General features: G+C 42.2%; 3 protein-coding genes and 17 non-coding genes across 20 annotated transcripts; 17 read left to right on the top strand and 3 right to left on the bottom strand.

The window, feature by feature from the left end:
• Positions 1-27,715: 27,715 nt before the first annotated feature.
• On the bottom strand, positions 27,716-30,138 carry LOC146634422 (protein NLRC3-like). The gene is made up of 2 exons (XM_085377602.1): positions 28,478-30,138; positions 27,716-27,779 (listed from the first exon to the last, which is right to left on the bottom strand). Exons 1-2 carry the CDS (start codon positions 30,067-30,069, stop codon positions 27,716-27,718), a joined length of 1,656 nt encoding a protein of 551 aa, XP_085233728.1. The 5' UTR covers positions 30,070-30,138.
• Positions 30,139-36,592: 6,454 nt separating this feature from the next.
• Positions 36,593-38,085, bottom strand: LOC146634421 (uncharacterized). Its single transcript, XM_085377791.1, has 4 exons — positions 37,918-38,085; positions 37,735-37,833; positions 37,482-37,580; positions 36,593-36,743 (listed from the first exon to the last, which is right to left on the bottom strand). The coding sequence occupies exons 1-4, from the start codon at positions 38,004-38,006 to the stop codon at positions 36,593-36,595; spliced, it is 438 nt and encodes a 145-aa protein (XP_085233917.1). The 5' UTR covers positions 38,007-38,085.
• Positions 38,086-60,103: 22,018 nt separating this feature from the next.
• trnai-aau (transfer RNA isoleucine (anticodon AAU)) lies at positions 60,104-60,177 on the top strand. Its single transcript has one exon. It is a non-coding gene; the product is annotated as a tRNA-Ile (tRNA).
• Positions 60,178-60,669: 492 nt separating this feature from the next.
• On the top strand, positions 60,670-60,743 carry trnai-aau (transfer RNA isoleucine (anticodon AAU)). Its single transcript has one exon. It is a non-coding gene; the product is annotated as a tRNA-Ile (tRNA).
• An 884-nt stretch (positions 60,744-61,627) lies between these two features.
• Positions 61,628-61,701, top strand: trnai-aau (transfer RNA isoleucine (anticodon AAU)). Its single transcript has one exon. It is a non-coding gene; the product is annotated as a tRNA-Ile (tRNA).
• A 922-nt stretch (positions 61,702-62,623) lies between these two features.
• trnar-ucg (transfer RNA arginine (anticodon UCG)) lies at positions 62,624-62,696 on the top strand. The gene has a single exon. It is a non-coding gene; the product is annotated as a tRNA-Arg (tRNA).
• Positions 62,697-63,151: 455 nt separating this feature from the next.
• trnai-aau (transfer RNA isoleucine (anticodon AAU)) lies at positions 63,152-63,225 on the top strand. Its single transcript has one exon. It is a non-coding gene; the product is annotated as a tRNA-Ile (tRNA).
• Positions 63,226-63,717: 492 nt separating this feature from the next.
• Positions 63,718-63,791, top strand: trnai-aau (transfer RNA isoleucine (anticodon AAU)). Its single transcript has one exon. It is a non-coding gene; the product is annotated as a tRNA-Ile (tRNA).
• A 356-nt stretch (positions 63,792-64,147) lies between these two features.
• trnar-ucg (transfer RNA arginine (anticodon UCG)) lies at positions 64,148-64,220 on the top strand. The gene has a single exon. It is a non-coding gene; the product is annotated as a tRNA-Arg (tRNA).
• Positions 64,221-64,675: 455 nt separating this feature from the next.
• trnai-aau (transfer RNA isoleucine (anticodon AAU)) lies at positions 64,676-64,749 on the top strand. The gene has a single exon. It is a non-coding gene; the product is annotated as a tRNA-Ile (tRNA).
• A 491-nt stretch (positions 64,750-65,240) lies between these two features.
• On the top strand, positions 65,241-65,314 carry trnai-aau (transfer RNA isoleucine (anticodon AAU)). The gene has a single exon. It is a non-coding gene; the product is annotated as a tRNA-Ile (tRNA).
• A 356-nt stretch (positions 65,315-65,670) lies between these two features.
• On the top strand, positions 65,671-65,743 carry trnar-ucg (transfer RNA arginine (anticodon UCG)). The gene has a single exon. It is a non-coding gene; the product is annotated as a tRNA-Arg (tRNA).
• Positions 65,744-66,198: 455 nt separating this feature from the next.
• On the top strand, positions 66,199-66,272 carry trnai-aau (transfer RNA isoleucine (anticodon AAU)). The gene has a single exon. It is a non-coding gene; the product is annotated as a tRNA-Ile (tRNA).
• Positions 66,273-66,764: 492 nt separating this feature from the next.
• On the top strand, positions 66,765-66,838 carry trnai-aau (transfer RNA isoleucine (anticodon AAU)). The gene has a single exon. It is a non-coding gene; the product is annotated as a tRNA-Ile (tRNA).
• Positions 66,839-67,722: 884 nt separating this feature from the next.
• Positions 67,723-67,796, top strand: trnai-aau (transfer RNA isoleucine (anticodon AAU)). The gene has a single exon. It is a non-coding gene; the product is annotated as a tRNA-Ile (tRNA).
• Positions 67,797-68,717: 921 nt separating this feature from the next.
• trnar-ucg (transfer RNA arginine (anticodon UCG)) lies at positions 68,718-68,790 on the top strand. The gene has a single exon. It is a non-coding gene; the product is annotated as a tRNA-Arg (tRNA).
• A 455-nt stretch (positions 68,791-69,245) lies between these two features.
• trnai-aau (transfer RNA isoleucine (anticodon AAU)) lies at positions 69,246-69,319 on the top strand. The gene has a single exon. It is a non-coding gene; the product is annotated as a tRNA-Ile (tRNA).
• A 921-nt stretch (positions 69,320-70,240) lies between these two features.
• trnar-ucg (transfer RNA arginine (anticodon UCG)) lies at positions 70,241-70,313 on the top strand. Its single transcript has one exon. It is a non-coding gene; the product is annotated as a tRNA-Arg (tRNA).
• A 455-nt stretch (positions 70,314-70,768) lies between these two features.
• On the top strand, positions 70,769-70,842 carry trnai-aau (transfer RNA isoleucine (anticodon AAU)). Its single transcript has one exon. It is a non-coding gene; the product is annotated as a tRNA-Ile (tRNA).
• Positions 70,843-90,580: 19,738 nt separating this feature from the next.
• On the bottom strand, positions 90,581-116,104 carry LOC146634403 (protein AF-9-like). The gene is made up of 13 exons (XM_085377610.1): positions 116,093-116,104; positions 115,352-115,532; positions 106,759-106,841; positions 105,090-105,233; positions 104,706-104,744; positions 103,091-103,201; positions 99,420-99,992; positions 96,549-96,618; positions 92,359-92,485; positions 91,466-91,562; positions 91,299-91,361; positions 91,071-91,142; positions 90,581-90,703 (listed from the first exon to the last, which is right to left on the bottom strand). Exons 1-13 carry the CDS (start codon positions 116,102-116,104, stop codon positions 90,581-90,583), a joined length of 1,695 nt encoding a protein of 564 aa, XP_085233736.1.
• Between the last annotated feature and the right edge of the window lie 4,967 nt (positions 116,105-121,071).

Here is a 121,071-nt window from a genome sequence, read left to right as displayed (position 1 = left end):
TAAGAGGGTACTGCAGCCGTGGCAGGTTATCATCTTAATGTGGCCCTGACACTCCATCGTACGCCACAAAGCTGTGAATAAATGAAAAGCAAAGAGGCATCATCACTAACATAATAACTGTAGAAGTTATCCCGCTACATTACATTTATCAGGATATCGTAATAAATGCTCATCATATGTTGCTTTGACCCATCATTGTTGTCATTAATATCGCTACGTGACACTGGACACTTCCTGTCATTCATATGTCATGACTTTGTGATCAGTGTAGCAGCTTGAAAATAACTGCTTGGTTAACAGCAGGTGTACAGGCAGGTGCTCTGATCAAATAACATGTTTGGCTAAAGAAACAGAAAATAAAAATATGTAAATAGGAACACCCACATCTCTACTTCTTCTTCTATTTTCCATTTCACACTTACAAAAAAGTTCTCCTGCGTAGGTGTTGAGACAAATATATGTCAATTTAATACTTCAGACAGGCCCCAGAGCAGGTCTGAACAATTAGTCGACTTAGAATCAAAACTGCAATTTGAAACCATGCAATTAGCAATTTTGCAAAGAAAACTTGGCTAGGCTAAGCTAAGCTAACTGTTAGACAAAGTAGAGGAGTTGGAAGAGTAAAGGATTCTGGTTAACTCCAGTTCAACTTAACATTAAATTAAACTGACAAATATCATGTTTATATTCATATCTTAGTCTTTTGATGAGCTCTATCTTATAAATCTATTAGACTCAGACGAGGTCGGCACAGGGACAGGCCTCGGGGGTCCAGGCCCACCTGGTGAAGTGCTTCTTCCCCAACATCTTCTGATGTACTTCATTTATACATTTTGGTAATGAAGTACTTAAACTACCACCTCACTGATTAGTTATTGCAGTGTGAGCTCAGTTCAATTAATCAGGTCACAGTAGTTTAGCACTTCTACAGCAATCATGCAACCAGCATGACTGAGGAGGACACTGGGTGGACGGGCTTTGCAGGTCAGACTTTGAAACTATCTTTTATTGTCATTACGCCAAAAGCAGTGAAATTATATGCTGTCCCATTCAGTGCAAATAAAGAATCTGTGTTTACTGACAGGACAAAGCACTGAACATGATTTCATCTGTTAACCTGGACAAATTCCAAAACAATTCCTTATTATTTCTTTTTCTTAAGTAAAACCAGTAAAAGCTTCTACTTCAAAAATATGGACTTAACACTGAGATCCTGATATTTTAGACCAGTTGAATTTAGATGATCTTTTTTAGTTCGTTCAGTTTGCTGGTTCTAACGACGACGGTCTTCATCAGTTTTAATGTCACTGTGACTCATATCTCTGCATGGCTGTTTTGTTCTGAGTGCACTGTGACAATGAAGTTAAGATCCGGTGATCAGCACAGCAGCCTGGGAGTGACTGCTTGGTTAACGACAAGGTTTACAAGACCTGATCAAATGTCACACTGGAAATATTTTGCAAGTGAAACAGCAAATGAAAAAATGTAAATATGTTAACTGGACCACCTACATTGTTTCGAGAGCAGGGGTGAACTAAAGAGTGCGACCCATCACTTCAGTTTCAGCATATAATTTCTATTTAACACTCAAAAAAATCTGTTGTACAAGTATTAAAAATATATTCACAAATGAAATTGACATGCCTGAGATGAAAACATTACTCATACAAGTTGTCAGGTAAAGTCTATAGCACTGTTACATCTAAATATGGACACTGAGCTGGGACGATGTCACAGATCTGAGCCTCTGCACCTTCACTATACGTTTGTGTATGTCAGGCCTGTCCTGTATCTCTCCACCACCTGATCCAACACACCACCAAATCCTGATCAGCTGATCATCTCTGCTCCTCTAATCACCTGAATATCCAAGTATCCGAAAGTGTCCATCGATCTGACAATACAATCGATCATTGACCTGTGCCCTAATGTGTTCTGTGCACTTGTGAACACACTTCCTTATGGAGTACGTTTATTAAGGACACTCTTTCATTAGCACACAGGTTCAATAACACAACAAATAACCTCCAATAAACCTTTTAATAAACTGTCATTGGAGGCTGATGTGTTCTCTCTTGGCTTGTTTTCTTGTTGTGTGCCACACAGAAAATAAATGCATGGTGTCTTAACTCACTGATACGGGGATATCAATGAGCCCAGAGTCCAGCCAACGATGGCACAAAGTCAAACCTCCTTCAAGGAAACTGGAGAGTCCAACACTGGCATTGAGGCTACCCCAACAATATCAATATGGTGTAACTTCCTGCTCTAACTCAGGCTCCTTCCCCACAAGAAAGATGATATTTTATGTACTCGAAGTCAGACCTGGAATCTGCGGGTCAGACTTCCTGGGCCCCCGACCCCCGACCTCTGAGATTTTCACGTCTTGTATTTTATAATATTTATCTTTTGTTCTCCTGCCAAAATTGTAAACACTGTCATCATGCCATATTGCACTGTTGTTCGATCAGCTTCATTAAATATACTTTTATATATACTTTTATCCTTTGTTTTGTTATACATCCATTTAAATCCTCATATGAAATTATTACAACCAACTGGTAGTAAAACAAAAATAAAAAGATTGTTCAACATTTTAACTGCAAATGGTCAAAACATTCACTTTATTTGCCAAAAATTATACTTAAAAAGGGGAAAAAAGAAGAGTTAATAGTTTATTTGAAAGGTCAAAATATACCAACACATCTTTTTATTTTAAATCTATTTGTTTGTGCATTAATTTTTTTTCTAAAGCCAGATGTGGAAAAACAGGCTGCATCTACATGCAGGTTCTTGTGGTCAGTGGTCATCATATTTGCATTATCTTTCTGAGTCACAAGCAGGGAAGTGTTAAAGTTTCCTAGAAGTGGTGGGCCAGTGATGTAGGTGTGGATGCAAAGGATTATTTGAGGTGGTGCTGATCAGAAGTATAAAAATCAAAGTGTCCAGATCCAAACACACTTTGTTCCTCTGTGACAGAAGTGAACTAGAACTCACAGCAGCATCTGAACTGCAGAAGAGATCTCTGCTCATCTCCGTCTGCATTCCTCTTTTGGTAAGAACTTATTATGTATCATTTAAAATGATTTTCCTTTTAAAGCTGGGCAGCAGGCTCACGTTGAACATCTCCATAAACTGTCATAATTCTGCTGCTACACTAAACACTGCATTCGGTGAGCATACTAAACTTACATAAGCTGTATATTTGCACGGTGAGAGACCTGTTTTTGCTGATTTGTGTTCAAATACAACAAGATCTTATTTAAACTGACTGTCAGATGTTGCCTATCCAGTTATGTAATGAACCCACTATATACATTAACCACAGACCCTTCACGACATCTTCATCACCTGCTGTTCCAGACAACCAACTTATACCTGAACCACTGCAGGTTAATCCTCATCATTAGTAAAGGAAAAAAAAAGGTGAGTGTCTTAATTTGGAAAAGCTTGAAATAAAAAATCCTATAAATTACACAAACAGATACGAATTGGAGGAAAAGCCATAGTGTCTTGAGTTCTGTTTTATTTTTATTTTGCAGTGTGTCATTGTTACTACAGAGCACACTGAAACATATGACAGGAAAGAATAACTGAGTGCAGAAAGGCTTTTATATTAAATAGGATTTAAACTTTGTTCTTAATGAACCGGATCTATTATGACCTGGACTTTTATCTATAAAATGGGCTTGTGAAACCCAGAGAAAAACTCTCTCAATATATCTGTAGATATAAATAGATATTTATCCAAATCACATCAAGTAAAAAAGGCAAAATGACAAAATTAAAAAAAATTATAACAAAAAGTATAAATTAAAACACAAAAGGCAAAAACAAATATCTTGATGTCTTAATACGATGAATATAAAATATAAAGTAATACAACAAGGTTAAATATCTAAACATTTAAAGACAACTACTTCAGCTTTTCAAAGCTTCTTTTTCCAGTTGAAAATGACATCATCACGCCTGAATCTGCTTCCAGGAGCTGTCCAGATCAGGCTTGTTCAGGATATTTAGAAATCGTCCTAACAGTTGAAAAATAAAAAATAAACAGAGAACAAAGTAATATATATGATTATAAATAAATAAAAAAGAAAACTATAAATAAAACTACTTCTGTCATTTAAAGAAAAAGGTCTATCAGTCCTCTTGTCGTGTGTGTTTCCAGCTCACAAAGACGACTTACTGAGCTTCAGGATCCAAAAGGATGTATCTGCCAAATTCTTAATGTGGAAAAATGTCCATGTGTTTTCTTCTCCAGGAGACGATGAAGACACTGTTTGTCTGCATGATGCTCGTGCTGCTCTTTGCTTCCGGATTTTCCAAAGTGAACAATTTTCAACCAAGCGAGCACCGACCTGAAGAAACACCTTATGAAAAGTTTAGAAGACAGCATGTAGATGCTAAGATGACTGAAAAGCTGTGTAACACAGAAATATCAAATAGGAATATCTACAAAATTGACAACAGTTGTAAGGAAACCAACACATTAATCCTCAGCATTCCAGCAAAGGTCAAATCCATTTGTAGAGGTGATGGGAGGTACGATGAAAATAGCGGCATGACGTATATTACCGCAACGTTTCGCATAATTAAATGTAAGCTAAAGCATCAGGGAGCCAGGAAACCCAGCTGCCAGTATGAAGGCAGGCTTCTCACTAACAGGATCATTGTCGTGAAATGTGAAGGGAAGTTACCTGTGCACTTCGATCGGGACCTTCTACCCTCTGAGCGCAACGATGGCGAGCAACTATGAGGAAAGAGTGGTGTGGAGGGGGGGCGTGGTCTGCGATGCTGCTGCAGGTGAGATGGATGTACCTGCGCTGCATTTGCTATCACGCCTCGCCAACTTAAAAGGCTTTGCGCTGTCTGAGTTGTTGGTGTTGTGGATGTGTTGGCTGGCAGTCCACAGACAGACTGATTTACACAACTGTGGAAAAAATTAAATTAATAAATAAAATAAATTGGAAAACATAGATGTGTCATTATTTCATATAGATTTCAAATAACATACCATTTGATGTCAACATGTTTTAGTTGCATTTGCAGTGCTCGTGCTGTTATATTCTTATGATTCTGTTCATTTTACGAGTGTATCCTTCAGCCTTGCTTCACATATTTACTGCTGCTTGATCAGCTTTAGTCCTGCTAGCATCAGCATAGGTAGAAACAGATCACACATCAGAGAATCGGCCGTGCATCTAAATGCAAATGGAAACTAAAAATGAAAACATAGATAACTGAGCTGAACTTCATACATCTGAAAGTTGACCAATGCATACATAGTGCTAAAAATCAGGTATCGGGAAAACACATTATTTTATATTATGCTGAAGTCAATTGTTATCCTTTTTTAAAACTATATCATATAATAAAGTCTGTTTTGAAGTTTACTATGGTAAAAAAAAATATTTTAAGGCTCTTCAGATATACTGTAACTTCATAGGTATGAACCATCAAAGCATTTTCATCATAAATATAAAACTTCATTAGGTAGATCTGTTCAAATACTCATTAATGCAAATATCTGATCAGCCAATCACATGGCAGCAACTCAATGCAGGTGTAAAAGGTGAGGTCTAAAAAGAACCTTTAAGAAAATATGAATCATCTTAATCAGTCTTTAATTATGAAGCAATGGCCTAACTCCCTCTGACAAACAGACCTGTGGCAAAATTTATAAACCACTTTTGACTTTTTCCAAGGTGAACATTGTCTGGCAGCAGGTGCCCTTCCCCTCCCAGATCACGGCTCATATCTGATTTTCAGCTCTAAAGTTTATTTTTCTCTTCATAACAACTGTGCAAAGGATGATTTCTGAGGATGATGACTCATTGAAAATGCTTGGATGCTGACAATTATGCAGAGTCAGGCATGGAAAGGCTGCTCTTTGTGACAGGTGGGTGCTGTCATACATGGGTGTAGCTGCCAGCTGTCCTCGAGGCTTCACCTCTGCTAAACGTGTGTCTCTGAACTTGACCTCGTCTCATAAACTCTCCTGTGATTTTTATTTTGCATCCTTGGTTATTCAAATGAATGATTAATATATTAATATAAATCTATACAGATTTGTCCACACTGGATATGACAGTAAGAGTTAGTAAAGCTCTGTTAACGTGTCCCTCTACAGCCTGTTGTTTCTTAGTTTCACCAGTGAAACTGAATTAAAAACAAAACATAGATGACATATTGTCGCCTAGGCAACCACCAAGCTCCCAGTGCCTACAGACATTCACTAAAACATGCTGGTCATTGGATCGTTTGAATAAACACCTTTAACTAAATATCAATATTTTCGACATGTCTTAGTTTACATTATTACACAGTTATTATGAGAGAGCATGTCTAATATTTTTCCACTAAACAGTCGTCTTCTCCTTTGGTTAGGTTTGTTTGTAACAACCATTTATAAAAACTTGTGTTTTGCTTTTGTTTTATTTTTAACTGCAATTCTGGTCGAGTAGCTTTTATAGTGTTAATTCAACATATACTACAAAATAAATGACTTTTTTTAAAGTACATTTGTGGACATTTTATTTTCAAATTATCCAATCACAGAATCAAATGCACAAAGCCTGTGATGTCATCAAAGGCACAAAGCTTGTGATGTCATCACATTCTGTCATTGGAAGGAGAAATTCAGTCAACTGTAGCAACTCTTTGGTGGCAGAACTACAAAACAACCTGTTTGTTAAAACCAAGATAAGGAAGACACAGAGACGCTGAAGTAGACGCTAAAGCAGACGCTGAAGCAGACGCTGAAGCAGACGCATATAAAATGGCAGAAGCACAGATGGAAGTGGTCGTGAGCCCAAATATAACAGTTTTGCAAAGATCGGAAAATGACCTCAAAAAACCCCAAACACCAAATCCTGAAACACGTCCTCTGGCACAAGTTCAAACAGAAGTGGTCGTGAAAGGCAAGAAAAAAAGGGGGCAAAAACAGAAAAGAGTGGCTGAAGAACCCAGACGACCGATTACTCGGGCGTATGCTCGGGCTCTTCTAGAAGCTTAAATCCCAGCTCTGCTCCAACAAGGAGCTTCATGACATGAAAGTAGAGACTCTTTATCAAGAGTTGAAAGAAGTCAAAGCGTCCTACATTAAAATCACACAGGAGCAAAATGAACAAAATTCCAACACAGCAAATGGAAAATCTGAGCTTCTGGTGGAAAAAGACACCAAAGAACAGGACAAGGAAGAAGAAGAAGACTCCCTGACATCAACTGAGATGTCTCTGCATGACTCTCTACAACAAACAGAAGACAGAGAGAAATTGATAACTACCAATCCAGCTGAACTCGAAACTGAAGCTAAGACTGTGCCAGACAAAAAACCCAAGAAGAAGAAGAGGAACTGGCTGCGTCGGCTTTTCAGCTGTACCAGTCCACAGACAGACTGATTTACACAACTGTGGAAAAACTAAATAAATACAAAAAAAAAAAAATTGGAAAACATAGATGTGTCATTATTTCATATAGATTTCAAATAACATACCATTTGATGTCAACATGTTTTAGTTGCATTTGCAGTGCTCGTGCTGTTATATTCTTATGATTCTGTTCATTTTATGAGTGTATCCTTCAGCCTTGCTTCACATATTTACTGCTGCTTGATCAGCTTTAGTCCTGCTAGCATCAGCACAGGTAGAAACAGATCACACATCAGAGAATCGGCCGTGCATCTAAATGCAAATGGAAACTAAAAATGAAAACATAGATAACTGAGCTGAACTTCATAGATCTGAAAGTTGACCAATGCATACATAGTGCTAAAAATCAGGTATCGGACAATTAGGAAGCGAGTCCCTGTCTGAAAGGATTCAGCGGTGATCCAGTCTAAATTCTTTTTCTTTTTGAAATGGCGTCATATTGCTGAGGGTGGAAACGAAATGCGACGATAGATTCCACTATCAGCACTGAATGAATAAATGAATAAAAAATGAGTGAAAAAAATGGGGAACTGACTGGACTGCTGAAAGCTGACAAGAGTTGACTGACTTAACACCACTATGCAAAGGTTAACCCCCACCCAGATGTGACAAAGGGGTGGATGTATCTCTGTGTGTGTCTTTTGTTGCAGGAGCAGGAGGAGACCAGAGGAGGAAACTTTGGGTCACATGACTGTGTGAACTCTGCAAATTTAAGCTTTTAGCTGTAATTTTTCTGTGTCTGTGAATTTACCAGCAGTGTGTTATTCATGATCCTGTATTACTCACAATGCAGACGTCACTGTGAGAAAGTGTGTACACACCTGCGCAGCGCTAACATTTACATTACTTTTCTACAGCAGAGGGTTAATCATGTGATTTGATCACGTGATTTACAGCAGGACACAACTTAATGTTTTTCTACCACAGGATTACTGAGTTTTTGTGTGAAGGAAACTGTGTTGACAGGCTGTATGTTGGTGATGAAATTACACTGTGTTGTTGAGGAATGTGAATATTACAGTGGAGATGTGAATACAGTGTGAGAGACATCCTGTGTTGAAGCCAGTGTTGCTTCTTTTACACCAGAGTTTTAACTTTATGACCTTTTACAGCACCTCTGGAGTCTGGTGACCCAGGCCTGACCTAGGATGCTACTGCTAATGTTTCTCTAATGTGCTTGTAAAGGATTCAGCACAGACAGACAAGTGACAACTGAGCAGATGTGCAGGGTTATAGAATAGTTAAAATGGGCTCATTATCTGACCACTATTGAGCTCATAGTGATGAAACAAGTGAGTGACGAACTTCAGGAAAGTCACTGATTACAATGTGGGATGAAGTTGAGATGATCGATGATTTGGAGCAAATTATGGCACAAAAGCAGGAGTTTAATGATTTAGAATAAACCTGCAATGATACTTGTCTCTGTGATGCTGAATACTTTATTACTCTTATGAGCTACAGTTGTTTGCAAATGTGAAGTTTGTTTTAACTTACGGGGTTTTGTCTACAGGCAAGGATACAGGCTCCGGGTGGAGCTGGGAGTTGAACAATCTTAACATTTAACCACTGACTAATGTTTCTTTGACACAGGGTTACAGGTTTGGAGTGGAGCTGCTCCAAGAGAAACCCTGGAGAATTTTTCAGAGACAATGTGCAACATTCTTGTGCATGTCTCATTGTGTGGAGTTGACACATGGCGAGAGCCGTGTGGCAAAAGAGGAGTGTCAATATTTTAACTTGCAGATGTTGTGACGTGCCCTGAGAAGGAGTGACTGAAGGAGATCATCCACAAGATGGAAGCTGAGGCCTGGAGAGAGGCTTCAGGAGGATCATAGAGGAGCAGAGATCAGCTTCAGCACAGCAGACATCCCACAGTGAGCTGTGCTACTGAGCTTCCAGAAGATCGTCGAGAGGAGACTTTGAACAGCAAACAACCAGAAGGAGTGAAAGAGATTCAACGTTGACGTTGAGGAAGACAACTAGGGTGTACGATGTGCTCTGCCCTAATTCTTCAGCGGCGTTGGAACAGAAGCAGAAGGATGAAGGGAGCGTGCCAAGCTCTAATCGACGGTGCAGAAGTTCAGCGATGGAATTGTGATTCTGTGAACAGCACAGACGCCAGGGGACTGGGAAATAGCTGACAGCACTTTTCCCAAGGATGGAGATCACCTAAAGTGTGTCACTGTGCCATGCAGACTTGATACTGTAGAGGGGCTTTTGTTTACATTTGCATCATGTGTTACACTTTTTTAATCTTTAATTTTAAATTGAAACTAACATTTAAAAACATTTGGTACAATGTGGAAAGAGGAAGAGTATTTCCAGCAGGAGCAGAAACGTCCGACTCAGCATGACGATGCTGTTGGTGGATACTGAAGAGCTCAGCCTGTCAAGACAGGATTAGGTTATCGTTTTTAAACATGTTTATTCAATTATATTCTGAGGCCAGTTATCTGGTATAATCTTTGGAAGTCTATTAAAATAAAAATAAAATCAGATGTGTGGTCTTTTGGTTGTTTTTGTTTTGTTCAATAAGCAGATGTTGGTGTTTCAGCAATGCAGTAACTTAAGTTTAAAAGGCTTGTTAGAAACTATGAAACACATCATACAGACTTGTGGACATTAGAAGACGACTAATAATCATCATGAATAAGACTAAAGGCAGGAAGGTGTCCTTTATAACTAATAATATTAATAACTAATAATATTAATATCATAGTCTGTCTGCAGCTGAGACAATACAAACTCAAACTGTGGGGAGAAGATTATATCACTTCAGTTTAAATTGACCTGGAAGCGCCACATTTTCACAGACTTCTTTATTTACAGCATTTTTTACGTGCTGTATAGATTATACAGTTAGGTCCATAAATATCTGGACAGAGAGAACTTAGTTTCTGATTTTGGTTCTGTACATACACTAAAATCAATTTGAAATGAAACAACTCAGATGTGTTTGAAGTGCAGACTTTCAGCTTTAATTCAGGGGGTTGAACAAAGAGATGCAGAAAAATGTGAGGAACTAAAGCATGTTTAACACAATCCCTTCATTTCAGGGGAAATGTAGAGGAAAAATTAGAAAAAATAAATAACTTAATTCAATTAATTAAATAATAAGATTGCCAGCTGGTAACCAGCTTCATGCGACCGCTTATCCTGGTCCCAGTGTTAGGGTCAGTGAATCCAGTTAACAGAAAGATATCCTGGATATACTCGACTGACTTTTTAGACTCAAGATTAATAATCATTATAAAAATTATAGTCTAACATCCAGAAATCTGCACGATGTGTTTCATTATGTCTAACAAGCCTTGTACAGTTAAAGCTAACAGTTACTACATGCATCAGTACATTTCTATATTTTTATATCTATAAAAAGTAATCTGACACTTGCGAGACTTTATCAAAGGTGTGAGTGTCACAGCAGATGCCTTTGTGTCAAAGTAGCTGAGGATCAAACAGAAAAACATGAAGGTTTTCCTGGCCTGGGATTTTATACAAATATTCTGCAGTACATCAAAAACAAAAGAAAACCATTAATGAACATATGAACATTACCTGATGCTGCTGACGTGAAGCAGAGCAAAGTTACAGAGGTTTGATTACAGACACAGCTGAGCGTTTTGCAATTTTGCATCATTTTAAAAAGTTTAAATTTGTTCAGTATTGAACGGCAGAAACGAGGCTTTGTTTTCATAAGTAAGTAAAAGAAAGAAAAAACAGCGGCCGACAGGCTGTAAGAACGGTAGACTTGTGCATAACAAGCAAGCGAATAATGCAGAAAACAGATTTTTAGACGGGAAACTGTTCTTGAAGTACAGAGAGACAGAGAGAGAGAGAGAGAGAGAGAGAACTGTGCATGAAGTGTGATTTTATCCTGGTGGCAGCAAAACAATCAGAGGGAATTCATGACGATGTTTATGTGAAGCGTAGTTTGGAGCTTCTTTTGCTGCTGGTTTACTCAATATTGTTTGGAGAGATCAAACCTGCAGCTTCAGAATCAGCGCAAAAAGGGCGTAAACACAAAGCATGGAGCCGCCGAAACATCAGAATCAGCGAGCTGTCGGCTTTCAGCTCGTGTCCGTGCCGTCAGGTGAGAAAGTCACATCTCACTGATTCTGATGCGTCGGCGGCTCCGCGCTTTGTGTTTACGTCTTTGTGCAGAATCCGTGTTCCTGCTCTCATTTACTGTTTTAGCTGTTTGGTGGTTGTTGAAATTTTGGGAGGTTTAACCTGAGATTCTGGCGTTTTGGCCAAAATAAGCGGAGATACTGAAGGACCCGTCCCATCCTGGCAACAAACTGTTCCAACTTCTGCAATCTGGTAGAAGGTTCTGCATCATCCGGGCAAGGACAGAGAGACTCAAGAGGAGCTTCTATCCCCAAGCCATCCAGGCCCTAAACACACACACCCGCCCTCTCACATCATCCATAATTGACTGAGACAGGACTCTTCCAGACACTCTAAACGAAGGCACAATGTACATTCCAAATACCTTTAATTTTAAATATGTTTATATTGTCAATCCTCTAAAATAGTCAGATGTCTATTCATATTAATGTACAGAATTCACCTGCTTGCTGCTACTACTGCACATTCACCCAATGTATATACTATATGTATATGTATTCTTCCTCTACCCCCCCCCCCCCCCCCCCCCCCCCCATTTTTGCACATGTCGAGGAGCGTGTCAGGCTACATTTCACTGTGTGTTATACTTGTATAACTACACAGCAAAATCTCCAGTGTTAAATTAACACTAGAGAGTGTCTATATGGGTCCACACCTCTGAGTGTTAAATACAACACTGTTGAGTGTTAAATTAACACTTTTGACAGTGTTATATGTTTAAAAGTAACCTAGTCAGTTTTGAAGATTAACAATGGCTAACACTGAGCAGTGTTGATTTTCTAACACTGGAATATTTCTAACATTTTGAGTTATTTTCCAGTGTTAGAAAATCAGCACTTCTCACGTGTTCACCACTTTGTGTTGGTCTTTCACGTGGAATTCCAATAAAATTGATTCATGTTTGTGGCTGTATTGTGACAAAATGTGGGAAAGTTCAAGGGGCCGAATACTTTTGTAAGCCACTGTAAAGTTCACTATCAGTAACATCATAGCACCACCCAGCTATATAGAAACTCCGTCATGCTAGCTAGTAGCAGTACGAGTTATTGCAACTGACTGTAAAAAGTCAGCACAATGAAAACAAACTCCACCTAAACTTGGTTTATATCTGACCCAGATAGACTGCAGGTCATAACTTCTTACCTGAAGTCCAGTTCACCTGACACTCTGACCGGCGGCCGCCTCGGATCTCTGCTCCTCCTGCCTCCCCTTTCCCTCATCCACCTGCTGCCTCTGTGGAAGCTCCACCATAGCCACCACCAAACAACTGACTTATTTCTACACATCAACCAGCATCCGGCCAATCCACCACCTTTCATTGTTTATACCAGAACAAAAAAATAAGAAAACATCATCGGCCCATAAAAACAAAAAATCACCATCAGTATGCCCGATGGCCAGTCCAGCTATGGTCGTGCCATCAGTTAACCCTTCACGTGGCAGCTGTGACACGCGTGCCCAGGGTTGCCGACCCCTGCTCTAAAGCATCTGATTTGGATTCCTGAGATCAAATATATTTTCCTTTGGCTTTGTTTTCTTCCCATTTGTGGCTTTAATGTAGTGTTACATCCTGTTTGTTTGCTTCCCTCTGTATACATGTCCAGATTCACTGTTATGTTTCTATTCTTACATTGCTGTGTGATCACTGTTCCCTCTGCTGACTGATGTGACCTTTTGTATCTCACACTGATACTTGTCATATTTGTATCTGCGCCTAAAAGATAAAAAGTTTTCCATGCTAAAACACAGCTCCACCTCCTGCAGTTCTCCCTCTGAACCACTAGATGTCTCTGTTATCTAAATGAAGACGTGCAGCACAGCAACCACAGCAGCGCTCAGATCACACGTGACCTGTTATTATTTATGAAAGCATGAAACAGGTGAGACAGGTGGGATCAATATTAATGTTGTGGAAATATATGAAAAAGCAACAGAAGAGTGAAAACATTTCGTGTTTCTAGAAAGATCTTTCAGCTCACAGCTGCTCACAGACTGTATTTACAAGTGACAAACTGCAACTCTACAGTACGTCTACAGTATATATCAAATATATTCTGTATTCAAATCTATTGAGTGATGTTTGAAAGTCTTTCCAGGTGAGTTTGATCCAGGAGGGTCTGAAGCCAGAGTCAGACAGAGACTGTGCAGAGACTGTAGAAGGACAGAGCAGCAGCAGAGCAGTCCAGATACACTGATGATCCTCTGTCAGATCCAGAGGGACACACAGGGATGATGCTGGACTCTACATTGTGTCTGACAGTGGAGCTGTTCTCAGAGAAGTTCACTCTGCAGCACTGACAGTCATCTGCACTTCTTCTCATTCCTCTGTCAGTCACTGTTGGATGAAGCTCTCCTCTCCACCTCCCAGTAACATGGCCCAGTCAGAGCGTCTCTACACACAAGCTGCTGCTGCTTCAACCTCTCTGGATCATCAGGACACAGCTCCTCCTCTCTCAGCACACACACCGTCCTGTTTACCATCATCAGCCCCACCTGCAGAGAGAAGAAGGAAGAGCAGAGGAGATAAATGAGTGTTTCCAGAGACTCTTCATCAGCTGTCAGTCAGTGATGCAGCACATCCAGTATAAAGAGCAGCAGGGACTTCAGTGCTGGGACTGTACTAGGACTCATTGTTGCTTCACTTTTTCTAATCTTTGGATTTTTATTGAAGTTGATGAAAATGTTTTTCCCTCCTAGTTTGAGTTTGGACTTTCATTCATTAGAAGAACCTTGGTGTGTCCACTCTGAGCTCTGTAGGAACTAGAGATGGTACGATACCGATACCGATATCATAAATTTGGATATCTGCCGATACCGATATGAATCCGATATTTTTTAATCAATAAAACGTTTTTTTAATATCTTGCTGCATTTTGTATAAGTTCATACGCAAGTTTAAAAAACAAACAAACACTAAAGCTATTCTGTTGTAAAAAAAATACACTGCGCCCAAAATATTTCATAGTTCAGCAACACTGATCAATCTAATAAACTTAAACCTGCAACATCCTCCCTATTCTGGTATTTTAAAGAGTACTTAGCAGAAATATTAAGCAACCTGACTAATAGGGTTGCAAACTCCCAGCAAAAAAAAAAAATAGGGAACCACCCTCCATCTCATGATGCTTAATCGATGTAATCAAATTTAATTTGATGCAGGGGAAAAAATGCACAGAAATAAATTATTTTTCAAGAATAATTAAATAGATTCAACATCTTTCTTCAACAGAATTACAGAACTCACAGATGGTACCTTCCCAAAGGAAAAAGTACTATAGCTTACTAGGGTATATTAGACTTAACAGTTACTATATACAGTAATGGACTTCTATATATTTTACATCAGATTAAAACTTTGGGTATAAGAGTCAGATAATTATTTATTAAAAGCCAGACATTTTAAATGAGAATAAGAAAGAAAAGTCTGTCTTTGTGCCCCCTTTTCCTTGTTCATGCCCTATCGGCCCCCCTGGCTAAACTTTGCTAGATCCGCCCCTGCACAGTTACCAGCTGTCAGCTGTAGAAAAAGATCCTGGTGTAGAAAGTAATATTAAATAAATTCTAACAACAGCTTATCAAGCTTAAACGTTCTGCTGTTGTTCAGCCGCTGGTTTCCTCTTTCTGGTGAAAAGTGGACCAAAAACAAACAAGAGAGACGGACTCGCGACAGAAAAACCGATCAGCTGATCATTAAGCAGTTTCACGATTGAAGTAGCAGCAGGAGAGCGAGAGGCAGTCGCTCCATTAATTGGTTGTTAAGCTTAACGTGGGAATGCTTTACAGACATTCAGAGATGAACTTACACACTTGCTTTAATTCTCTATTGGATGACTTCCTCGGAGATGAGCCGAGTTACGCCGTGTAGCAGCATTTCACATGTAGAGATGAAATGCTGGTGAGGCTACAAATACACACAACCGCTCTATCACGTGATGCATACTGCTGCGACGTGCTACGGTTATGAGCCGAGTTACGCCATGTAGCAAGTTTTGTGAGGTGCTTTATTGATATTTAATGGATCGGATTACATTTTTTATTTCTCACCGATATCCGATCCAGTAATTTACGTCAGTATCGGACAGATACCGATACGTAATATCGGATCGGTCCATCTCTAGTAGGAACCCCAACAACAAGCCCAACAATCTAGATGGACGGTTCCAGCTGTTAAGTGGAGGAATTCCATCCAAACATCTGCTCTCACTAAATTCTTCCTCACCTACAGACTGTGTTCTTCACTGCTTTAAGGGGCGATCGTGGCTCAAGAGTTGGGAGTTCGCCTTGTAATCGGAAGGTTGCCGGTTCGAGCCCCGGCTCGGACAGTCTCGGTCGTTGTGTCCTTGGGCAAGACACTTCACCCGTTGCCTACTGGTGGTGGTCAGAGGGCCCGGTGGCGCCAGTGTCCGGCAGCCTCGCCTCTGTCAGTGCGCCCCAGGGCGGCTGTGGCTACAATGTAGCTTGCCATCACCAGTGTGTGAATGGGTGGATGACTGGATATGTAAAGCGCTTTGGGGTCCTTAGGGACTAGTAAAGCGCTATATAAATACAGGCCATTTACCATTTACCATTTAAACTTGGAAATGAATGCAGTCATTGGTCTGCGTGCTGCTTTGTTCAGAGGGCTGATTGGCTGTTGACAGCGTTTTATCAGAGCGTGTCAGCTGTTACTATAGTGACCATAAAAGGTCAGAAACAGGAAGTGTTTGTGTCCAATCCTGAAGCCTGTCACCATTCTCCTCTCACAGCTTCACTGAGAAGCTGCAGCTTTACAGGAAACACTGGATCTTTGTTTCATACTGACTGTGTTTAGTACAATACTGCTGACAGCACCACCCACTCACTCCACCACTCTACTTACAGCAGAGTCTCCAGTCTGCAGTCTGGACTCTGCTGAAGATCAGACAGCTGCTTCACATCTGGATCCTTCAGGTTGTTTCCTCTCAGGTCCAGCTGTCTCAGATGGGAGGGGTTGGACTTCAGTGCTGCTGCCAGAGAATCACAGCTGATCTCTGACAAACCACAGCTCCTCAATCTGTATAAAGAATGAAAGATGTAAGTTTATTAGACAAAGTGTAAGCTTGTGTGATATTATTCTGTTATTATATGTTACCTTATATATGTAATCAAAGTAGTTGAATTAGAATACTGCTGTAGATCATATTATACCCTTTAATATAGAGTGTGTGAGCTGTATGTAGTTTAGTTCTCGTTATACTTTTGAGTTAAAAGAACATATTCACATATTAGTTCATTAGATAAATGTGCATCACTCTGTATCCTTAATCTGCTGGGAATGTGTTACACTGTTTTCTTGACATGCTTAATTGTTGAATCATGAAGAGAAGGTTGTAAGCAGGAGACTCTGTGTCTAAAGACAGGGGAGATAGATAGACTACGTTCCACACCCCCACCTTACAGAAAGCAGAGAAACAACTGCCGAGGTCATAACTTAGGCGCTGTAACAGAGAAAAAAATGTGATGTTTTGGCTTTTACGACTAGCTGGGGGCCACTAGAGACTATAAAAAGCTGAGCAACCCGTCACCATTTTGAGACATGTGCCTGACCCTCTGGTAGCATCTCTCCCGTCCGGACGTTGTAATGCTCTGACTGTTGAATTGTATGGAAATAAATGATTGTTGATTGAGCATTGATACACCGAGTATTGTCCCTCCTTCAGCCCAAAGATTCAAAGAATTGGGAGATTTCAACACTTGAAATCGTTCAGTGTTTCATCATCTGTTCAGAGCTGAAGAAGGTTCAGAATGTAGAAGTTTAGAAAATGGAAACTCCAAACAGCTGAAGCCAACAGGAAGTGTAGCCCAGTGGCAAACAGATGGAATTAGAGACTGTTTATTGTAATTATTATTAAAGGTTTTTATTCTGTTCAGTTAAAAACACTCATGATTGGAGAGAGACTCTAAAGAAAAAATCCAAATTATTTTGTATGGAATTGCTTTATTTGTGTTATTTATTTATTTTTGTTTCTCAAAGGTTATTTTTTTGACCTGGATGCAAATGCAGTCCAACCAATGGGATTGTTTGTCCCGCCTTGTGTTTTCATGTTTGGTTGCGCTGCTAAGGCAACCCGTTCTCACTCCCAAAGCGTAACATTTTACGCTAGGTGACAAATCGTCACCATATTACGTTTTCGGCTACCCACCACGTTCCTAAATGACGACCTCGGAAAAAGAGGAAATATGAGAACCGTCTGGACTGAACCTACACATGTTCGCTCTTTTTCTTCAAATCGCTTAGAAACACGCTATTTAACATCATTAAAGTCCTGGTTAAGGTCAGGAATAAGGTTATGGTCAGGGCTAGGGATAAGGTTAGGTTTAGGGCTGGAATACAGGGCTGGAACGTCTACTCCCGCGGGAGCGTCATTGCACTGGATTCCAGCCATAACCCGCCGCGTACCATAAGAACGCCGAAGGTCTCCTTTCGTGTTCCTCAGGAACGCCGCGGGACGTGACAAAACGTTGCCATGTTACGCCTCGGGAGTGAGAACGCTCTGGCTAAGGCTGCTTAGACACACGCGCCATAGCTGTACCTGTGGGGAAAACGTGGTAGCTGTTGAAACAGCGAAGCTGTTGGTGTCTGCCTGATTAGCCGCCAGATTTGGATAGCCGAAGCTAGTTTTATGAATACGAAGTGCTTTGCACTGGTGAGTGACGAAACTGTTAAAGCCACTGATCGGCATCCTGAAATGTTAATGTTGTTTGTTTAAAAAAAAAAAACAAACGCTAATGGTGACGGTACTATGCAAGTAGCTAGCGAGTGTGCTAGTAGCTAGCGAGTGTGCTAAACGCTCACTCCCGTTGTTAAGCGTTAGTTGAGAACTTATTAGCTGTTGTTAGGTTAAGGAAAAAACAGTATGTCTATCTGATGTATTGAAATGTTTTATTGTGTTACTTTTATTCATCACTGTTGTTACTTGACATTGAGCAGAGTATATTAAGGTTGCTGCTTTTAATGAGCAGTGTGAATTGCTTTAATGATTGGTGATAGCTACATTGCCATGTAATGAAAACGTTTAGAATTTGATTAGTTGTACAACATTAGAAATTGAAACGCATTTTGTTCATGATTTATACTTTAAACAGAAGTGTTAGTTAAGTGTGAACCATGTTCATTTGAAGTAATTCTGACCTCACTCTTAGGTCAGGTTTTTTTGAGTTGGAGAAAGGAGCCGAGATTCCTCGGAGAACATTGGATTACAGACTTTGTGGAAATCCGCAGAAGAGGAATAATTTTCCATTGCAATGGATGGCGAGCCACAGCCCATTTGGAATTGAATCTGGAAGTCTGGTTGCCTGAACTGTGGTAGGACAAAACAGTGCAAACCATACATCGATCGTGGACTGAACTCACACCAATAACTCACCAGATCACCAAACAGGCCTGATCTGGATCCTATTGACACTTTAAAAGACCCGGGTCTAACATTCTTTTCTTTTTATTTTGGGTATCTGTGCGCGCACACACAATTTTGGTTGTTATTGTAAATGCAATACAGTGCACAAATTTCAAATATAGTTGAACCGTTGCTTCATCATTTGCAGTTGTGGTTCCATTGTGGTTACCCACCCTAGGGGCTCCTGTCGTTCCTGAAATCTTCTGATTTGCCCATTGTTTATATATTTTGTTACATACTGGTTACAGAAGCAGCTTCAAACAGGAAACTGTGCAGAGTTTCAGACTATATGTCCTGATGCAGCCAGTTGGATTTTGGAGATTTGAATCTCTGTTCTGTGACTAAGTCCTTGAATCATTTCTTCCAGTTGGTCCAACAAGACAGACTAAGTATTGGACATGTGTTGTGGCTCCATTAGGGGAGCTTCTAAATATGATGTGATGGCCCCTCTGGGTCTGTCAGGTCACAGGACTGAAGAGAGCTCAAACTGGGCACACAGTTGTTCCAGTCTGGAGCAAAGACTCTATACTGGGACTGAGGGACTGCTTTGACTGCACCCACTGGGATGTTTTAAAGGCTCATGTTCTCACTTAGATCATCGATTTCTACTGAGATTTCTTTCTGGGAAAAATGGGGATTACTTTGGAAACAGGAAGTATTTTCCCCAATAAGCAGCCCTGGATTAGTAAATCACTCCAACATGTTCTCAGGCAGAAGAAGCTGTCTTGTTATGAGGGAGAGAAGAAAAAGATTAAGGCACAGAAACTTGTTGAAAGAGAGATAAAGCAGCTAAAATCAGGTGTAAAAGTAAAGCAGAGGATGAGCTGAATAAATGACACTCAAGGCTGGCTTGGAAAGGAATGAAGTCCATGGTGGGGATGCAGAACAAGGAGCAAAGATGAATGTGATGCTGAATCAGCAGAAGACTTGGACTCATTTGATTCCAGCTTTGATATCATTGATTTCAATGAAGAGCTTTGTGATTGTAGCAAAGGGCTGGTAGCTCTGAGAGTCCCACTGATGAGGTGTTTGTGTGGAAATCTCTTAGTGGGACCAAAGAGAGAAAAAGCCCTGGTCCTGATGCTGTGGGAGGGAAATGATTGAAGTGTGCTGTGAGGAACTGACTGGGAGATTTTCACACATTTTCCAGTCCTCCTTGGAACAACAGGAAGTTCCCAGCATATGGAAACAAAGGTTAAGTGTCCTATGGCACTCAGTGATGATGATGCTGGTCTAATTGGTCGGCGAAAATGTCGAAGGAGCGCGCTCAGTATTTTTCGGCAGCAGAGCAAGAACTCTTGATTGAGGGATTTCAGGAGTTTCAGAGTTTAATTAAAACGCAAGGGAACACTGCAAAGGCTGCAAAAGCAAGGAGAGAGGGCTGGCAGAAAGTTGCTGACAAATTAAACTCGTAAGTAATTTAATAATAATAATAATAATGGATTGGATTTATATAGCGCTTTTCAAGGCACCCAAAGCGCTTTACAATGCCACTATTTCCCGTCCCTCTTCTCAGCTGTTTCTCTTTCCCTCTTTCTTTCTCCCCTTCTTTCCCCCAGTCAAGTCTGTCCCGTATTCAGCAAGTGAAAATAAAATAAACAATAAAAGGTGAATCAAATGGACCATTATGGCAAGGCTGGGATGGTCAATTTGGTAAAGTAAATCCGTTGGGCATCTTTCTTTTAGACAATAATTCTGATGGCAAAAGAGCCAAACGGGACAGGCAAAAAAAAAAAATACAATACTACTATTCATTCACTCTCACACACTGGTGGAAGCAGCTACAGCTGTAGCCACAGCTGCCCTGGGGCAGACTTACAGAAGCGAGGCTGCCATATCGCGCCATCGGCCCCTCTGGCCAACACCAGTAGGCGGTAGGGTAAATTTATTATATAACACTATATTATATTATAGTATATTACATTATATCCTCTTTCACATTAGAGCCACAACAGGACCCACTAGAACATGGGAACAAGTAAAAGTGAAATATGAGAATATTCTACAGAATGGTAATATTTATCACTTATATTGCTTTTCGTCTCTTGGAAAGAGACCCTGAAATAATCTGTTTGTTTGTTTATAACAGCAACCAAGAAAAGGGCAGAGCAAAAAAAGACAGGTGGTGGTCCTGCACCCTCGTCAACAAGTTGGTTAAGTAAATAATACCCTCACGGGAAAATCGATATCTCTCTATGAGCACACTGTCGCGCTGAGCTAAAGGATCCTGTCTATACCGCAATATACGCTGAATTCTGAAAACTCTCCTTATCAATCTTGCACCTTCCGCAATGGGTTGCTCGCGTATACGGACAGGACATAGCTGCGACAGACTTCACAAATCCACCTTCACTTTTATAGCCGTGGTCTCTCATCTTGATTACATGAAGTAATTTACAATTAGGCTACTACTCTAAAATATGAATTACATCTGAAATAATCAAATACATGAAATAGAATGATTAATAGTACATTTCCCTTTTTTTAGGAAATGACCTAAAGAATCAAATACTGCATTAACTTTAGTTACATTGATAATATTTATTTATGGAAAAACAGTGGAAAAATATCGCTGTTGCTTTCGTATAAATGAAGTGGACATACCTGAGTGGCGGCGATATAGTCCTGTTTACATAAAGTAAGCCTGCTCCCAAGCATGTTTACGCTTACAGATCTGTTGCTATGACAGCAAGTCCCGGATGAGCTTTGGAGAACCGAACGATCCAAGATCACGCGAAATCGTCAACAATCAAATCCAGCTAACTTACTTAGCGAGGTACGAAGAACGGAACCCTGGAGTCAGAAACAGGAAGATGCAGGATTTGGGCTGAAATGGGGAAAAGTGGTTTGCACTAGTGCCTTAAAGCAAGAAGGTTGTAGGTTGAAGCTTGTTGGCCTTTCTGTGGAGGTTGGATGTTCTCCCACAGTCCAATGAAATGCTGCTTAGGTTCATTGGTGCTTCTAAATTGGCTGTAGGTGTGGATGTGAGAGAGTGCTTCTCTGTCTCTCTCTGTTGGCCCTGTGATGGACTGCTCACCTGTGCAGGTGGACCACGCTTCTTGCCCTATGACAGCTAGGGCACAGGCTCCAGCCCTGTGAGCCTAAGCTGAATAAACAGTTAGCAAAAATGATCCATAGATGGCCTGAAATCCCCCAGTTAGCAGTTTGGTAGATAGCTATGACATGCTAATCCCATCCAGCAGCTGTATTCTACCTGTAAGCTGATCCCTGCTGAGCCAAAGCACTTTTTCATATACAAATTACATCCTTTAATAGAAACCTATTGGTCAGCATCTTATTAGCCTGCTGTTAGCTTCATTCCACAGAAAACTGAGAGAAACTAACAGAGTTGATAAAGAATAAAGAGAAATGTGCTGATTTAAAGCCTTTGAACTGCTTCAGATGATCTCTGTCCACTTCTGTCCACTCATTCATTCATGTAAGCTTTCTAATGCAGCTTTGATCTCCACAGTCTGCTTCATGAAACTCATTCTAACCCTGAATGTCAGAGTGTTCCTCCTTCTCTTTCCCATCATTCATGCTGGCAGTGGAGGAGATTTGGATGTTGGACTGTGTTTTGGATGATGTGTGTATGTTTGTGTTGGACTGCTGTCTGTAAAGCAAACGCACATTTTGCTTTGGATTTCAGTGTCAGACAGACTTTAAGGTGGAATAAAGAGTTTGAGAGTTTCACAGTGAATTATCCAGTGGAGGATTTTTCTTCTTCTTTGAAGGTTTGAAATGTGAACATTGTTCTGCTGCAGTCAATGGACTAAACCAGAGAAGAAGAAAACAGACTTTACCATGAAGATCCTCAGTGTGGATCAGTATAATATCAGCCTGATGTCTGCAGTTTAGTGTCAGCACAACTTTCACATCATATTCATCTCAGCACAACTAAAACATGCTGACTGACCTCAGAGTTTCAAGTCCACATCCTGGACTCTCCAGGAAACCACACAGATGCTTCACTCCTGAATCCTGCAGCTTGTTGTTGTAGGTCAGGTCCAGCTGTCTCAGATGGGAGGGGTTGGACTTCAGTGCTGCTGCCAGATAATCACAGCTGATCTTTGACAAACCACAGTCCCTCAGTCTGTATAAAGAATGAAAGATGTAAGTTTATTAGACAAAGTGTGAGCTTGAAATCATTCAGTGTTTCATCATCTGTTCAGAGCTGAAGAAGGTTCAGAATGTAGAAGTTTAGAAAATGGAAACTCCAAACAGCTGAAGTCAACTGGAAGCAGCTTCAAACAAACACAACAAGAGAAAAAACTCTGAACGTTTCACATTAAAGTCGTACATTTCTCATAAAAAGAGGACAAAGACTTGAAAAAGTCGTGTTCTTCCTTCCAGGAACCACAAGGCTTCACTTTTAAAGGTGAAGTGTGAAAGAAATGGACATATTTGACGTCCAACACCTTTTTCCAGTCACATTATTAAAGCAGACAAACTACAAGCTCATTTTCATTCCAACAAGTCATCTTCTGACCTGGACTAACAACACTGGTCTCTATGTGCAGCTGGCTGTGAGACCAGTGCTCAGGGAGCGTCTACAAAGTGCAACACTGAAAGAACATCACACACTCATTTGCTTCCAGCACTTTCACACAAACATCTACTGTCATTATTGTCACCAAACTCTGTGGATCCTTTATTGCAAATTTAAATGGGATTCAAATGGTCAGACAAAAGAGGGTTATGAGGAAATATGATGAAATGTTGTGTATTAGCAGCAAGTTATTGAATCATTTTCCTCAGAAACCAAACAAAATGATTGACAAACATGTTTTTACAAACTCAGTGTTGGACTTGGATCAGCAGGATAAGCTGATGTTTAAAGGCATTTGAGTCTCGCTGTATGAGAGTCCAGTTATTACTCAATATTTATGGATGATGTTCTTTCAGTGTTGCACTTTGTAGACGCTCCCTGAGCCTCACAGCCAGCTGCACATGGACCAGCTCACATTACCCAGCATTAGAGGCGGCTGTAAAAACATGGATTTTCCTATTTAAATGGTTTTAATTTGAATAAAGCGATGTTGATTCATTCAATCCTGAATCGATTTTTAATATAAATGTATTTTGCCAGAATCTCAGGTTAAAGCTCCCAAAAGTATTTCAACAACAAGCAAACAGATAAAACAGTAAATGAGAGCAGCTAAACACACAAAGATGGAAACACAGAGCGTGGATTGTTCACTCGACGGCACGTACACGGACACGCCGTCGGGGCTGAAAGTGGACAGCTCACAGATCCTGAAGCTGCAGGTTTCATCTGTCTCCAACCAAAACTGAGTGAACCAGCAGCAGAAGAAGATCCAAACTACGCTTTACGTTTGATGAACATCGTCATGAATTCTCTCTGACTTTGACGTTTTCTTCCTGCACAGCTCTCTCTCTCTCAGTGTACTTCAAGAACAGTTTACCTTCAAAAATCTGTTTCCTGCATTATTCACTGCTTATTACGCACCAGTCTGCTGTTGTGTTCACTGCTGTCGGCCTCCCAAAACAAAGCCTCATTTCTGCTGTTCAATACTGAAGAAATTTAAACCTTTTAAAATGATGACAGATAACAAACTCTCAGCTGTGTCTTTAATCAAACCTCTGTAACTTTGCTTCCTGTCAGCAGCATCAGCTCATGTTCACATGTTGATTCATGGTTTGCTTCAGTTTTTGATGGACTGCAGAATATTTTGAAGGTTATCTGCTATAAAAAGCCAGAACAGGAAAATCTGCTTCATGTGTTTCAATTTGATCCTCAGTGACTTTGACACAAAGGCCTCTGCTGTGATGATCACACCTCTGATCAAGTCTCACAGTGTCAGCTTTGTTTTTATACATATTCATCATCATTCATCATATTCATCTCAGCACAACTAAAACATGCTGACTGACCCCAGAGTTTCAAGTCCACATCCTGGACTCTCCAGGAAACCACACAGATGCTTCACTCCTGAATCCTGCAGCTTGTTGTTGTAGCTCAGGTCCAGCTGTCTCAGATGGGAGGGGTTGGACTTCAGTGCTGCTGCCAGATAATCACAGCTGATCTCTGACAAACCACAGTCCCTCAGTCTGTATAAAGAATGAAAGATGTAAGTTTATTAGACAAAGTGTGAGCTTGAAATCATTCAGTGTTTCATCATCTGTTCAGAGCTGAAGAAGGTTCAGAATGTAGAAGTTTAGAAAATGGAAACTCCAAACAGCTGAAGCCAACAGGAAGCAGCTTCAAACAAACACAACAAGAGAAAAAACTCTGAATGTTTCACATTAAAGTCGTACATTTCTCATAAAAACAGGACAAAGACTTGAAAAAGTCGTGTTTTTCCTTCCAGGAACCACAAGGCTTCACTTTTAAAGGTGAAGTGTGAAAGAAATGGACATATTTGAAGTCCAACACCTTTTTCCAGTCACATTATTAAAGCAGACAAACTACAAGCTCATTTTCATTCCAACAAGTCATCTTCTGACCTGGACTAACAACACTGGTCTCTATGTGTAGCTGGCTGTGAGACCAGTGCTCAGGGACCGTCTGCAAAGTGCAACACTGAAAGAACATCACACACTCATTTGCTTCCATCATCCAACCTGAAGAGGAAACAGAGATGCCTCCCCTTCAAAGTAAAAGCTGCTCCTTTTGGACACAGTATCAAAGAAAGTCTACAGTATAACATAGAAAAGACAGAACAAAGTTTTGGTTGTTTTTAAATTGTGCAGAAATGAAACTACACTAAGCTCAATTATGTGACAGACATTTCATCCCATGTCAGTTTGGCCTCATCCTGGGCCGGATTATCCAGCACACACTCTGACCACAGGCCCAGGGGCCACGCACAGCTGGGCTCCATCCAAGAGACAGGAAACAAACCAACACAATAATAAAAAGCACCATGTGATCTTCTTACATCTTCAAGACAAACATAGTAAAAACATGAGCATATTTGTTTCCTGATAAAATGATGTGACAGGTAGAACAGAGTAAAGTGGTGGTGTTACAGCCTTTCTCCCCTCTGCTGCCGAGGCTGTTAGTCTCTCCCAAACTCAGCTACAGGACTTCCAAATGAATGAAAGCAGCAGAAGTGGCTTTACAAATGAAAGAGGAAGAGGAGAAGAAGAGGAGAGGGAGGCCACCCTGACCATCACTCCAGCTGAAAACATCACACTTCCATTAAAGTTGGTGAGAAAATGTTGAGCAGGATGAGCTGCTGGCTAATCTGGAGGCTGTAGCAGCAGCTCACAGTCACAGTGGATTTCCACTCATGAAAAAGCTCTGGCTGCTTCATTTCTCATCTCATATCAGAGACTTTAATGCTTCACTGAAGCTGTACTGTGATGCTTCCATATCCCAGTGAGGCCTCCATAATGATTTCAGCTGTTCTGTACACACACTGTGTGCCCTGTATGGCTCAAAGTCTCTGCAGCCTGTTTTTATCTGCTATCATCAGATCTTCATCATCCTCATTCACATCCCTCACACACTCTACAGCCTCATCAGCACTGACTTCATCTTCACTGACTGATGGAGCACAACATGAACCTGTGGAGGCTGAAACACTGTCCTGTCAAACATCTCCCCGTCACCACTCCACTTCTGTCAGCCTTTAAATGAACCCTGCTCAAGTCTGTCACTTCTGTTTGGAGCCAAAAGGAAAAACTGTTGTTCAGCGTTTGGAAAGACAACATTTCTGAAAGCACTCAAACTTCTTCACATTTGTCTTCAGACACATCCTGAACATTTAGGAACTAAAGAAAGTTTCAAACATCAATCAAAGACATGAAATATAGAAAAACTACAACAGCCGCAGTCAGTGAACTCACCTCAGAGTCTCCAGTCGACAGTTTGGACTCTCCAGTCCAGCACACAGAAGCTTCACATCTGAATCCTGTAGCTTGTTCCAACTCATGTCCAGCTCTGTCAGATGGGAGGGGTTGGACTTCAGAGCTGAGGCCACAACTTCACAGTGAGACTCTGAGAGTCCACACTGAGTCAGTCTGTGATGATAGAAAATATAAAATGTGTTATTATAAAAGCAGAAAATCTGCATTATAAACACAGACTGAATGTATATGAAGACAAAACAGAGTGAGGTCATAATCTGATGAATCTGCTCTTCACATCTGTGCTTCAGCTCCTCTTACTGTGTTTGACATGACACAACGATTGAGTCTCTCTCAGACCTGCAGACTTTTAATGAGAATCTTTGTTTGGCTTTAATCTGCAGATGAAGGAGGAAGATGGTGTCACATTTAGGCTTCCATATTGTCCACAGTCTGTCACTGAGATCTGATCCAGAGTCAGAGTGAAGACACACATTTGGACTATTTCATGTTTTGACTCCAGAACATTTTGAATGAGTTCAGCTCAGTGAAGAGTTCCAGCTGGAAAGAGGATCTCTGTTTGCTACCTGCTGTCAGGTACGACTGTTCACGTCCACACGCAGGAAAAACCTGCTGACTGTTACCAAACGGAGCAGAAATCTCATCACTGGACAATAATGATGAATGAACTCAGAGCTGCTGATATCAGATCTGATTTCAGGGGAACTAAACACAGAAATGATTGGCTCATTTTAGCTTTCTGAGCCATTATCTGCTGGTGTGTCGCTAGTTGGCAGAAAATGATTTGTATTCCTGTTCAGGGCTTCAGTGTTTATGAGTCCAGATCCAGGTGACAGCAAGTCAAAATGATGTTCCCCGTCTATGTCCATCAGCAGCCTGTATTCACTTTGAATATTGTTATAACCTGACATGGATCCGTTTGTCTTTGATTGGTTTGTAAATGTCACTGTTTCCATTGGACCTGAGTGACGTACAAAGACAGAGAGGGAGAGAAAGGAGAGAGAGGATGGAGACAGCAAAGAGAGAGCAAACACAAACAGGTGAGAGTGGACAGGTGACCAAGGTCAGCAACCAATCAGAGAGCTTCTGTTTGACCCACAGTCACTGATGATGACTGCACATAACCAAGCAGTGTGTTACTCTGATATCAAATATGGATCCTGCTCTTATAATAATGATCATCAGATGATGTTATTGTGTTATTTTGTAGCTGAATACGATGTTTGTGTGATTATCAGTGAAAGAAGCAGTGAGGAGGATGGAGAGAGAGAGAGGACAGAGGGTGAAGTTAGAAACACTAAAAGGATTTTTCATGGATTTCATGGATGATTTGAGTGATTTCCAGCAGGACACTTAAACATGTCAGTGGACGTCCTAAAGAACATATTCACTGAAATGAAACGTGTCATTGAACAGGATTAATATCAGTGGAAACATGGTGGAAACAGCTGTGACTGCATGTGACACACTTCAAATCTGTTCTCCACTCTTGGATTTGGGATCCATGGAGCTGCTGCTGAGTCTGTACAATAAAGGAATGGTGTGGAAGGTTGCAGCGTACGGACACAAACACTTTGTGGTTACAATCTGATTTTATTTTCAACATTAAACTACTAACCTACACTGATCAATGATGTTAATGATCACATCTGGACTCACCCAGCCTTTCTGCAGTTCCTCACAGCTGGAATCAGTCTCTGTCGTCCCCAGTCTGATGTGTTGTACTTCAGCAGGTCCAACTCATCCAGAACCTCCTCTGACATCTGCAGCATGAAGGCCAGAGCTGAGCACTGGATGTCAGAGAGTTCCTTCTCTGATCTGTTCTCTGACTTCAGGAACTCTTGGATCTCCTGAAATAATGAGAGGTGGTTCATCTCCATCAGACAGTGGAAGATGTTGATGCTTCTGTCAGGAGAGATTCCATCACTGTTCATCTCCTTCAGGTTGTTGATGACTCTCTGGATGGTTCCTGGACTGATCTCTGTCTGACCCAGCAGACCTACTAAGAGTCTCTGGTTGGACTCCAGACAGAGGCCATGAAGGAAGCGAACAAACAGGTCCAGGTGGCCATTTTTACTCTGGAGGGATTTCTCCATGGCTCGTTTAAGGAAATCATCCAGTGAGGACTCGTTGTATTTTTGTCCCAAGAAGTTCTTCAGCACCTCTGTCTTCCTGTTGGTGTGACAGTGGAACATGTAGACTGCAGCCAGAAACTCCTGAATGCTCAGATGAACAAAGCAGTAGACTGGTTTCTGGAAGATCACACACTCTCTTTTGAAGATCTCTGTACAAACTCCTGAGTACACCGAGGCCTCTGTCACATCCAGACCACACTGCTCCAGGTCTTCTTGGTAGAACATGATGTTTCCTTTCTCCAGATGTTCAAACGCCAGCCTCCCCAGCTTCAGAAGAACTTCCCTGTCAGCCTTCGTCAGCTCCTGTGGACTCGTCTCACGTCCCTCATGGTACTTGTTCTTCTTCCTCTTTGTCTGAACCAGCAGGAAGTGTGAGTACATGTCAGTCAGGGTCTTGGGCAGCTCTCCTCTCTGCTCTGTAGTCAACATGTGCTCCAGAACTGTAGCAGTGATCCAGCAGAAGACTGGGATTCTACACATGATGTGGAGGCTCCTGGATGTCTTCATGTGGGAGATGATTCTGCTGGACAGCTCTTCATCACTGAATCTCCTCCTGAAGTACTCCTCCTTCTGGGCGTCAGTGAAGCCTCGTACTTCTGTTAGCCTGTCAACACATGTAGGAGGGATCTGATTGGCTGCTGCAGGTCGGGAAGTTATCCAGACGAGAGCCGAGGGAAGCAGATTCCCCTGGATGAGGTTTGTCAGCAGCTGGCTGACTGATGACTTCTGTGTGACATCAGACAGCAGCTTCCTGTTGGTGAAATCCAATGAAAGTCTGCTTTCATCCAGGCCGTCAAAGATGAACAAAAGCTGAGAGACAGCCAGCTTCTCTGCTGTGACCTTCTGTAATGTTGGATGGAAAACATGGAGCAGCTCCAGAAGACTGTACTGCTCATCTCTGATCAGGTTCAGCTCCCTGAATGAAAGCAGAACCACCACACTGACATGTTGGTTCTCCAAGCCCTCTGCCCAGTCCAGAGTGAACTTCTGCACTGAGAAGGTTTTTCCAACACCAGCCACGCCGTTGGTCAGAACCACTCTGATGGGTCTCTGTTGGTCAGGTAAGGCTTTAAAGATGTCCTGGCACCTGATTGGAGCGTCATGGAGGGCGTCCATCTTGGAAGCTGTCTCCAGCTGCCTCACCTCATGTTGGGTATGAACCTCTTCACTCTGTCCCTCTGTGATGTAGAGCTCAGTGTAGATGGTGTTGAGGAGGGTTCTACTTCCTGTTTCATCACTTCCTTCAGTCACACGTTCACATCTCCTCCTCAGACTGATCTTATGTTCATCTAAAACCTCCTGCAGACCAACATCTGCTGAAAGAAAGAAAAACAATGAGACTAAAGAGAAAGAAAACTCTTCAATGTCTGAACAACACAAGAAGTCCAGTTTTCAGAAATGAGTCCATCAGCAGACAGATGTTCAGTCTTACTTTGTACACAGCTGCTCTGACTGGCTGTCTGCAGTCCAGCTCTGCTTCTGGATCTTTCTCTACACTGGGGACAGGAGGAGTCTCCTGATGAAGCAGACTGGTCCCAGTATGAGGAGATGCACTGTCTGCAGAACCAGTGTCCACAGCTGGTAGAGACTGGATCCTTCAGGATGTCCTGACACAAAGCACAGCAGGACAGCTGCTCCTCCTCACAAACACCACTCCTCTTCCTCCTCCTCTCTCTGTGAACACATTTCTTTATCACTAAAAACATTTACTGTCAGTGAAAAATATCCAGATTTGACCAAACTGCAGTTCCTCACAGTTCCTTTGATGTCATCAACACTAATGAGCTGCTCTTCCTGTCTGCCTGTCTCATTAAACACTGAGTGATGAATACAAACTCAACACTTCCTGCAGACTTCCTGACTTCACAATAAAAGCTTTCCATCAGAGAGACAGTTATGACTTTCACTGTTTTACAGCTGCTGTGTGCAGCTTATCTGGGTCAGTTCACTCTGAAGCAGCTTAGAAGTGTCCGTGTAGAGCCGTGGTCTGACACACAGAGACTTCTGATTTTCTCTATTTAAACAAACATGATGAAGATGAGCAGGTTTCTCTTCTAGTATAAAACTCTGTGTCTCTCTGGCTGGCTCATGATGGCTTTTCAGGTTTTATGTTTTGCTCTCTCCTGCTAGCGTTTTGCCTGCCTGGGTGGAGCTTGTAATGGCCTCTCGCTCTTGGTCCACACAGTTATGATGATTACACCACCTGTTGCTGATTCACCTGGGCTTACCGGTAACCATTTAACGCTGCGGCATGGAGCAGTTTGTCGCTGGGACATTGACCCTCCTGTGTTCATGATCTCAGCTCCTTGCTAAGAAATTTCTCTCTAAATTCACCAGTTGGGTTAACTTTGTGTATACTTGAGTATATATTTCCCCGGACCTGGTTACAGACGCTTACCTGTGACTCCCGTGTGTGGCTGTGTGAGTGGAGAGCAGGACAAGAGTGACTGAAGAGGAGTGAGTGTGGACTCCCTTCCCTCTTTTCCCTGGAGCCCTGGACCCCCTCCCCAACTCACTGTACATATATAGAGCACTGTGGTTCACCCCTTTGGTAAATAAACTGTCACCTCCAGGACACTGGGGCGTGCAGCTCGGATCTCAGCTGACCCTTCTCACCCTGGACACAGTCTGTTTGACCTGCTCCCCTCAGGCAGGAGGCTCCGGTCCATTCGCACCAGAACCTCTCGCCATAAGAACAGTTTCTTCCCCTCTGCTGTCGGACACATGAACAATAACCGTATGACTGTTCCCACCCCTAACACATGACCCTACGCTGTGTTCAATGCATCATTCCATGTTTGGCACTGATCACCACCTGCACTCATGTATATACCTATCTACTTAGCACTTTTAATTCTTATTCTTATTTTTATTTTCATGTCTATTTAAGCGTAATTTATGACAGTATGTTTGCACTGAAGCACCGCAGCAATTTCCTAATGTTGTAAACCTGCCCAACATTTGGCAAGAAAACCCTTTCTGAGTCTGATTCTGATTTGTTTGTCAGAACTCAGTCTGTGCTTGAGTTCCTTTGTTAGCCATGACATTTTGTTGGTTTCTCTCTCTTCAGGTCCCTGTAAGTGTTTGATCGGCCTTTCTAAAACATTATATTTAGTCTGCTTTGACTGTTTTGTGTGCTGAGGGACATTGTTGCATGATCCACTTTTTCTTATCACTCAAATATCCTGATACTTTCAGAAAGTTGGAGAGCTCTCCTGGCTTGCTTAGTCTTTGCTCTGTACTGCAGTACTTGCACTGGTTTCACTGGACAAGTCTGCATGTGAATCTACAACTGATCTGACATTGTGGCACAAACACAGTAAACAAACTCTACGAGCACCTTGTTTCATGTGCAGTGGCTTTCTTCTCATTCTGCTACTGAACACTGTATGAAAAGCCTCTCACTGCCAGCATCCTTCCAGCCCCACGACAACAAGACCAACTCACATCTTCACAACACCAAGAATTTTTCCCCTTTTCTTTGGAGAAACTGAGAAGCCAATAGGATTGTAGCTCAAACTTGCCCACAGTCCTGCTTCATCACTGCTCACTCCTACCTGTGTTGGTGCTCAGTGGACAGCCATAGCCTGCTGCTAGCATGAATGCTAAATGTACTGCTGTGGATGACCAGCAGAAAAACTTGTTTTCAGTTTGAGTGTTTGCTGTATTTAAAGTGTTTTTCTCAGTTCGTCTGTATTCAAAGTGCATTCGGGGCTTTAGCTGACAGCTCTTTGTGCTAACAAACTAAACTCTCTTAGTTTAAACCAACAGACTTTACCAAACACAAAGCCTGCTGCTGCCTCCATGGGTTAGCTTGTGTGACTGGTGTTTACAGCAATGAAATCTAAATCACACTGTGTCCTCCAAGGTGTTTGGTGGGAGCACTGAGTGAAACATAAGAGCTCTGGTAAAATAACAAACAGGGCTGTGAGAGCAACTGAAGTCATAAAAATACTGTTTAAGATAAAAAACACTTTGATGTTCTCTCGTCACCTGACAAAGTCCAAACCCTGTGAACTATTTTAGCTTTAATAACTGTTGATTCAGGTATCTTTGGACATTTGTAATTAAATATTTTTAAACTCCATCAAAGACTCCTGATGTGGCTGTTTGGAGAAGGAAAAGAGGGACAAAGTGGAGCGTCGAGCTGAGGCTTCATTCACTGCAAACCTACAGTTATGTTTCCTTATTTCTGCTGTTTGCATATTCACAGCTGAAATAAAGCTGTTAGGTGTGGCTGTGTGCAGGCAGGAATAGGACCCAAGGTGCAGACTCCGGAGACAGACGTGAACTCAAAAAGGCTTTAATTAGGTACTCAAAAATATAACATAACTGAAAAAACTCAAAACAAACACAGCTGGGGCAAATCAGAACTGACGAGACCAAAGAAGCGTAAACTGAACACACCGAGATAAGACAGAAACCTTCAAAGTAAAACAGGAAACACATAACACAGACTGAACAAAGACACAGACTCACATGCAGGCACTACAAAGGGAACAGAGACGTGGGAACAGGGCAGACACAAACACTGACTGAACACGGGGATATAGGAACTTAAGATACACATAGACGTGAACTAGACAAGGGGATGCAGGTGACAGGGGAGAAAGAGCAACTAAAGAAGACAGAGACATAAGCCATAAGACAGAACTCAAAGAAACCAAAAAACTAGAAAGTATAAATAATATAATAAACTCAAAAACCCTGGGTCAACGACCCAGGCATCCTAACAGTACCCCCCCCCCCCCCCCCCTTAAGGGCTGGCTTCCAGACAGCCCAAACCAAAACATCAAAACGAAAAACAACGCAACCAGGGTGGGCGGCGGGGGAAACAGGATGGAGGGCTCGAAAACAAACCAAACAAGGAGCCAGAAACAACAAAACAAAAAAAAAAAAAAAGTGCAAACACTGGATCCCGGAAAGCAACAGAACAAAAAACAGGAACAAAGTCCAAAACAACAGCACCAAGGCCCGGGCAAAGTCCAAAAGCAAACAAACAAAAGAGCTCATGAAAGGCACAGAGGCCCAGGCAATAGTCTCAAAAAAGTTCAGGGGGCCGGCCCAGAGGCTGACGGCACAACAGTCCAAACCCGGGTAGGTCAGGGGGGCGGCCCGGAGGCTGATGGTCCAAGAGCCCAGAAAACAGGTCAGGAGGCCGGCCGGGCGGGAGGCACCGACGGCGACCGAGCAGATCAGGAGGCCGGCCGGGCGGGAGGCACTGGTGGCGACGTAGTTCAGGGGGCCGTCCATGACGGCGGCGTAGTACAGAGAGCTGTCCATGACGGCAACGACGTCCAGTCATCGGCCAGACAGGACGTGCAGGCCGGTCGGGACGTGCAGGAACAGACAGATTGGAGACCTCAGGAGCAGACAAAGCTGAACACTCGGAGACTGGACCAGGCGGAGCTGCAGAGGCCGGGGCCGGACCAGGCGGAGCTGCAGACTCGGAGGCCGGACCAGGCGGTGGAGCCGGTGGTGGCTGAACGGCCTCGCCAGAACCATCAGCAGAAACTGGGACGTGCTGGCTGGGTCCTCCAGGACCCCCAGCTGACGAGGCAAGAGGCTGAACGGGCCCCTCGGACCCTCCAGCGGAGACAGGTGGCTGAACGGGCCCCTCGGACCCTCCAGCGGAGACAGGTGGCTGAACGGGCCCCTCGGACCCTCCAGCGGAGACAGGTGGCTGAACGGGCCCCTCGGACCCTCCAGCGGAGACAGGTGGCTGAACGGGCCCCTCGGACCCTCCAGCGGAGACAGGTGGCTGAAGCGGTTCCTCGGATCCTCCAGCGGAAACAGGAGGCTGAACTGGCCCCTCGGATCCTCCAGCAGGAAGAGACGGCTGAAGCGATTCCTCCAGCGGGCCCTCCAGCTGACGTGGCGTGAGGCTGAACGGGCTCCTCGGGCCCTCCAGGGCTCCTCGGGCCCTCCAGCTGACGAGGCTGAACGGGCTCCTCGGGCCCTCCAGGGCTCCTCGGGCCCTCCAGCTGACGAGGCTGAACGGGCTCCTCGGGCCCTCCAGGGCTCCTCGGGCCCTCCAGCTGACGAGGCTGAACGGGCTCCTCGGGCCCTCCAGGGCTCCTCGGGCCCTCCAGCTGACGAGGCTGAACGGGCTCCTCGGGCCCTCCAGGGCTCCTCGGGCCCTCCAGCTGACGAGGCTGAACGGGCTCCTCGGGCCCTCCAGCTGACGAGGCGTGAGGCTGAACGGGCTCCTCGGGCCCTCCAGCTGACGAGGCGTGAGGCTGAACGGGCTCCTCGGGCCCTCCAGCTGACGAGGCGTGAGGCTGAACGGGCTCCTCGGGCCCTCCAGCTGACGAGGCGTGAGGCTGAACGGGCTCCTCGGGCCCTCCAGCTGACGAGGCGTGAGGCTGAACGGGCCCCTCGGACCCTCCAGCGGAGACAGGTGGCTGAACAGATTACAGAGGAGAGGAGCGACGGTGGCGTCACTTCCTTTTAGACGAGGAAACAGGAACCAGTGGAGAAACGGAGACCTCCTCCTCATCCTCCGACCACACAGCCGCCAGAAAAAAGGCAGGCGAACGGACAGGCGAACAAGGTCCCGGCTGGCGTGAGGAAGGGGAGGAAGCCTGCAGTGGCGATGAGGCAGAGTGTGCGTTGTCCTGCGGCAGCGGTGGGGAAGATGTAGTGAGGGAGAGAGCAAGCTCACCAGCCCTGACCTGCTCTCTCCAGGCAGTTATGGTGTTCCCCAACTCAGTGTCCTTAGCAAACTGGCTAAGCCGGGGATATTGCCGAATGATGGCCTCCACTCAGCCCCACTGCCATGGTCCTTAAATCCGGGGACAGGGCGATGCGGTCGAGCAGGCTCACCATCCGCTCCATCTCGCCGTAGAACTCAGAGGAAAAAGAGTCTGCAGGGTCCATGTTCTGGTCGCGATCTTCTGTTAGGTGTGGCTGTGTGCAGGCAGGAATAGGACCCAAGGTGCAGACTCCGGAGACAGACGTGAACTCAAAAAGGCTTTAATTAGGTACTCAAAAATATAACATAACTGAAAAAACTCAAAACAAACTTAAACTGGAGGAATGACAGAACACACAGCTAGGAAAATGGTAGATCGCGACACAGACACAGAGAAACACAGGGCTTAAATACACAGAGGGAGCAATCAGGGAATGAGTAACAGGAGGGAAACACAGCTGGGGCAAATCAGAACTGACGAGACCAAAGAAGCGTAAACTGAACACACCGAGATAAGACAGAAACCTTCAAAGTAAAACAGGAAACACATAACACAGACTGAACAAAGACACAGACTCGCACGCACTGTAACAGAGGGAACAGAGACGTGGGAACAGTGCAGACACAAACACTGACTGAACACGGGGATATAGGAACTTAAGATACACATAGACGTGAACTAGACAAGGCGATGCAGGTGATAGGGGAGACAGAGCAACTAAAGAAGACAGAGACATAAGCCATAAGACAGAACTCAAAGAAACCAAAAACTAGAAAGTATAAATAATATAATAAACTCAAAAACCCTGGGTCAACGACCCAGGCATCCTAACAAAAGCTGCCTTTTTGACTTCATCCTGTTGTGTTTTGGTCCAATTCTGCCTGCCACACAGCGCTACAGGACAGTCTAATATTTTTATCTTTTTAATGAATCTTTGGTCATATTTATCCAGGAAAACACAAACATGTAAAGGAGTCATCATAGTTCTCTGACCTCGTTGGTCCAGGTTCAGCACTGAAGTTTGGAGGTTGATGTTTGGACCAGTCACTCCTCACCGACGGACTGCTGGATCCTGCAAACTGTGACCTCTGACCTCTGCAGACACAAACATGTAAAGGAGTCATCACAGGTCTCTGACCTCGTTGGTACAGGTTCACCACTGAACTCTGGAGGTTGACCTTTGGACCCATTAGAGTTCAGCTTTTTACAGGAAAACAAATGTCCCTGAATGCAACAGTGAGACACAGTCTGCCTCTGTGGCTGTGATAGCTGCCATTAGGAGCGCTCATGTGTTTGCAGTTAGACGAGGAGATGTTACCATCATGGACACGTTAACAAATCCTGCAGCATCAAGTGGCACAAACACTTTGTGTTCCTGTCATCTGCAAGCAACAGGAAGTTCATTAATAAAGGCGGGATGGAGACGCGACTATGATGGTTCTCCTTCATCCAGCTGTTACACACATCTGGGCTCACACGACGAGCCTTTGTCTAATACAGCAGCTGCTCTCTGAACACTTTTCTGAAGAGGAGCTGCACAAACCTTTGTTTGCTTTCTAGAGCAGCGTATCAAAGTCAAACTACCCACTGCTAGCAGCTGTTTGTATCATAGTTTAGGATCCAGATGTGTGAGGTCTGAATTTACACCTCTGATTAAAATACATAGTTAAAAACAGCCAATTGAGTCCAAATGTGTCTTAAACCAGATAAACTGACAGTTACAGCTGAGCCTCTGTGTCCTTGGAGACACTGCTCTGCTACAGAGATGCATTTTAGAAACCAGGAAACATCAAAATCATTTAAATCAGAGAGTTCTTGTTACTAACAGCTCACCTCTCTGCAGCAGACACAGGCTGGGATTTAAAACCAATGCCTCGATGATTTGACCGGTCACTCTGTAAAGACACAGAGCTGGATGGTTTCTGATTGACGCTAAAAATAAGTGAACATGAAACATGTGTCACATCCAATGTGTCCAATACATTAGATAAAAAGTATAAACTATGTAAATAGTATATTATTTAAATCGTTAAATAGTAAAAAGCTGATTAAAATTTCAAACATTTTAATACTGACATGAACTTACTTTTCGTCAGATGACTTCTTTTGCCCTAAATTACGAAAGAAATGCTTCACCCGTTTGCTCTTAGAGGACACAGAGCTGGGTGGAGGTCCAGGCTGGTTCCTGTGAATAATGATGGAGCAGTGATGTGAGTGCTGAGCTGTGACATGGAGAAGAGTCATGGACAGTTAGAGATGGTCATCTCACCTCTGAGCTTTGGTCTGGCTCTCATGTTCCCCACACAGAGTGCTTTTAGAGGGAGGGACTCCCTCCTCTCTGTCCTCACACTGATCCATGCTGCTCAATTCACATCAGCTCACACACACTTTCTACCTTCACCTGCAGAGGAAACACAAATCATTCATGTGCACATCAACTGAGAGCTGCAGAGGTCGTGTCTGATGTGTTGGACTAACATCCATCTGAGACGCAGCTTTCATCAGTTCACTACAAAAAGTGTCACAGAGCCCAGTTCAGCCTCCAAATCCTCCATTACTGTAGTCCTACAAAGCAGCAGGTCAAACATGGCTGCAGAGAGCAGCTTTATGTCAGTAACCATGTCCAGGACCGAGCTGACTGCTTACAGAGTTCATACTCTAACTGCTAGCTGCTCTGCTAGCTAAGCTAACTCAGTAACAGTGACTCTGACAGCAGTTACTGTGGAACAGCGGCCGAGCTCAGGACACATTCAGTGTGTTTAGTCTGAGTCCTGGACTCTGATTCAATGGATTCAATCCAGCTCAGAGTTTCATGTGTTCATCAGAATAAAATACATGTACTAATATAACAGAAGTAATGCTCTGAATGCAGGACTGTAATGGAGGATAAATAAGGTTTTTACAGCCTGAAAGAAACATTCAGTTCATATATTTGTAGACAGTGAAGCAGTTTTTAATACTGCAGCTGTTTCCTTCACCTGTGTGTGTGTGAGCCACACCTTCATGTGCTGCTTTAGAAATATGTGGTCTGACTGCTCAGACTGAGTCTAGGAGGAAAGTTCACACGCTGGAGAAAGTTTTGTTCCTAACTTTGTCAGAGTTCGGCTCCAAAGACGAAGAAGACGGAGCTCACAGTCTGTAGATGGTCCTCAGTGTGTGTGCGAAGCCAAGAAAGCACACAGGAGTGTGTTTATGTCAGCAAATCAGTGTGTGTGAAGAGTCTGAGGGAGTGTGTGAATGAGACTCAACACTGAAACCAACAGTCCAAGAAAAGCGTCTGGATTTCTTTAAGTTTAACTTACTACTTCGTGTCTTGCTTGATGTGTAATTATATTGTCTTCAATGTTCCAGCGAATAGGTTCAAGCTACAAACCTATCACAGACCCAAACACCACAAACCATCAGTTTCACCATGTAGAATATATTGTTGTTTCCTTGCTTTTAATTCAGAGAAAAACTCTGATTTGGATTTTCTCTGTTCTCTTTGCTGCTGATTCTCTATCTCATCTTCGCTCTCAAACATTTAAACAGCAGCGAGTCTGCAGCTGAGGGAACACAAACTCAAACTGTCGGAACAGGTTTGATCGTTTCTTGCGTTTATTAATTTGGTGATTCATCAAATGTATAACTGTCATAATCTGCTGCTGAGTCTCTTACGCTGATGAAACCACCTTTGTACAGTTAAACCTAACAGTTACTACATGACGGAAACACCAGCGTTATTTCTTTTATGCGTTTATCAGGTCACGCTGATTATTGAACAAAAACCCAAACATCAGCTGTTAATCGAATATTTTTGCTCTCTCTCCTCCTTAAACATGTTTTTAATGTTAGTTATAATTCAGAATTGGTGACTGGAACACGTATGACACATACGAACATCAGGAAATAAAACCTCAGTAAATGAAGTCAGTGTACAGCGGGGGTTATGGCAGCTGTGTACCGGGACATGCGCTTTGTCGGTGGTAATAACAGCTCAATTGCTTGCGAGGCGAGCGGGTCTGTCCCACGCTTTGCCGTGAGCAGGGCTCCTACGCCTTTTTCAGGGTCAAATTCAAGCACTTTTTAAGCACTTTCAAGGTCCCTTTTCAAGCTTTTCCAGCACATCAGCCCCCCCGCCAAAAAAAAAAAAAGAATGCATGTTTCAATTCGCATTACCTCAGTAAGACCATGTGAAAATGAAAACAAATCATCCTACATGAACTTAAATACCTTTGTTCAACTTTTGCTAAGAAATAGAAAAAACGCACCACACAAAAATACAGTGGAACCCCGACTTACGAATGCCCCATTTCACGAAAAATTCAAGTTACGAAGGCACTGAATGGCAATATTTCTGCCCGTGTTATGGCAAAATGCCCGAGTACCTGTACTAATACCTTATATACATAGTGTATAAACTCTAAATGCCCATTTCACTTAAAAATTAAGATGTGAAAATGTGAACAAAAAAAGAAAGAAATAAGTCTGCTCATCAGATATTGATGCTTCTTTCCTGTGTGACAAGAATTAGGAGACAGATATTTGTTTGTTTTTTAAGTTAATTCCCAATAAAACTGTTTTAATGCTAACTACATTGCTCTCTGTATTATTGCTGAAGTCCTAAAGGATCACCTTTAAAGTGTTTGTGCTAATAACATGTACAGTCAGACAGGCATGGAGAACAGCACTGACTGGGAGGCTTTGAACAGATCAAATAGTTCAATTCAACATATAAGACTTTAAGAATGCACAAGCATCTACTTAAAATCTATTGAATTTGTCATCTGTGATATTATTTTGTACAATTCCAATGTATTTTGTTCATCTCCCTTAAATAAACAGGCAGCCTTAAAGTATGAAATATTCATATACAAACACATATAAATGTGTGAACTGTCTCAGTGGCTGATTGTGCCCCACAGGCCTCAGTGTGAGCTTGAAAAGACATTTATAATGTTTAAGTAGTTTAATGTGCAGGTGCTGACCATAAACACATTTTGAATGAAAGCCGGGGAACTTTGGTAGCACAGAAACAAGTGGCTATTCTTTGTGACTATATGGATCACTCATATTACCGTTATTTCAAATACTCCAGAAAGCTGGTGTCCAGGGTGTAATTGGCCGTTTTTGACTACTTTTGATGTGGCCTCTGTATTTCACATTTAAAAACTGTTTATCTTGCCAATCTGTTATTTTCTCATTTTGACAAAATGTATCAGCAGAATTTATCTAAATTCAGACAAAATTTAAAATACGAGTAGAAAGTGATATTTTTGACTGTAAAAACCACAAGCATGTTAAACAAATCATTTTCATAACTTGAAATGCAAACAGAAATTGTACATTTTTTAAAATACACAAAAGTTTTGCAGACAACAAAGTTATATTTACCTAAAAATGCAGCCAAGGCTCAGACGCTTTTTATGTAACCATTTCAAACTATTTACAGAACAATCAGGCGCAAGGCAGCCCAGGCGGGGAAATTTTGCTTTTACATTTTGCGACGCATTTTATTTCTCTATCTGATAAGAAAACTATTCAATCAGATAGTTGTTTGTGGTGAGCAATAATAAACAATGGATAATCCGTATACAAACAAATTCAAGCTTTTCTCCTCAACGGAGAGCCTCCCCCGATTGAACAACAACGCGTCAACAACATGCTGTGACTCTTCTTCCCTCTAAAGTCCTGGTGTTAACACTCACCCTGCATCAGCTTCACCTATTTTAAATTGTTTTTACTTTTCAAACCGACGGATCATTTGAAGCCAACCATCCAAAAACTGCTTCAGCTGTGTTTGATGTTTATGCTACAGCCTGTTTACCAATATAATCAATATCAGATATCAGAGCAACAGAAACCTCGGTGATCAGGACGCTGGGACTGAGAACAGGAAGTGGCTCAAACGTCACAGTTTCATAACGTCACCCTGAACTCCACTCACGGAGTTTCTGTCGCCATTGTAGCTTTTAAAGTCCCGTGATAAAGGCGGGTCTTTCTGTGAATCCGCACGCTCATTGGCTAATAGCTCGAGATTGACACATCGTTATCCAATGAGCGTGCGGGAACTTCCGACATAAAGTTGTTTCCTTTGAAAAACCAAAGTCTGATTATTTTTGCCTCCACTGACGGAGCCTGTTGTTCCCGCCACAGAGACACAGTAATGTCAGAGCGGTGTTAACACTCACCCTGCCTCAGCACAGCCCTCACTCTCCTCCTGCTCTCTCACACTAAACGGAGGCTCAGCTAAACTCACTTCCTCTCTACTTACAGGAAACCAGCGCTCAGAGGAGCCGACCGGCCTCACATTTCACCCACAGACACGAACAGCGTGGAATTATTTTATGTCATAAGAAGAAACATATTCATGTTAACACTCACCTGCAAAGGCGTAGATTTGGTTTTGGCATTGGTGGGGACGGATGATTCAACCACTGAACCCTGCTCTGTTTCTTTTGTTCCCCTTTTTGTCTTTGCTTCTTGATAAAAAAGGAGAAGTATACCTGCCTACATATGCTATTCTACCTGCTTTTAAACCATTTAAAATTACAATTCATAGTTTTATATGTGAATTTTGCAAAGAAGAGTGAGCAAATATTTCCACATCAAGATGTGCCATGCTAATAGGTTCCTACCCAAAAAGACTGATTAGAGTGATAAAAGGCAAAGGTGCTGCAACAAAGTATTAGTTTAAGGGTGTGCATATTTGTGCAACCGGGTTATTTCAAGTTTTTTATTTTCACCTGTGATCTTGTGTCACCATTACTCTCTGAGCTTTGTGTTGGTTCTTCTGTCACCTGACAAATAGGACATACATGACAATAAGAATAAAATGTGGAGCTGCTTCAGTGTTTCTGTCACTTTGTGCAGATCTTGACTCGTCAGTAATGTTTGTAGGGTGAGTGCATTTTTAAAACAATTTGTGCAAACTGCACTACAAGGTTTTATTTTTATTTATTTGCAAAATCATGACTACCTCGTTATATTTTGTCTCAAAAATGAACCCTATGAATATATCAGTGCCATTAGGATGAAATTATTGTGTCACCAGCATTTTAACGTCAGACATATAATTTTAACAGCCTCTGTAAACTAATATCCTGGCTCGCTCGACGCTGCCGTTTTCTCTGACAGTTTCAATCAAAATTAGAAATGCTGCTCAGAGACTGAGAGAACAAATAGTGCTGCCTGTTGTGCAGTTAGTTTCCAAAACACGTTATTCATGGTTACATACAATTTTAGACTGATGTCTAATGAATGGCTATCGTGGCTCAAGAGTTGGGAGTTCGCCTTGTAATCGGAAGGTTGCCGGTTCGAGCCCCGGCTTGGACAGTCTCGGTCGTTGTGTCCTTTGGCAAGACACTTCACCCGTTGCCTACTGGTGGTGGTCAGAGGGCCCGGTGGCGCCAGTGTCTGTCAGCCTCGCCTCTGTCAGTGCGCCCCAGGGTGGCTGTGGCTACAATGTAGCTTGAAATCACCAGTGTGTGAATGTGTGTGTGAATGGGTGGATGACTGGATATGTAAAGCGCTTTGGGGTCCTTAGGGACTAGTAAAGCGCTATATAAATACAGGCCATTTACCATGTGGGCCAAAGCCTAGCATAGCCTGTAATGTTATTGTGATGGACACATTTTATGAGTGAGCTTGACTTTAAGTAACTTACAGGTTTCTTTGAAAAACACTTTCTTATATCCAGGTTCTTCCTTTTTGCTGCCACCCACCTCTCCTCCTTGCAGGCCCTAGCAGCGCAGGCTTGCCGCTGCTAAAACTGTGCGGATCGATACTGAAATATCGATTCTTCCGATACCAGCAATTTATGTTCTAGAATTGATTCTCATATTATAATATCCATATTTTAGTACTCTGGGGTAAATTTGTAGTTTTTCCATTAAAATGAACGCAGTGGAAAGAAACTATATCATTCGGATCGTCTAATTTGGAAGGAACTACTTCCTCTTATGCCTTTCATAGTCATATGCGAAATACGGCTGTATAAATGTGTCGCAGCCCATTGCGTGCACACTCACAACAATGGCAGAGCGCAAACAGAGTCATGTGTGGACGCGTTTTACCTCCACAAACAGCCCAGACGCGGTTTGTGATATATGTGGCAAGACAGTGAGGTGTTGTGGCAACACCACTGACCTCGTCAAACACCTCGGAGTAAATCACATCACAGAATATGATAAGCTTATGTTGAGGTGAACTGAAGAGGAGGACAGGGACAGGTGCTGCTAGAGCGAGACAGACGTCTCTCGCAGAGTCCTTTAGTGCTGCAGGCAGGCAACATGCTCAAATAGCGCACAATGTCAGTTTTTTTTTATTTCTATACGATTATTCTGCATTATTAAGCAATAAAAACAAGTTGTCTGATATCCTCTAATCATTATGAAGCAATATGGTTATGTTATTATTACAATTACATAATACAATTATACACAGCAAATTCAAAAGTGTTAAATTTTTTGGTGTTAATAGTCTTCTTGCAAAAGTAGAGTTAATTTTACTCTAAGCAGAGTCACATTCTTTTAATGTAACTCTGAGGTGTAAAATGATAGTAGTTAAAATCGAGTGTTAAAAATGAGTGTTTCTATGTCAAATCTGGAGGTGTTACAATGGAAACATTAACTCTTGACCTCTTAACTCTGAACTCCTAGAGGGGCTATGACACCAACAGAGTAAATTCACAGACTCCGCCCCCAGCACGGCTCCAATCGAAGCTGAAGTGAAGCCGTTTCGGAACATTTTGCTCTACATATTTGAGTTGTTTGCCATGCTTGGTAAGTCATTCTTTCAAAGATTGTTTCAATTATTATCATGAGCTTTTACTTCTGTGGCTCTTTGGAGTTGAGACGAAGCTGTGTGAAAGGCATTAGCCATGTTGCTCGGTGATAGCATAACATTCTGTTTTAGCTAGCTGAAAGGTATTGTTTGCGGCAAATACCACAGCCTTGAAAAAAAGCTTGCATGTGAATTTTCAGTCAAACTTTTGGTCAAATACACCTAAAACAATGTCTAGAATGTGAAACGTTGGTATAATGGTGCTACTTGAAGCCTGAAAACGATCGCCCATAAAAACCATAACAAACGAGCAAACAGCAGTAGCTGACGTCCTGACTGGATTCTACGTTAGCATTTAGATCCCTCCAGTTCTATGCACACGGTTTAGGTAAAAATGAAAAAGGTTGAGGTTTTACATTTAGTTCAGTATTACCTGTTGCCTGTGTCCTTGTCTTTTGGGAAAATACTTTACACAAGTAATGGCTCAAAGAGGATTCCTTTTTTTTTTTACTGTGCTGCAATTGATTACTGGATTATTTGTGCCATTAATTAGTGTCAACTAATTTTTATTCAATCTCCGCACAGGATATGCTTGTGAAGATGGGATATGGGGGAGAGCAGAAGTGCGTTGAAGTTCCACAAAGGGATGAATGAAGGACATGCATATTGTATTGAAGAAATAAGTGATGAGAATGCTGTTATTTGCATTTACCATGTCAGACCTTTTGATAAACAAAATTCTAATGAAAGTGAGAACATGTACACTGTTACATCTTTCAGAAAATGTTTTGAAATTGTGGTGCACAGTTCAGAATAAATGTTTTTCAAAAACCATTGCATCTTTTTAGTAAATGTTTATTTCCAAAAGAAATTTCTAGAAGTTCAGAACAGTAAAATTCCCGCTTTTTAGAATGAATTAGAAGATAACTCTTAAGTAGTTAAACTAAAATACTCTTTGAGAGTTAATATATAAACTCTTAACACTAAGTGTTAAATTATCAACTCCAGACAGATTTGGTGTTTAACACTAAATCAGAGTTAATGTACCAACTCTCCAAAAAGAGTTAAATTAACACTCTCTGGTGTGAACCCATATAGACACTTTAATAGTGTTGAAATCAAATCCGACAGTGTTAATTTGGACATGCTGGATTTGCTGTGTATATTGTATTATGAAATGCAATGAAACATTAAGTTTTTGTACAGAGTATCTGTATCGGATCAGTATCACCGATACCACCCTGAATTTTACTTGGTATCGGATCGGAAAGGAAATCAGTGGTATCGCACATCACTACTAAACAGAGCTCCCTGAAAGGCACAGCCAATCACATTGGCCATATTTGTCACATGACGTAGGACTCCAGTAGAGAACGTAATTTAACTCTTTCTGCACCGCTGGGTGAACGAGATGTTGACAGATTGTTTTTTTCTTTCTTTCTATCAGGTTTGTTTTTCTTTTCTCGAAGAGATCAAATTATTGGTGGGGACACGTCCCTCCCGTCCATGCAAAATCTATGCCTTTGCTCACCTGCCTCAGCTCCACCTTCCTCCTCCTTCTCCTCTCAACGGAGGCTCAATACTTTCACTTTCACTTCTCCTCCCTAAACACAGAGGATGCTGGGACTTGTAGTCTTTTCCTTCCGGTTCGGTCTTCCTCTTTGTTTGTTTGTGTTTGTGTTCAAGTTACTTCGATCACGAAGACATAGGGTTGCCAACTCCCTGAGAAATAAATAAGGGGCACCTCGTGGCCAGGGCCGGGCAACCCAGTTGTCTTCACCCTTCCCAGTGTGGTGAATTTTTTAGCTCTTTTTTTTTGTGTGTGAAATTATTTTTTAACCATTTGACTTGAATTTGATTTAAGTAGATGCATATTCTTTGTGATATGAACACATGGGAAACAAATGATCATTTGGCCATTTATTTTTAGCTCAAAATGACAACATTAACACAGTAAAACAGGTCTCTTTCTTAAACAGAAGCCTGTCATGCTTAACTTTTGAGAATAAAAGTAAATCTTTCTTTAAAAGAACTCTGTCCTGCTTAATTTAAAATTATATAAATTAATAGAAAACAATAGAAGGCACCATTTCCATTGAGAAAAATGGACATTCAAAGTTTGAATTTTTTTTTTTTTTTTAAAGAGCCATGGCTTGAAAAGTGAAAACTGCAGTAATAAAGGCCCCAAGTTGAAAAGCGCCAGAAAAATAAGTTTCACTATGTCCTGAAACTTTACCAGTGCTGGCTTAAAAGAAAGGATGGTACATATTCGAAGAGGTAAACATGTTGTTCCCACATCATAACTGGAAAACTGTTCAATCGTACAGTCTGGTCCTGAAAACCTGGGCCTTCTTTGAAAGGCTGTTCCTTTTGAGCTCCATAACCAGTTTCTATAATATCTCAAAGGTATACTTTTCCAGTGGGTAGGTGAGGTTCAAAGTGTACATTAGTCCAAACAGCATTTCAGCTGCTAGGGTATAGTTATCCAAATCCTGCCAGACTCTCTGGCCTTCAAGGACTATCCTGATGTCCTCAAGGCTGCCATTGCCATCTCTTGACTTTTTGATGTAAATTCCCATGGTTGTTTCCTTATTAGATCGTTGGATAATGGCTTCATCTGTGGCCTAGAAAATGCAGAATTCCAAAATTTAATTAAACAGAACACTGGTCAAAGAACATTATACCAAATCTTATTTTAATCTGTGTCACTATTCCAAAAAATGTTAACATTAACACATTAGGTGAACAAAAAACGGATTCATTACAGCATGTGATTTGAGTCCTCAGAATGCTTAAAAAGGTAATGCATGAAGTGAAATCTCCATGCAAAGAAGCAGAATACTGTCAGAGCATAGAGAGGTGTTCAACTATGAACTCCACACACAGTTCTAATGCAGGTAAAAGAAAAAAAAGAAAAATAAACGCACCCATGGTAAATTGTGAAAATCCCAGGTGAGTTTCAACATACTCCTGGGATAGAGTGACAAGCAGCCTTTTGTTAAAATTATTATTTTCCCTAAAGTGTATACACAAATTTATTTTTTTCTTACCTGGGCCGTGGGCTCCAGAATGTTCTGAAGTCTTCTTCCTATTTGTCCTTCTCGACTTTTCAAGACCTTTATTAGTTTGTCAGCACATCTATCTGCGAGAGTAATCTGGACTGCAGTGGCATGGTGGTAATGCGCTTAAACTCTGCATTTATCTAAAAAGAGAAGTTGTCACATAAAAATGCTGCCAAAATCTCAAATCTCACAAGGTTACATCCACACAAAGTTGTTATTTTATGTCATATTACTATTTATTAGCTATGGGTCCCATGTTGCTGAGCAGTTCCATAGTTGCCCTTACTTCCATACCACCCAAAGCCTGTTTGCAACCACAGCAGTTGCCTCCTTCTGGGCCATTTTGCAGTTCTGCCAAATGACCCAGAAACTACATCTATTATTGTCATATACACATCAAGGTCTTTCATTAATACTTAGTTAAATTAGTTAATTTGACCTTTCCAGAAAATTTACCTTACAGAATGTGAGATAACATATGCAAATCTTCACTAGTAAATAAAATAATGTTATTAAAACCTTAACTGTAACACCTCTACGTAACAGTGCTAGAGAATTGTTCTGAAGCAACACCAATCTGCCCTTCAGCAGGGATAAGCACCATATATCGATACAGAAAAAATAAATTTAACATATTTATATTGTCATTATTTTTATCTCTTTAAGCCCTCCTCTCAGTCTCTCTATAAATCAGTTAAAACAATTTGGTGTCATGCCCTAAATAAACCGACTTTAGTGAAGACCCCCCCCCCCCCCCAACCAACACACACACAGAGCCCACCCCATGGCAAACTAGCTTATTTAACTGTTTAACTAAAACATTTTAGGTACAACCAGGGGCCCGTTCTTCGTACCTCGCTAAGTAAGTTAGCTGGATTTGATTGTTGACGATTTTGCGTGATCTTGGATCGTTCGGTTCCCCGAAGCTCATCCGGGACTTGCTGTCATAGCAACAGAGCCGTAAGCGTAAACCTGCTCAGGTTTACTTTATGTAAACAGGATTAGATCGCGGCCATGCAGGTATGTCCGCTTCATTTATACGAAAGCAACAGCGATATTCCACCACTGTTTCACCATAAATAAATAACATCAATGTAACTAAAGATAATGCAGCACTTGATCCTTGTATTGATGTCACACAGATACATACAGGTCATTTCCTAAAAAAGGGAAATGTACTATTAACATTCTATTACATGTATGTGATTATTACAGATGTAATTCATATTTCAGAGTAGTAATTGTAAATTACTTCGTGTAATCAAGATGAGAGACCACGGCTATAAAAGCGAAGGTGGATTTGGGAAGCCTGTCGCAGCCATGTCCTGTCCGTATACGCGACCAACCCATTGCGGAAGGTGCAAGATTGATAAGGAGAGTCCCCAGAATTCAGCGTATATTGCGGGATAGACAGGATCCTTTAGCTCAGCGCGACAGTGTGCTCATTGAGAGATATCGATATTCCCGTGAGGGTATTATTTACTTAACCAACTTGTTGACGAGGGGGTGCAGGACCACCACCTGTCTTTTTTTCCTCTGCCCTTTTCTTGGTTGCTGTTATGAACAAACTAACAGAGTATTACAGGTCAGTATTACCTTGCCAAGAGACGAAAAGCAATCTAAGAGATAAATATTACCATTCTGCAGAATACTCCTGTATTCCACTTTTACTTGTTCCCATGTTCTTGTGGGTCCTGTTGTGGCTCTAATGTGAAAGGGGATATAATATAACATATTATAATATAATATAATGCCATATGATATTGGACAATATAGTGTCATATGATAGATCTACCCTACCGCCTACTGGTGTTGGCCAGAGGGGCCGATGGCGCGATATGGCAGCCTGGCTACAACCGTAGCTGCCTCCACCAGTGTGTGAATGTGGGAGTGAATGAATAGTGGTATCGTAAAGTGCTTTGGGTGCCTTGGAAAGCGCTATATAAACCCAATCCATTATTATTATTATTATTAAATTACCTACGAGTTTGATTTGTCAGCAACTTTCTGCCAGCCCTCTCTCCTTGCTTTTGCAGCCTTTGCAGTGTTCTCTTGCGTTTTAATTAAACTCTGAAACTCTTGAAATCCCTCACTCATGAGTTCTTGCTCTGCTGCCGGAAAATACCGAGCACGCCCCTTCGACATTTTCGCCGACCAATCAGCGGGTTGCCGATCAATGTTTCTACTATCGATGCGTAGCCCCTTTTACGACACCCAGTGATGTCACATTACTGCGTCCAGCTGTACTAATCGTCAACAGCAGGTGTGTTCGGGGAACCGGATTAGCGAGCTCACGGTTAGCGCGATGGTTTGGTCTTGGATGTGTCATTTGATCTTGGATGTAGTAAGCGACGTACGAAGAACGGGCCCCAGTTAACTAAATGGACACAAGTTTGTTAGTCTGTATTCACTGAGAAAAAACAAGCGAATGTGACTGGGCACACACTGAAAAAAAGCTAATGCACATAATATTGTCTCGCAGCTTAAGCTAGCATTATCGTTAGTTAACTTAAGGAATGACTTGTTTTTTACATTATGTTGCACAACAGCAATTCATGAGAAAAACTTCCCCATCTAATGGATGTTCTCTTCGTGTCCTCTCAAACATGTAGTTTTCAGTTTACCTCTACAAAGTAAAGCTCAGTACCAAACGTAAACGAAGCGAAGACAAAAAATGGCGGACCGCCACAGTGAATTTTCCCTCGCAGAACACACCCGGGGGGGGGGGGAGTTTCAACAGAAAGCATAACTATTTTCTGTTATTTTGACATGACTGGTTTTAAAAGACTGAACATCCTTCTAAAACAAGTGAAAGGCGTGAGACTTAATTATGTTTATGTTCCGTTATTTGAGGTTATGGATGTTCCTACCACTTAACATTTACCTGATACTACAGTTTAGACCAAAAATATAAATGATTCATGTTGGATATATTTACTGTATTTTTACTAATTTAACAACCTCATCATTGCATTAGTCGCTTTATGCTATAGCATTACGCTTACATTAGCTTGAAGCTCAAGGTCGTCATTTTATTTAATTTCTTTTTCTGGGCTTACAAACAGGACACACAACATTTAGATAACCGTTACACTGAATCTTGGGTCTGTGTTGAGTCTTCCAGCTGCTGACTACAGAAGCTAGATTGACCTTTCAGCATGTTTATAGCGGCTGTGGCTATGTGCTGGTAATGTTACCATGTGTGAGCAGTCACATTGGCAGCAGACACGTTTCAACAAACTAGTCATATCCCAGCCCTACATTAGCTTGTTTAATGGTTAAGACACTGCAGGTACCACCACTTACTACAGACACCGATGCAAGTTTGTAATAGTCTGTTAATTTAGACTGAAAGAATATACAAACAATATTAACTCACATTATATATGTTAATTACTAATTTGCTTATCGCATAATTTCGGTTACCATTAGCTAACTGGAGCCTTACATTAGCCTTTCATGGTTTTCGATAAACAGCCCACATACCTGTAAAATAACAACACCCCAGTAAAAGTCCACATGTATAAAGGGTCTACACTCTTTCTCACTGGTGTATTAGCTTTAAAATCTTATTTACCTTCAAGTGTAAAACTCCAGATGGTAGTAGATTTTCCAAAGCGAGAGACAAAAATGGCGGACAGTGCAGCCGATTTTTCCTTTCCAGGGGGCGGAGCTTGAGGATAAAACACGACTAACTTGTTTCTTTTCAACATGATTTGTTCTAAAAGAATGAATATTCTTAAAGAATATGTGAAAATTAAAAGACAAAAATATGTTTAGATGTGAAATTTAAATTAGTCATGCTGGATATATGAAGTAATTCTATGCAAATTCAACAACCACCCTATTGCATTTTTTTCAGTGTGCTTAACTTTTGAGAATAAAAGTAAATCTTTCTTTAAAAGAACTCTGTCCTGCTTAATTTAAAATTATATAAATTAATAGAAAACAATAGAAAGAAAAATATTCTTGTAACAGTGCACATTTAGTGCATTTAGTGCAATTGGCTTCAGTAGAGGCATTATTTCAGCTTTTGCTCCCATTTGTAAACCCGCTTGAGTACGCATCATAACTCATCATCATTATTCATCTATGTATTACTTTTATATATTAGTGATCTATTTGTTGTAATCATCTATCCTTGCAGTTGTCTATTACACAAAATAAATTATATTATCACACTTCTGGCCACATAGCGCTGATATTCACTGCACATGCCCATATTAACCTTAACCAGAGGGTTTAAAAAACAAACCAGTGTTTACATACCATATCTGCTTCTGCCGTGGCCTGGTGGACAAGAAATTGGTTAAGGGTTCCCCGAGCTTTCACGCCCCTCATGTTCTTCATGTGCCCACCACTAGAAGCATGCCTATGGAAAAAGTGCGCCGGCACACAGTGCAGTGCGCTTTATAGGTGTTATGGTGACCTTTTCCAGCCAGGTGTTTCCCTTTTCCCATTCCTCCTGTACTTTTGCAGCCTTTTTTTCTTTCTCTGAGGGGAACAAACATTTCTCGCTCGTCAGGGTGTCACCACAGCCGCTCACACTGCTCACGCGCAAACACGTAAACGTCGGTGAAAAAGACGGAGCAGCACGGCTGTGCAGCGTGTGATCTGGACACAAGCGATGGAGACACAACTTGTAGAACTTTGGAAAGCTCATCCGAGCCTTTTCGATGTGGCATCACAAAATGATCACGACCACAACAACCGTGAAAATAGTTGGATTTACACTGCTGCTCAATTTACACTGCCTGATCAATGTTTTTCATTAGCAATTTAGCAAAGTTGATGGTGGTGGTGTGTCTGTGTGAGTGAAAGAAAGAAGGAGAGCGAGCGACAGATTTTCTGTTATAAGCTTCATTTTATGGAGGCACAGTGTGAGCACTCGGGTCGCATCAGAGCATCGGGCGATATAGTGTGAGACCTGCATCGTGACCTACGAACTTATAACCCCTGCGAGCCAATCGTGCAGTTTGAAAATTGCAGTGTCTGCCCAGCTTTAGGTGTACTGTCGTCCGAGACTTGCACCGCAGTGTCGGCATTTGTTTCCCCGTTGGCCAGGGCTGGACTGGGACAAAAACTCAGCCCGGGCATTTTGACTAGAGACCGGCCCCCCAGGTATTAAAGCCATAAAGCCTTTGAATGAAAACAAACGCTGTTGTGACAGTGATGTACAGTCTTGTTGGTATATGTATGATTTCTATACATTTTACATCAGATAAAAACTTTGGTTGTAAGATTCAGATAATTATTTGTTAAAAGCGAGACATTTTAAATGAGAATAAGAAAGAAAAGTGTTTCTTTTTGCCCCCCTCTCCCTGTTAATGCCCTACCTGCCCCCCTGGCAACACTTTGCTAGACCCGCCCCTGCACAGTTACCAGCTGTCAGCTACATAGAAAAGGATCCTGGCTTAATTTGTCTCTCAGAAACAGTTCATAACTTCCCTTCAACTCATTCATGTCACCTGAAAGGTAAACCTGTTTCTCCATCACCTGTTCAGCTCTGATGATCCAGTAAGGACATCTCCTGGTTTCATCTTCATGTTTCCCTCTCACCACATATCCAAACTGATATTATGACCAGCAGCTTTTACAGCTGTGGCTCAGCATGAACGTTTGTTTTGGTTTTTTTCTGCCCATGCCTGTGATGCCGCCCCCACCACGCTTTAATCATGGACTGTATTTTAGGTGTTGCATTTCTTCTTGTTAATTGCGTAGAATGATGCACAGAGTGAACCTCAGCCAAGACCAGTGCGCTGGAAAAAACGTGACAGACAGGGAGATTTTATTCCTCAAAGACCATCATCCAGTCGAAGTACTAGTTGCCATGTGGTCAGTATTCACACAACCATTGATTTTATCTCACAACTTGTTTTCACCAAAGAATTTCAGTAAGTAAATATTCTTCGATCTCTTTTCCCCCCCAGTGTCTGCAGATCAGCATCAATGTCCACGTGAAGAACCTAGTTATGTTGCCAGTGTCAACCCAACAAAAGGTACTTTACCTTCTTTTATATGTTGTGATTCCTTTTTTAAAGTTTGCTTTTATATTTGTTGTTATAGTTGAGTTAGGCAGGGCTTTTGTGCAGTCCTAAGAAACATACTGCCTAGAGTGTTTTTCACTTTGTGGAAGAGTTTCTTTATTATTTTCTGTTAGTGTGTGGAACTGAGGTGCTTCGTCAGGAGCTCCTTCAGTTGTTGGAGGATGGAGAAGAGGACGCAGCCATGACTTGTGAGACGTCGTCTGAGGCAGCTGCTACTCACTGGGAGATCAGAAACATGGTGTCCTTGCTAAAGTGGAAAGAGGCCAGGCCTTGTCTTATAGACAATATGTTAGCTACTCTGGATCCACAGTCACACCGTGTGTGTCAGTGTGGCAAACAAGTAGTTGTGAGGTGTCTGGACTGCCTGTCTCTTCCATTCCTTTGTGCTGACTGTGATATTGCAGTTCACACACGCTTTGTCCTGCACAGCAGAGAGGCAGTAACAGGAGGGTTTTTGAAGCCTTCATCAGAGTTTCACAGGCCAATAGGTACGGTTTTTAAGTCCTATGCATTTCTTGCTATGTACTATGAGTGTGTGCTGTTATTGTATATTTATTGTGTATCAGTTCATTTCTAATTCTTTTTGTATATATTGTGTGTTTTAATGTTAGTTCGGCTGTTGCCTGTGCAAAGGCCAGACTGTGTGTGACTGCCCAGCAGGTAACGTTGAGGTTTCACCCGGTGCAATTGTGGCTCTTGTAACCATAAATGGTAAGTTGCTCTTTTGTCACACACTACATACACAATAGATGTGTTTGCAGGTTTTAGTGCAAATTGTACATTGCTACATTGTTTTGAATTACCCTCGGCCCGCAGTATATGTGGGCACCTGTCAAAGGTCATTTGGATTTACCAGACCGCTTTGAAAACAACATGAAATCTAGTCTAATCTAATCTTATGATGACTGTCCTTGAATATTCTGTTGTTTGTCCTCTACTTAAAAGACTGGCCGAATATCAGCTGATGCCTTCAGCAAAAGTTTCTTGGAGTGGAGTGCTGTAAAGTGTGAAGTGGACAGGATGTGCAAGGAGCCATGCTTTAGCTGCCCTGCCTGCACTCCAGACATGCTCGCCGTGTCAGTTGATGGAAACCGCAAGCTTTATCGCTTTCAATCAAATGCAAGGTACGTTATGCATTGTGGACATAAATCAAATATGGATTTGTACAAAAATTGTATTTTGATGTTTCTTTTCAAACAACTGTCACTGTGTTCGTTCAGCACTTCAGAGCAGGGGAACTTTGAAGGTGTCTTCATTGAAGAAAATGAGGAAGTTGCTGAGTTTGTGAAATACATCCAGAGACACACAAATGATGTAAGATACACATATATATCAGTGCTGTCAGCGTTAATCTTGTTAAAATGACGTTAACGCCATAACCATATACTCATACGTGTGTGTGTGTGGATACATATTTGGATGGGTGGATATTTATTTTGTTTTTCTCTTGGTGTTGTCGTAATACTATTTACTTGACTTTATCTTAATGCATACTTCATTTTGTCACCATGTGTATTTAACAAAAAAAATGATGCAGTGATAAGTGGAACAAAATTCTTTCTTTCAGATTCAAATGATTCATGTTATGCAACAAATAATGTTTAACACATTAATTTTGAGGAAGCATTTTCACTATCACTCGCAGCTCAATTCACTTTGATTTCCTTTTGTTTCCAGATTCAGATCAATCATGGGAGTGGCTCTTCAGTTTGGTTTCTGTAGCTAACTGACCTGTTCAAATGTGTTAAGGCTTAATAAAGCCAAAGTTCTTACAGGCTACCAGCCAGTGGCAGTCAATAGTAACATTTTATCAGACCCAAAAGTGCAACAAGTAATGCTGTAAAAACACAAACTAGTAACTTTTAAACTTTTCTTTGCATCTCACTCAAAAATAAAGACCTGCCTGGTTGTGAGTGTTGTACTTGTCTGAGCAACGCCCAGTAGAAACTGACTGTTAGTCAAACCTGAGTAATTATACAAGTTTGAACTGGTCTAGTTCACTGTGGTTATTTTCCGTGTGAAACTCAAGTGTATTGATTCACTTCCACACACACTTTAATTTGTAGTTCAAATGCATTCTTTGCCTTTGAACATTAAATCTGTTGCAATAATTTGTACAGAGCTGCATGAGATATCAAGACTGTAACAGTTCTCCAAAACCACATTCAAGTTAACGCCTCCATTATTGGGCCACAGTTTGTGTTGATACCTGAATTTTTATTTAGAGAGAAAAAAAAACAAAAAAACAACTTTTTACCTCAGGCCTGATCAGCTGATTATGACTACATAATGAACAAAACTCAAATCCATTATTGTAAAATGTTTCCAGTTTACTCTTCATGTGAACAACCTGCAAAGATCACAGCTTTCATTAGACCAACATGCCTCAGTGACTCATTAACAGCTTCAACTATCACAATACAAGAAGATGGAACCATGACATGATACTGGAAATGTTTCCGTTTCAGAGTAATTGAAAACCAAGATGCACCCCATGTGAACTGTTGTATTCAAGGATTCAGTCAATATATTTTTTACTCAACCAAAATTTCTGTGTTTCTTGAAATTGGCAATAAATGCCATTGAAGCTGGCATTTATTTTCTGTTGAGAAGTTGTTCTCTTGTGTGTTTTCCTGAAATTTGGATTTTGGCTTTTGACTTCTCTGGATTTTTGGGTTAGCTTTTTAATCCTTTCTGCCTGTGAGTTCACATTTTGGTTCTCATATACCCACAGCTACGAGGAGTAAAAACTTTAGGACTCTAGTGGAACATTCTAAAGTGCAGATTTAAGAGTGGATATTTTTTTTACAGGTTTTATTGATTATTTGTAAAAAAAAAAGAAAAAAAAGACTAAAGTAAAAAAAAGAGTTGTCTTTAATAAGTCCCTTAAACCTTTAATGGAGTTAGATTGGTTTTAGGGATTTTTTATCATTATTTTTTTTAATTAACCACACTAAGAAGTGTGGAAATGATTTAAATGTGTCGTTGTGCAGTTAAAGCTGTTTATGTGACACCCTGACCTCCTGTGGAGCAGCTCTGAAAGAAATAGTCAATCGGCAGAGGACACATCGACAGTTTAGTCCATTCACAGAAGAAAAGACCAGAGAAAGGCCTGGACTTCCACAGAAAACACGTGTGGATGATCCAGATCCTATCACGGTAAAAAAAAGCCTTCATCACAACATCAGCCAAGTGAGGAAGACTCTCAAGGAGGGAGACCATCATTACCCAAGTCTTCCATTAAGAGAGTTCATTGTAAATCCAGTGTTTGTAACTGTCTCTAAAGCCAAACACCAAAACAGACCACATAAAAGTAAAAATTAATACAAGCTCAATTTATCTATTCTGTTGGTTATGATTAACAGAGCAAACAGTGGATCATGACAGATACATTTTTCTGTTTCAGTAATTCTTGTTTACCTGCTGTTGTCATACACTTTCTTATGAATAAGAGTCAATATACTTTGTTTTTTTAAAACTAAGAAAAAAGGGGGTTGTGTTTGTACAATATCTAAATGTATGTGTTTTTTCTAAATTGTGCTAAATTTGCCCACTGAAATTTGCCCATTTTGTACTGAAATCCAGCGACTGAATACCTTCTGTAACATCGCCACTTTGAATAAAATTATGTTTGTTTTTAGGCAGCAGTTCATTTTTTGGTAATTCATAAATGTGTGTAAATATGATGTTAAGACGACTGTGTATTTATCTTTCAATTTTCTGAGTGATTGACAGACTGATTTATGATATGTTAACATGATAAATTTTGTCAGTCTAATCCCATCAGGATAACAAATATTTACTTCCTGTTGTAGAAAATCCATTAGTTTGTGAAGCAGTGTTTTGAATCAGATACTTAATATCAAATGTCATCTGTTCATCAAACTATTTGATTCCAGCCACACTAGAATTTCACATGTCAAATCACAAAAAAGTGATCTATAATATAATAAATATATAAGTTTATGGTAAAAAGAAGAGAGACTTACAGGTTGTTCAAACAGAGCAGAAGCTGAAGAATCTCTACTATACACCCAAGGTTTGTCACTGTGTTCTTGTCTCAACTTGTGTTGTCTGGCTCCAAATGTTCATCAGCTTTGCTTGTTTTTCTTGTTTGTATTTTTTTTCTCCACCCATTTGATTAAGGGTGCATTGGGAATATAAAATACCATAAAGGCACAAATAAGTCACATAAAAAACAAACAAACAAAAAACAGCACAGAGTGATAAAAAAGTTTACATTTATTTTTTATATCTCTCTTTGAATGTGTTGGTGTGAGATTCTATCCAGAAAGAAGAAAACAGGAAACTGAGAATAATACACAAATTATTTCATTTAAAACTAGTTTTAAATATTCTTGTTACTGCAGTCAGTAGGTTTTAATTTGTTTAGAATAAATTCATAATTATTCTATAGATGTCACATTGACTCCAGAAAAAAATAAAATAATATAAATATATATAATATTAAAACATAATATAAAAATTAAATTAAATAATAAATAATAAATAAATGCTTCAAAGTGTTAAAAGGGCACGAAAGAGAGCATGTGAGCACAAAGGCATGACCATGGCAGTCAAGAAAAAAAAGGTTAACCGTTGTATTTCAAACCAACCCATTCTTTCTACATCTCAACCCCATTAAATGATCTTGCTGTTTGCTCTCATTTACATGTCGTCTCAGGCCTAAATGTTTGCTTATTCCAGTATCATTCCATAGATGTTTTCTAATCTAATCGAGGATGTATTCCCTGCTAGTAAAATTAATAATGTAGTTAACAAGTAGAAAAAAAAAATATGTGAGTGCCCTGTGTGAGAAAACAATTTGGTTTATTCTGCTGATACCCCTCCATTATCCAAGTGTGTGCTTTTTTAATGTCTTAAAAGTGAAAAACCTCAATTTCAATTCCATGAATACAAACTTTGTGTCGTGGATTATGAATCTATAGATTAAAGGTCATGATTACTTCACAGCCTGGCTTGAGACAGAGTTGTGAGACTGTCAGTCTACATTGTCTCTGCAGAAAATGACCCTATGAAACAAACTACAGCTGATTATTTTACACACACCAGACTGGATTTATTTAACCTCCCAGCTTCAGGACACATTTGATCATTTTAAACCAAAATATCAATCATCATATGTTAAAAATGGCATTAAAATCAGCTGACTACACTTCCTGCAGGTGAAGAAATAAAGTAGAATTTTATTACAGCTATAAATTTTGTGAACAGCAATGTTAACATTACTTTTATTTTTGTTACACAGAACTATAAAAACAAGAACTTGTGAGCTGCAGCCACATAAGTCTAATTTCCCCCTGTGGAAACCTGCAGATAATGTGCACTCCATGTCAGTGTTTTTTATCATGGTTTGCAATCCATACCGGGTGCTCTGCCATGGTGATGTGTCCTCATGTTCCACACACACTTTAGTATGCAGTGTGTGTTTCCTCTTTGCCTTTGAACATTAATATATTATTAAAGAATATTTCTTTAGTGGGAAGAAGGAACAAAAGACAGGGAAACAGTGCAGCTGCTCAACATCTGGAAGCCCCCCCCTACACAACCAGAACTTTGTTTTTGTTGTTTGTGCAACAAGGATTTCTGCTTCTTTGAGGAGCACAATGCAGCTGGAATTTAGGAGTTACCCTCCTGAGCTGAAAATTTACATTTACATTTGCAATGATTGATTACACAGCAGTGGGGAGTAGATGTCATCACAGTAGATGTCTTTCTGAATGTGCTGTAACTAAGTTTAAGAATATAATGCACCCACTGTTATCATCTTCAATGCCCTGTACCAACATAGAGCAGAGCAGCTATCTAAACGCTACCCCAACAGAGGTCGATTATCTTGTTAATAATTTTACCTCCTCACTACGTACGACTCTGGATACTGTAGCTCCTGTGAAAACTAAGGCCTCAAATCAGAAGTACCTGACTCCGTGGTATAATTCTGAAACACGTACCCTAAAGCAGATGACTCGTAAGCTGGAGAGGAAAATTTAGAGGATCATCATTTAGCCTGGAGAAATAGTTTGCTGCTTTATAAGAAAGCCCTCCGCAAAGCCAGAACATCTTACTATTCATCACTGATTGAAGAAAATAAGAACAACTCCAGGTTTCTCTTCAGCACTGTAGCCAGGCTGACAAAAAGTCAGAGCTCTTTTGAGCCAACCATCCCTTTAACGTTAACTAGTAATGACTTCATGAACTTCTTCACAAATAAAATTTTTATCATTAGAGAAAAAATTACCAATAATCATCCCACAGATGCAATATTATCTACAGTTACTCTTAGTACCATTGATGTTAAGTTAGACTCTTTTTCTCTAATTGATCTTTCTGAGTTAACTTCAATAATTACTTCCTCACTTCACTGTTAATTCCTCCATCAACGGTTAGCTGAGCTGGTCAGAGCGTGGTGCTAATAATGCCAAAGTCATGGGTTCAAGTTTTTTTTCCACTATGTTGAAGTAATTTCTTGTAAACACACATTTCTCTTGTGTTCTTAACAGTTCTTCCACCCTCTTTTTTGGTATATTAGTCAACAAAAGGATCAGTTTGCACACAAGTTGTAGGCCGGTTAGCTCAGCTGGTCAGAGCGTGGTGCTAATAACGCCAAGGTCATGGGTTCAATCCCCATACTGGCCATTCCAGCAGCCATCCAAGGTGCTGTCTGGTGATAGATTGTGGATTTTATTTGGTGGGATCCAAGAAAAAACCTCTGCCAACTTCCAGGTGAGTGATGTACGCAACTACAAATGACAGCAAACCACAAAATTCACTGACACATGACACGCTAATGAATACATTACATGCTTAGCTACAATCTCCAAATCACTTTTCCAGCTACTTTCTGGATAAATCACTCATTTCCAAAGTCTGACACAGCATACTGCATCAAAAACTGCTGCTTTATATCCTCACCTATCGACCCTAACAGTAGAAGACGCACACCATGTATTGTTTTGTGGCAAATTTCTTCTTAAAGCATTTTTTGTAAGTCAACAGAAGAGTTTTTTTTCCCACTATGTTGAAGTAATTTCTTGTAAACACACATTTCTCTTGTGTTCTTAACAGTTCTTCCACCCTCTTTTTTGGTATATTAGACAAAAAAAGGTGTCGGTTTTGGTACAAGTTGTGGGCCGGTTAGCTCAGCTGGTCAGAGCGTGGTGCTAATAACGCCAAAGTCATGGGTTCAATCCCCATACTGGCCATTCCAGTATGGAAGGTGCTGTCTCATGGTAGACTGTGGTTTTGTTTGGTGGGATCCAAGAAAAAAACTTCTGCCAACTTCCAGGTGACAGATCGGGCCACGTAAGCTTTATGACGTCCATTGGCAGTTGATACTCTGGCTTAGTGGGTGGATCCACTGTGCATGTGGCAGGTAGGACTACGTTTTTAAGAGCTTGATACATGGGAGAAATTCTGTGGCATGCACTTATTTCAAGCAACAATCAATTATTTCAAGCAACAATCAAGCAATATCCACCAGCCACGTGACCAACCCAACACCAGCAGTTGGCTCAAGCAGACTCCAACGAACGTTCGTGAAAAGTGGGAGCTTCTGCCAGACCACGTGGCCTAACGGACAAGGAGTCTGACTTCGGATCAGGAGATTGAGGGTTCGAGTCCCTTCGTGGTTGGTTTTGAGTCCTTGAGGAGCAGGCATGCGTTCGCAGCATGCCAACCTCGGCTCCTTTGTGTCATCCAAAATTGCTACGCTGTTGTCAACTTCATGTCCTTCAACAGAGACTCTACGAGGCTCGAATGGCCAGGTTGGGGACTGAAGCCATGAACTTGGCCTTATCAGTGCCAGGCTCCAGTAGTCTTGGCTTAGAAGCAACCATAGAAAGTCAATAACATGCCATGACCTCAAGCGACATGGGTGAAAAATTTACCACTTGGAAGCAGGCTGTTGGTGGAACTCCACCTGCATAGGTGGCTTCTGATCAGTAGGAGCTTCCAAGAGTTGGCTTTCATTGGTACAGCTTGAAGTAATTTCTTGTAAACACACATTTCTCTTGTGTTCTTAACAGTTCTTCCACCCTCTTTTTTGGTATATTAGTCAACAAAAGGATCAGTTTGCACACAAGTTGTAGGCCGGTTAGCTCAGCTGGTCAGAGCGTGGTGCTAATAACGCCAAGGTCATGGGTTCAATCCCCATACTGGCCATTCCAGCAGCCATCCAAGGTGCTGTCTGGTGATAGATTGTGGATTTTATTTGGTGGGATCCAAGAAAAAACCTCTGCCAACTTCCAGGTGAGTGATGTACGCAACTACAAATGACAGCAAACCACAAAATTCACTGACACATGACACGCTAATGAATACATTACATGCTTAGCTACAATCTCCAAATCACTTTTCCAGCTACTTTCTGGATAAATCACTCATTTCCAAAGTCTGACACAGCATACTGCATCAAAAACTGCTGCTTTATATCCTCACCTATCGACCCTAACAGTAGAAGACGCACACCATGTATTGTTTTGTGGCAAATTTCTTCTTAAAGCATTTTTTGTAAGTCAACAGAAGAGTTTTTTTTCCCACTATGTTGAAGTAATTTCTTGTAAACACACATTTCTCTTGTGTTCTTAACAGTTCTTCCACCCTCTTTTTTGGTATATTAGACAAAAAAAGGTGTCGGTTTAGGCACAAGTTGTGGGCCGGTTAGCTCAGCTGGTCAGAGCGTGGTGCTAATAACGCCAAAGTCATGGGTTCCATCACCATACTGGCCATTCCAGTATGGAAGGTGCTGTCTCATGGTAGACTGTGGTTTTGTTTGGTGGGATCCAAGAAAAAAACTTCTGCCAACTTCCAGGTGACAGATCGGGCCACGTAAGCTTTATGACGTCCATTGGCAGTTGATACTCTGGCTTAGTGGGTGGATCCACTGTGCATGTGGCAGGTAGGACTACGTTTTTAAGAGCTTGATACATGGGAGAAATTCTGTGGCATGCACTTATTTCAAGCAACAATCAATTATTTCAAGCAAGAATCAAGCAATATCCACCAGCCACGTGACCAACCCAACACCAGCAGTTGGCTCAAGGAGACTCCAACGAACGTTCGTGAAAAGTGGGAGCTTCTGCCAGACCACGTGGCCTAACGGACAAGGCGTCTGACTTCGGATCAGAAGATTGAGGGTTCGAGTCCCTTCGTGGTTGGTTTTGAGTCCTTGAGGAGCAGGCATGCGTTCTCCGCATGCCAACCTCGGCTCCTTTGTGTCATCCAAAATTGCTACGCTGTTGTCAACTTCATGTCCTTCAACAGAGACTCTACGAGGCTCGAATGGCCAGGTTGGGGACTGAAGCCATGAACTTGGCCTTATCAGTGCCAGGCTCCAGTAGTCTTGGCTTAGAAGCAACCATAGAAAGTCAATAACATGCCATGACCTCAAGCAACATGGGTGAAAAAATCACGACTTGGAAGCAGGCTGTTGGTGGAACTCCACCTGCATAGGTGGCTTCTGATCAGTAGGAGCTTCCAAGAGTTGGCTTTCATTGGTACAGCTTGAAGTAATTTCTTGTAAACACACATTTCTCTTGTGTTCTTAACAGTTCTTCCACCCTCTTTTTTGGTATATTAGTCAACAAAAGGATCAGTTTGCACACAAGTTGTAGGCCGGTTAGCTCAGCTGGTCAGAGCGTGGTGCTAATAACGCCAAGGTCATGGGTTCAATCCCCATACTGGCCATTCCAGCAGCCATCCAAGGTGCTGTCTGGTGATAGATTGTGGATTTTATTTGGTGGGATCCAAGAAAAAACCTCTGCCAACTTCCAGGTGAGTGATGTACGCAACTACAAATGACAGCAAACCACAAAATTCACTGACACATGACACGCTAATGAATACATTACATGCTTAGCTACAATCTCCAAATCACTTTTCCAGCTACTTTCTGGATAAATCACTCATTTCCAAAGTCTGACACAGCATACTGCATCAAAAACTGCTGCTTTATATCCTCACCTATCGACCCTAACAGTAGAAGACGCACACCATGTATTGTTTTGTGGCAAATTTCGTCTTAAAGCATTTTTTGTAAGTCAACAGAAGAGTTTTTTTTCCCACTATGTTGAAGTAATTTCTTGTAAACACACATTTCTCTTGTGTTCTTAACAGTTCTTCCACCCTCTTTTTTGGTATATTAGACAAAAAAAGGTGTCGGTTTAGGTACAAGTTGTGGGCCGGTTAGCTCAGCTGGTCAGAGCGTGGTGCTAATAACGCCAAAGTCATGGGTTCAATCCCCATACTGGCCATTCCAGTATGGAAGGTGCTGTCTCATGGTCAACTGTGGTTTTGTTTGGTGGGATCCAAGAAAAAAACTTCTGCCAACTTCCAGGTGACAGATCGGGCCACGTAAGCTTTATGACGTCCATTGGCAGTTGATACTGTGGCTTAGTGGGTGGATCCACTGTGCATGTGGCACGTAGGACTACGTTTTTAAGAGCTTGATACATGGGAGAAATTCTGTGGCATGCACTTATTTCAAGCAACAATCAATTATTTCAAGCAAGAATCAAGCAATATCCACCAGCCACGTGACCAACCCAACACCAGCAGTTGGCTCAAGCAGACTCCAACGAACGTTCGTGAAAAGTGGGAGCTTCTGCCAGACCACGTGGCCTAACGGACAAGGCGTCTGACTTCGGATCAGAAGATTGAGGGTTCGAGTCCCTTCGTGGTTGGTTGTGAGTCCCTGAGGAGCAGGCATGCGTTCGCAGCATGCCAACCTCGGCTCCTTTGTGTCATCCAAAATTGCTACGCTGTTGTCAACTTCATGTCCTTCAACAGAGACTCTACGAGGCTCGAATGGCCAGGTTGGGGACTGAAGCCATGAACTTGGCCTTATCAGTGCCAGGCTCCAGTAGTCTTGGCTTAGAAGCAACCATAGAAAGTCAATAACATGCCATGACCTCAAGCAACATGGGTGAAAAAATCAGGACTTGGAAGCAGGCTGTTGGTGGAACTCCACCTGCATAGGTGGCTTCTGATCAGTAGGAGCTTCCAAGAGTTGGCTTTCATTGGTACAGCTTGAAGTAATTTCTTGTAAACACACATTTCTCTTGTGTTCTTAACAGTTCTTCCACCCTCTTTTTTGGTATATTAGTCAACAAAAGGATCAGTTTGCACACAAGTTGTAGGCCGGTTAGCTCAGCTGGTCAGAGCGTGGTGCTAATAACGCCAAGGTCATGGGTTCAATCCCCATACTGGCCATTCCAGCAGCCATCCAAGGTTCTGTCTGGTGATAGATTGTGGATTTTATTTGGTGGGATCCAAGAAAAACCTCTGCCAACTTCCAGGTGAGTGATGTACGCAACTACAAATGACAGCAAACCACAAAATTCACTGACACATGACACGCTAATGAATACATTACATGCTTAGCTACAATCTCCAAATCACTTTTCCAGCTACTTTCTGGATAAATCACTCATTTCCAAAGTCTGACACAGCATACTGCATCAAAAACTGCTGCTTTATATCCTCACCTATCGACCCTAACAGTAGAAGACGCACACCATGTATTGTTTTGTGGCAAATTTCGTCTTAAAGCATTTTTTGTAAGTCAACAGAAGAGTTTTTTTTCCCACTATGTTGAAGTAATTTCTTGTAAACACACATTTCTCTTGTGTTCTTAACAGTTCTTCCACCCTCTTTTTTGGTATATTAGACAAAAAAAGGTGTCGGTTTAGGTACAAGTTGTGGGCCGGTTAGCTCAGCTGGTCAGAGCGTGGTGCTAATAACGCCAAAGTCATGGGTTCAATCCCCATACTGGCCATTCCAGTATGGAAGGTGCTGTCTCATGTTAGACTGTGGTTTTGTTTGGTGGGATCCAAGAAAAAAACTTCTGCCAACTTCCAGGTGACAGATCGGGCCACGTAAGCTTTATGACGTCCATTGGCAGTTGATACTCTGGCTTAGTGGGTGGATCCACTGTGCATGTGGCAAGTAGGACTACGTTTTTAAGAGCTTGATACATGGGAGAAATTCTGTGGCATGCACTTATTTCAAGCAACAATCAATTATTTCAAGCAAGAATCAAGCAATATCCACCAGCCACGTGACCAACCCAACACCAGCAGTTGGCTCAAGCAGACTCCAACGAACGTTCGTGAAAAGTGGGAGCTTCTGCCAGACCACGTGGCCTAACGGACAAGGCGTCTGACTTCGGATCAGAAGATTGAGGGTTCGAGTCCCTTCGTGGTTGGTTGTGAGTCCTTGAGGAGCAGGCATGCGTTCGCAGCATGCCAACCTCGGCTCCTTTGTGTCATCCAAAATTGCTACGCTGTTGTCAACTTCATGTCCTTCAACAGAGACTCTACGAGGCTCGAATGGCCAGGTTGGGGACTGAAGCCATGAACTTGGCCTTATCAGTGCCAGGCTCCAGTAGTCTTGGCTTAGAAGCAACCATAGAAAGTCAATAACATGCCATGACCTCAAGCAACATGGGTGAAAAAATCACGACTTGGAAGCAGGCTGTTGGTGGAACTCCACCTGCATAGGTGGCTTCTGATCAGTAGGAGCTTCCAAGAGTTGGCTTTCATTGGTACAGCCTGAAGTAATTTCTTGTAAACACACATTTCTCTTGTGTTCTTAACAGTTCTTCCACCCTCTTTTTTGGTATATTAGTCAACAAAAGGATCAGTTTGCACACAAGTTGTAGGCCGGTTAGCTCAGCTGGTCAGAGCGTGGTGCTAATAACGCCAAGGTCATGGGTTCAATCCCCATACTGGCCATTCCAGCAGCCATCCAAGGTGCTGTCTGGTGATAGATTGTGGATTTTATTTGGTGGGATCCAAGAAAAAACCTCTGCCAACTTCCAGGTGAGTGATGTACGCAACTACAAATGACAGCAAACCACAAAATTCACTGACACATGACACGCTAATGAATACATTACATGCTTAGCTACAATCTCCAAATCACTTTTCCAGCTACTTTCTGGATAAATCACTCATTTCCAAAGTCTGACACAGCATACTGCATCAAAAACTGCTGCTTTATATCCTCACCTATCGACCCTAACAGTAGAAGACGCACACCATGTATTGTTTTGTGGCAAATTTCGTCTTAAAGCATTTTTTGTAAGTCAACAGAAGAGTTTTTTTTCCCACTATGTTGAAGTAATTTCTTGTAAACACACATTTCTCTTGTGTTCTTAACAGTTCTTCCACCCTCTTTTTTGGTATATTAGACAAAAAAAGGTGTCGGTTTAGGTACAAGTTGTGGGCCGGTTAGCTCAGCTGGTCAGAGCGTGGTGCTAATAACGCCAAAGTCATGGGTTCAATCCCCATACTGGCCATTCCAGTATGGAAGGTGCTGTCTCATGGTAGACTGTGGTTTTGTTTGGTGGGATCCAAGAAAAAAACTTCTGCCAACTTCCAGGTGACAGATCGGGCCACGTAAGCTTTATGACGTCCATTGGCAGTTGATACTCTGGCTTAGTGGGTGGATCCACTGTGCATGTGGCACGTAGGACTACGTTTTTAAGAGCTTGATACATGGGAGAAATTCTGTGGCATGCACTTATTTCAAGCAACAATCAATTATTTCAAGCAAGAATCAAGCAATATCCACCAGCCACGTGACCAACCCAACACCAGCAGTTGGCTCAAGCAGACTCCAACGAACGTTCGTGAAAAGTGGGAGCTTCTGCCAGACCACGTGGCCTAACGGACAAGGCGTCTGCCTTCGCATCAGAAGATTGAGGGTTCGAGTCCCTTCGTGGTTCGTTGTGAGTCCTTGAGGAGCAGGCATGCGTTCGCAGCATGCCAACCTCGGCTCCTTTGTGTCATCCAAAATTGCTACGCTGTTGTCAACTTCATGTCCTTCAACAGAGACTCTACGAGGCTCGAATGGCCAGGTTGGGGACTGAAGCCATGAACTTGGCCTTATCAGTGCCAGGCTCCAGTAGTCTTGGCTTAGAAGCAACCATAGAAAGTCAATAACATGCCATGACCTCAAGCGACATGGGTGAAAAATTTACCACTTGGAAGCAGGCTGTTGGTGGAACTCCACCTGCATAGGTGGCTTCTGATCAGTAGGAGCTTCCAAGAGTTGGCTTTCATTGGTACAGCTTGAAGTAATTTCTTGTAAACACACATTTCTCTTGTGTTCTTAACAGTTCTTCCACCCTCTTTTTTGGTATATTAGTCAACAAAAGGATCAGTTTGCACACAAGTTGTAGGCCGGTTAGCTCAGCTGGTCAGAGCGTGGTGCTAATAACGCCAAGGTCATGGGTTCAATCCCCATACTGGCCATTCCAGCAGCCATCCAAGGTGCTGTCTGGTGATAGATTGTGGATTTTATTTGGTGCGATCCAAGAAAAAACCTCTGCCAACTTCCAGGTGAGTGATGTACGCAACTACAAATGACAGCAAACCACAAAATTCACTGACACATGACACGCTAATGAATACATTACATGCTTAGCTACAATCTCCAAATCACTTTTCCAGCTACTTTCTGGATAAATCACTCATTTCCAAAGTCTGACACAGCATACTGCATCAAAAACTGCTGCTTTATATCCTCACCTATCGACCCTAACAGTAGAAGACGCACACCATGTATTGTTTTGTGGCAAATTTCTTCTGAAAGCATTTTTTGTAAGTCAACAGAAGAGGTTTTTTTCCCACTATGTTGAAGTAATTTCTTGTAAACACACATTTCTCTTGTGTTCTTAACAGTTCTTCCACCCTCTTTTTTGGTATATTAGACAAAAAAAGTGTCGGTTTTGGTACAAGTTGTGGGCCGGTTAGCTCAGCTGGACAGAGCGTGGTGCTAATAACGCCAAAGTCATGGGTTCAATCCCCATACTGGCCATTCCAGTATGGAAGGTGCTGTCTCATGGTAGACTGTGTTTTTGTTTGGTGGGATCCAAGAAAAAAACTTCTGCCAACTTCCAGGTGACAGATCGGGCCACGTAAGCTTTATGACGTCCATTGGCAGTTGATACTCTGGCTTAGTGGGTGGATCCACTGTGCATGTGGCAGGTAGGACTACGTTTTTAAGAGCTTGATACATGGGAGAAATTCTGTGGCATGCACTTATTTCAAGCAACAATCAATTATTTCAAGCAACAATCAAGCAATATCCACCAGCCACGTGACCAACCCAACACCAGCAGTTGGCTCAAGCAGACTCCAACGAACGTTCGTGAAAAGTGGGAGCTTCTGCCAGACCACGTGGCCTAACGGACAAGGCGTCTGACTTCGGATCAGAAGATTGAGGGTTCGAGTCCCTTCGTGGTTGGTTGTGTGTCCTTGAGGAGCAGGCATGCGTTCGCAGCATGCCAACCTCGGCTCCTTTGTGTCATCCAAAATTGCTACGCTGTTGTCAACTTCATGTCCTTCAACAGAGACTCTACGAGGCTCGAATGGCCAGGTTGGGGACTGAAGCCATGAACTTGGCCTTATCAGTGCCAGGCTCCAGTAGTCTTGGCTTAGAAGCAACCATAGAAAGTCAATAACATGCCATGACCTCAAGCAACATGGGTGAAAAAATCACGACTTGGAAGCAGGCTGTTGGTGGAACTCCACCTGCATAGGTGGCTTCTGATCAGTAGGAGCTTCCAAGAGTTGGCTTTCATTGGTACAGCCTGAAGTAATTTCTTGTAAACACACATTTCTCTTGTGTTCTTAACAGATCTTCCACCCTCTTTTTTGGTATATTAGTCAACAAAAGGATCAGTTTGCACACAAGTTGTAGGCCGGTTAGCTCAGCTGGTCAGAGCGTGGTGCTAATAACGCCAAGGTCATGGGTTCAATCCCCATACTGGCCATTCCAGCAGCCATCCAAGGTGCAGTCTGGTGATAGATTGTGGATTTTATTTGGTGGGATCCAAGAAAAAACCTCTGCCAACTTCCAGGTGAGTGATGTACGCAACTACAAATGACAGCAAACCACAAAATTCACTGACACATGACACGCTAATGAATACATTACATGCTTAGCTACAATCTCCAAATCACTTTTCCAGCTACTTTCTGGATAAATCACTCATTTCCAAAGTCTGACACAGCATACTGCATCAAAAACTGCTGCTTTATATCCTCACCTATCGACCCTAACAGTAGAAGACGCACACCATGTATTGTTTTGTGGCAAATTTCTTCTTAAAGCATTTTTTGTAAGTCAACAGAAGAGGTTTTTTTCCCACTATGTTGAAGTAATTTCTTGTAAACACACATTTCTCTTGTGTTCTTAACAGTTCTTCCACCCTCTTTTTTGGTATATTAGACAAAAAAAGTGTCGGTTTTGGCACAAGTTGTGGGCCGGTTAGCTCAGCTGGACAGAGCGTGGTGCTAATAACGCCAAAGTCATGGGTTCAATCCCCATACTGGCCATTCCAGTATGGAAGGTGCTGTCTCATGGTAGACTGTGTTTTTGTTTGGTGGGATCCAAGAAAAAAACTTCTGCCAACTTCCAGGTGACAGATCGGGCCACGTAAGCTTTATGACGTCCATTGGCAGTTGATACTCTGGCTTAGTGGGTGGATCCACTGTGCATGTGGCAGGTAGGACTACGTTTTTAAGAGCGTGATACATGGGAGAAATTCTGTGGCATGCACTTATTTCAAGCAACAATCAATTATTTCAAGCAACAATCAAGCAATATCCACCAGCCACGTGACCAACCCAACACCAGCAGTTGGCTCAAGCAGACTCCAACGAACGTTCGTGAAAAGTGGGAGCTTCTGCCAGACCACGTGGCCTAACGGACAAGGCGTCTGACTTCGGATCAGAAGATTGAGGGTTCGAGTCCCTTCGTGGTTGGTTGTGTGTCCTTGAGGAGCAGGCATGCGTTCGCAGCATGCCAACCTCGGCTCCTTTGTGTCATCCAAAATTGCTACGCTGTTGTCAACTTCATGTCCTTCAACAGAGACTCTACGAGGCTCGAATGGCCAGGTTGGGGACTGAAGCCATGAACTTGGCCTTATCAGTGCCAGGCTCCAGTAGTCTTGGCTTAGAAGCAACCATAGAAAGTCAATAACATGCCATGACCTCAAGCAACATGGGTGAAAAAATCACGACTTGGAAGCAGGCTGTTGGTGGAACTCCACCTGCATAGGTGGCTTCTGATCAGTAGGAGCTTCCAAGAGTTGGCTTTCATTGGTACAGCCTGAAGTAATTTCTTGTAAACACACATTTCTCTTGTGTTCTTAACAGTTCTTCCACCCTCTTTTTTGGTATATTAGTCAACAAAAGGATCAGTTTGCACACAAGTTGTAGGCCGGTTAGCTCAGCTGGTCAGAGCGTGGTGCTAATAACGCCAAGGTCATGGGTTCAATCCCCATACTGGCCATTCCAGCAGCCATCCAAGGTGCTGTCTGGTGATAGATTGTGGATTTTATTTGGTGGGATCCAAGAAAAAACCTCTGCCAACTTCCAGGTGAGTGATGTACGCAACTACAAATGACAGCAAACCACAAAATTCACTGACACATGACACGCTAATGAATACATTACATGCTTAGCTACAATCTCCAAATCACTTTTCCAGCTACTTTCTGGATAAATCACTCATTTCCAAAGTCTGACACAGCATACTGCATCAAAAACTGCTGCTTTATATCCTCACCTATCGACCCTAACAGTAGAAGACGCACACCATGTATTGTTTTGTGGCAAATTTCGTCTTAAAGCATTTTTTGTAAGTCAACAGAAGAGTTTTTTTTCCCACTATGTTGAAGTAATTTCTTGTAAACACACATTTCTCTTGTGTTCTTAACAGTTCTTCCACCCTCTTTTTTGGTATATTAGACAAAAAAAAGGGGTCGGTTTAGGCACAAGTTGTGGGCCGGTTAGCTCAGCTGATCAGAGCGTGGTGCTAATAACGCCAAAGTCATGGGTTCCATCACCATACTGGCCATTCCAGTATGGAAGGTGCTGTCTCATGGTAGACTGTGGTTTTGTTTGGTGGGATCCAAGAAAAAAACTTCTGCCAACTTCCAGGTGACAGATCGGGCCACGTAAGCTTTATGACGTCCATTGGCAGTTGATACTCTGGCTTAGTGGGTGGATCCACTGTGCATGTGGCAGGTAGGACTACGTTTTTAAGAGCGTGATACATGGGAGAAATTCTGTGGCATGCACTTATTTCAAGCAACAATCAATTATTTCAAGCAAGAATCAAGCAATATCCACCAGCCACGTGACCAACCCAACACCAGCAGTTGGCTCAAGCAGACTCCAACGAACGTTCGTGAAAAGTGGGATCTTCTGCCAGACCACGTGGCCTAACGGACAAGGCGTCTGACTTCGGATCAGAACATTGCAGATTCGAGTCCCCTCGTGGTTGGTTGTGAGTTCTTGAGGAGCAGGCATGCGTTGCTAAGTGCTGCTGGATGTTTGCTGGAAGCTGAGACCTGCTGTTATTTGACAGCTACTGGAAGTTGCAGGTGACTGCTTGAAGCAGAGTGCTGCTAGCAGCTGAGAACTGCTGCAGGGTGAGATCTGCCGGAGGTTTAAAGCTGCTTGAAGCACCTTGAGGCTGGAAGCTGCTTGAGTCACTTGAGTTTAAATTATACTACTCTTCATATTCAGTATGTTTGAAACCTTTCATCGGTCTGGTTAGTGCTTTTATTCTGTTGTTGCCAGAGGCGGAGCCAGACATTTGAAACACCCGGGGCTTAGCCCAAAAGGGTAGTATGCATGTGGGATTTTTTTTTTTTTTTTTTTTTGGGGGGGGGGTAGAAATTACTGAAAGATTAATTGGCTCTGTTTTGAGTTTTGTTCAAAAAACAATGACTTCATATAGGGAAAAATATATATCACATGTGCAGGACACCTTAAACTAGTTTTTTAATTAGGCAGCAAGGCAGAACAAAATCGGGGCTGCATCAAGACATGAGGACTAAACCCCAATTCAACCAGACCCAGAACTGATCCGGAATTAAAACAGGACTACAACAGTTCAAAATCAGGACTACTGAGGGCTTAACCAAGACAGAACCAGAATCAGAACTAGATGATAGTAGCACTAAAAGTCATCATAGACCTGCAGTACATTTATTGTTTAATTCTACCAAAGTACAATATTTAGATTGAGAAAAGTTTATATAATTATTGAGCCTTGTTGTGCAAACAAGCCTGCAGAACTTAATAAATATAGAATTTGAAAAATAACAAACCTAAAAAGAAACACTAGGTACGAGATACATGAGGACGGTGATACTTTTGGTAAACAACCATTTGACTAACATGTGTGTCTCACCTGCTCTTGTTCCACCTCTGTTCTGTCCTCATTCTCCTCTCTCTCCCTCTCTGTTCCTCTCTCTCTCTTTGTGCTGACAATCATCAAATATACAGTTGAAACCACATATTTATGTACTCTTCAGATCAAAACACAAACACTTTTTTAATTGTAACATCAAATCAGACTAAATGTTTATTTTTTAGACTGATAAATCTAAAAAACATATTTGTTAACTTTAAGAGTAAAGAGAGAAACTATCTGTATTTCTTAATTGCAAATGGCACCAAATTGTATTCAAACTGAGCCACACTTATGGAGCTCCACAGTTCTTTTCCTGGTGTTTTGGTTGACATCTTTTGATTTTCCCATGTCACAGAAAATTTACTCACATGGACTCTACTAACCTATCAGAAGCTTCTTCAGCTCAGAATGGAATCGTCTGGAGTTTCTTATTAGTTAACAATAAACTTAGTGTACATGTACTCCTAAATTTGATGAAAGTGATAAAAAATACAGCTCTGTCTCTCTTTATTCTGACATTTAACTAATTCAAAAGATATTTCAATATTTATCTAAAACAAAAGTTTACTCTAAATTGATGTTGTACAGTAAAAATGTTTTATGTTTTCTCCCTAAAGTGTAAATATCTGGTTACAAATGTGAATATCCTGCTGTGTACTGAAATCCCTCTTATTTTGCATAGAAATATACTGAACAACATACAAAGCATAATATATAAAATAACATTTACCTGAGTTTTTTCTTTGAAAGAAGCCTCTAATGTCCATTCTTATATTTCAGTACATAACTGAAACCGATTTAGTCGGGGAGGGTAAGAACTGAAAATATGAAATAAACACACGTAAGCTAAGACTCTAAAAAAAATAGCATTTGTTCGGCTTTTCATTTCGCCATTTGTTGATTCACTCGAAGAGCAAGTAACGTAATATTGGTCAAGTGATCAGTTTGATATCAATCTTTCGTGATGCATCGTCATATTTACATTATTTGTACGCTACGAATGATTTGCTTTGGTACCTGGTCAAACTTAAGCTCTCCTTAGTATGGCTGGCTCCGTTTCTCCAACAGTGCACACAGGCAGCAGCAGCCCCCTCGCTCAGTCGCTTAGTGCCTGAGCTCGGATCATACCAATATGAGGGGGGATTCATGCACAGTCGTAAATTCCCACGGTGTGCACTATGTGCTTCGAATATTGTGTGTACTTTTTGTTTTATACAGTTGTCTGCCAGGCATCTAACTATGAAAAAAATTACACTCCAAAAGACCCCGGGCTTCTGACAAAACAACCCGAGCTTAAGCCCAGTAAGCCACCCCCACGCTCCGCCCCTGGTTGTTGCTGTAGCGGGTTGTCAAATGCAGTTATTCATCAGTTAGTCAATGACCAGAGAATTGATTGTTTTGTCATTATTTTAATCACATTTAAAGCTGGTTCCAGTTTCTGAAATGTGAAGATTTGTCACGGCTGGGGGCAGTCGTGTGGTGTATTGAGAAAAGGATCCAAAATGCAGGCACTGGCTGGGGTGCGAGTGAGTGTTTATTTACAGCGGTGATAAGGTGACAAAAACAGGAAGAGCAGAGCGGGGAGTAAACAACCTAAACATGGAAAACTAAAGAACAAAACTTAAACCAGACACTCACAATTAGGCTAACGAGACAGGGGAGAGGTAAAACTGAACACACTGACATGAGACATGAACTTTCAGAATTAAACAGGAAACTAACAGACACAGAGAACCAGACAGGACACTGAACTTGACAGGCAGACTCATGAGCAGACACAATAACTCCATGGACAGACAGAGGGAACACAGAGAAGTGGGAGCAGGCAGGCAAAGAACAGAAACCTAACAAATGGCAAAATCACAACAGAATACATACTCGGAATGAACAAAAGCATGATTTTCTTGATCATATATGATCTTAAACTTAATGTCTTTAAAGGTTTGAACTTTTAAAATGTAACAAAAGATTGAATCTTTGAGTTTTTTTTAATTGTTCTTATTGTATCTAGAGTGATGACATTTAATGTCATTTTTCAGATGACAGATGTGGAGGAGAGACATGTTTCTTTGCCCTAAGCTGTGTCTGGCAGGCAGAGCATCTCCACGCTCCACAAAGTTGATGCTTCTGATTTGGAGTAAATGAGCTGAGGGAGACATCTGGTGGACAAACACAGACATGACAAGAAGAAAGATTAAAGTGCAGAGGGGAGACAAACAGCTGGAAATACTTGTTGGAAAGGATTGTCATGCTTCAGAAAAACACACAGCACACACTCTAACAATCCTTTATTTGCACTGAAGGAGACACGTGAAGAAACCAAATCACACAATAATGACGTGAACACATTTATAGCCAGTGTTCAAGATGATTGATAGAAACGAAAATCATGGAGCATTTATGCATTTTTAGGTCTGTGTCACAGAAACTGTTCAGCTATTCTCTGTTTATTAGTCTATTTATTAGGAACCTCTGTTGGTTTTATATGTAAAGCATTTTTCTTCTATCATTGAACCTTTTCAGGGTTTTCTCATAGTAGTTTTGGGGAGTTTTTAATTTTACATCACAAAGAATAACTTTGTGATGTCCGATTAGAAAGTCTGTGTCCATGTGGATTTTTTTATATGAATGAGGAATTTGTTGTATTGCATTTGAGTTAGATTTTTACTGATGGATGATCCAAGTCAATGCACACAGCAGCAAAAAGAACTACAGCAACACAACCGAGAACAAACGAGCAGCACAAACAGGAAAGCAAACTGAGAACAAAACAGCAGGGTATCCCTCAGCAGCAGCTACAATATCTTCAGAGTGACAAACTGCATTTAGCAGAACACCAACTTCAATTCAAAGAACCGCAAACTGCAGTTTCTACAAACCCGCTAAATGACTCCACCTGAACAGGAGAGGAGCGCTTCCTGAACCGATGTTTGTCAAAACGTCACACCGCTGTCAGATTGGCGTTCACGCCGCCGTCGCTCCAGTACAGCTGAGCAGACTGCAGCCGTGGGAGAGAGTGACTGTGTTTCGCACGCTCAGCATTCTGATCCTGGACTTCATGACAGATCTGCCACTGTGAGTAACACTGCTTCGTCTTCCGTGGACTCTGTATCTGCTACATCAGATGACTGTGTGTTTGAACTCTACAGACATTGTTCAGAGGGACTCCTCGGTGTCACGTTATTCACCGGTTGTCCTCGCTCGTGATCTTTGTGTTCCTGAGCCGTCAGACTCTGCTAATGCTCGCAGTGTTTTCTCTGAGTTAGCCAATATGGATTTTCCAGCTGTTGAGTTTGCTGAACAAAGGACTGTTACTCCACCCCAGACTCACCTCCACACTATCACTGGCATTGTATCCCCACTGGACTGTTTTCCTCCTCAGCCTGCTGATTCTGAGGTTTCACAGCCTGAGCCCAGCCACACCATCAACAGTTGTGAATAAAACAGTGCGTGCTGAGGAGCCTGGACATTAGTAATCCTGCTCCTGCATCTGAGACTTCCTGTGTTGATCCGCCAGTTTCCCAGTTTGTGATATTTTCTGCGCCTCAGCTGGTAAACGTAAATGGTAGCAGAGTGCCACCTGCCATAGTTAAACTGGCTGAAATGCTGGAATTAGTGCCTCAGAAATAATGAATTAGGTTGGATTTTGTGTTTCACAGCCATTTATATGTAAACCAGCTCACCATGCTTTTGTGTCAGTCACTGTTAACACTGTTGTGGTATTGTTACACCCTTGGACTGTGCAGTTTATTCTGTGATGGCCTGTGAAAATACACCTGCTTCTGTAACCTCCTTCTGAGCTGAGAGTTACTGAGTTTGCTAAGCCTGAATCTGTGTATACAAAGACTGTTTCAAAGACTGCTATTTCGAACATGGACAGCTTAAGAACAGCAGAGTTGCTAAAACCAGCCTGCCATACGTCTGTCTCCTGAAACTGTGTTTGGCACCATTAACCTAGTTTACCCAGTGACTGTTACTGAGCTCCGCTCTGCACCTTGCACCTACCCATACCATAGGTCAGTTTCTAGCTCTATTACCTGTTCAGGCTTTAGCTCCACTGCTAGCTGCTGAAAGCTCTAGTGAGCTTATTCAGTCAGCTGAGGACTGCATCTTTCTGACAAAGAGGACGAGCATCAAAATTTCCCCTCAGAGGTGAAAAAGATCATGATAAAGAAGACTTAAGGCAGCACCACAGAAGAGGGAGACTTTAATGTGGCAAAAGTACACACACGTTGTACTTAAGTAGAAGTACAGAAACCTGTGTTAAAAATGCTCCAGTAAAACTGATTCAATGTATTTACTTAAGTAAAAGTGAAAAAGTACAGGCTCTGAAATCTACTCAGTGTAAGACAGTAAAAAGTAGGTGAGCTCTGCCTCGTGAGCAGAGAAAAAGAAGGAAAATAAAACATGGCTCTATTTTCTGTTGCCTACGTTGTAGAGGGCGACTTTGTCCCTAAACAGGAAAATGAGGAGTCAGGAGTTAAAGTGGATTCAGCAGGTGGAGGAACCCTAAAATCAGCTGTAATGGCTCAGTGCCTGGAAAAGATCACAAATCACAATCATTTCTATTCAGAGCTCCAGTGGATTTACTGAATGTACAGGCTGTGATCAGCTGACCTGCTGTTCTTTGTGGATTTACACAAGTGAATTCAACCAGATGTCAGCTGATGTTTTTATGAGTTGAACAGGCTGATTTCCATTCTCTACACTGACAGTAAATTGTTTATGCTGTCTTTAGATTAGACACTATTCAGCTGCTCTGAAGGTGGAATTCAGTGAATCTAAGCGCCACAGTCACACACTGTTCTGTACTTTAAATCCATCACAGTGCAGCAAACTAACCTGTTTATCCTGCAGTAGCATGCAACCTTTAAATAACACAGTTAGTCTTCATCAGTTTGTTTAGCAGCACGTTTCAGAATATGAAAAAACATAATGTCACATGTACAGACCCAATATTTGATTTAAAAACTGAGCTTTAAATGTTACATGTGAGCTTTACCCCCTCCCTGTGAAATACAGCAGCTGGACCTTTAGCTACAACTCACTGTGACACAAACTGCACATGAAGAGTTTGTGTGTTTGCTGATGTTTGTTGAGCTGATAGAAACGTTGCATTTGAAATGTCCTCACGCTTGAAGTTTGATGCTTGAAGGCTGTCTTCATCCTGCTCTCTCAGGCTTTGTTCAATGTTGCAGTGAAACAAAATTTACAAAGACAAAAACAAAAAAAGACACGAACTGATCCACATCAGTTTATAACAATATTGAACACAGGCTGCAGCTGGACACTGACAGGTAACATCATTTTCACCTGCTGTCGCCTGGATGTGGAGCTGCACTGTAAACAAACACTGAAGCCCAATTCCATCAGAGCAGGGGCAGAAATCTTTAACGAACTAAAATAATAAATTTCATCAGCTTCTCAGCCCCTGAATACAAGCAGACTAGTGGATCAGAAGGTTAGAGTTAGCTAATAATCTCTAATGTTTTTGATGCTATTTAGAGAACACATAAAAACTTTTTGTCACAGCAACGTCGCCGTATTATCAGGACAGTTTGAACTTTTGCTGTATTTCAGTTAAAGTGTGTTTTAAATCTGCATCACTGATTTGTGCCATGACCTGATCTCTTCATCGTCTTTCTGCCACAGCAAAGAAAGTCTTAATTAGGCGATTAATGACAAACCAGCCTCTGTGTGAGCGCACTGTAACATCATGACATCATAAACACTGCATATGAAACTTGTTCTCATCTGTCCTGTATGTCATCATTAGGCAAGTTAAGAAAATATAATGTTTAATGATAATTCCAGAAAATAATACTAACATGTGGTATTATTACTAGTATTAATATAGTAGTAGTAGTATTTTTAGAGGTGCTCTGATTAAATTTGGGGGCGCTTGAACACCTCATAGGAGGAGTTATGAAAAAAGTGAAACCAAACGGAGCAACTTGTCATAGTCGACCTGGACCGGTTCTAGACAAGCATATATAAGGGGGCAGACCGAAAGGGGGCAAATGGTGGCAGTGGAGGCAGGAAAGGGGTGGGGTTGGGTGGGGTGTTCTTAATAACTGTTTTTGTCATGTAACTGAATTGCACTTTGTCAGGCCTCTACCCTAAGACTAGACCAACTTGGGTGTCCCACCTGAAGGCTGGTCTTACTCTTAGGGTCACCGAGGCACACAAACCCCCTGACCACATTAAGGTGGTAATCCGTCAGGGGGAAAACAGAAAAACAAAACAACCAAAATATTCCTCATCTGTCACGGTTTGCCGGGGCAGGCCGTGTGGATAAATAACGGACCCAAGATGCAGACTGCTTAAGTGGAGGGTGAGCTTTATTTACAACCGGAGAAGTACAACAAAAAGGGGTGGCGAGAAACAGAACGGTAAAAACTCTAAACTGGGAAAACTAAACACAAAACCAGAACACGAGCGAGGGTACCTTGCAGGGAGAATGACCAGGAAGCCGGAGGCATAAACACAGAATGGCGTAAGGGAAATGACGCCGACGAACCAGCAACTACCATGACAGAAGACACAACTTAGATACACTCAGAGAACACAGGGAGATTACACACAGGTGGGGAACACAGCTGGGAGGAACTAGGCTAACGAGACAGGAGAAAGGTAAAACTGAACACTTTGACATATGACACAGACCTTCACAATAAAACAGGAAACTCAGACACAGGGAGACAAGACGTTGAACTAAACAGACAGATTCACACACAGACGGGGTGACACCATAGACAGACAGAGATACAGATGCAGACCGAATATAACACGTAGAACTCAAACAACAATAATCATCATGATAATAAACTGGAAAATGATAATAATAAACTTAAAGCGCTGGGTCACCGACCCAGGACCATGACATCATCAGATTCTAACAACAACTAAACAACAACTAACAACTAAAAGCACTAATTAGATGCCTTATATTAAATATATCCAAGCCCAGCAATAATACATCTTACTATTGCTAATATTAACAAAACTAAAAAGGGTAGGCGATGTTATTTAAAAAATACAGTTCACCAAGTCTTAAAAAATAAAACTCAAAAATAGAATTAAAAAAGAAAATAAAGAATAAATTAAACTATCCATCCAGATCTTTACAACCAACAACATCAAATCCATCTTTATTGAATGGCCTAATTCTCAAATAAATTTGTAAAATAAAGTAAGATTAAAATAAGACTTCTCAATATAGCCAATATTTACAAAACTAAAACGGGTTGGCATAGTAATGAAAAAAAAAATCACCAGCTCTTGAACAAAACAGATTTTGTCATGCTTTAAGCTTATTTGTTTCGCAAGGGACTGAAGTCTGTTTGCAACTAAACAGCTCCACTCTCCTTTCTCCTCGGTCCACTCTACAACAACAGTCTCCTGTTTACCTTTCCAAAAACACTCTTACAGAGTCATCCATATCCAACTTATTTGTTATGGACTTCTCATGGACCAAGGTCACCAAATTCCTCTTTCTCTTATGTTGCAAAACTAAATAATCTTTGCTAAAATCACACTTTGTGTCGCGTCTGACAGACACAAGTCCCCCAGTCGGCAGCTGGCAGCAGACAGGCTCACAGTGGTGCTTGTGGGATTGAGAAACACGTCTTTTCCAGACTGAGGCCACGTCCACACCAGCCCGGATAGATTTGAAAACGGCGTCTTTGTCTGAAAACACTCCGCGTCCACACTAGTGTTTTCAGCTGTTTTCACAGAGTTGTGCATCCACATTGAAAGGGTTGAAACTCTTACGTCCCAGTACTGCGCATGCGTGAAACGCAAGACGATTCGACCTGCCTCATTTCTGTCTGCCGCTTATTTACTTCCCGGCTCTTAGAAACGTCTCTTTGAAAAGCGCAGAGTTTTTTTAAATGGACTAACAATGAGGTGGAGTTGTTGCTGCGAGTAACACAAAAGTACAAAGTTGCAAAAGCGAGTGAGAATCATGAATCATGCAGCGGCCAACAACGGTCCAAGCGTGGGATTTCTCTCCTGGAAATGTGCACATTATCTTTTCCTTTCTATTGGTAGGTGGCACAGTGCACGTGTGGCAAGTAAGCAAGCTAGAAGACTGGCAATGCTGGGTATCCAGTTACAGAAGCAACACATTAACAAGAGAAGTCTGAGTAAAACCAAAGTTACTTTCCCTAGTAACTAGTTACTCTGAAAGTAATGAGTAACTTGAAGTAACTGAGTTACTTTTGATATAAGTAACTAGTAATGTAACTAAGTTACTAATTTAAAGTAACTTACCCAACACTGTACATAACATTCATCAATCTTCAAACATTAAAGAAGGAAAACCTCTGGGGGACAAACCCAGTTTGATCCGGATGGATAATTGATCCAACATGTCTATTTAATCTGTTTGCCAAAATTTTAGTGGAAATTTTCATATCCAAATTCAACAAAGCAATATGTCGATAAGAGGAACATTCTGTTTCATCCTTTCCTTCTTTCAATAACAAAGAAATATTAGCGCACGGCGGAATGCTTGAGTATGGAAAGAATGCTTAAACATTCTCAATAAAAGCAGGGCCACCTTTTCAGAGTATTTTTTATACAATTCAATGCCAAACCCATCTGGGCCTGGGGACTTTCCACTGGGGAATGACTTAATAGCTTTCGAAACTTCTTCAACAGTAATATCTGAGTTTAAAGCCTCTCCTGCAGCGTCATTCATTGTCGGGAGATCCTGCTTCCCAAACCAATGAGAAATATTGCCCCAAGATTTCGACATATAGAGCTCTTCATAATATTCTCTAAATCGCTCATTAATAGCTTTAGGGCTAATTAAAATTTCGCCTGATCTTGATTTTATTTTGTGTATAGCCCTACTAGCCTGTAGGCCTCTCAGCTGCCGAGAAAGAAGCTTATGGGGCTTATCTCCAAACACAAAATGCTTCTGTCTGATCCTAAATAGCTGATCTGTTACTTGACAAGATAAAATTGTGGTTTACTCAAACTTCCTTTTAATGATGTCTTGAAACAAAGAGGGACAAGAGGAGGCCTTGTGGTCCTGTTCTAACTGTGTTAATTCAGCTTCTATTTCAAACAGGCGTTTCTGGCGTCCTTTTTTTAACGAGGATTCAAAAGAAATAATTTCTCCTCGCATGTTTCCCATAGAATCGAATCAGAAACGTCTTGTTTATCATTAGTTTCCAAAAATTCTGATATTTTAGTTGTCATAAATCGGCAAAAGGATGTCTCAGACAGGAGTGACGGGTGAAAACGCCAGTTGTTTCGTACCACAGAAGTCCAGGACTAAAGATCCAAGATCAAGATATTATGATAAGTTGAGCATACAACTTTAGACATCAATTTAGAATCAAGCAAAAAAATAATCTATTCTGGAGTACGATTTGTGCACTTGTGAAAAACAAGAGTAATCTCTACCAGTGGGGTTACACAGTCTCCAAACATCAACAGGTTAGTAGAACTCAACATATTATTATTCAGAACAGTCGAAGCGTTAAACAACTGGGAGGTTTGAGTGGATCTAACCAAGAGTTTATCAAGTACACAATTAAAATCGCCTCCTAAAATTACACGAGTATCAGCGAGACTAAGTAATAAATTAAATATTTGTTGAAAGACAGATCATAATTATAAAGCCAGGACGGTTTGCCACTTCATTTTACGCGTTAAAGCAGGGGGCAGGGGTGTCAAACTCAAATACACAGTGGGCCAAAGTTCATAACTGGATCAAAGGAGCTTGCAAAGAAAAGCGTCTGGACTTCTTTAAGTTACTTGAAGACGTTTCACCTCTCATCCGAGAAGCTTCTTCAGTTCTGCACCAGTTCATAACTGGATCAAATAATCATTGAAAAAAATCTTCCTCCAAATATAACAAGGAATCTTTTCTTATGGACTCAAACAAGTTTTGCTGAAAAACGAAATATGGAACAAGCAAAGCTTAATACTAAACAATATATAAAACTAATATAAACTTAATATTGCACACATGCAAAATCAAATTTCCAATTAAATAACAGATCAGTTGAAGTCATTTCTTAAATAAAAATTGCATTTGCAGCATTCTGAATTAAATTTTAAATTTAATTAAATTAATTTTTTTCATCATATTTTCCCACCTGTTCAGAAAGCTCCTGTTTTCTCCCTTTCTTTTTGCCACTTTGGGATTGGTAGCATGTAGGGATGGGTATCGTTTAGGTTTTATCCAATACCAGTACCAAACCAGTACTTTTGAAACGGTGCCGGTGCTTAAACGGTGCTCAAACTGGTGCTTAAAGAATGGAGAACACAAACTTTGTCCAAAAACCTCTCATGTTCAGCTGTTTTTTGTAAAAAGATAACAATGTTAGCCTTTTCTGCAGCTATAGGGGCATATATGGTATCACTCTTGGCTGGAAGCAATGCTTAAACAATGGAAAAACACAAACTTTGTCCAAAAACCTCTCATGTTCAGCTGTTTCCCACTTTTTCTTTGGTCATTTTAGCCTTTTTGGCCAGGGTGAAGGGAGTATCTGCCATCAAACAAGAAGACAGCCGCATGGTACAATGGTGTTTGCTAGTTCACCTTATGTGCATTAATGTAATAACGTGGCTAGCCTACTCAACGTAAATTACACACGAACAACATTAAGCTACTCATGCAGAGAAGAACACCTGCTGCTGTATCATCATCCTCATCATTTCTGCAACACTGGCAGGGCTAGGGGCCAGGACTCTCCTCTTCTTTAGAGAACCGGCTCTTTCTGCTCGGCTCACTAAAAAGAGCCGGCTCTTTCGGCTCCCAACTGGCTCTTCAGGTTGTTTTGTTGCTTTAATTAATTTATTATTAAAATCATGCACAAAAGGAATTTCTAATGTAAAAAAAGTGGTTACGTACAAACTCCAAAGAGCATGTACAAAGTCCAAAACACATTTCTAGCGTTAACTGAACTTCCAAAACAGAGCTATCGAGATCACTTAAATTACACAATTTAAAGCTGTGTTCTGTGGCTGTGATAAGATCCCCCGTGGGCAGTCCTTGGACTGTTTCACTGTGATGTTTTCTTTTGCAGTGGTTTTAGTTTAGCTTCTGTTTACAGTGAGGACAAATGATTATGGTTTTCTTCTTGTGTATGCTCTGTGGAGGATGCACTCAGAAAAATTCATCTGATTCTGTCTCCCTGTTCATCTCTGTCCCTACAAACACACAAACGCAGTCAGGTCAGCCCAAACTTTATAGTCGATGCTCATTACCACAGTATTGTTAAGTAATGCTGCTGCTTCATTTGGGCTGCTAACAGGCTGCAGACATTAGCATGGTGGTAGCTGTGTTGTAAAAATTGTGCTGTTTTTCACATCTTGTGGACTTCTACCTTAATAAAACAGTCAGTTTGAGATTTACCTGGTTTAGTCTGAGTTTGCTGAACTGTAAAAGTAGCTAAAACAAAGCAGAGCCTGCGTTACCTTTGACCTGCTGTACTTACTGTAGCTGTTTTTGGATCAGCTGACTGCTTGTGTCTTTTGCCTCTCGTTTCCAGAAGTGCACAGTTACTTACTGCAAGTAATTCTTCAAATACAACCCCAGTAAATTAAATAAACATATCCGATGTTAGATTTTTATAAAAGCTTGAGAATGGAGTAGAAACTGGCACGCTAAAAAACAAATGCGGCGTTGGACAACACAGACAATGAGGCGGTTTCCAGGAGAGCGGGGACTCTAAGTTTGGTTTTTCTTTCCCTTCCCGCTTCCTTGTTCAGACGCATCATCACACATGACTAATTTATCAGAACAGGCAGCAGCAACACTCACGGTGCCTGTAATCTGTGAGAGATGAGACTGTATTGTCAGCACACTGGTTTTTTTCCCTTATCAGCTTTCTTCTTATTTCCTGTTTTATGGCAGTTTGGCTTTGTCTGCATGTATGACTGTGTGTGCTGCCTCATGCAAACAGGGTGGGCTGCAGGGGTCACGGTTTGCTACACAGCGTAGCTCCATCAAGACGAACAAAGCAAAGAAGGAGCAGTGCCAAGACCGCTGAAATCAAAGACCAGGTTCAGGACTGGGCTTTGTTCCAAGAGGCTGGGTCCGTTTTGCTGGTGCAGGGGGTCTGAGTGCTGAAAGAAGTGTCTGGAGCCTTTGTATGCAGCATGTCTCCTCATCCCGCCCCTTTGAAGTCTGCTTGCTTTTGTCCTTTACATAACTTGATTGAATTTTTTGAACAGCTAATTCTTATGGATTTTGTGAGCAAAAGGGTGGGGGAGGGAGGAAGACAGAAATGCCCCCCACCCAGAATTCCACAGGAGAGCAACAGGAAGGCCAACATGATTGGCCACAGGGGAAATGACGGACACGAGCGAGCCAAAAGCATAGCATCCATGCACGTGTTTGAATTATGGCAGCTCTTTGCAAATTTGATGACAATGGCTGGGAGGTCGAGGATCCCTCTGCAAACAGAGGCCACGTACACTCTGGTGGTCTTCACTTTGTTGTCAGCTTCCCCGCTGGGAGAAACGGGAATGAGTTGAGGAGGAAAAACTATTCGTGAGCTGGAACCTGATTTTTTTTTTGTGATTTCATTAATTTTGATTATCTTCACTTTGCAGTTATTTCTGTGTGGGTCAATGTGCATATTGTATGTTTGAGGTGAATAAATGCCATAACGTGACACGATCTCAATTCCAAGAAAAGCTGGAACGCTCTAAAATGTAAAACTTCATATTTCCATATTTTATGGACAGTAGAACAAACGTTTCAGCTGAGATCCCTGCATGTGTATTCTGTTCATCTGGATGTTGCATTTTCACTGAGTGACCACATCACTGCTTCAGCCTCAGCTGACTGCAGGTCACATGATGACCAAAACGTGGTCTTCATGTCATCTGGAGAAGAGAGACACGTATGTGAGAATGCTGTTTGTAGATTACAGCTCAGCATTCAATACCATCGTTCCCTCGAAGCTGGACAGGAAGCTGCAGGATCTAGGACTGAGCAGCTCCCTCTGCAGCTGGATCCTTAGCTTCCTGTCTGACAGACGCCAAGTGGTCAGACTGGGCAGCATCACCTCATCCCCCATCACACTGAACACTGGTGCTCCACAGGGGTGTGTACTGAGCCCTCTCCTGTACTCACTCTACACCTACGACTGCACAGCCACTAACAGCTCCAACATCATTGTGAAGTTTGCGGACGACACTACAGTGGTGGGTCTTATCACCAACGGTGATGAGACGGCTTACAGGGAGGAGGTCAGCGCCCTGACCCACTGGTGTCAAGACAACCATCTCACCCTCAACGTCGCAAAGACAAAGGAGTTGATAGTGGACTTCCGGAGGTGCAGAGAAGTACACACCCCCATCACCATCAACGGCGCTGCTGTGGAGAGAGTGAGCAGCTTCCGGTTCCTTGGTGTACATCTGGCTGAGGATCTTACGTGGTCAGTACACACAAACAAAACAGTGAAGAAGGCGCAGCAGCGCCTCTTCTTTCTCAGGAGACTGAAAAGATTCGGCATGAGCCCCCGCATCCTCAGGACCTTCTATCACTGTGCCATTGAGAGCATCCTCACTGAATGCATCACCACCTGGTATGGCAACAGCACCACCTACAACCGCAAAGCTCTCCAGCGAGTAGTGCGGTGCTCTGAACGGATAATTGGAGGTGAGCTTCCCTCCCTCCAAGACATCTACAGGAAGCGGTGCCTGAGGAAAGCGGGGAGGATCATCAAGGACTCCAGTCACCCCAGCCATAAACTGTTCAGACTGCTTCCATCAGGAAGGAGGTTCTGCAGCATCCGGTCCCGTACCAGCAGACTGAGAGACAGCTTTTTCCATCAGGCCATCAGACTGTTGAACACTTCATAGACACCTCAGCTTCACTACTGGAACTTCAACATTATGCACTACATACTGTACAGTAATGCCACTGTTTTGCACATATTCAACTCTGTATATTTTTATATATTTTATTTTATTATTTTTTTTACTATTTAATTTGTAAAAATGTGTATACACACACACACACACACACACACACACGTAGAAAAACATTTAGTATACACATCCAGAAATGCATACACTATTATATATTGTACATATATTTATTAGTTTCAGGTTGGCCATTCTTGTATTTTGCTCATTTGTGTTGTTGTGTTTGCACATCTCTGTTGCTTGTGGGGCTCGCACACAAGAATTTCACTCGCATGTGCTGTGCCAGTGTGCCTGCACATGTGATGTGACAATAAAAGTGATTTGATTTGATTTGAAAACTAAACTAACAGTGGGTCAAAAGCTCTGTTTCATGGTCAGCAGTAGAGATGGCCCTGTCCCAACTTTGAGATGCATCGGTTAATATTTTATTAGCTTAGTTATCCAGCTTAGAGTAATTAACCATTTAACCAAATTGATGATAGTAGCATTCATTGCATCGGTCCTATTAGCACTGCAGTCCTCAAGGAACTGTGTTATTGATGTCGGATATCTTCTTTATCTGCAAGGCTTCATCTCAACGGATTCACGTCACTGAGCCAAAGTCTGATGAGTCTGTATGTGGCTGCTTGAACTTGGTTACTTACAAAGGGTTTGTAAACATGCAGATCGAGCTGCTACTGTGTTCAGTGATAAATCCGCTGTGCTAACATGCTTGTTTGTAAACAATATGCCAAGGAAACTCAAAGAACACTTTTTTAAATGAATTAATATTTATTTTGTTTACAATTTACGATGAAATCAGTCAGTTGCACTTGCTTATGTGTAGAAGTGAAGGAAGTGTGTTTTCCCCAAGAAGCCTGCCTTCACAGCTGCAGGCAGTGATACGAGTGAGGAAGGGCAGATGTGTCATCATGTGCAGAGGTTTGTGTGGAGGTGAGGGTGGGGTTTGGTGGGTGGGCAGCTTTTCACTTCCTTGGCCTTATGCCAGTGTGACAGTCGATGTCTCTGTGTCTCTTCTGCGGGAGGTTATTTTGAAGGTCTCCCAGTTTTATTGGAGGAAGTGTTTGCCGGACCGCTGAAGCGTTCTCCCACCCCTCGGTTCCATTCTTCCTTTGTACCCAGCTCCTCTCCCTCAGCTACATTTTCTCAAGCGAGAATGGCTTAAAGGAGTCTCAGTGGTGACTTTCCCTTTTAGTTTAAAAAAGCAACACAAAACCCTCGTGGCTCGTAATGAAGCCTTTATCGTGTCCACCAGAGATAATGCAGTTTAAATAAATGATTACAATAGCAGTAGCAATGGTAGCATGAAGGGGAGACTACAATGATCCTAGCACATGCTTCCACTATGCTGTGCAGATGAGCTCATTTAGAACATCAGCAGAAACATGGCACCTCCATCCCCGGGATGAAACATCCCGCTGTTTCCTGCAACACCCAAGATGATCGTCCAAGACGTCTTATCCACAAAGCAGTTGGAAAACCTGACGAGGGGTGGGGGGTGTTAATGTCCATCTAAGAGATCAGCCCACTGTGGGTGGGCACTCCACCCTTTTCCTGCTGAGGACCATGGCCTCAGATTCAGTTATGGAAGTAAATACAGAAGGTACCAATCCTCCAGCTGCAGGAACATGAAGGCAGTCCAAAAAACCCAAAACTACTTTTGCTTGTTTAGCTTGTAGGAAACGAGGGAACTGATTTTACCAGCCTGGGTCTCCAGGCTCTGAGTACATCACTACAGTTTAGCAGCTGCACTACTTAAGTTTGTTGTTGGAACAGGCAGGTTAGTTTTAAGGATGCAGAACAGCTACTGTAATCTAAACAGGGGCCTCTGCAGCTGTCAGCCATAACGAAACGCACTGTTTATAAAGCATCACATCAAAAACCGGTCAGATAATCACATTTTTATTAGTGCTATTAATGAGTTTATATTATTTTAAGGTGTAGTACAGAAGGGTGAAGCTGTCGGCCTGTACTAACAGCCAATAGGGGGCAATCAGTCTATTTTAGCTTCCTGTACGGAGGGCTGTCCTGTGACTGCTTTAACCAGGAAACAACATTTTACATATTTTTAGGCAAAGACATCGACTTTGGGGGTAACGATGGTCACAGAATCGTGGAGTAAGTCTGCTTGAACCAAAGGCAGGGCTTTGTATGCATCATTCACATTAACTTAATATAAGCAGTGAATAAAGATGAGAAGAATCATTTAACTGTGGATTTCCCACTTCAGGGAGCTGTGCAGCAGTTTTAACATGCTACCACTAGGTGGAGCTAAAAGCTGATATTTTGAACTAATGATCAGAGGCTGCTGTAAGATGCACACAGCAAACATTTTGGGCCTGACACCACAATTTGTGCACAGTGTACACAGCTACTTCAGACGCACATACAAAAACCAGCTCATCCACATGTGTGCGATCTGCACATCATACAGAACATTTATAGTTCATTCAATCCTCAAAATACGAAATCATCCTCATCAGACTGTCACGTGTCCCTGTGGCGACTCCAAGAAAGGCCTCGTCTCACGCTGAGCTTTGATTTAACAGGTGAAACACATCCACACCTCAGAGTACCTGTTAACGGTTCCTCCTGCAGGTTTTGGGTCGGTTGTATGACTCCACGTGTTAGTGGATCTTTGTCTACAAACATCCTAAACCAACTGAACCCATGATCTGTGCTTAGGCAGGCGATCAGAAGCAAAAGCTTAGTGGGCAGGACCTCCTGAGAGGCAGCTCTCCTGTACCAAAGATGAGTGCTCAGCACAGGCGAGCAGCCATTCATGCCCTGCTGTTTAAACAACATTAAACAGGTTTTTAAAGCAGCCGAACTGAGTTCATCTGGTATTTAAAGCTGGTAAAATGAGTTCACTTTGTAGAGCAGAGTAACAGGACCACAGTAAGATTAAAAAACAATGTCGATCATTTTGAGAATAAAGTCAAAAATCTTTTTAGAGAAAAACACTGAAATGTGGCGATTACAGTCGTTTTAAGTGCCACGGCTGCACTGTGAGCTGGTGAAATGCTTCAGGATCAGGTTTAGTTGCAATAACTAATCTGCACATTTCCACTTTATTCTCAGAAGGATGTTTATGTTAATGTGCTCCCTACACTCCTCTGTAGGAAGGACACTTGCAGCAGTAGTTGTTTTAAAGGAGACAAGGCCAAAGATTTTTGTAAAGCTCCAGTGGATTCAAAGTTCAGAGTTTGCATAAAGGTGGCTTTAATAAAGACACACTTACAAATAAAGTTTTTTTAAAGCTTTAACTCCAGAACAAACTGGAGAAACTTCTCAACTTTTAGTTTTCAGACGACGGCGCTCTCAACTCAGCACGCTCGCCATGATGTGTCACTTTGTATCCAGACCTCCTGCTGGATTCTTCTTCATATTTCACACGTCTTTGCAAACTGTGAGGTCGCACACAACAAAACAGAACAACAGAGATGCATCTGTGCGGACGCTGTTTGATCCCAGGGAAATGAATGAATCGGTTATCTGATCGGAGACCGAAGCAGAGTAGTGTTACTGGTCAGACTTGTGCGTTATAGAGCTCTTCAAAGTCCTGTTTCACTTTTTTCCACCCAACACACACGCACACACACCTGCAAATTAAATTTAATAAATAAGACGTACAATGTTGTAAGGCAAAGTTGATCATGCACTTGTCACGATAAACAACAACATACATGGCAGCAGAATCACTCCCACCCACCAACCCTTCATATCAAGCTTTCAGATTGTTGCCTGCTGACATCCTGATCTCGTACATCTACCCCCGATTTCTGCAGCAGGGTGAACTCTTTGTTCGGGGGAGTCGAAGCAGCAGGCTGGACCCACTGTGAGGTTTAGACACGCCAACTACAGCTGGAACTGATACAGGACGAGTCAGAGGCTCGGATCCAGCACCCAACTGCTGTGTGCCTCAGGACGTCCCGAGATAGCTCTGCAGCTTCCTTACTGTACTTCTGTCCAAAGAGCAAAGGTCAAAGTCAAACGTAGTGTTTGTAATGTGGAAGTGTCCGGTCTCTTCAATCAGGTTTACAATCTGCAAGACAGACAGTGAGAGTGGTGGGCACAGGCTGGGTCAAAGTAAAGTCTGCAACTATTAACTATTGTTCTACATTACTACTTCATCATTATTATTTCGTCTAAGGTCTAATATTTATTTTAAACAAGCAGATTTCTTTATGCAGTCATCTGCTGCAGGCACAGCATGCTCTCAGCTGGCCAATCAGAAGAGAGCTTCGACCTGCGCTAACGTGTTTCCTCAACTGGTCGATTTAAACCGTGTGAATAAAATCTGAGATCTGAAAATCACTGAATTCAGTTTTTACATCTGACACGGATCCCAAGCTTTGTAGAAGTGGGTTTGTGTCTGATGGACGTGTCGGAGACTGCTGACATCAGCTCACCTGTTGCAGTATGTGACCTTCTCTTAGTGTCATTAGTCTTTTATGCAGCTCCACCAGCTCATCCAGGTAAACCTGAAAAGCACAAAGCAAAGACGGCTGTCATGATGTAGCAGTGGCTGATGGTAACAAACCCCAAGACATAAAAACACTTTCCATATTTCAGAATATTTACTAGTCTACTCCACATTACACGCACTGTTTCTAAAAACCAAAGACACTCGTTCTCACCTTATCACACTCCATGCTTTTGTCTTGCTTGCTCTGCTTGGTGGGACTTTTTACTTCCACTATCTGACAGACAGAAGAGCAAAGAGTCACCCAGGGTCACGCACACACCTGGATACTGTGGCTTTCAATCATGCTGATCTAAGCCAGTATATCACTGATACGATTACCTGGTTATTAGTAGACTTTAATAAGGGCGGGGCCTCACTGCACGACAGCGGGGAATGGGAGGAGCTGTCACTTCTGCTGCCATCACTTAAACTAATCCTAAGTATGAAGTCACAAAGAATAAAGACATTAAAACTGTTGTCTCAGCTGTTAGCTAAAAACCGCTAACAATGAAAAATCCCCCATCTGAGAGAGTGGGGACGAAGGACGGTCTTTAACATGAAGATGACTCTCGCAGAATCAGTGTCAGGGAGGGGCCTGCTAGATCAGGGGTGTCCAACTCCAGGCCTCGAGGGCCGGTGTCCTGCAGGTTTTAGATCTCACCCTGGGTCAACACACCTGAATCACATGATTAGTTCATTACCAGCCTCTGGAGAACTTCAGGACATCATGAGGAGGTCATTTATCCATTTGAATCAGCTGTGTTGGATCAAGGACACATCTAAAACCTGCAGGACACCGGCCATCGAGGCCTGGAATTGCCCACCCCTGGCATAGATGATAGAAAACCGGTCAACTGTTGGAGACGGAGACGATCTGGTTAAGTTATGCTTTTTGGCCAAGGTTGACGGCACGCCTCCACCAACAGGATGGTGGAGAGAGTTGGAAAGAGCTTACATGAAATACTTGAAAAGTTAGTAAAAGGCACGTTGAAAGAACCTTTAGAAACTGTCCCAAGCAATTTTAACCAAGATTTAAATAGCGGCTCTTCATCATTTTACAGGTTTGTTGTTAAAGGCTGGCTCTACTGCACAAACATGTGAGATACAAAGTAGCCCTCATAATAGCAATATCCTGGTTAGAAGGAATTCATTACCAATGTCTGCACACAGCTCTATGAAACTAAACTAGTGTGCGGTTCAGCCATTCGAAAAGCTGCCCTCGGGTTACTAACCTGTGCTGGTGGTGTGTGAGGTGTGCTGCTCGATCCGTGTCTGAATCCACGTCGTCGTTGTCGTCCTCTGAATCGTCGTCGTCGTCCGAGTGCAGATCCTGCATCACTGACTGCAGCGGGCCAAGCACTGAGTGGAACAGTTCAATAAAGCCTCAGTCATTGCAGTTTAAACCTCAGGAATACAAGCAGAAAGCTGCAGATTGTGACGTTGGTACTGTAAAGCTCAGCAAATGTGGACTGGTGATCTGACTTTCAAAGGGAACATGCACACATCTCGAACTCTACATAGCTGACTTACAGCTCTGGTTTTCAATTGTTCTCATTGCTCAGGAAAACAACATGATTCTTTCATGTTCTTCAATCTCAAAATGATTTAGCAGCCTCTCTTACAACGTCTTCTGAACTGACTCAAAGTAAAAGTTTATAAACCAGGGCTGTGCCCGTTTGTTTACAGGCTCAAAGTGATACTTTAAGAAGATTTGTGGTAATAATGTTTCTGATCATTTACACAAAAAGATATTTTCTGCAGCATTTCTAAGTTTGATTAAATGAAGGGCATCCCATGATTGCTTCCAATGAGCTACTGTCACTGATGACACAGTGCCGTTTGCAGCAGCGTGAAAGTGGCACGGCACTGCAACACAGAATAAGTCAAATGTAGTACAGAAACAGGGTTGGTGTTAGTCGTAGTTTGGCCTGGAAACTTTTGTTAAACAGTAACTAAAGTAACTTAACCTTGTGACTCTTTAGGAACCTGCACAATATTTTCACAATAAAACTGAAGACTCTCTTCTACCTGGGATGTTGGGTCATGAGTTGAGCTTTTTAACCTGCTGCTTTGGTCTTGCACCATGTACTGTATCAGTAACTTTCATCCACTGTTTGCTCTTCCTGTCACATGACGTCCTTCAGCCACACTTGGTGGAGTCATTTGTTTACATTTGGGTCACATGACACCAGCAGCTAATATCTCCCCACACAGCCTGACTGTAGCGCACAGTTTTTTCACCTGAAGGGCTGAAACAGGTTCTTGCATATGTTGCAGAGCACTGTGATTGTTGGAGGTTCCTGAAGTTGCTCCACTGCAGACTGACACATGTGGCTCTCACTCCCAGACATGCCCAGGCTTGTCTCTTAATTGCATGCACTAGGGATCATAACCACCTGGTGTTGCTATAGCAATGATATCTCAGTACGACAGTTTTGTATCACGTAAGAATTTGTGTATGATTGCAGACAATATGATATACACAGCTAGTTAATGCTTCCACTTTACAATAATAAAGCTTATGGTTCATATTAGAATATGTAGGAGGGATCACTCTCCTCAGCCTTCCCGGGAAAGTCTGTGCCAGCGGGCTGGAAATGAGAGTTCGTCCACTGCAGGAGCACGATGTAGAGTGGCTACATAAGATGCAGGTTCAGGCATACCAGGCGAATTCAAGGTCTGGCTATACCAGCATGGTATAGTACCAAGACTCATTGGCAAGTCCTGCATGGGGCGTTAGGGACTCGGGTCCACCCACTTCCAACAATGGGCAATAGCTGAGCCCTGGCTGAGGAGAGGCATGGTCCGAGCCGAGGTCCGGCAGCTAGAGGAGGAAAGCACGGAACTGGGTTTACAAGGAATCTGGACATAGTGGGACCTGTCAAAGCAGACGATTAATTGGCTTTAACTTTGGAGCCTTTCCACATCTTAATATTGCTCCGCTTAGTCTACAAGTCAATGACGGAGGAGCCACAGTGCAGGTTATGTGGGGCGATGGCACACAGGCTGGAAGAATGCAAGACTACTGTTAGCCAGGGAAGACAGAGATGGCGCCATGACCAGGTCCTGAGACTGAGCAGTACTGTGAGAAAGTAGCATCACACAACACCAACATCAGGTGGCTGGAGGACCCAACAGCAGACCAAAGAACCTCCCAGAAAAAGCCAACATAACAAACACAGACATCCAACAATGACTCCACAATGAAGAGCTGGATAGTACTGGACACCTACTGGCTAAAGAGGCAAACAGCCCTCCAAGAACACCTGGCAGCAGCTGCTGGCTAATCAACCACACACAGTGGTGCTGGACAAGGAGCAGAAGGCTGCAGTTGTGATAGATGTGGCAGTCCCAGCAGAGAGCATGTCAGGAAGGGGAGCATGAGAAAAACTGGAGGAAAACTGGAGCCAACGTAGAAGGTCAAGAACGAAGTGGTCCCAGTAGGAATGAACGCGTTAGGAGCTGTAATCCCTAAAGTGGAAGAGCCAGGCACAACATTTCTCACATGACCGGGTCCACTGCCAGAGACCTCGAGGTCGAGGTCACCGAGATTCAAACTCGTCGACGTCGTTAGCTTAAATCCTACGTAACCTCGTTCTTGAGGTACTGCATGCACAAACCTGGCTCTCCACCCCAACCATCCGACCAGCGGGGTGATGACAATCAGCCTTTTTACAGCCGAGAGGAAAAACACAACATGCAGAGATATGTCAGGTTTTCATGATCCAGCCATTCATCCTTCCTTCGGTGGGTACTTCTTAACTTCAGTTCCAGACTTTCTCTTTGATATTTGGTCACATTGGGGCCCGATGAATGTAAAAACAAAGAATTACCAGATTTGGTTTTTTACCTTTTTTTTGTTTTTAAGAAAAATATCAGCCACATCTGATAAAATTTTATAGAACAGCAGCAGTATAATGTCCTCGTAAGTGGATATCAGGCCCTTGTAGAGCAAAATTTAGTATTTTGGTCTAAATAACCCAAAATGTGATGTCCACATATGTGGACGCCCGGTCCTAGGAGGTTAACATGAGCATAACATTTTTCAGGCAAACGCCTCCATGTGTAATTAACATAGAGCCACAGTATTGTTACTGTTTTGTAATCAGCCATAGGCACTAGCACCGACTATTTTAAAGTGTTACTGTTACTAGTAAGCTAACATAAACTAACCAACCCAGTGACATCACATGCTGATGTCGGTAAACGTGTTATATAAACTTAAACTTTAAGCACTTACTTCTTAAATCGAGCTGCACAGACAGCGTTACCTTTGAGAGCAGGGCTCAGTGGTGTAAATTAGCCTTCATACATGTAGCGTTTCATGTCCACTTTAATGATAACAGCTAATTATCTCAAATCGTGAGCATGTTAAATTCCCACCAAGCAGGTTAACGATTATGGTAACTGTGTAACACTTCAGTTTCCTTTACATTGGAGTTTTGCTGAGTGCTGTGCATTGTTGTGAATGTCAACTACATGTGTCGTAGTGAGGAAAGAGGTTGTGTGTCTGCCTGTGTGCAGGGGTGCTGCGTGTCAGCTGGAGGCGGTGAAACAACACTGTTCAATATCGATCCTGCTGCTAAGGAGCGTTTAATCCAAACAGTGTAGCAACCTTATGACAACCATACCACAGTCTCTACAGGGCACACAATAAGTGTTAGGCTACCACTGTGTACTTGGTGTTACGCTTGCATGACAACAGACTGTTGGACGCATCATTTTGCTTTCTTTGATTTCTACCAGTGAGTGTGATAAGTTTATGTCAGCTGGACCTAAAGTGATGTTAAAAACACTGTTTAAGCTTCACACTGCCAGACTGAATACTTCCACCTGTGTAACATAACAGTTGGACTCACTATAGTCTCGTCACATCCTGACATCACCCCAGCCCTGTCCTCTGTGCATCGTGGAAAGTGACGATGGGAAAACATTCAGACACTTTGTGCTCACGTTAGTTTTCCTCTCCCAGATTCTCCCAACAAGCAGCTGAAGATCTATTAGGATAATTGTTGTTATCACAGTTAATATTCCAGATTTATCTGATTACATCTCAACACCCCACCACCCACCCCCCTTTGTCCTGTGCTGTTGTTGATTTGTTGAAAAGAAAAGTCATTAAAAAGTGAATTCAATTCTTCTACGGTGCTGATGAGCACACGCATGTGTGCGAGGCGGCTGTTTGCTGAATGGCACTGAACACATGTGCCTGTACAGTTTAAATCATTTGCTCACGATTATGTTTAATTTCACGTGGCACTCGTGATATAAATCTAATCACGAAAACACAAACAAATCAAAGCGGTGCAGTTTATTGGTTACATCGCTTTGACTGCACGAAGTGTCACGTATGATGTTAGTGTCACTAACAAACAGCACAAACTAAACTTTGTAACTTGTGTGCACGGTCCAAGTCGGTTACCTTGTCGTTTGTGGGGTGTGGGAGCAAAGCTTGAACTGGAGCTGGAACCCGCTGGACTGGGCTGCTCAGACTGGGAGGAAGAAGAGAAACAGGCAGCGATTAATGATAAAAATATGACTCAAACTGCTGTTTGACTGAATGTGGCGGTTCTGCAAACACAGAAGCAAATGAATACTATTCGAGCCCCGGCTCCGACAGTCTCGGTCGTTGTGTCCTTGGGCCGTTGCCTACTGGTGGTGGTCAGAGGGCCCGGTGGCACCAGTGTCCAACACCATCGCCTCTGTCAGTGCCCCCCAGGGTGGCTGTGGCTACAATGTAGCTGCCATCACCAGTGTGTGAATGGGTGGATGACTGGATGTGTAAAGTGCTTTGGGGTCCTTAGGGACTAGAAAAGTGCTATATAAATACAGGCCATTTACCATTTACTGTTATTATTATGTATGTGCTGAAAGAAGACCAAACCCAGCAGGAGTGGACCAACCTGGACTCACCAGTGTTCCCACTCTGAACACGTTCGGCTTTCAAACCACCTCCAAGGGACAGGAATTAAGAGTTACAGTGAGGGGGACTCTCTTTATTAAAAATATGTTTATTTATCAAGGTTTGTATTTATTTTCAACAAATACAAACATAAAACAAACGAGGCTGCAGAGAGCACTGGATGTCTTTTTCCAACTAATGTCAGAACTATCTGTCCTGACATTAGTTGGAAAAAGAAAAGCTCCAACAGGAGGTTTCATAGTGCCATCCATCGTCTGTTGGGTCGGCAAAGCATCAAGAGAAAATTAGATTTTTGTGTAAATGTTCAAGGTTGAAGCAGTACCTTTTATAACAGCACACACAGTTCACATGAAACAGTGTGTGCTGACATTTCCATACAGTCCTTCCCTTCATGTCCATGTTTGTGTTTGACACGTCTGTAGTTTGGATTCATAAAAGCCAAAAATGAAAATCGTTCTTTTAAACCCTTTCTTGAAGCAGCATCTGCCCACAGGCAGCAGAGGCTCACACAGCCCAGAGTGAGGATGTTTGACTCTTTCAGATTGACTGAGATGTGGACTTAAACAATGACAGTGCACGTTTAAACGTGTTTCAATGTACATGCACAGATACATAAGGAAACCTTCACAGTGCAAAACATGGTGAGGAGAAACGTGAGAGAAAGAGCGCACAGCTGCTCTGCTGGTTTACAGGCTTCTTCAAAGTGTCATAAATCTGACCGGCACTCCTGTTTACGGCTTTTGTTCTCCTTTACTCCAAGTAAGCAAACCCAATCACATCAAGAGACAATAAACCGACAGCACATCCAGGAAACTGTCTGACGGTCTAGTTTAGAAACCACGGGGAACAAAGTGGGAAAAGTTGATGCCTGCAGCCGTTCTCACATTCACAGCTCGCAGCGCTCTGCCTCAGCTCTGCTCCTCACGCTCGAACCATCCGATTCATCTGCTCTGGATTTCCTCTGATTAGTTCCCAACAATGGGTTCAGCTACGGTTCCCCCGCTGCTCTGCACAGCGAGCAACCCGCTCGCTCCTCCACGCGTCCACTGTCACAGATCAATATCCCATCTGTGATCTGTTCAGCCTACAATAATGAATCCCGCTAACCTGCAAAGCTAATGACAACAGATGGCTGGCACTCATTTCAGTTTGAAAATAAGAGTGAGAGGATTGTCCACAGCAGCAGACGACATCTCATGAAGAGCAAACAAATCTGGGATGTGATTAAAACAGCTGAATGTAGAAAAACACTGCACAGACTCAGGATAACATGAATACTGTCATTCAAAATAAAGATATTATTTTTATCATGTTTGAATTTTTAGACACTCTTACATAATTAAATGTTCTTCGTGCTGTGTGATGATGATGAGTGGACACTTAAATCAAATAGATGATAAACTTTCTTTTACTAAATTTATCTGTCACCAGAACGTCACCAGTGTGACATCGTCAGCATCCTGAGACACCAGCATCTCTGTGGGGTCCTGACCATCCAGCACAAAGCGCCTCGACGATGCGGCGCCATGGAAATAAAACTGATTCGTTTTAAACAGACGTGTGCTGGTCGGAGGCCACACCCAGTTTCCCTTCCTTCATGTCATCACCTCGTCCGCGTTTCCTTCTCTGCCGTTTTTATCCGAGCACTCACTCCCAAACTCTGAGATCAAAGATGAAGCAATGGGAGCGCTGGGCTGTGTCGCCTCAGGCCCACCAGGGTTGCTAGCCTGGGCACAATCAAATGCCTGGAATTTGTCAGCCCACATGCTTTTTACAACCAGTAGCTGCAGCAGCCCCCACCCCAAAGCTACTTCCATGACAAAAACACAGGTTTCGGTGCCACTCTGTGAGAACTCCTTTGACTAACCACGCGGCAGAGAACGATGCATGAAAGAGCTGCACTTCATACAATCACTGACAACAGAAATAAAAACTGCTGCAGAAAGAAATGCTGTGAAGCACAAACACGCAGCCATTTGATTCTTTCAAAGCTAAAAGAATTAAAGAGGAGCTGTGCTATTTACGGCCCTCGTTTCTCCTCAGGTGCTGTAAAACCATAAATCTTTCTCGTCTGTGATTTGGCTTTAAAACTTCTTTATGGGGAGGCTCTCTGCAAACCAGCGTGGGCATGGCAACAAGGTCAAATGTCAGCCTGTTCATGAGGCTGCAGCATTTTCCTAATTTGGCCACGGGTTTGAAGAAGACGCAGACACTCTGTTAGACACTCGACATCATCATCAGCTGTTTGCTCCCAAACCAATCAATGAGCAGACGAACGCACCAGAACTTCCACCAGGTTTACTGGTGGAAGTTACCAGTAGATGAGCTCATTCCCAGCTGTAACGACAGTAAAGCGTCACGTTTACTCACATCCGATCTGGCAGACTGGTCCTCCATATCAGAGTCATTAGCGTCGACCAGGTCCTGGAATGGCGGCAGCGTGGACACGCTCCTGAGGTCTGCGTCCTCGCTTTCTGCTCGTAGCTTACTGCTGTGCAGCTGCGATCTGTCTCTCAGTAGTTTCTTATCCAAACACGGACCGTCCAACTCTGAAATCTGCATTTCCGAGGAATTCACAAACCCCTTTTTGCGTCTTTTGGTCCCGTGATCGTCACCTTCGAGGCCGGACAAGCGCTTGTTTAACCTCGACGCATGAGTTATCCCCTCAGTCCTACGCTCCTTAGACAAAGACTTGGGCTGCTTGAAGCCCATCTTAGGATTGATCTCTCTAAGTGGCTGGTTCTCTTTGGGTTTCCTGGAAGATTCTTTGGGGGCTTTTCCGGGTTCCCAGCCCGAGTCCCTGAAGGCACTTTTGGGGTCTTTTAAATCTTTTGGGGTCTTGTCTATATGGTCCTTAAATGGCTTGTGGAGTTTGGAGATGCTGCTGTTGTCAGAGCTGGTGGTTGTGGCCATGATGAGGAAAGTGTTTCCTGTAGAGCCATCCTGCAGATTGAAACAAACACAGGAGATCAGATAGTAGCGTCGGATATTTAAGTAGCTGGAGATGAAAAGTGACATCAAGCAAAACAATAACAAAAGAGAAAGAAAGACTGAAGCTACACGGGAAAAACACGTAAAGCTCAGAGTGTTCAGGCACAAGGCAAAGGGAAGCTCCTCGCGCTGTCAGGGCGCTAATGAGACCATACCGCTGTCAGCTGATACAGTATCGAACACGCCACCGATTTTACAAGCAAAGATGTTTTTAAAGGTGCCGTGGACATGAAACCCACTCAGTCCACACATGCAAGGACATCATACACGTGCACATATTAAGTTATGCATAGTAATGAAAAACAATGCAGGGAAAAGTGCTGAACACACTAACTGAAACTTGTACAAAAACCTTTATTGATAGTACAGCTTCAAGACGCCTCCTTTATGAAGGAAGCAGTCACACTGCTCAGGTGTGGTTTCGTCCCAGTCTGTGGGATCATGATCTGAACAGGTGATTGGCTCTAATCCTGTCCCTCACGCTGATGTTGAAACCAAAGCTGATTGGGCGAAACAAAAACACAAAGTGTGGAACAGATCAGCTGATTCTGTTTGCTAATGTGTTGCTAATATCTTTCTACATTTTCTTAGTTTAAACCAAGGTTTTCTGAATAAATATGAGTTCTAAATCAGTGCATTCTGTTTTTATTTACATTTCACGCAGTGTCCCAATATTGGCTGACAAACACTGCAATGATCAACTGTACAGCGAAACACTGATGCTGTATTACTGTAAAACACTAAATATCTGTTTCTTTGTCCACAAACATCCACACGGGTAAATCTTCGGCCCCTGACATTCTGATGTACGTCAGATATTATAAAGTGGATCCAAACAATCTCAGAAAAATGAGGGATGTTCCTGGCCACTCATTTCTAAGCAGACTAAACGAGGAAAGCCAAACGGCTGCTGTGAAACTAAGAAACACTGCAACACACTGTGGGTTCAGTTTGAGGGCTGTATAATGGACAAACACTGTAAATGCTGCTCAGCTGTGTGGCGTCTCACATCGTGCATGATGAACACGTTATCCTCCAACACCAGACTAAACCCAGAACAGAAACAGGTAACCTGATGGTAACCCTCAGCTGCATCAGAGGCTCCAAACTAACCTGCTGAGGTTGGTTTTAACAGCAGTTGTTCTGGTTTCATGTTCCAGCTATAAAAACATGATTTTGATATCAAGCCATCTTAATTTTAAACTTACCACATACACTGATGTACTCATGCATATACACACAACGGACGATGACATCTTTGCTGCTGAGGAATTATTTTCCCTTTTTCCAATTTTCAAAGTGTTTAAAAAAATGTTTAAAACGTTAAAAAGAAAATATTTCAAACATTAAAGCACAACATTGGTTACTAGTAACCAAAATAACACAGGTGGCATAAAAACACTGATTTGAACATTTGTGACCCTCCTGTGGAAGACTGTAGGGTCCAGTTTCTCATCTAAAGGTTAAATATGATGTGAAGATAACTTTCTACTAAAGATGTTCATGCACTATTAAATATGACAAAACGAATACACTGTGGCACATTGTGCTGTGCATTATTAATGATGCACATTGATGCAATTCATAGAAACCATAAATGATCATCCATTTCCTCTGACGGGTCGTTGCATTAAAATAAATATATCAATAATGACTTTGGTTTGCAGAGCGCCTCACATGAAACCCAAGGACATGCTAGAAACAGTATAAATGAAAATATAGTGAAGAAGCCCACAGCTCCCTCACAACAACCGCCTTCTGCAGTTTATCCAAGGAAACACAGAGACATTCCCAAGCCAGCCGAGAAGCAACCTCTCCTGGGACCGCCTCCCAGAAGGCCACGCCCTGAACACCTCACCCCGGCGACAGCTGACTCAAATGGTAAATGGCCTGTATTTATATAGCGCTTTACTAGTCCCTAAGGACCCCAAAGCGCTTTACATATCCAGTCATCCACCCATTCACACACACATTCACACACTGGTGATGGCAGCTACATTGTAGCCACAGCCACCCTGGGGCGCACTGACAGAGGCGAGGCTGCCGGACACTGGCGCCACCGGGCCCTCTGACCACCACCAGTAGGCAACGGGTGAAGTGTCTTGCCCAAGGACACAACGATGGAGACTGTCCAAGCCGGGGCTCGAACCGGCAACCTTCCGAGTACAAGGCGAACTCCCAACTCTTGAGCCACGATCGCCCTCCTTTCGATGTAGAAGGACATCGACTGCAGTCCGAGTCCCTCTTGAACTCGTCACCCTATCACAAAGCAAAAGCCCACCTTCGGAGAAAGCTCACGTCTTGCATCTGCGATCTCATTCTTTGCACTTCAGCAGTGAGTAACAATAACAGGCCTAGTTTTATAAGCGATGGCTGCTTTGCCATTTGCTGGCAGACGACTGCGTATGGGAGACACAATTTTCTCCCATTGGGCACCAATTAAAGCGTTAACATTAAACAACTAGTCCTTCTGATACGTTTAATGACAGCAGCTCTGATGATTCAGGCACATTCCTGCTAAGAATAGGCACCTCGGTTCAATTCAATTTTATTCATACAGCCAAATCACAACAAGCTTTACATTGTACAGTATATCCTATAATAACAGATACAGAGAAAACTCTTATCCACATACAACACCATCTCAGTTCTGTTCACCACAGCTCAATTATACACATTATGACATAATCATTTTGCCTAGCAACAAGCTTTTAGCATATATAAACTTTACCACCATATTATTATTTATTGATTGATTTTTTTTACTTTTTTAATTAAGTATATCAACTAACAATATTGTAGTTTTAGTGATTCATCTAAAACAAAATAAATAAATTAGTACCAAACACCGGTGCACCCTGGGAGAGGCTCCAGGCCCCGACAGGCCAAAGCGTTTAGTGCAGTACAAGCAGGAATCACCCTGAGGTTTAAAAAACATATTTCATGCTTGTGCTACAACTTTTTTGCAGCAGCTGGTCTTTGCTGCAAAACGAGCGACCTTTGTAGCAGCGGTGCTATAAGCTAACAAGGTAAAGAGCAGAGACACTGACCTTGGACGCAGTAAAGCCTTTGCTTTTCTTTGTGTCAGAGCTGTTGGGAAGTGTTGCCAGCTTGAGGTGGGAGCCAAACAGGGAGGTTGAGCCCTCCTGCATTATCATCACCTGCCAAAGGAAAATCAGCAGCTTAAATGAGCAGAGAGTTCTTTGCTTTCAGTAAATGTAGAGTGTTCAGTCTCTACCAGGACAGCTGATAATGAATCAGTCATTTACTGAGTAATATCACTGTGTTTGTAGAGTCAAGTACCAGAAAAAAGGACATCAGTAAAGAATGTTCAGCTTTACTGTCAAGCAGCTTGTGTGAGCACTTTTGTACATATTTGTTCTATATTACATCGATTTCATCCCAGTCATCCCAGTGACATCAGTGCCTCACATGTACATGTAACTGACTTGGCTCAAACCCATTCCCATAAAAAAAAAAAAACTGCATCAAAAACAACAACAACAATCAAAGAAAGAACAACAAAGGATTCTTCACTTGTACAAGTGAAGATGGATATCATGAAGATTTAGAGTAACACATAAATGCCACACAGTTACCAAACACACACAAAACCATATGACCATAGACTATACTGGCTGCACTCGAGGTTCACCTGAAGCACAACAAGTGAGCACCGCTCCAACTGCAACTCCAATCCCCAAACGTTTGATCGAATGCTTATATAGGTCATCATGTGCTGCCACATGCCCCTCTTCATGAAACGCCTCACGTGGTCTGAAATCTTACTCAAGAACAGAACCCGATTCCTGCCTAGCCTAAACATTTAGCTAATTACGGCTAATCATGAAGTGGACCTGCTGTCATCTTAGATCGCAGTGCAGGGGCGGGGCCGGTGTCCTGCAGGTTACAGAGCGCAACCTGGGTCAACACACCTGAATCACATGACTAGCTCATTACCAGGCCTCTGGAGAACTTCAGGACATGTTGAGGAGGTAAATAAACTGGATTAAAATGAAGTCAGTGCACATGAAAGTCCCAGTGAGGGAATTGAAAAGCTTAGCAAAGGATGGCAAGTTAAAGATGTGTTTATTGAACTCATTATAAACACTTTATCAACATTTTAACAACATAAACCGTTGTTCCACGATTTCTGGCACAGCTTTAAAAAGAAACACATGCTTTATGTTTAGCAACAGCGTTTGATTTTCGTACTGCACATTATAGCAAACATGTCCACTTTGGTCCTGTCCATACACAACCACAGATTTGTGACTTTTAAAGCTCAACTGTGCTGCTCTGTTATTTTTGGCAAACTCCAGGAAGACAGTCGCACTATGTTAACGTAGATGTAAACGCTCCAGACAAGAAAACAACCAAAACCTCTGCTGGTGTGGAGCAGCAGGGCCGTACATACACTGCCCCGTGAACGCCGTGTTTCCATGACTGCAGGCGTCTTATGTGGATCTGACAGTCGTTCAAGTGCACAATTTAGTAACGGGACACATTTGAAACAACTGGTTTTGACTGAAATCCCTTACATTAAAGTGCTACAACAAAGTTCAACATCTGCAGCAACAATAGCTGCTACATTGTGTCATTGCTGAGGTGGTAACAGTAACAGGGAGGAGGAGTCATGAGCTACAAGCCTGTTAGAAATCTTACCTTTGAGTCTTCTGAACTTCTTTTGTGAGGATTTCGTTGCTGTGAAGGACAACAGAAGAACAGGGTGACAATCTTGGTAAACAGAAAAATACAAACTATTCATTACTATTCATATCTCACATATGCAGGGTAAACTAGTTCAGCCATTGACTGTCCAGACTGACTGTAGCACTTCAGCCCACTGTGGGGCCAATCAGAGGCTCCAGACATGTCAAATAAAGTGAATCACTACTGAAGTGCAGTTTTAAAACCCTCACATTTACTGAGGAACGTAAACTTATGTCATTGCTGTAAAGACTATACACATATACTCCACACATACTACATCCATGATATAAAGCGACAGCCCAGGATGGACCTGGTCTGTCACGCCCTCGTGCCTACCCCTCCAGCTTTCAGTAACTTCCTACGAAACTCCTCTGTTGGATTGTTGAAGGTGAGCTTCTCACAGCGGAGGTGATTGACGGGTGGGTGACCTTCCAGGTGGAGGAACAAGTCATAATCAAAGCGAACTTTCTTCGGTTCTTCCTACGGAGAAGTGGAAGGAAAACCACGAAAGGGACAAACAATAAAAACCCGTCATGCAGCACGTTACCCACATCATGCTCTGTTTTTGACTGCATCATTTAATTAGATTCAATTCAATTTTATTTACACAGCATCAAATCACAGCAAAAGTCACCTGAAGGTGCTTTATATTGGACAGTAGATACAGAGAAAAATCCAACAGTCATATGACCCCCTATGAGCAGCACTTTGGCGACAGTGGGAAGGAAAAACTCCCTTTTAACAGGAGGGGCGGGGCCATCTGCTGTGACCGGACTACCTTATTCAGATCCCAAACACCCTCTGAAGCCTGAACCATGAAATAACAGACAGAATATTTTTTTTAATTAATTAATTAAAATTTAAATTTCATATAAACCCTTCATTTTGATTGAATTTGCTACATCTGGCAAAAATGTGTTGTGCAATTTATTTACTTTCTTCAGGGGAAAATAAATAAATCACACTGATTATGTACAAGAACTGTATTTGTTAAATATGATACACGAGGCACTAAGTAAGTACCACAGTAACGCAGCAAACTCAAGTCCTGATTGTAAACGACTAATTAAAAAAAATAAGTTGAGAAATTTAAGGCAGCTTTCAAATGAACATCCATGTTTTTCCTGGGTTAAGATCAACTTTGATTTTTTGCTTTTGGACTTAGTTTCATTATTTTTACTGGCTTTTTTAGTTTGAATCACCATTTGATGAAATGATGACAGTTTGGGTTGAGACGACCTTTGCTCAGGAGTCAGCATCTGTTAGATGTGTTCGAAAGGCTCTCTGCTAGAAAACGTCAAAGAAAATGGAGCCAGTGGAACCAGTGGAACCAGTAACAAGCTAAAACTCTGGAACAAATGCTGCTTCTGAATTTTGCACCAATAACCAATAATGGAGCTCTTCCAGCACTACAAAATGCACCTTTCTCTCCACTGGATGTGCCAGTTCATGGCTCTGACCCAGTATCTGTGTGGGGTCGTTTAATTTAAATCTCTGCATTCATGACCTACGTTACCAGGTGTCGTCACCCAAAGAGAGAACCAGTTCATCCAGCCTTTACCCTCACATGGCAAAGGTGGCATCGCCTTTAGGCCCAGCTGTGTGTGTGACCTGCTGCTTTGTTAGAGCTGCACACACACCTCTGAGTATTGGTAGGCCAGTTTTTTCTCTTTTCCAGCAAAAACACTTTCAAGAGAGCACAACTGAATCACGCGTACACTCCTTCAGTAACGTCGCTGCAGAAGCTTCCACATAATACATAAAATGTTGCAACAGCTTGAAAAGACGTGACTCTTGATAGAAAAATGAAAACAGCTCTGAATGGACACATTTGACAATCAGCCTCTCCAAAGCTGCAGTTCAGGAACGACCTGGTGCAAACCCGACACATGTTCAGAGCATACACAAAAACCCCTTCATGGTTTAGAGGTTCAGGGTCTTACAACAATAGTGCATTACCCACAGACACAAACCCTGGCAGCTGAGTGCTGCTTGTTAAATGTACCTTGTTTCTGAAATAAACTTCGATGGGCAAGATGAAGCCTGCGTATCCAGATTCCTCCACTTTGTACGGTGGATCCTTGCACACTGAAAGAGAAAACTGCTGTTAGACTTCAGCACCAGGAGGCTGACAGTTCACAAAGCTTGCTTTAAATTCATGCAGTTACATGAAATGCAGAGCAGCGCTGAGTGTGCTGCAGCCATCTGGTTGGGTTGCTGGGAGACGGCCGCTCTGACAAACACAAAAAACCCAACCATTACATAAATCACATCCCCTCCACACCTGAACCAGGTGACAGGACTGTATTAAGACTGTTGCTTCATTTATTGTGTCATTAAACACACTAATCCTGCAGCTGTGTTCTCATGAGACCTCATTAACTCAATTTCTGCAGCCTACTCTGATGCATCGATACAGAGAGCGGGCGTCCATTAGAGCCAAAGCCTTAAACACACACGACAAGGCCAAGACGTCCACGCATGCTCGTAGAGGAGCACACGGATCACAGCGGATCCCTCCTGAGTCACAAACTGTACCAATGCAGGAAATGTACTAATTAAGTTACGTGTGCTTATTGAACAAAGGAAGCTTTGCTTAATTCTCAAATATTGTCCGTTTGACACATCACAGCATGCAGCTACGATGGTGATGCGTGTGAATGTGTAGAAATGCTGTACGGATGGATGAGAGTAGAGAAGGACGACATCTTTCTCACATCGTCCCTCTGCTGCCTCCAACATCTTCGTTCCTGAAAATCACATCTTTTCAAATTATTGTTGTTAATAAGTTACAAACTATTTTACTTACTGGTCACGGATCTAATCCAGTAGTCTAGAACTATATCTGTCCATGTATTCATGCTATGACAGCAGTGGCACCTCTCAGTGTCCTTGTATACACAGCTATGTGCTCAGTTTGAAAATCCTACATGTGCTCAGGTTTCAGTGGTTTAGGTTGAAAAAGCAGCCATGACCTGATGGAGCACATAATGGTTGTTGTGAAACGTTAGCTTCATGCTTTTCAGGATTTTTTTTCCTTCCACACTTTTAAATCTGCAGCTGTTTGACAAAATTAAATGTCACAGCCTTTGTTACCCTCAAAATGAACCAGGATCCTTATTTTAGGACAGATGTGTCATAGACACTAGGCTTGTAACAATACTACAGTTTCAGTTTTAATACCAATACCCAGAAAAATAGCATGGTGAAGAGTATAACTGCATCCTACACCAACAGAAGTAATGGTGAACAAGTTCTATCTTGAAAATGTCAAGTTGTTACCGTTCAACTAATTCTTTCAAATATAAAGTTGATTTAAATAAAATCAATCCTGGTGGCCTGCAGCGCTCCCCCTCAGCCAAAGACACGAATTTAAAAATCAGAGCTGATTTTCAGAGATGTTGTCCTCCAACCACGAGGTCAGCAGGATTCAAACTCATCTGAGATTTTCAGCAGATACACCTCTGGTATCAAGTTGAAAATCTTAGGTGACCTCCTCCTTGAGTTATCACATTCACAAGACTTTACAAATCCTTGATCCCCGACCTTGACGCTGAGCTCTTTAGAAGAGCACCTATGGCATGAACTTCCCAACCCTACATCCCCTCATTCTTGATGTATCACATCTGGACAAAGTGTGGTATTAGCTGTGTTGAAATGAAGAAGACAGAAAACAGAGTGCTTACTGTGAACGCTCACACCGCTCACTGCCTGGATTTCCAAACTGACCTTTCAGGCAGCTCTTTACATCCTGGTAATTGCTAATAGTTAAACAGCAATGCTGACATGTGCTCCTGCCAGGTTAATATTTATGATAATTTCTTAATACTTTAATACTAGTGAAATGCAAGCTTCACTGATCTCTGGAGATTCCTCTGAAAGGACTGTTCGGTGTTAAAGACAGCTGTTAGCTGCATGCCTGACTTACTGCAGCAGTGCCATGTGAAAACAGCACTGTTTGTATTGATGTTCTTGCAAATATGTACCATTGGAGTCAGTGATTAACATCTGAGTGTCTATTTTTTGACAGCCCTAATAGAGACATTGCTTATGTTTGGAGAACGCAGGGACTGATGTAGACCCCAAAAACACGTCCCCACAGTGAAACGAGGGCGTGGGAGTATTAGGCTGTGGGTATGCTTCAGTCCATCTGGAACTGGAAATCTTGTCAAGGTGGAAGGAATTATCAAGAAAGACACACATGTGATAGTTTGGAAAGAAAAGATCAAGCAGCCAAACCTGGATCTAAGTAATCGCTTTGTCACATTTTCCTTTGTCTGAAAACGCCTGCGTCTCATCTGTTTGTGGGTTTATATTGGTGCTAATGTAGGACCCTTACATTCATACATCCCTGTAAAGAGGCACTTTGACGTTCAATCACTGTTGCTCTACTAGAGACAGTGCTATTAAAACTGTTCCAAAGTACTGACTAAGCCAATCTCAAAGAGCAAGGGCCGACCAAAGCTGCACATCAGCATGAAGCTATGGTCCAGCAGGCAACAGTTGCTCCTGTTCTCGGATGAACGCTACAAAAAGCTGAGCAAAAGCATTCTTCTTATGTCATGGTGAATCTGATTAGTGCTTATTTATGCACAGACAACACTAATTCATCATGATATTCACCGCAGGTGATGAAGAGTGTCTGTGGTTGACTGAGCAGAGCACCCAACAACAACCCTGCACTCCACCACTCTACACGACCTCTCCTGACTCTACATCACACTAATCAGGTAACAGCAAGACCCTTCGACAAAATGAGGTCAACATTAAGCTCCTGAGCAGCAAGAGCAGAGCAGGGATGAACGCACACGCTAAAGTTTGTGTTGGAGGTCAGTTAGGCCGTACGGGTGGAGAGCCTCAGCAAGTTAAAGGTTAGCATCCTCCTCGCTGCTCGTCGTACCTCTCCCACCCCGCTAGCACACATGCTAATGCAGGTCACATACAGAAGCAGGCTGCATACACACTATATCACATATGTCAGCCTGTTAAGATACACACACCTCCACAGAAACGCACTGAAAGAAACTCCTGATCAAAGGTCTGAGACTAACAGCACACACAGCAGGGTGAAACTTCCACACCTCACCTATAAAACCACCACAGAAGTGTTGGATGCTCAGTGAGCTCCGGGGTGGCAAACTTTAATTCTTGCAAAAGGTTGATCAATTTCCTATTATTTGATCTGATTTTATTAGCGTCAACATCATCAACATGTTTGATGAAGAGCAAACATGATGCAGACGATGTAGGACAACTCGAACATGCCTGAGAAGGACCGTTTACGAAGTTTGGATGAACCTTCAGAGTCGTAAACTGAAATCACAGCAGAGAACACTCAGATCTGATTTATGACAACATCTGCATATCATAATAATGATAACGAAAGTAGCTCCTCAGACGTGTAACTGATGAGTCCGATGAAGAAGGAAGTAATAATGGAGCACATTATGATTCTTTACGTCCAATAAAAGCTGCCAAACCAGTGTTAGAACGAATCTAACATTACGAGAACCATCGAGAAAAAGTGAACAGCAGAAAGAGACAGCAGGTTGGTCACATCAGCTCCAGTCGGTGCTGCTCCTCGATATTAATGTTTTCCATGGGGGGGAATAAAGGATATGCAGGGTGTGATTGAGGTGGGTGATCTGCTGCACCCTCAAACGAAGCAGCCACAAGAAGAAGAAGAAGACGAAGAAGACGAAGAAGAAGAGTGGTTTATTTGTACAGCACCAACGCGCAGTCGATTTAATGTGCTTCATATTTTAGGGTAAAGATCCAACAGACAATCTACGCACGTGGAAACCAAACTACACCACCATCAGAGGTGGGCTTCAGGTGTGCACCAGTACTTCCTGAAACTATTGTCCTCCTGTTACCTCACGAGGTAAGACATGCTGCACTACATCTGCTTACTAGCTATCATGTACTGGATATAACGTCCCAGTATGGAGAGTATGGCTACAACAATGACTTATTATTCAGACTTATGGATATATTCATGTCAAAAAGGTTAACAAGTAATAATAAATGAATGCATAGGCTTTCACAGGTTTCAGGCCCTAATAAAACTCCACCAGCAGGCCACGAGTCTCAGAGCGAGTCCTGACTCAGGCCTCGGAGCTTTGTTGTGGGGAGGGACTGTAAAGAAAGACAAATGTTTTATGGTAAGGCCAACTGAGAGGAGTGAAAGAGCTTTCAACAGACACCCCAAATAAATCAAGCTTCAATAAACCACTTCCTCAAACTTCCTTTCATTGATTGAACCGAGGAAGAGTTGGCATTTACAGCCCAGTTCCTGTTCCTTGGAGGTGGCCGCCTTGTTTATCGGCACCTCCTCCTAACCCCATGCTTTCTTGTAAACAACAGCAGCCAGCCTGGAGCTTTCTTTGTGTTTCACCTTCATGAGTGGGAAGCATTTTTGAGGAATCAAGGAACAATACCGGCAAAATCCCGAAGCCCTTCAGTTTCTCAGAGCTTATTTATTTTTCCTCCACGTTACAAACTACACGTTTCACGCAGTTTTCAGGGAGATGAACCATTTTTTTTATCTTCCAACTTTCCAGAAAAGTGACAATTCTCTGAAATATCAAACACCTCTGAAGAGATTCCCTCCATCTGTAGATTAAACGGCACTACAGAATCCAAATGAGGTGCTTAAGCAGCACGAGCCTCTGCTGCCAAAAACAGCACCGCCTTCGCTGCTTCCTAACAACGTCTTTACCTCCATTTGTTCAGACAGCTTTGCCATTTGGCTGTCACCATGGAAACACCTCCATGCTGGCCTGCTAACTAAACAGCAGCAATGATGAAGCGCAACGGCGGCTTTACTCGCCGACTCGGGGAGTTTCTCCGAGCTACACACCCAATCGTTTGGAGAGTGAGAAGAAGTTAGACATGCGCCATCTTTTGGCGTTCTCGCTCTGACTCCCTTCGATGTTTGGATTGATAAGAAAACACTGATGTGCTGACATATGAAGAAGACTATATTGAGAGCACTTAGGATCTGAGATCTTATCAGTGGACCTAGTTTGGTTTGGTATTGCTACACAAGCCAATAAAGACCAGCTGACAACTGTAAACAGCAGCAGAGCTACAGGACTGATGTTCAGCACCTTCTACATTTTTTGGCGTCCCGACAGACCCCAGATATGTCCAGGTGGACATACAAAGCTTATATTTCATTTGACAAGCCAAGTGAAATGGAGACATGTTAAAAGGACGTCCACGTCCATTTAGTCCCCCCCACCTCCAAACCCTCTGGTTTCCAAGGCTACAGTTTATAACCATCTGTAGTAAATACTGCTGCAAAGGTTATCGTATAAATCAGCACACGACCTGCTGCCATTAAAGCAAACTGTTAGTCCTCACTTCAGTTTGTAATTTTAATATCTGCTCGTGACGTCTTTAAATGTCTCCGTTTTATTTCAGTGTGTAGGTGGAGCCTGTGTGGCTGTTTCAGTTAAACTGGAAAGGAACCATGTCAAGAAAAACAGCTGAGCTCAGATCTTTGTGCGAAGCACACAACGTCCAGGTGCAACAACATGTGCTGGTGACTGATCTCTTAGTTGATTAAACAAGGAAAACATTAGACTAACCAACTAGTGTAAAACTAGGAAATACTCAGGTATAAAGTTCAGTTTGAGAACAGTTTAAATGAAAATGTCAAAAATGAATTATAGGCCAGTCAGTGAGCCATCGGGGGGCAGATTAAACTGGAGCAGCAGATCCTGGAAGTCATGTAAGCTGTGAGGCAAGGCCTCCTTGGACTGGACTTGTTTGTCCAACACGCCCCACAGATGCTCGACTGAACTGATATCTGTGGAATCTGAAGCCCAACTCAACACCTTAGACTTGTCCCAGTTGTTCCAGTTTGTGCTACTCAAAGAAGGCACCTTCTCCCACTTCTCCATCATCCTGTCCTGATGCTCAGGTGTCCACTGGTGACCCTTTTGGCAGTAGACGGGGGTCAGCGTGGACATCCTTACTGCTGTGCAGCTCCATGTGCAACAAACTGCGACACGCTGTGTGTTCTGACACGTTTCTATCAGAACCAGCATCAACGTTTTCACCAGTGTGAGCTTCAGTAAGTCACCTGTTGGACTGGCACACACAGGTCAGTCTTTGCACCCCACTGGTTTACTAACACTAACCCTACCTTCATTAGATCACTTTTGATAGATACTGACCAGTGCAGCCTGGGAACATCCCATAGGAGCTGAAGGTTTAGAGATGCAGTAACACAATCTTAAACCCTTATGCTTGCTCATGTTTCCTGCTATTAAAGAGAAAACCTTCACATGCTCCCTGATCTATGCCACTCACCAACAGGTGCATTGATGAAGAGATGACCAGCACCATCACCTCACCCGTCAGTGGTGGATTTCCATATTACCACACTAAGCCTTCTTTTCCACAGTGGCTCTAGTGTGTAGGGCTGTGTCAGCTGGGTGCCGTGTTTCATTAACAGTTAATCTTGTACTTGTACTCCTCTAAAAACTCAACTGTGTGTCACTCCAAGCAGATGATGTCTGCCACTGCTGAACAGGTTGTCAGGATACTACAATTTCAAACTCAGTACTGACACCACAGGGTCGATTCTGACCCCCTCCTGCAACAACACGTGGTGAAGAAGTTGTACCTTCAAAACATTAACTTGTTCATTTTTCAACAAATTTTCCCAGTTATATGTTAGCTTTAACAAAATAACTATTGAAGCTTAAAGGTTTTATTTATTTTACATAATTTCATTACAGATTATTGCGGTAAAATATATTTCAGGATCTACTAATGAACAATGGGCGCAAACAAACAACGCTTTACCATCTACATGACTGAATTATTGTAGAAGAAGAACATAATTAAAATGAGTTTGAATTGGGGTCGGGCGACTGGATGAATATTTCGACTATCGCCGATAGGCTGAGCATACTCAGCCGGATGGTGGACACGTGCATGCTCATGCAAGTTAGTCGAGTTTGAGTACTTTGCTCGTACTACACTGATTACATTGCTCTGCAATCAAAAAGTCTGTGGACGCACGAATTTATCGCCCATCGCCGATTATTGGACTGATGATTGTCGGTTGGAAAATTTTTACATATCGCCCAACTTTAGTCTGAATAAAGTCTCTCATTTGTTTCCTAAAATAAAAATAATGATTAAAAAATTTAGACAAAGTACGTGTTATGTATTTAGGATGAGTACAGGATAAGATAACAAAGTTAAATACATTTAGAAGACTATATATTACTTATACTTATATACTTATATTATATAAGATTATATCATACAGTTTTGGTTTGATTACAGACCAATTTTTCTAATAATTTCATTATTATTATTATGATCATCATCATTAGTAGTAGTAGTAGTAGTAGTAGTAGTAGTAGTAGTAGTAGTAGTAGTAGTAGTATCTGTGTGGCCACCAGTATTGTTTTAGATCAGGGGTGTCAAACATAAGGCCCGGGGACCAGGATCGGTCTAGCAAAGACTTCAGTCTGACCCACTGGACAGCTGTAAACACTGTGAAGGCGTAAACTTGGCATTTTTCTCTACATTTTACAGCTTTTTCCGATAGATAAAGGGCACTGATACTACACTAACATAATAAAACAACAGAGAAACAGTTAAATCTGATAACTGTGTAAATTAAAAATGTCCAGTTTTAGATTTATAGGTCAGTAAGTGAGCTACCAGAACTTTACTAATTTATCTGAGACATTTTCTTAGAATTTAATTCCAAAGAGTCACGCTGACAGATTTCTTTCTTTATCATGTAGAAAAGTTGAGACGTCCTGTTTTCCTTATTTTAAGATACCTCGGAGTCTAACTTCTTTGCACTGACACCAAGGGGAGTTTCACTGATCTGGCCCAGGATAAAGGTGGGCTGTATGAGCTAAATAAGTTCAACATTACTGATCATCCTTACTGTCTGTGGAGCTATGTGATGAACACTGGGTGGACAGTCTGAAGGTTAACTGTGGGCTTCTCCAAGGTTAGTTGTTTACACTGGTTTGTACTGGTCTGGGAAACGTTTGGAAATTCATAAATGAATGTATGACACACTAAACTATTTATACTTAAATAAAGTTTTGTATGTAGTAATATTATTGTGTCTATTACAGCTACTACTAATGTTATACTAATTACTACTGCTGCTATAAATAAAAAAGATGCATGTAGACACATACTTCACCTGATTATATGATTATTGTCATCATTGTTATTACTGTATTATAATAAGCCGAAGCACCAGCCTGCACCTCTTCACTCACTAATTTGTGTTGTCTGTTGTTATTTATGTGATTATTTGTGTCAAAACATGAAAAGTGAAACGACACCAGGACGTAACATTACACAGACAACAAGACAGAAAGGACTTTAAGTGAGAACCTGACTCTGCCAACGCTGCACTACAGGTGTGAAATAAATGCACGCACATGAAGAAACAACACACATTAAAAGTATACATATATACACACACACACACACACACATATATATACATATGTGTGTGTGTGCGTGTGTTTGATCAATTACAGATGTGAAGCCCTTAACCTCCACCCCTCCACACAAAGCACCAGGGCAGCTCTCCTCACCTCGCTTTGGTTTCGGGAAGCTTTCGTGCAGATGAAAAACCACTTTCTCCACAAAGTGCTGGATGTTGCTGTGCTCTGGTCCTCGCACAAACACCATCCAGTCGTGGGTGAACCCTTCCACCGTGGGTTTCTTTCTGACCTGGGCACGATGACCAAGTTCCAGTTTCACCTGTACAGCACCCTGCAAAGCACAAAGACGCAGGGTTAGCGTTACTAAAGACGGGTCACGGGTCCATGTTTCATGCAGGTGTTTGTTCCTGAAACACTACAGTCTGCTGCTGTCCAACGTCTGTTTCCTCTCAGCTGAAGCAACAGGTACACGCTTACACACGACGAGCTGAGCTGCTCACACTTCAACCTTCGTGTGTCCTGCGCTTTGTTTCCTGAGCTAACGTTACACAACTGTTAAACCGTAACATCGTAAGAATAAAGAGCAAACTTCTCAACAAAGTTGGCATGTCTGCGTTACCGGCCCAGCGACTCCTCTCACTGACTACAGCCGCTCTCCAACACTCTATCGGCGCATTAGCCGAAACGTTTTGGGGGTTTCTCCCGAAAGATTTTCCTCTGTCTGTCTCTGAGGGGAATTTAACATCTCTATTATTTCATGTGGTAGCAGTACAGCCCGAAAACCCTTGTTGCAGAAAAACCCACGGACCCCTCCGGTGTGCCATAAATGTCCACGCGTATAGTGTTTAAACCCGAGCCGGGAACAGCAAAGCACCGTGAGCAGCTACTTACCGAGCTGGCCATAGCTGAGGCCGAGCCTTCGTGTTATTTCATGGAGAATTCGTTTTATATTAAATGAGAGGTGAGTGCAGTTTGCCTATGACGGCCGACATGGTTTCTTAGGGACTCAACTCAGACCCAAGACTTTGAAAGGTTCGCCGGCTGTAAAGCGTCTGTAATGACGTGGACAGTATCCGCTTGGGGCTTTTCAAAGTAAAACACTTGCGGTAAAGATGCACTCCAGGTCCCCACATACCTAACATTCTCCTTATATATATTTCTTTAGATTTGTCTTTCTTTTGTTTTGTCTTTCAGACAATCTCCACGTGTGTTTATTTGAAAAGATTCAGGTTTCTTAACTACTTTTCGACTTTGTTGTTAGCATATATACACACAGCTGTTTATAATCCTGGCGTGTATGATTTTAACCTGTATATGCATGACCCAGAATGAATCATTTTAATTAGTAAATTACTTTTTTTTTATACCGTTGCCAGCAATCCAGCTGCACAGACATTTACTTCCAACATTAAGCTGTTAATGCAGCTCCAAAGACTTCTGCACTCTGCCAGGATTAAAACTAAGCTATGCTTCTCTAATTTTATGACTGTAGGTTCCTTTTTGTGTTTCCTGAAGCTGTCCGTGCATTCGACAAGTCTTGCTGGTACTGAAGCTCTATTTTAGTTGAATTGCATGTTTTCACTGTGCAGTATTAGTAAGGAATGTAGGAGTGCCTTCACTGGAGTCTCTGTTCTCTTACTGCGTGTCTGTGGTTCCCAGCACTGATACTGGAGTGAGATTTACAGTCTATAAAGTCTTTAAAGGACTTCAGCGGCAAAGAGAATATTTTCACACACTTACTGGATGTTAAGTCTGTTTGCCATGACTTTAAACCAATTTGTTAAGAAAGTAAAATATCGTGTAGCTATTGTGATATTAATCAGAATCAGAATACTTTATTGATCCCGAGGGGAAATCATTTAATATTAATAATTAATAATTATATTAATACTCAATATTAATAGTAATTATTAATTAATAATATTTAATATTAATTATCACTACAGCGTCATTATTTATCTTTAAATTCATTTTAATGACTGCTAACTACGGTGCACTTTTTCCAAAAATTATCCAGTATTTTATTTTGAGCATGAAACGCGGTCACTTCCGTTACGGTCTTTGTTACGTTCAACAAACCGGATCGCTTTAAGAGGCACAGCGCACGCGCGGCTTGGCGTACCCGCTTGAGGCCTCAGAAAGAGCACGAGATGCAAAGAACCAATAAGAGAACAACAGATCCACAGATCTCCAATCAACTACCGGCAACCTCCCGTAAGAACGCTACGTTCAGGTCCCAAAGGAAACCTGATGTTTCTGCCTTAAAACAATTAAATGTAACGTTCAAAGTCGCTCGAACTGGAGTTTAAAATGATAATCTGATTGTTCCAGGCTAACGAAAAGAAGTAATTCAGTGAACTCCAGTTTCCCCTTTTCTGTGCATATATGTTACTAAAAAGGTTTTTTACTATACTGCATAATAACGCCCAAATTTGGACAAAATAATAAGAAAGTCTATGAAAAACCCTCTTATACAAACTAGCCTTCAGTGTACTCCAGAGAATTGGCTTAAAGTGTCATATAATAACAACAATAAATAGCCATCATTATTGTATAGCACTATTTAAAACACATTTCTGAAACTCTTAACACATCACAGAGAGGTCTACATATCGCATCACACAGTATAGAAATATGTATATTCAACCATAAACTGTTACAGATCCTTCTTGCAAACATATTAACATTAAAGCAGTGGTGTGAATCATAGTCAATAGGAAATGGATAAATGGATGGAGATAGAAGGAAATGAAATTACATCTAATTATTACTGGTACATAGTACAGTATAGGACTGCTGCATATTCTTCCCACTGAATGTGTCCAGTTACCCTTAATTAACATACAATGAAAGCTGAGTTAGTCTGAGGATTGACCCTTGTGGGATCCCATAGGAGTGGAGTAAGCCCTGTAGTTATTTATATGAATTTTGAAGTGTTTGTGAGATAAGAATGATGAAAACTATGTGAGAGCATCGCTATAACTATAATCTCAGTTCACTATTCTGTTTGAATGGCATTAATCACCTTACCATTACTCAAGAATATTGTTTTGGAGTTTCAGCAGGCACAGTGATTTACACACTGGTGCCTTCCTGCAAAAAACCTGTTCCTGGTATTAACGCCTGTCAGCGGGGGGCTGTATTCCTGTTTTCTCCCACAATCCAAGGGCCCTAAATTTAATTGACCATAGTGTGAATATGAGTGTGTGGTTCTGTCTCTCAGTGATGGACTAGTGGCAGGTCAAGAGGTACCCATGACAGGTGGGATGGGTTCGTGACACCACAGGTTCCTAAGTTGGAGGAGAGGTTAAGAGGATGGATGGATGGATGGATGGTGTTTTAGTGCTGTGACTCTGAGAGAAACTAGATTAGAACTGATGCAAGGTGCAGGGTTCCTTAACCAGTTGAAGAAGCAGGTTTTTGGAAAACTTCAGTAACGACTTGTATTTTAGAAATGTGGCTGTAATTATATAACAGTGGAAGACACAGGCTGCCTTCAAGTGTTCAGGTATCCAAAGCAAAAGCTGATAACATGAAGGAAAGGGGAGATGACCAGAAAGGTATCTTTGAGAGATTTACCAGGAATAATATCAGCAGAAGGCTATGCATATGAAACATGGTATTCACGAAATGGAAACTGTACATTCAGGCAACAGTTATTAATTAAATTAATGTTCAAAAATATTTAAAATGAAAGATTTTACTACTTTGTGAAAAGTATTAGTTGATCTTGAATTTAAGGGCATCACCTCATCTTTCTAAAGGTGGGACGGGGACAAGAAAAACCCAGAGAAGTAAGTGTTGGAGGGACAGGAATATTTTGCAACTCATTCGCTTATCTGGCCATAGGGAAGTCATTTAATTGGGTATAAAAGGAGCATACTGGAAGAACAGGGCTCTCATTGGTTTACCCATCTACAAACTGTGGCACAATATCAGAATAATGTTCTGCAGTGTAAAATCTTTACTGGGTAAATCTAGTAAAGATCTGAAAACCAACATGATCTTCTGTTACTCAGGTGGCGCGCTGTCATGGAAATCATTGCATGGGTTTAGGAACACCTGCACGTTCTGCCTGTGAACACTGACATATCCAAATGGTCTGAGCTGAAGTTTGTTATCAGTGTTTAAAAAGGCTGCATCTCTGATGGTTGGCATTAGATCAGTGCCTATGGAATTGGCACCTTGCACATTTGGAAAGGAACCAAGACTGAATTATATACACAGGTTTTAGAGCAACATGTGCTCCCATGGAGATGATGTCTTTTACATGTTTATGGAGGATGTTGCTAAGCTGCACACTACAGCAGGGCTTTGTAGTGGAAGACCGCAAGTTCTGCACCAGATATTTGATGATATTTGTGACATCACGAGATGAAAAGCCACAGGACTGTTGAGCAGCTCTGTCCCTTATATCAGACAAAAATGGGACAACGATGCTCTCCGAAAAGTCCAGCACCTGGTCTCCTCAGTTCCCAGGTGTTTATGGATGGTTGTTGAAAGTAGAGGTGATGTTGGAAACATGGCCATGCTGCAAGCTTTTTGGGATGTTGCTGCCACCAAATTCACAATGAGCTCATTTGTTTTCTATGTTGCATTATGAGTAAAGTATGGGTTCATGAGATTTGGAGGAGGTAAAGTTTTTTGAACAGCATGTATAACTTTAACTGAGCTTCCTTAGTCTTTCTTAGCCTGCTGCAGTTACAGTTACAGCCGCGTATCTGTTACAGTGAACCTGCCGTCAGCTGTATAACGTTAGCATTAGCTTGTGTTGATGCTAAGCTGCTATTAGCAGGTCCTGTTCAGCGCTAAGTTGTGTCCGGACGACCTTACAGTTTAGTTTTCTCCGTATTACGATCACCAGATAACTGTGGATGGCCTCGTGTGTACGGAAGCTTCGTGGTGAAGCGCTTTGACCTGTGGGAAATGTAGGAAACACCAGGACGAGCTGCGCACCGCAGTAAACAAACATGCTGCTCTGTCTTGGCTGGTCGGCTTTGCCATTTCCAGATTGAGCGTTGTTATATATCTGGGGGATTACTCCTGATTAATTATTTGAGCTGTCTCGTACTATGTGGCTGTATCAGTGTGAGTGCAGCTCATCATGGTGTGTCGCACTAATTTAATAACAGTAGATGTTAGCCTGATGTCCTCTTAGAGACCAACAGAGCAACGCTGCTGATTTTATTTTTGTATTTTATAGTTTGAAAGTGACACTTGGGACACAATGAGTGTGCGTCCCAATGTATTGTGCTCCTTCAGACACAGATCCACACAGCATGTGTATATAAACCATGGAAGAAGCAGGAGCTTTCATAGTGACAGACTGCTCAGCTTCACAGTGTGTGTGACACAGGTGGGTCACTTGGATGGGCAGAGGTGAGGCCTGGTAAAAAGCTACAGCTGTAAACTGTGACAGTGCTCATATAGGGGGCTGTTGGGGTTGTCTCACTTTTGGATGCAGGCTCCAGGGGCCGTTAGGGGAATTGCAGTTTTTGGCACTTCTGCACAGGTTTCAGTTTTCAGCCCTGGAGGTGCCGCCTGATATGAGGTGACACTTTTGTCTTTGTCCTCTCACCGTCTGTGAGAGGTGAGTATCCACCATGTGAGTCCCTCCCTCTCCACCAGTCGGTCAGACGTCTGCCCGTCCTCCAGTCTGTTTCGGCTAAAAGGGAGATTTTCCTTCCTGCTGTGGCCGAGGGCTTGCTCATTGGGGTTGAGCGGTTAGTGGGATTTTCTCTGTACTTCGTGGTCTGTGCCTTCACGTGACTGTTGTTGTGATTTGTTGATCACAGAGACCTAAAAGACCTGGTGACCTCTAATTTCCTGCTTCTAAATCCAGACAGGCTGTTGTGCTCGGCCCTAAAACT

This window comes from Diplotaxodon limnothrissa, linkage group LG3, assembly GCF_057381915.1.
Source record: "Diplotaxodon limnothrissa isolate DT_005_m linkage group LG3, D_limnothrissa_male_GT1.1, whole genome shotgun sequence".
Classification (NCBI taxonomy): Eukaryota; Metazoa; Chordata; class Actinopteri; order Cichliformes; family Cichlidae; genus Diplotaxodon; species Diplotaxodon limnothrissa.
Note: the sequence above shows the minus strand (reverse complement) of the source record. Positions and strands in the feature narration are given on the sequence as shown.

What these genes read in the sequence shown, in the direction of transcription:
- LOC146634422 (XM_085377602.1), bottom strand. Translation starts at nt 30,069, where the DNA reads ATGGACGCCCTCCATGACGCTCCAATCAGGTGCCAGGACATCTTTAAA. An exon ending in AGGAACTGCAGAAAGGCTGG is followed by an intron (nt 27,780 to 28,477) that starts GTGAGTCCAGAT and finishes TACGTCACTCAG; the next exon opens with GTCCAATGGAAACAGTGACA.
- LOC146634421 (XM_085377791.1), bottom strand. Translation starts at nt 38,006, where the DNA reads ATGGATCAGTGTGAGGACAGAGAGGAGGGAGTCCCTCCCTCTAAAAGC. An exon ending in AGCCAGACCAAAGCTCAGAG is followed by an intron (nt 37,834 to 37,917) that starts GTGAGATGACCA and finishes CATTATTCACAG; the next exon opens with GAACCAGCCTGGACCTCCAC. An exon ending in AAGAAGTCATCTGACGAAAA is followed by an intron (nt 37,581 to 37,734) that starts GTAAGTTCATGT and finishes ACTTATTTTTAG; the next exon opens with CGTCAATCAGAAACCATCCA.
- LOC146634403 (XM_085377610.1), bottom strand. An exon ending in AAGTTTATTTCAGAAACAAG is followed by an intron (nt 105,234 to 106,758) that starts GTACATTTAACA and finishes ACTTCTCCGTAG; the next exon opens with GAAGAACCGAAGAAAGTTCG. An exon ending in ACCAGTCTGCCAGATCGGAT is followed by an intron (nt 96,619 to 99,419) that starts GTGAGTAAACGT and finishes TCTTCCTCCCAG; the next exon opens with TCTGAGCAGCCCAGTCCAGC.